Below are 121,896 nucleotides of genomic sequence, written 5' to 3'. Positions count from 1 at the left end.
ACTAGATAGCGTAGAGTTGGAAAAAAGGTTCAGAAAAGGGCAACCAAAATGATCAAGGGGCTGGAACAACTCCCAGGAAAAGTTACATCAGTTGGGGATTTTTGGCTTGGAGAAAAGGTAAGACATGACATGACAGAGGTGTATAAAAATCAGGGCTGTGGAGTCAGTACGCCAAACCTCCAACTCCTCTATTTTTCTACTGTCTGTCTCTGACTCCACCCAAAATTGCTTCCGACTCCACAGCCCTGGAAAGTGCTGTAAATGTATTTTTAAATTGGAAGCTCTCGTAGGAGCATTTTTATCGCTGCCTGAATATGCGCTGATCTTGGCATCACAGCATTTGTCTTCATCTGGGTCCTGTGTCATACACTGACACACAAAATGTTTTCCATCCCATGGGAAGCTTCTTTGAAATTTTGAATTTATATTTTAAAAAATTTGTCAGTCAAAATTTATTTTGAAGCCGGAGTCAGAGTCAGTACATTTCTATCAACTTAGACTCCACCCAAAATTGCTTCCAACTCCACAGCCCTGATAAAAATATAGTGTAAAGAGTTTTCTCCTCTCTTGTAACACTAGAACGTTTGATGAAGCCCAAGTGTTTGAGGATTCAAACCAGACAAAAGGAAGTAATCCTTCGTGCAAAGCATAGTTAAAACTATGGCATTCACTCCCCCCAAGAGACAGTTGTAGCCACCAACTCAGATGGCTTTAAAAGAGAATAAGGATATCAATGGCTACTAGCCCCAACCCTCTACTGGGAGATGCTGGAAACCACGGGGGGGGGGAGCGCTCCGGTCCTGCTTGGGGGCTTCCCATAATGAGCATCTGGTTGGCCACTGTGAGAACGGGTGCTGGACTAGATGGGCCACTGGCCTGATCGAGCAGTTGGGCTCTTCTTAGGAGAAGCTTCATCAAAATTTCCCAGACTAACTGCCCTCTGTTGCAAATACTATCTCAAATGGCAGTTTCAAGGACTGCAAGCCAGAAAGCAAATTGTGACTACCAGAAAGCTGGAATGGGTAAGCATGAATCATAGACACACACTTTCCCTGTGGCCCATATAGATATTTGACTCTATACTGTCCAAATAATCAAGAGCTAATCTTGGTGCAAGAATTTTCAGGTCCCTCTAGAAACAGGAAGCTGCCTTACATTTAGTCGGACCATCGCGCTCAGTATTGTCTACACTGACTGGCAACAGCTCTCCAGGTTTTTGATAGGACATTCCCAGTCCCACGTGGAGCTGCTGCGAATTGAGCCTGGGACCTTCTACATGCAAAGCAGGTACTCTACTGCTGAGCTGTGGTCCTTCCCCTTAAGGATCAGAATACTTAAAGCCTGCGCATGCCCTTTAGAGATTCAGAGGGTCCTCTGAAGAAGTAACACATTTTATACTGCGAGCAAGACGGTTCAGAGACTGGTGCTAGCCAGCCTGAGTTTCTCTTCACCACCCACCCCGCCACCCCATCCTGACAATAAATGTTCAGAAAGAGGCCAATATGACTTTATTGTATTTTTTTTTAACCTGTATTACAGGTAGGTGAATGCTGCTGTGTCAAAACTATTTTCCACAACCTCCAGAGGACAGAAATGTTAAGAAACCTTTCCTCTGAATAATTTTGTGCTCTGGTGATGACACTTCTCCCCCACAACCAGTAGGGAACCTGTCTGGACTGTCACCCCACTTACGCACTCAATTGTGGTAATGTCTGTATTTAGCCTTCGTGCTGAAACTATGCAACGCCTCCCTCCTGCAGCGTTAGAGAGGTTTTCAAAGAAAAACTTCCCTAGAAACAACTTTTCCCAGGGGTCAATTCAGGCCTGAGGAACCTGTGCCCCTCCAGCTGTTCCTGGACTCCCAACTCCCATCGGGATGGCCGGTGATCAAGGAAGATGGGAGTTGTAGTCCAACATCACCTGGAAGGCCACTGGCTCCACTGGCCTTCATCTGATGTATTCAGTATCTCTTCTCTCCTGATAAAAACTCTAAAGCTGGACCTAACAAAATAATCCAGAGCAAGAGCATACAAGCTTTTGAGTTTCACAGGACTCTTTGATAGCCTGATTATGAAAACCCACAAGCTGAAGTTGTTCCACGCTGTGACAAAGCATGCCGCCTCTTTGCACAGGGGTAGCCAATTGGGTGGCCTCCAGATGTTTTAGACTATAACTCCCACCGGCCCCACTCAGTATGGCCGTCAAGGCTGCTGGGAGTTGTCATCTGAAACATCTGAAGGGCACCACGTTGGCTACCTGTGTCTTAGGATTAGTCACAGAAGAGGTCATTTGCCTTACCGCAACCTTTTCTCTTTCACCACTACAGCAATTTTTCTACAAGTGCAGCTGTGAGTTATTTTAGTACCAAAGTAGGAGAAGGAAGTTGGTGTCCTCACTCCCCGGGTGGTACGACAGCAATACACACACACCTGAGGAAACGGTGTGCAGAGATGCATTCCTGTTAAGAGGTTCTTGAAAACAAAAAGGACAGCACACTCAGATTAGCTATTTAAAGAGAAATTTGGGTGTTCAGAAATGTAGCAGCATGAAGCTGGGCCTTTCAGACAACAAGAGTTAAGGACATCTGCCACTGAATGCAGAAATCCTGCCTACAACAACCCAGCCAGCCTGTGTTTGGCAACTGTCTCCTCCCGGCAACTGCCAGAAGTCATGTGGCCCCTTGGAAGGAGGAAAGAGAGGGGTGAGCATTGCACGCTGGGACCCGTAGTTCCCAGTGGCAGCACCATTCCTCTGGAAGTGCTGCATGTCCAAACGAGCAAGTTTTAAGTCACTTCTGTGTTGCTCACTTTGTTGATGATGCGGGAGCGGCGGGGAATACATTCCAAATCAAACTTGCTTTCATAGATGGTGGGGCAAAGATGCCAGCGGTTGTCACGGTAGATGCCCAGGTAAGTGTACACATCAGGCTTATAAGACAACAGGCATTTGACGCCCGTGGCACGGACGACTGCATCAGCCACCAGCACCTGCTCCTCATTCGTGAAGTCATCTGTGTACACGCAGATGACCTGCTTGCGCTCTGAGTCAGGGCAGCAGGGGCTGACCTTGGCCACGCCAATGCGCCCACTGACCACCGCCCGGGCAATGCCGGCCCAGGCATGGTCCACTTTGAAGCCGCTGTCCAGGTGCATTAACCACTTCCCAGTCAGCACCCGCCGGTTCAGGGCCAGCTCCTTCACCGTCTCGAAGGTGATGTGGCGCCCGCTGCCTTGCAGCAGCTCCCAGTCGTCCTGCAGCCCCACCACATCGCCCCCTTCGGGACAGAAGCTGGGTCCGTAGACAGCGATCCAGCCCACGGGCTCCGCCTTCCGCACGGGGTCGCCAAAGCGGGACACACGGGATGGTTGGTAGGTCTGCAGCCACTCCTCAAATTCAGCCCGGGGGGTCTTGCGAGCATCAAAGACCACCCAGGGATCCATATCTGCCGCCATGGACTCAGCGGCCAGGTGCTCAGCCGCAAAGGCGCCATCTTTCCCTGCCTCGTCGTCCTGGCTGGACATGGCGCTGCAGGGCACCTGTTGGAGGGAGTGGTCAAAGCAGCATACAATGAACACAATGAAGATATAACAGATGCTCTACAAGAGGCCTGGGGATGTTGGCCTAAAGCCACCTTCATCACTAATCACGTGGGCTGGGGCTGATGGGACTTGGGAGTCCAGCAACCACTGGGGGACCACAGGCTCCCCAGCCCTGTCCTACAACACTCTAAAATCAGTTTTTTTTCTTCATGCTCACAACCAGCCCACAAGGCAGGTTCATAGAATCATAGAATAGTAGAGTTGGAAGGGGCCCATAAGGCCATCAAGTCCAACCCCCTGCTCAGTGCAGGAATCCAAATCAAAGTATTCCCGACAGATGGCTGTCCAGGTTCTGTGCACAGTCCCATTTTTACAGAGAACTGAGGCCAGCCCTCACTTACCCCGAGGTCATTACTAAACATGACTAATGCTGAAATTTTATCTGTAGCTGTAGCCCAGCTTGGAATTTTCAAACCAGGAATTTCAGAGAACTGTGACCCAAGCCCCCCTTTTCTCTCCTAGCTACTCAAAACTGCTGGGCAGTATGGTGCCAAACACTGGCCTTGGATTTGAGACCTGGCTCAGCTCTTGATGCTCACTAGGCAGCCTCCTGCAGCAAGTTGTGTTCTCTCTGCTTGATCTGCCTCAAAGCCTTGCTGTGAACTTAATAGGAAATATATATATATAATAGGAAAGTAACATATATGTTACTCCGTGGCGCAGAGTGGTAAGCGGCAGTAACGCAGCCAAAGCTCTGCTCACAGCCGGAGTTTGATTCCAACGGAAGGAGGAAGTCGAATCTCCGGTAAAAGTGGTCGAGGACCACTCAGCCTTCCATCCATCCGTGGTCGGTAAAATGAGTACCCGGCATATGCTGGGGGGTAACGAAAGGCCGGGGACGGAACTGGCAATCCCACCCCATATATACGGTCTGCCTTGTAAACGTCGCAAAACGTCACCCTAAGAGTCGGAAACGACTCACACTACAAGTGCGGGGACACCTTAACCTTTAACATATATGGGGAATTGCCTGAGCACAGCAGCTTCCTCAACATTTGCTTTGCATGCAAAAGGTCCCAGCTCAAACCCCAGCATCTGAAGGCAGGACTGGGAGCAAACCCTGGCTGCCAGTCAGAGTAGACAGTACTGAGCTAAATGGACCAACGGTCTGACTTAGTATAAGGCAGCTTCCTACCACACTATTTTCCAAAGATGAAATACAAATAGCTAAACAGTTTGTTGCATTCCTCCCTCCCAGCACTATGCTCTATTTGATAATACAAAAACAAATCAACTACAACTTCTGTAAGAAATTGATTCATATGAGTTGGTTCCAGACTTTACCATACTTCAAGTAGACCTATTGGCTTCAATACTGTTTAAGTCAGGTATGATCCTACTGATTTACTTTAATTCTAAATATAACTTAAGTCTGGATCCAACCCTATACATTTAATCAAATTGTACAAGTTTTAAAAAACAACATTGTAAATGCAAAAGCCTCAGTATAGTTTAGGGCACAGGTGGGAAACCTCAGGCCTCGGGGCCAAACGCAGCCCTCCACGCCTTTCCATCTGGCCCTCAGAACTCTCCCCAGGCCAGACCCCTCACTTGCTTGGAGCCTAAACTGTTTTTGGCTGTCTGTTTTTGCCTTTCCCGCCCCATCTGAAATATAAGATGACAACAGCACTGGCCTACCTTGCTGGGTTGTTTGTTGTTAAATGCAACAAAAAGCTAAGGGAGATGAAGCATTCTGAACATCGTACAGGGCTATATTATATATAGATATACACACACACACAAACACGCTGCTGGGCGTCGCTATTATTAGTATAATGTATTAGGATAAACTTGCATATGCAAATGAGAGCCACCTTCACTCTCCACCCCTCCCAGTAATACAGAGGAAGCCAGAAGCGTGGGTCGGGTCCCCTCCAGAGGCCCAACCCGCAAGCTCCCTTTTCCCCTATCGCAACTCCTCCTGGCGTTACCTTACAACGGCCTGGGTCGAGCAGGAGGACTCGAAGCACGCCCCGGAAGTGATGCGGAGGGGACGGGATGGAAGGGAACCGGAAATGTGGAGGAACCGGAAGTGAGGTAAGGGACGAAATTTAGTTGTTGCTGAGCTTTTTGTTTGTTTTAAAGAGCTGCTTTCTTTGTGCTTCCTAATATTTGAGGATTATCTAAATTAAAACAGAAAAGATGGTGTGGGTCGGTGTGGGAGAGGAGGGGGCCGCGGAGTAATACACAACGCGTACTTCCGACGCAAATGAAAAGCCGCCATCTTGGACATTGTTCTTTGCAGGCTCGCGATGTGGCGCCGGTTTGGTATTTGGCATCTCTATGGTGTAACGCTCTCCGCTCCCTTTCTAAACTTTGCAGAGGTTGTTAGCAGCGGTGGGGCAATGCTTCCTATTTAGGCCGGAAATGACGTCAAAGGGCTGGCTCGCTTATTTCTTCCGTTGTTTGGCGGGGGGGGGGGGCTGAAAATTGTGTTCTTGGCTTAGATGCAGCTGCGTTGGAAGCCCTTTGTAGTTTGCGCACTGGGTGGGAGATTGAGTGGGAAACCAGTTTAGTTTTAGGCCTGTCTAGATGTTTTGGACTTTGGAATTGAACCCGTTCATTCCCAGGACAAAGCATAACCACAACTCCCCTCCCACTTCCTTCCCGGATCTGTAATATGGGGATAATAACACTGGACTACCTGGCAGGGCTGTCTTCACTAGCACCACTCCTCAGCCGCACACGGACCTGTAATATAATTTGGGTACATTGCAGGGCTTTTGTAAGCCTCTTTCAAATACAGCCTGAAATACTGGGAATTGCAATGGGGGATTTAATTGAAGAGTGGCCTATCAATTCTTAAAATGCAATACTGTAAGGATAGAAGCATTAGACAATGCTACATTGTGGGCTTCTCTCAGCCACACACCCCTGTAATTTATTTATTTATTACAGTTACATCCCACTTTCCTCCAAGGAGCTCAAGGCAGCATACATGGTTCTCACGCTCTCCATTTTATCCTCACAACAACCCTATGAGGTAGGTCCAGCTGACAGTGATGGGCCCAAGGTCCCCCAGTGAGCTTCATGGCTGAGTGGGGATTCAAACCTTGGTCTTCCAAGTCATAGTCCAACTCTTAACTGTTACACTGCACTGACTTTCCAGTTTAAAGATCATAATATTTAAAGATCATAATATTGGACTACATTGAACAGCTGAGGTAAGCCACACTCTCCCTCAGACACAGCAAGCGGGGAGGGGACACAAGACTACGTTGCTGTCACTTTCAGCTTATCACCCAAACATGCAATATAAGGATAGCCAAGGCTACTTTGTGAGCCCCTCTTTCATAAGAAAAGCCCCAATGGATCAAGCCAATAGCCCACCTAGTCCAGCATCCTGTTCTCACAGTGGCCAAACAGATGCCTCTGGGAAGCCTTGTAAGAGGACCAGAGTGCAAGAGCAGCTCTCCCTACCTGGGATTCCCAGCCCCTGATGTTCACAGGCATCCTGCCTCTGACAGTGGAGGGAAAACATAGCTATTGAAGCTAGTAGCTCTGTCTCAGCCAAAGCCTCCAACACCCCATCAAAAATCCATAGATAATAACTATGGACTGTAGTCACGTTTGCAGCATCATTTTTGCAATATTTAAAAACTCAAAGTCACATTGCAACAAAATAGTTAGAAACAGCTGCCTCTGCTCCAGGGTTGTTTTGTGTGTGTGTTTGTTTGTTTGTTGGGGGGCTTGGCAAGATGCCCTCAGTGGGCTCCACTCCTCCTTACAACCATCCACTTGTGCATTCTCTCTTTCTCTCTCTCTCTGCGCTTCTGGGTCTAATCTCCATTGCTCCCCAGAGAAAGATGGCAGACGAGTGAGCAAACCATTGCAGCCATTGTTCCTTCTGCTCACTCCCATTGCTTGCTGCACTCTCCCTCTGAGCCAGAGCAAGCAAATTGGGGGCAAAAGGAGCTGCAGAGCCAGGGGCTCTGGGGACCAGCCTTGCCCCCAACTCAGGCATGGACATAGACATGTGCCCAATTCTGCCAACTCCTGACACCTGCTGGTGCTGCCCACATTCACAGCTGGGCTAAAACTGGCAATTTCACCCTTGCTTCGTGAGTGCAGCTGTTCCTTTTACCTCGCGGGAGGGAGATTTAGCATCAAAATAACAGTAAGTCTTGTTACTTGACAAAGGAATTATTAAGTCTGTGGTTCATTGTACACGTGGAGGGGCTGGTGTACGCGTCAGAAGTGGCACAGCTGGCTTTCAAAAAACAAAAGCCATATAAGAAGATTGATTGTTCATGCAGGCCTGATGAGGGGGGAGGATGGGAAATGGCCAGCTTTATCCCATGCCTTTAAATTATTTATGAAAGTGCATAAAAAAAAAAGAGAGATTTGCTTCTTTGGGAACAGAATAGATTGCATCTACATGGCACACGTGAAATCGGTTTTTCACCTCGGTTTCCCAGCAGTCATAGATTTCCCCAATGCTGCCACTCAGGTAAACTGTAATTTGGGCAAGTTGCTGACCCCACCCCTCATCAGGCACAGTGCTGGCATGCATGCTCAAAGGTTCAATGGGAACACAGAAATGCACCTTATCCTCAGTCAGACTGTTGGCCCGCCAGGGTTTTCAGACAGGGATCTCTCCTGTCCCAACTTGGCAATGCCGGGGACTGAGCCTGGAGCCTTTGGCATGCAAAGCAGACTGCTCCAGGGGTGAGACTGTGCTGGGATGCTTTTCCATCTGCTTTGCCCCCTCACCCCTGCTGCTCTTAGTGAGATTTTTCTGGGGACTGTCCTTTACCAGGAAGATGACTGCTTTTGGTTTTTAGCTGTTGTTGCTGTTTAGAAATGCTAGCATTTTGTTGGCTTGAAGTTTTGTACATTGTATTGTTTTTATTTGTATTTTTCTATTTGTGTGTAAGCTGCCTTGGGGGCCTTTTTGTCCAAAAAGTGGCCTAGAAATAAACCATAGCATAACATATAAAGCAGATGCTCTGGCATAGCACTACAGCCCTTCCCCTAGAAACATGGCATGGCATTACAACCCTAGCCGCACATGCCCACACTCCGTCTCAGGAAGCACGATAGTCCCAGAGGGAGGAAGCAGTGATGATGATATTACACTATTTTAAATATTAAAATATTATTTTTCTTACTTATGCTATTCAAGTTTGTGCTGGAGGCCTGGCTTGTGAGGCTGATTGTACTTCTCACTGTCTGCCTACGCAAAATTTTGCTCTTGGCTCCTCAGTATCAGTCGTGCCAGAAAGAAGATTTTTGACAGGCAGACATTCTGCCAGTGCTGTTGTGCAAGGGCACAAGGCCTTTTCCGGAGGTGGGAGGGGAGGGAGGGAGAGAATAATAACCCCTAAAAAGATTATGACTACCAACTGGTTTGATGCTGTTAATTGCTAACAAAAAGTCCTTGTTTTTGTAATCAGTTAAAACCCTGGCAGGTCACATGTGGCAATGTTATCGACATAACATGCGTGTCAACTTGATTCTCGTGTGAAGCTGAAGTCGAGGGTTGTAGTCACACCTGACAATGCATGGGGGCAGGCCCACAGAAATTTGGAAGGCCCCTCCCCAAGTGCTGTATAAATGTTACGTGTGGTGCAGCTAACAGGCTGAAGTGTAGATCAGGAAGTCCTCATGTCAAATCTCAGATCTGCTGCTGGAAGTTACTAGGAGTCCAGTAGTGCACTGGCAAATTCAGAAGTGTGGAGTCCCTTCATGATAGCCACAGCTACCACCCCCCCCCCTTTTTTTTATGCTGGGTTGAGAATAAGATCCTTGTTAATGCTTTCTCTCACAACAACAGACGTCCCAAGGAGCCAATAAGCAGGAATGGGGAGCGTGTTAGCTACTGAGAAGAGCTGTGGCTGACACCTCCTTTCACTCTGAATGGCTCCAATCAGCAGGAAAGGACAAGGAAGCATGTTAGAAGACTCTTCTCAGTAGCTAACCCACTCCCCTTTCATTCTGATTGGCTCATAGGATGCTGGAGATGAAGGGCTCTGTTGGGACCCTGCTTCCAAAAAAGTAAGGGGCCTGAGACCCCCCGAGACCCCAGACGACTACACCCTTGTAGGAGTCCCTAGGTAAGCAAACTCACTCAGCATCTGCAATAATACTGACCAACGTTATACATTTGCTGTAAGCATTTCAGCTCAGATAATAATAATGATAATAATAATAATAAAAATAGGAATGGCAGAGCAGTGCTGTTTTTAAGACAAAGGAAACAGCCCCAAATCAATTATTTTACTTATTTTCTTATATTTATATCCTGTTGTTTTTCCAGCATGAAACCTAAGGTGGCAAACATACAGTTGCTTTACAGTATCCCATCCAGGCACTGACCAGACTTCAGCCTGCTTAGTTTCAGCTACATGGTAGCCTTGCGTGGCTTCAGACCATAATTATTTTATTGATGTCGGGGGTTTTTTGAAAACCGCCTTTGAGGATCCTTTTGGATCAAAGGGCAGGGTAGATGATCTTATCGTCACTATTATTACAAAATAAAACATAATTATTCTCTTCAGGCAAGCCTTTCATAACAAGGCTTGCTTCCCTGGGAGTAATCAGGGAATTCCGCATTAGATGCCCGCTTCCCTGGGAGTAAGGCCCATTGAGCCCAACGGGACTTCTTTCTGAGAAGACCAAGTAGAAAGTTGTGCTGTAACAATGCAATATATGCACATCTTTTCAGAAATAAGGGACTTACTTCAGTTAAGTGGACTGCATCCTGATGTGTGTGTGTGTGCGTGCGCATATAATTATATGTACATACACCTAGCTGTGATTAACAAAACAGAGGTATTTATTTTACTAACAAAACATTTTGGCTTCCGCCTTCATCAGCTGCTAATGTAACAAAATTTGGCTTGGAGTTTGTATGTTAGCAGCTGATGAAGGCAGAAGCCGAAACGTTTTTAACCTCTGTTTTGTTAAGCACAATTATGTGCATATATTTTTAGGCGATTAACAGAATCCTTATAGGGATCCAGAGCTAGCTTGGGTGAAGTTCTGTTTGTTGCTTTCAAAACTCTCTCTCTCTCTCTCTCTCAGTATCTATATATATAATGCCAGCTGTCTTGTTTTCGATCCAACACTGTTAAAACGATTTTTAAAAAATTACTACTGCTGTCATCATCATGTTACATCATCATCGTTGTTGTGGTTCACTGTTGTCTCATTGGTTCACTTATTCCGTGGCAAGGCAAACCCCTTTTCTGCGTTGGGGGGGGCTCTTGCTCCTTCTCCCAAGTGGGGGGGGGGAAGCCTGGACGCCTGCCCCAAAGTCTTGTCCGGACGGCACCACCGTCCGTGTAATCTGTTGCCGTTTTTTATGAATGGGCCGCGCGGTCTCGGGGAGGTCCCGGGGGGGGGGGAGGCGCGTCATCCATTCATGCCTTCGCTCCGGCAGCCGGGCGGCGTTAGGACCCGCGCGGAGGGCAGCGGCGGAGGCGGCTCGGCTGGGTCGGGCGCGGCGGCTCCTTCCGAGGGTGAACCTGATCCGGCTTTTTGCTCGCTGCAGGCCCGGCAGGAGGAGGAGGAGGAGGAAGAAGAAGATGCCCAGCAAGAAGAAGAAATACAACGCGCGCTTCCCTCCGGTGAGAGCCTCCGCTTCCCTGCCCTACCCCGGGGTAGAGCTTGCACCAAAGTCCACCCCGCGGTAGCCCAGCCCCCGGGGCAGCCACGAAGCGTGCTTGCAGCCCCTGGCGCTGCCAGCCTGAGCCCCGCTCCAGGATCTCCTTTCAGGCTGCCGATGCTCAGCCCCCGCGGTGCAGAACCGGGGGCGGCGGGGAGGAAGCCCCGTTGGACTCCGCGAGGCTGGCTTGCGAGCAGGCAGGGCTGGGGCGGCTGCCGAAATGGAACGCGTCAAGGCTCCAGCCCGAGGCGCGCCTGCTCAGAGGGAAGCTCCCGGGGGCTCAATGGAACTTGCTCCCAGGGCGGCGTGCCTTGGACTGCAACCTGGGACGGCAATGAGCACGCCCCCCCTTTAGCCTGACTGACGCCCCCGCCCCCCTTTTATTTTGCGCCCCATATGCGGTGGGGGGGAGGCAATGAGAGATTGGGATTCGCTATTCCAGCCCCCTTCCTGGAAGACATTGGCCCCCGCTCCACTAGGCAAGTCTTTTTAAGGCCCCCTCCCCTCCCCATTTATTAGACTAGAACCCTTTGGCCCTCTGGACGCTGCTGAACTACAACTCCCATCCTCCTTGGCTTACTAAGGCTGATGGGAGTTGTAGTTCAGCGAACATCTGGAGGTCCAAAAGCTGTCCCCCTCCCCCAAACTATGCACTCCAGCCTCCTCTCTCTTCCTTCCCGGCTTCCTTCCAGCTCCAAGGAATAAAATAAAAACACACACATGCAATTCATGCCTCCCTATAGAAGGGAACTACTCATGGGGAAAGGTTTTTCCTTGGGTAATTGCGAGTGCAGCCCCCCTCCAACCCCAAAAACTTTGTCAGCTCTGCATGGTTAATTGTTGGGCTATTTATTTATTTATTTATACATATCCCACCTTTCCTCCAAGGAGCTCAAGGTGGCGTACCCTGATAATCAGCAGATCTTCTCAGGGTTCATCATGCCAAGGCCTGGCCTGGCCTAGGCATCAACTCTCACTGGATCTGTTCAGTCCTGGTTCTCTTTGCACACAATCCTTGACTCAGAACCACAAACCCAAAGCGTATAACTGAAACAAATATACCGGGGTACTATGCAAAGCTTAATGGTATGATAGAATTAAAATGGAGTATAAAACAGAATATAAAACGATGGGAACGGATGATAGGATATTTAAAAGAAGTTAACAGAACGTAATTGTGTGTATGTCTGCATAGGCTTAATGGAGTTACAGGAATGAAATAATTGTAAAGGATAGATAGATAGATAGATAGATAGATAGATAGATAGATAGATAGATAGATAGATAGATAGATAGATAGATAGATAGATAGATAGATAGATTAGTTAGGGTTTAAGGCCATCAAGTCCAACCCGCTGGCTGGCTGGCTGGCTGAAGCATATCTAATGCTTAATAATGAGACAAACTAAAAATATAATGATTAAAAAACGCATTCAGGATAAATCATATATTTTCCTTCAGTCCCACTACTTGTGTATTATAGCTCCAAGTTTCCTCCATTTTATTCTCACAACAACCCTGTGAACTAGGTTAGGCTGAGAGACAGTGACTGGACCAGGGTCACCCAGCGAGCTTCATGGGTGAGTCAGGATTTGAACCCTGGTCTCCCAGCTCCTAGTCTGGCACTCTAACCGCTGTACCACTCTGGCTTTCTCTGATGGGACTTGTCATCCAGCAACAGCAGGAGAGCCACTGGCTCCCCAGCCCTGGCCTAATAGATAAGCCTGCTATGGGAAGGGCCGTAGCTCAGTGGTTAGAGCATCTGCCTTGCGCGTCTCCAGGTAGGACTGGGAGAGACCCTGGTCTGAAATCCCAGAGAGCCACTGCCAGTCAGTGTAGGAAATATTTAGCTAGATGGAACAGCGGTCTGAATTGATTTGAGGCAGATTCCTCTGTTCCTAACAGAAATTGGCTTTTGAAGCCCTTGTGGAAGATGGACTTATCCTTTCTATCTAACAAAGGCCATAGAGAGCAATCTGATGTTGGTTATAGGCCAGGGCCTGTGGAATCCGTGGCCCTCCAGATGTTGCTAGACTACAACTACCATCACCCCTGAACATGGACCATGCTGGCTGGGGATCAGGGGAGTTGAAGTCCAACAACATCTGTAGGGCCACCAGTTCCCCATCCCTCTTACGGACTGGAGAACAGGCACGGGGAACTGTTGTCAGAGCCACTGGCCCCATCTACCTCAGCGCAGTCGACGCTGGCTGGCAGCGGCTCTCCAGGATCTCAGGCAGGGAGTCTCTCCCAGCCCTGTCTGGAGATGCCAACGATGCAAGGCAGGTGCTCGTCCGCTAATCTGCGGCCCTTTCCCATTGCTCTACTTCCCATCCGGCTCAGACTCCCGTCAGCCCCAGGCAGCTTGGCCAATGGTCCCATGACTTCTGGAGCATCCCAAGCAGGTTCCCTGTTCCTGCCATGAAATAAGCCTGGGGTTATGCCCTCTGCTCCCTGCTAGTGCAGTTGGTTGGGCCCCCGGGCCACTCCGATGCCCTGTAGTAGGGCTTCCTGGTGGGGGTGTCTTTTCAGGAGAAGATTGGGGTGGGGTGGAGATGCCTCTTTTTCCTCTGTCCAAAATCTGCTGCCAGACAATTTTGTCGGACAATCCTGGGTTCCCGTGTTAGGAGCGAGACGGAGCTCAGTCGTCTCTCAGCGCCTCTCGTCATTTTATAAAGCCTCTTTATCATTTCATCATATCTGTCTTTCCCCCAGTCCCAAACACCTTTTCATGTAGGGAAGGTGCGCCAGCCCCTTGATTGCCTCTGATTCCTTTTTGGAATGGGGCGATCAGGATACTGTACGCAATATTCCAAGCGTGGCTACATCATACATTTGTATACGGACAGTGGCTGTTTTAATTTTTCTTTTTGGTCTTTTTCTGACAATCCCTAGCATGGAAGTGGCCTTTTTTTTCCTTTTGGCATCTATGCACGCTGAGTTGACTTTTACACTCCGCTAGGAGTGGGGAACCCTTGGCCCTCCAGTTGTTGGTGAACTACAACTCCCACGAGCCGCGTCAAGCATGGCCAGTGGCCAGGGAAGATGGGAGATCATAGAATCATAGAATAGTAGAGTTGGAAGGGGCCTATAAGGCCATCAAGTCCAACCCCCTGCTCAATGCAGGAAATCAAATCAAAGCGTTCCTGACAGATGGCTGTCCAGCTGCCTCTTGAAGGCCTCCAGTGCCAGAGAGTCCACTGCCTCTCTAGGTAATTGGTTTCATTGTTGTATGGCTCTAACAGAAAGTTTTTCCTGATGTTCATTTGAAATCTGGCTTCCTGCAACTTGAACCCATTATTCCGTGTCCTGCACTCTGGGACAATCGAGAAGAGATCCCGGCCCTCCTCTGTGTGACAACCTTTCAAGACCTCCTCAGTCTGTGTTGCCCCTGGTATCATAGAATAGTAGAGTTGGAAGGGGCCTGTAAGGCCATCCAGTCCAACCCCCTGCTCAATGCAGGAATCCAAATAAACACATTCCCGACAGATGGCTGTCCAGCTGTCTCTTGAATGCCTCCAGTGTCGGAAAGCCCACCACCTCTCTAGGTAATTGGTTCCATTGTCATATGGCTCTAACAGTTAGGAAGTTTTTCCTGAGTTGTTGTTCAGCAACATCTGGCGGGCCACAGGTTCCCCATGCCTCAACTTAGCTCACAACGTGACCCCAGCATCTCTCTTCTGGTCAGTCACCAGAACGTCAGACCCTGCCAGTGTATATATGAAACTCTAGTAGACCTTGAGCCAGTGTGGTGGTTAAGGACCTGGGAGACCAGGGTTCGAATCCCCACATAGCCATGAAGCTCGCTGGGTGACCTTGGGCCAGTCACTGCCTCTCAGCCTCATGAAAACCCTCTTCATAGGGTCGCCATAAGTCTAAATCAACTTGAAGGCAGTACATTTACATTTCTTAGTAGACATTACATAGTGTTACCTTAATATTGAACCTCATTGGTTCAAAGCAGGTGTGAGGAACTTTTGGCCCTCCAGATGTTGCCAGACTACAGCTCTCTTCATCCGTGGCCATTGGCCACGCTTGCTCGGGCTGGTGGGTGAGAACCGCGGGAAGCTGTTACATTCCTTTTGAACTGATGCAGGTAAAACGGAACACCTAGATTAGATATTTTCTAAGTCAGAGATTCCCAAACTGGTCCACGGTCCACCGGCAGTCCACGAGCCTCATTCAGATGGTCCACGGCATGCCCACATTAAACATTCTTTTTCATTTTTCATTTTATTGCGTCTTTTCTTGTTTTATATTTTATTGTATTACAACTTGAATTAGATGGGATTGCAGATTGTAACCCAATACCACACAATTTAAGAAACCAAAGGAGCGGCGCAAATACAATTAAGATCCTTCCAGCACAGCATGTTACAATAGGCAGAAAAATCATTTAGAGGCCCACCAAGACCATCAGCAGTTTTCAAGTGGTCCGTGAGGGGAAAAAAGTTTGGGAACCATTGTTCTCAGTGATGTTAAGTTGCTATAGTGTCAAACTGCCTTTGTTTTATTTTCTATCGGTAAATAACTTTCTAAGCGGTGTACATCAATAGACCGAGGTATTCGTTTCGGTTCCAGTTTTGAGTTTGTGGTTTTTCTGTGGTCACACTTGGCTTCTTGTCTCCCTGGGTCGCCGCTGAGCAAATTGAACCAGGAGTGAAGGATCCAGCAAAGGCTGATGCGGAGGCCAGACTTTGGCACGGTATGCATGAGCCCTGATTGGATCCCCTGATGAACCACAGCAGGTGTGGTTTGGCAACATCTGGAGGGCCAAAGGTTCCCCGCTCCTAGCTTGGAGCAAGCGTGGGTAACATGGCACCTTGCCTGACTACAACTCCCAACAGCCCCAGCCAGCAGAGCCCCATGGTTTGGGATGATGAGAGTTTTAGTCCAACAACAGCTGGAGGCCATTGCATTGGCTGCTTCTGCTTTGGAGCGCTCCATTTGTGGCTGTTCAGGATTTCACCATCCTAAAATAATCTAGTGCCATCCACGGATTTGGCTTTCTTGCCCAGCCCAGCTCTACCCCTTTTTTCCTTCTTTTAACAAGTTAGATAGCACTGGTCACAATAAAGACACTTACATTTACTACCTTCAAATGTTAAAATTGTACTTCCCTTCTAGTCAGTCACTGGCTAACGTATCAGTGGTTAATCTATGGCCCTTTGGAATTTTTTTTCCGGATTACAACTCATGTCATCCTCATAGTTGGCCACGCCGGCTGGGGCTGATGGGAGACAGAGTCCAACCACATCTGGAGGGCCACAGTATTAAAAGGTGTTTTTATATGGTTATGCATTTTATTTTTTATTAGCATTATGGTATATCATTTGAAAAAGTAATTTGGTATAATTCTACCAGGTGAATGTAACATTTTGTATTTCAATTTTAATTTAATTTTTTTTAAATTAAAGATGTAAAAAAAAAAAAGTCTGGAGGACCACAGTTTAGCCTCCCTTGGCTTAAATAAGGTGTGAGGACCCTTTGGCCTGCCAGATGTTGCTGAACTACAATTCCCGACATCCCTGGCCATTGGCTATGCTTGCTAGGACTCATGGGAGTTGTAGTCTGGCAACATCTGGAGGGCCAAAGGCTCCCCACTCCTAGCCTAATGAGACAGGTCCTGCTATTCTTTGACAGGCACACTTGAGAGTTGTAAAACCTGTGAAATTTACTTCTAGCATGAATGCATAGGATCAGATTTTCCTCAGGATAGGTTGGGAGAACATGCGGCTGCCCAGATGTTGCTAGATTCCAGCTCCCATCAGCCCCAGCCAGCATGGCCAATGTTCAGGGAGGATGAGAACTGTAGTCTAGCAACACCAGAGCCACAGGTTCCCACCCCTGTCCTAGGTGCTTTTTGTGAATGATGCTATCAACAGCTGTTTCAAAATCTAAGCATCCTAAAATGTTAGCAGTAACAGACTTTCCCTTCTAGAAGCTGTGCTGATATTATTATGAATAGCCATGATTTTTAAAATAGTAAGTGGTTCATAAATGATTTAAAGAAATTATTATTGTTGTTATCGTTGCTTGTGTTTATTTCATACTTATGGGGTCTAGTCCTTTTTAAAAAATTATTAATTGACTTATAAATGATTTTAAATAAAATAGTGAGGCAATTTAATGACACAGTGTGGAACAATCTAGATACAACTTTTAATTTATCTTTATTTTCCATTCTCAGTTTGGCATTTTGTTTTTAATTATTTAATTCAAATTTTCTCTTCTTTTTTTCCTCACTGTCTGCAACAGCTTAGATAATTTTTGTTAAGGATGTCAGATACGAAATAGTGTTGGATTATATTGTTTGCATAAGATAATGGATATATGATGTTATATAATCTGGGCTGGATGCCTGTTTTGTATTTTGTATTTATAATTGGCGAATTTGAGAGGGGAGGTTCGAGATGGGGGGGAGGCGCTTACGTGTATATAATTAAATATTATTATTATTATTATTATTATTATTATTATTATTATTATTGGGCCTGCCTGGACTGGCGGTGCCTAACTAATCAGGATAAAGATGTGGGGGGGGTCTCTTGCTTTTTGGATGTAAGGCAGAGCTGAGGAACCTGTAGCCCCCTCTATGTTGTTGGGCGCCAGCTCCCATCAGCCCCTGCCAGCCTGGCTGGTGCTCAGGGATGATGGGAGTTTTAGTCTGGCAATGTCTGGAGGGCCAGCAAGCTTCTCAGCCCGACACAAAGGAGACATTTGCTTGTCTAGAGCAGCCTTATCCAACCTGCTGGCCTGCCTCCATATCTTTTGGATTACAATACCCATCAGCCTAGAGGCAGTGCGGTGTAGTGGTTAGAGTGTCGGACTACGACCTGGGAGACCCAGGTTCGAATCCCCACACAGCCATGTAGCTCACTGGGTGACCTTGGGCCAGTCACTGCCTCTCAGCCTCAGAGGAAGGCAATGGTAAACCCCCTCTGAATACCGCTTACCATGAAAACCCTATTCATAGGGTCGCCATAAGTCAGGATTGACTTGAAGGGAGGCCATTTTCCATTTTTTACGCTGCAGTACCTATAGTAACCCATAGACCACCAGATGGGGAGGATTGTTTTTAAATGGCGGTTATTTTCATTTATTCGAGAGCCAGTGTGGTGCAGTGGTTAGTGCAGCCTGTCCCAACCAGTGTGCCTCCAGATGTTGTTGGACCACAACTCCCATCTTTCCTGACCATTGGCAATGCTGGCTGAGGCTGATGGGAGTTGTGGTCCAACAACATCTGGAGACACACTGGTTGGGACAGGCTGGGTTAGTGTGTTGGACTACGACCTGGGGGACCAGGGTTCGAATCCCCACATAGCCATGTAGCTCACTGGGTGACCTTGGGCCATTCACTGCCTCTCAGCCTCAGAGGAAGGCAATGGGAAACCCCCTCTGAATACCGCTTACCATGAAAATCCTCTTCATAGGGTTGCCATAAGTCGGGATCGACTTGAAGGCAGTCCACTTCCATTTACCCATCAGCCCCAGCCAGCATTGCCAGGAGCTGGAGTCCCAAAATATGGAGTGAGCGGGAAAGGGTGGCCTTGAGAGCTCAGTGGTTTGCCTGACTGAGTCGTGCACAGGAGAAATCATGTTTATAACCTCATGTTAATTCACAAGAGAAGAGAAGTGGGGGGCAGTGTATAAGATGAATATATGGATCCTCTCCCCCCCTGTTCTCTCCTCTGACTGACAGCAGGCTCCCTAGAACTTTAGGCAGAGAAGGGTCTTCCCCATCAGCTGCCATCTGATCCTTTTTAGCCGGAGATGCTGGGTGTTAACCAGAGGCTGGGTCCTTCGGCATGCAAAGCAGGGGCTTTTCCACTGAGCTGTGGCTCTTCCCCTAAAAAAGAACACATAAGACTCCAGTCCTCATGATTCTAAATCAAGGACTAATTGAAAATAGCGCTTTTTTGCCTGGCTGGGATGCTGCCTTGACTGTGATCGTGCCTCTGGCTTGCCTGGCTGGAGGGTGCGTCTTGAGTGTCTGGATTTTGCCCGGCTGGAATGTACCCAGCCGTACAAACCGTTGCCGCATCCCCTTTTTGCCTCTGGCACGCGGCCCCCAGAAGGTTGCCTGCGAGGGAGCCTGGCCCTCAAACTGCTAAGGTTTCCCACTCCCTAGTTTCCACTGACAGACCTGATCTGGAGATGCTGAGGACTGGGCCGGGAAGTGGGGGGACCTCTGGTGTTCTGGCTATGGGTCTCCCCGAAAAGTTGGAAGGGTGCAGCCTGCCTGTCCCCGCTGGTAGGGAAGGCTTGATTTTCCAGTTCAGGCGTCAAGGTGTCCCCGGCTGTCCCGCTCTTTCTTGCCCGTGCCTGGCCGTGCTACCGCCGGATCTCACCTGCTCTGCCCACCGGCCTGGCAGCGATGCCTGAGGGCTGTCCTTCGGCAAGTAAGGGGTGCTGGGCTTTCAGTCAACTCATGGGACAGCCCGGCTGCGATGCTAGACAAACTGGTTCCCCGACTGGGGTGTGTCCTGTTGGGTGTTCACCGGCAGCTCCTGCTACACCCCAGGCACCAAGGCTGGGCTCAGGAGAAGGCTGTGGTGCAGGCTAGGGAGCCTGGGTACCTCCAGTTCCTATCAGCCCCCCATCATTGATCATGCCAGCTGTGGGTGATGGGAGTTGGAGGCCAGGAACATCCAGGGGGGAACCTGTTCCCCTTCCCTGGTTTAGTGCTTAGGAGAGACGCTGGGTCTAGACCCCTGATCGTGGACGCTTAATACGGCCTTCAGGGAAATGCACTCTGCGTGTACTCAGAGGAGCCCTTGTCTGTCTCTCTTTTTTGTTCTTTTACTTTTACTCTGCGGGCTCCAGAGCTGGACTCTTGGGCTTCCAAAACAGATGAGCCCCTGGTTCGGGTTGAGTTCCAGGCTGGCATCTTCAGCCATTTTTCAAGCGTTTCTCAGCCTCCGCCCCGATGGCCGCACCCAGTGTGGTGGGCGAAGGGTGTTCTAGCAAAGCAGCTGAGCAGAAAGTTTCCAGTTCAGATCTCGCCTCCTCAGCGAATTCCCCAGGTGGCCTTAGGCAAGCCATTCTTTCTCAGCCTCAGTCTCCCCATCTGCAAAATGGGGAGATCATCCTACTGACTTAACCTTGTCAGGTTTTTGGCAAGGTGATGCCTAAGAGATCTGTGTGGGGGACTGTGAACCTCAAAAGTGCCATACAAAATGTTAAGTAATATTATTGTTTTACAAATGGGAAGCTGAGGCAGTGAGAGGGTGGTTAGGATGACTCAGTGATAGTGCTTCCACCACACAAGGTGGAAAGATGTGACTGACAGAAGGACAGAAGTTTTTTTTTAATGATTACATTTCTATCCCACCTTTTCCTCCAAGGAGCTCAAGGTGGTGTACATAGTTCTCCATTTTATCTTCACAACAACCCTGTGAGGTAGGTTAGGATGAGAGACTGTGACTGGCCCAAAGTCACCCAATGAACTTCACGGCTGAGTGGGGATTTGAGCCCTGGTCTTTGCCCAACACTCTAACCATGCTGGCTCGTGATAGATGACTTAAGGAAGATTGAAAGGCAAGGTAGAGGCTGTGTACAGGCCATAGATTTGAAACACATTTAAAGCACGTGACTTCTCTCCCCCAAAGAATTGTGGAAACTGTAGTTTGTTAAGGGTGCTGGGAATTGTGGCTCTGTGAGGGGTAAACTACTATTCCCAGGATTCTTTGGGGGAAGCTATGCGCTAAATGTGCGGTGTGTATGCAGCCAAAGTGATGGCTCCCTTCTTAACAGGAGTAAACGCTGGAGTGCCATTGGCCAGCCTGCTTAGCTTCCAAGCCTAGTTCAAGGTGGTGGTTATTATCGGGGTGGGTGGTTGTATTCTGCACTAGAGTGTAGAATGCAATGACTACCATACGTGTGATTCAGTCTTTTGAGAATGTCAGTTGAATTTCTCAGATTTAAGAAAATCAAGTTTCTGGTTCTTCCTAGAAGGTCCTCTGTGGCTAAATCCTGCTGAAATCTGAGAAGCCAGCAGTGGCAGATGGTGGCTCCATGTCAGTGGGGCAGTGGAATCTGCTCCGAGTTTTAGTCTGAACTTTGAAAGTTTGGACTAAAACCCGGAGTGGATTGCGCTGCCCCATTGGCATGGAGCCACCAGAAGCCAGGAAGGCGGACCTTGGTCTCCCTGGTCCTAGTCTGACCTCCTAACCACTACTGGCTTATGTTGCATTCTGCCTTTGTTTTAATATGCTGTCCTGTTTGTTGGTTTGTTTAAAGGCTCGAATCAAGAAGATTATGCAGACAGACGAGGAGATCGGCAAGGTGGCTGCCGCTGTCCCCGTGATCATTTGTATCCTTTTTGTCACATCTTCTTGGTCCTTCTCTCACCTCCCTTGGGGAAACACAAGGAGGCAAGGCTGGGGAATGTGTGAAACCTCACATGCGTGACATGGTTGCCTGGAGGAGATCACTTGAGAAACCTGCATTAGTTCTAATTTTTTTTTAAAATCGGGTCTTTGTTAGAACGATTCCATGCGTGCTTTTAAGATGTTCTTGATGCGCTCGCCTCCCATCCCAAATCCAGCATTCAGTTTATTCTTATTCTTATTACATTTATGTCCAAAGAGCTCAAGGGGGCGCGTTTGGTTCTTCCCTCTCTCCAGTTTGTCCTCACAACAACCCTGTGAGGTAGGTTAGGCTGAGAGATTGGGACTGGCCCAAGATCACCCAAGGAGTTTCATGACTGAGTGGGGATTTGAACCCTGCTCTTCCAGGTCCTAGACTAATACTCTAACTGCTACACCACACGGAAGCCTCGTGTTCTACTGATCTTGTAGTGCAACAAACATGAATAAATCATGCCCCCCCCCGAAATAAGACCCCCTCTTGAAAGAGCCTACGCCCTTGCCGTTCTGTTTCTCGACAGAACTCGTGGGTTATCCAGTCCCAGCTATGCTAAAATCCTGGATTTCTGCTTTGTCTTCTATGGGCACCTCTCACTTCCATCCTAGGGGAGGAAAAACAATAGGGTCTCAGGAACCTGGAAGTTCTGTCTCCAGACAGTGGGGTGAGTTACTCTTGTATTTCATATTTCTGTAGGTTTCATTGCCATTGACTTTCCGTAGGTCATGGAAGATCACAAGTCCTTGTCGGGCCAGTTTTTTAAATCTCTCTTTTAATATGCAAACTTAGATACTTCTGCAAAGCTAAGGAGTTCCCCAACTACCTTATTTTTAGATGGCCCAAATTTGTTCCCTTAGTGATAGGCACTCAACCACCCAAATTAGAAGGAATGATTACAAGGCTTTAATATGCAAATTAGTTTGGTAATTTTGTATTTGGATTTGATATCCTATTGAAATATCCTTTTAAAATCAGGATTACATTTAAAATAACTGGCTTTTTTTCCTAAACCCACCAATTCAAATTTTTGAAAGATATGGATGAAAATTTTAAAATCCAGTTTAAAAACGTTCTAAAATATCATTGTATCCATCCAGATTCCTTCTTTTTCTTAACTGAAACTGTGAGCAAAAATAAAACTAAAATAACTGGCAATACACCACTGTTAAAATGCCGCAGTGTTGCCAGGGGCCAGGTGAGTCAGTGTGAGGGGCCTGATTCATCCAGAAGACCACCTGTTAGTCATCCCTGAGTGAAACCAATAGTAACAACAGTGAGCATCTTCTGTTAGAGATTGTCCCCACCAACTCCCAATATCCATTCAAGTAATGTAGTTTTGCAGCCAAAATAGTTTCTATGCATCTAGTCCTGATGGGGTTAGTTACATACTGCGCCTCCCCCCCCCCCAGTAGCTCAGCAGTAGGACACCCACTTTGTACACAGAAGGTGTTGAGTTCAATCCCCGGCATCTCCACTTCAAAGGACCAGGCAGCAGACGATGGGATCCTGGAGAGGTGCTGCTGTCATTCAGAGCTCACACGACTGGGATAAACTGACACATACCAAGGCAGTGTCATACATTCCTAAGCCTCTTCGTTCTAAGTTTGATGGGAGGCTGCAATTGCTCCATGATGAGAGGAGAGCATACACCCAGAGGCATTGTTTTTTTTTTTTTTTTAAATATTTTATTTTATTATAATAATAACAGAACAATACATAACAACATAAACAAGCAACAATTTCCCCAACCCCGGTCACAGAGGATAAACATATATATAACATAAAAAGATAACATACGTCGTTTTTCAATGCATTGAAAGAGAGATGTGATAAACTTATGGATATACCATATAAAAAGTAATGATAAGATTACCAGAGTTTAAGTGAAACATATGGATCTTGCTATAGATGAGAGACCGTCGTGTAAACCATATTTATTTGCATATTCAATAAATAGCCACCATGTAACCATATATAATTCAGATTTAGTATTCTCTTGTAAAAAATGTAAATTATAGGTAATTTTATCTAATAAGGCCAAATTCCATATATTTCTGTACCATGCCATTTTATCTAAATTTTCTAATATTTTCCAGTTTTGTACTACCGTTTGGCGAGCTGCCGTTACAAGTTTAGAGATCAATAATTTAGATTTCAATTTAGCATTTTCTCCTCTAAACATTAATAAAATAAATAATTCCGGCATGAATATAATATTTTTTTTGTAATATTTATAAGTTCTTTATGCACCATATTCCAAAATGGAATAATTTTAAGACATGTCCACCAGGAATGAAAATATGTGCCTTTATTAGCACAACCGCGCCAACATAATGGACTCATATTAGAGGATATATATGATAATCGAGTTGGAGTTAAGTACCATCTATGTAATATTTTAAGATTAATTTCTTTATGGGCAGCAGATATAGATTTAGTATATTTAGATGAGCAAATATCCATTCCATATTATTTAATTCAAAACCTAAATCCTGTTTTAAGCCCCGTAAATTGTCCCATTTGTAAGCATAGTAATATTTTATAAAACGCTGACACGGTACCTTTCCCTCTAGTCCCCAATGTTAACAATGAGTGTTCAAATCCAGTAAGTGGGCGAGTACCAGAGGCATTGTTTATGAATTCTGTGCTACGGATTAAGTGACTGATATAGGGCTAGTCACTTATTGGTGTGCCTTAAGAACCTAAGGAGAGCCGGCTGGGTCAAGTCAGTGGCCCATCTAGTCCAGCATCAGATGCCCAAGTGGGAAGCCCGCAAGCAGGATCTGAGCGCAGCAGCACTCTTCCCACTTGTCATCCCCAGCTATTGGTGTTCAGAGCATACTGCCTCCAACAGTGGAGGCAGAATGTCCATAGAATTGCTATGGTGGCTAGGAGCCATTGATAACCTCCTTGAATTTGTCTAATCCTCTTTTAAAGTCATCTGAGTTGGAAGCCATCACTGCCTTTTGTGGGAGTGAAGTCCATAAGTTTAGCTCTGCCCTGCGTAAAGAAGGACTTCCTTTTGTCTGCCCTGAATCTTCCAACATTCAACTTCATTGGATGTCCGGGAGCTCTAGTGTTAATGAGAGAGAGAGAAAACTTCTCTCCACCCACTTTCTCCAGGCCATGCATAATTTTATACATTTCTAGCATATTCACCTCCCCATATTACTCACCTTCCTGAGGAAGGTCCAAGGTTCAGTCCCCGGCGTTTCCCCGTTAGGTGGTGATGAAAGAGACCCTCCCCTGCTTTAAACGCCAGAGAGCTGTTGCTAGTCAGAGCAGATAATACTAGGCTAGATCAGGGGCCCCTCCAGATGCTGCTGGACTCCAATTCCCATCAGCCCCAGCGAGCATGGTCAATGATCAGGGATTATGGGAGTTGTAGTCCAAAAAACATCTGAAGGACACCTGTTTGTGGAAGCCCGATTTTAGATCTGGACTAGGGAACCTGTGGCCACCCTGATGTTGCTGGGCTCCCAACTCCCATCACCCCTGACCCTTGGCGTTGCTGGCTGGGGCTGATGGGAGTTGGGAGTCCAACATCTGCAGTGCCACAGGTTCCCCAGCCCTGATTTAGAGCTCAGGGAAATCTTGATTTCCGTTCCAGATCAGAGTCAAGTTGAAGCCAGAGAACAGTGTTTGGGTGGGGAGATGGGGCAGCTTAGGTTAGCACGTTTGGCTGGGAACGATGAGACCCGCGTTGGACAGGGAGGCTCCACTTGGACAGGGAGCACGCTGCATGATCTTGAACCTGCTTCTCTCTCTCAGCCCAGCGCCCAGAGGGCTGAAAGGTTCCCGAGGCCTGGGGTGGGCGGACAGATAGCGTCATCCAGTATCAGGCGGCCTCCTATGTTAGACTTTGTGCCAGGGGATGGTGGGGTGTGGTCTCCCTTCATAGCATTCCTTAACTCTTGGCCACCCCCAAGCTCGGGCCCTGGAGCTCTTCCTAGAATCGTTACTGAAGAAGGCCTGTCACGTGACGCAGACCAGGAATGCCAAGACCATGACCACGTCGCACTTGTGAGTACTGGCTCCGCAGCCCTCTTGTCCTCCAAGGGAGCCCTGAGCCTTGCTAAGACGAGAAGGGGCGTGGCTCAGTGGCAGAATGCCTGCTTTGCGTGCCGACGGTCTCGGGTTCCATCCCTGGCATCTCCGGGGACCTAGGAAAGGCTTACACCTGAAACCCAGCCCTGGAGAGCCGCTTCCAGTCGGTCTAGACCAGAGGTTCTCAGATGTCCCACTGCCCCCAGGGCCCACTTGAGAGGGCTGAAAACAATGGAGGCCCAACAGTCACAGAACTGGTGGCCCTCCATCACGAGGGGTGAAGCCGATCACAAAATGGCGGCAGGTGGAGGCAAGTTCCTCATAATCTGTTGGCAGTTGCGGTCGTCTTCCGCCAGAAGCTAATCCCGTTTTGAACATTTCTAAATCCTTTGCCACAGCAGTTTCCTTGGGGCAAGGAGTTCCACAGTTCACCTTTCCTGAAGCTAAGTATGGACACTGGCTCTGGAAGTATTGTGGCTCAGCCTTCCTATATTTGGCAGAATTTGTTGATCCACAGGTTCTGAAGCGGAGAAAGCGTTTTGTTATATTTTCCTTTCCCCCACCCACCCATGCCTCTCAAAAGTATTTTTACTTATCTCCTGTTATTTCTTCTACCCTTTTTCTTTCACATAGGCGGGCCCCACTCATACGGCGGGTTCCATTCCGGACCATCGCCGTAAAGCAAAACCCATTGATGATAATGGGACGCGTCGCGCAAAAATGACATCAAAATGATGCGCGACGGAAAAAAACTGCTGTAAAAATGGAACAAGCGCCTTAACGCGGGGACTTTCCCTAATTGAAAGCCGCTGCATTAGCGAATCGCTGTAAAGCGAATCGCCGTAAAGCGGGGCCCTACTGTACCTGTACCCCACACCTTTAGCTGCCGGTTTCTTTCATTCCTCCCTCCTGCTCTTTCTTCCTTCTGCAACAGCTTTTCTCTCTTATCCTCTTCCTTTCTGTGTTGTTTATTTTTATTTTTAAAGCAACCTTTTGTATCTTTCTAATTCACTTTAGTACCTCCTCTGGCCCCTTCCTGCCAGAGAAGGGAGACCTCCCTTTCCTTTCCTGCCAACTTCTCTGTCTCCCACCCATCTTTACCCAGCATAGAGAGAGTTGCCGGTACTGGCATTGGTACATCGAAAAGGGATAGCATGGTCAGAGGAAATGGAGGCTGGTGGCTCCATGTCAGTGGGGCAATGGAATCCGCTCTGGGTTTCAGTCTGAACTTTCAAGGAGCTGTCCAAGGGGCTGAAACGTCCTTGAAAGTTTGGACTAAACCCAGAGCAGATTCCACTGACATGGAGCCGCCACCAGCCAGAGGACTGTGAGTAAAAAGGCATTGGAGGGGGGGGTACGGCTCCGAAGCCCACCAGAGTGAACTGAGGGCCACCAGTGGCCCCTGGCCCATTTGGGAAACACTGGCCTAGACCAAGGGTTCCTAAACCGTTGGTCTGTGGACCACCAGTGATCTGCAAGCCTCATTCAGGTGGTCCGCAGCACGTCTGTGGATTTGTGGTTGAAGACGGGCGACGGCATCTCAATTGCGTTAAACATTCATATTGATTTTTCATTGCTGCTTTTACGTCTTGTGTTGTATTACCATTTGAATTCTGTGGAATTCAGACTGATGCAATCAAATACAATACAGAAGAAATAATAGAAGCGCTCAAAATACGATTAAGCATCGTACGGCATCTAGCCATTTTGCATTACAATGGCTACAACAGGCAGAAAAGTAATTCAGTGGTCTGCCAAGACCCTCAGCAATTGTCAGGTGGTCTGGGGAGGGGGGAATGCTTGGGAACCACAGACCTGGACTGTCCGGAACTAGAGGGACCCATGGCCTGGCTTAGTCGGAAGCAGCTTCCTGTCTTTGCGAATCTAGTCACTTTTCTCTGAAACCATGAGGGCTAGAAGCTTGTCTCTTTTTGTCTTTTTTTAACAGAAGTTCAGTTTTCTCACCTCACCAGCCGTGTCTGGCTGTGCATCTAAGCTTGTCGTCTGGTTTTGCAGGAAACAATGCATAGAGCTCGAGCAACAATTTGACTTCCTCAAGGACCTGGTTGCCTCCGTGCCAGATATGCAAGGAGACGCAGAGGATAACCTCATGGAGGGGGAGAAAGTTTCCAGGAGGTAGGCAGGGAGGGGAAGCCCCCGTAGCTCAGTGGAAGAGCGGCTGCTTTGTATGCAGAAAGCCCCAGGTTCAATCCCTGGCGTCTCCGCTTAAAGAAAAAAGGGGGGAAAGGACCAGGTCCCAGGAGATGGGTAATTTCCTTTTCTGCCTGGAGGGCTGCTGCCGGTCAGAGTAGACAGTACTGGACTGGACGGACAAATAATCTGATCTGGCCTAAGGCAGCCTCCTGTGTTCTAGGGGGGCAGATACTGCCCCCCCACCCTCGTAATACCAGTACTTGCCATTCATATAGTAGTTTCTTCCTTCTGCTTCAGTAATCCTTTCAACCATCCTGTAAGGTAGGTCATTGTTTTATCATTGTTAAATTGCAGATGGGGGGGGGGGCTTGCCTAAGATCAGAGCCGGGGAACCCGTGGTCCTCTGGATGTCGTTGGGCTCCAATGCCCATCAGCCCAGCCAGCATGGCCAGTGGTCAGGGACAATGGGAACTGGAGTCCAGGCACACCCAAAGGGCCACAGGGTGCCCAGCGCTAAGACTATCTGAGCTGAGCTGAGACTTGAATCAAGGACTTTTGGCTCCCCAGGTGAGGCTCTCAATTGCTGCACTACACTTACCATGGGTAGGGCCGTTGCTCAGTGCTAGAGAATCTGTCTTGCGTGCAGAAAGTCACAGGTTCAATCCCCGGCATGTCCAGCTAGGGCTGCCTGAAACCTTGGAGAGCCGCTGCCAGTCAGTGTTGACAAGACTGAGCTAGATGGAACAACAATCTGATTTGGTTAAAGGCAGCGTTCCTAATTCTTCATGGCTTTTGTTGATTCTTCATTGTGCATTCCCCCCCCCAATCAGTTTTTCAAACTGATTCTTCAGCCATGTGGACTAGGAGCTCTCCCCCACCCATAACGCAACTGAAATCTAGTTAGACTAGGATTGGAAGACCTAGATTCAAATCCTCACTTGGCCCTGAAGCTCACCTCGTGGAAGTCACTCTCTCTCAGCCGCACTTACCTCACAGGGTTGTTGTAAGGATAAAATTGGGAGGGGGAGACAAGGGCGAGCCATGCATGTCACCAGCAGAGGACCAGCAGAATATTAAACGTAGTGAAGTGGGCAGTTAGATAGGAGGGTGCCATGCCGCCTCTCCCCATGGTGTAATTTCTTAAGACGATGTGCGTTAGGGCTGACTCATACCGGAAATTTGGACCTCTTGCTTGGGTGAGTGGAAGGTTATCCTGAGCCACTGTTTGTGTCTGCCAGGTGAAAGTGGCATCCGTGGCACCCTGTCCTGGGGAGGTTTGTTTGACTGAATTTTATGCATCGCTTCCCACAACAAAAAGTCCTGCAGCGATTTACAAGAAGAATAAAATACAGCGATTCATACAAATACATGAATGTATTTTTTAAGAAGTCAGAATAAAAAACAAAAAAATCCACTCATTTGTGCTGTCCAGATAAACAAAAACCTATTTTCCTGGGGCTGAAATGATGATGAGGTTGGCCCTTGAAGAGAGCATTTCATAAGACGGGGAGCTTCTTTAGAAAAGGCCTGTTCTTCTGTCACCTCCACTGGACCTTCCTCGGAGGTGGCAGGCAGAGAAGGGCCTCGGGTGATGATCTTGGGGTCCGGGCAGGTTCATATGGAGCACAGCAATCCTTTAGGTGTTAGGAGTCCTGAACCGTAGGAGGCTTTAAAGCCAGGGTGGGGAACCTCCAGCTCACGAGCCAATGTTGGCCTGCCAGGGATCCCATTTGGCCCACAAGGCCATTTTCCTAAAACCACAACCACCTGTCCAACAGCTGATGTAATTTGTGGCGTCAGTTGATGGGCGGGAGGGCAGGGTTCAATTCTGGATTCGCTGTGGGTAGCCAACACAGCAGGATTTAACCCCCGCTTCATAGCTAGCTGTTCATGCAAGGAATTCTGATCAGTGGACAATCAGAGCAATCCACTTGTCAGTCATCTGACTTCATCACAATGCCGTGCGATTGACATGTGGATGGTCTCGTCCATGTGTCACATTTGACCCAAAAGGCCAACCGTGGTAAGCATCTGACTCATGGAGCCAAAAAGGTTCCCTACCCGTTTTAAAAGTCAAAATCAGCACTTTGAATTGGCCCCGGAAACAAATCTGCAGCCAGAGCCATTAGGCTAGAACTGGGTGTTATACATTTATTTATTTATTTATTTATTTATTTATTTATTTATTACATTTATACCCCGCCTTTCTTCTCATGATAGAAACACAAGGCGGCTTACATCTGGCCTCAGGTGCCTTCAGACCGTAGCCTCAGTTCGCAATCTAGCTGTTACGTTCTGCACTAGCCAAAGTTTCAAGACTGTCTTCAAGGGCAGTCCCACATACAATGCATTGCAGTAGTCTAACCTGGAGGTCTCTTCTGAAAACAGGTCTCTCTTCTTTTTTTCCCCCTCTCTGATTCAGGGGCCGGAAACCTGGTGCTGGGCGAAAGAATGGCGGCACAGGCAAAGGACGGGATCCGAAGCAGTCGGGCACAGACTCGGAGGAAGAGGTGGGTTGGTAGGGCAGGGCAGGGCCCGAATATTTTCCTCCAAGAGATGGAGAGTGAAGGCCTGTCTCATGTAGGCTCAGGATGGAAGAATTGTCCCTTGGTGGGGTGGGGTAGTCCTACGCGTGTTTGCTTCTTGCCTTCGTCTGTATCTCAGAGATGGAGCCAACTACAACTCCCATTATCCCTTTCCGTGGGCCATGCTGGCTGAGGCTGATGGGAGTTGGAGTCCAGCAACATCTTCCCCATCACTGCTGTAGATCGTGTGAGCTGTCTGGCTTTCGACTGCACAGCAGCTCCGATTGTGTCACTTGCTTGTCTGGATTGCTCGGCTTGAATGGAGAGGAGCCACCCTTTAATTTCCCTGCCTCCTCCCCAACATTCGGCACCAGGCGGGCACTACTTTGATTTCTCACAGTCACCTTGATGTAGCTTCGCTCCAGAGCATTGTGGGAAATTAAAAGTGGCAGCTACTCGATTCTGCCAGTCAGAGGAGTTCCTGCACTGGGGAAGCACTGGGGCACCCTGATATAGAAGTGGGCCCATCAGGGTACTACACCGACGACCCCCTCATTGTATCCTGCACTGCAGATCCTGTGTTGAAAAGCGGGTTGGACTAGATGACCTCTACACATATTTTCAAGGCTTAAAAGTGTGATTTCTATAAGCCCCCGGTGGGTGGGCAGCTGCTCCTCCAAGACGGACCCTTGTACTGGATGGTGCTCCATTACATTCCGAGCCTGGATTCTTCCAACCGGCCTCTGTGTTTCTGGGGAATGGGCGCAGAAAAAGAAATCCTGGGTGCTCAGGATGCCAGTGGCCTGTCAACCTCCCCAGATTGTACAGTCCATGCAGTGTCAAGCCCACCTCTTAACACTGCAATCCCCTGCGTGTTTACTCACAAGTAAGTCCCTCTGTGCTCAGTGGGGCTTGCTCCCAGGCTAACGCCTTTGTCGGAATTGCAGCCTTAATCATCAGTAGTATTTCTTTAGTGCTTTCTCAAGGCCCTTCTTCTTGCTTTTCCTCTTACCTATCCAAATGTGCTGTCTATTCCTCTTTGCCTACACCCCAAAGACAGGCCTGTTGCAGCGGCCCTGAGATCAGGCGCACCTGTTGTCACCCAAGAGATCAGTGGTCTTCTGCATTTTCAGAAACTTTCTTAATTCCAACCTGGAGCCACTTTTTTTAAAACTTTTTTTAAAAAAATCTCCAGATTCTGGGTTTTTCCTTCTTTTTTGTTTCCTTATCCTCTTGTTCCTGCCCCCCCCTTCATTGTTCTGCTCATTAAACAAAATCCTAAGCAGCCACAGAAAAATGTGACAACTGTGGACTCCTGCAGGAATTTTTCTGGGGGGAGGGGTAGGGGAGACGACGAACAAAGTTAAACCACGGAAAGCGGGGAGCAGGCTAGTTTTTTCACAAAGCCAATGAGAATGGTGCCTGTCCATTTTGCCTCATATCTCAGGTTCTGTTAATGTTAGAATCTTGGGGGGGGGGTTGTTTTAAAGCAAGCTGGGAATCGGGGGCTGGCTGAGGCTGTTGGGACTAAGGCCTACTTAGAGTAGACCCACTGAAATGAATGAACTCAAGTTAGTCATGTTGGTAGATTTCAGTGGGTCTACTGTGTGTAGGACTTGATTTGGAAACAAACCCCATGATCTGTCAGGGGAGCAACTCTCTCCCCTTGCCCCCAGTGTGTGCTCGTGTACGGTCTGTTGACTAACTTTTGTCTGTTTGTAGGGAGGGACAGACACCAAAAGTGTCTTCTGTCCCTCTGAAGAGTGTTCCTTTGCTCCAAAGAGCGGCATTTTCCTTTCCTCTCTTGGCTTGGGGAAAACCACCCCCTTGATTTAACCTCTTCCTCTGCTATCCAGATCATTGCCTTTTCCCAAACCACTCTCGCCTCATCCCAGTGCCGACTCTTTGGGGGGGGGGGGTTCTCACCACTGTCCTCGCTGGCTATGCGCTTGCCACCTTCCTCTGGGCCCAGCCTGCCCCAGTGCCCAGAAGGAACCAACTTGACAGGGTGGAGCTGCTGGGCTGTCCCCTTGGTCTTACGGCCGCTCCGCACTTGGGAGACAGCGGCTAAACAGGCTGTGACAGCAAGGAGGAAGCCCCCTGAGGAGCATGGCTCATGGGGAGGGTCTGCAGTGGGGCCCTTGCTGGGTAGGGGCCTTGGCAAGTGCCCGTTGATGCCAAACCCAATTCCAATCCGACCACATTCAGCGCACACACCATTCCCTGGTTGATTCCTGAACGTTCTGCTCTTGTTCTGTTTCCATGTTGTATGTCTTAATGTACGTTGTTCATCCTCCAAGCGGGGTCCTGGAGTTATTATTTCAGGGATGCCGAACCTTTTTCAGCCCAAGGGCTGCATTCCCTTCTGGGTAGCCTTCCAGGGGCCACATCCCCAGTGGTGGGTCGTCCCAGAGGCAAAAGTGGGTAGAGCAACTAATGTACATTTCTACCTTTGTACCAGTAGGCTAGTTTCCACACACACACACAGGTTCCGCAGGTGAAGCGTGTGGTCCAGGAGGGTGTATGGTCTGGAGAAAGTCCTGAGGGCCAGAAAGAGAGGCCTCGAGGGCCGCATTTGGCCCCCAGGTCCCCCATTCCTGTTGTATTCTGTACAACCGTGCCTTGCGCTGTGGCATAAAATCGATCCTGGACGACTTTGCAACCTATCAAGCTGCGATCAGCCTGACAGCAGCTCAGTGAACGTGACATTTCAGCTGCCTGCTTGGCAGAGCAAATCGGGTGGGTGGGGTGGAGGGTGCTGTCAATGTACCCAGGATGCTGCAGAAGATGGCCAGCAGGGGCTCTGTTTCAGGTTGGTCACTCCGGAGGCGTGCAGGCCTGCCCTAAATAACTCGTAAGCAGGGGCCCAAGAGCGCAGGATCGCTCCATGGTCATTTCTCTCTCTCTCTCTCTCTCTCTCCCCCTCCCGCCTCATCTTTTACAGGATGACTCGGAAGACACCGAGAGCAACGGCGACGAGGAAGTGTCCCAAATCGTGCCCCCGGCACAGCCTGCCATACATCTCTCCACGTAATTTTTTCCAAGAAATTTATTCTAGCTTGTCTGCGTTTAGCTCGCAGAGGGTTGGGAATCGTGGTTGGGAGCTCCGCCCTTCATCCTCCTGAAGCCCCTCCCATCCCCAGCAGTCGGGTTCCAAAATTGTCCTCAGGTTCAGATGCGAAGAGCAGGGCCTTCCAGCAACCCCTGCCTGACTCTCCTTGAGGGATAGGAAGGTGGGCTAGAGGAGAGATCCCTTCCCGCCAACAGGACAAGAAGCTGCCCTATACCAGGGCCAGTCCATTGGGCCCCCTACCTTAGTCTTGACTGACAACAAAATTCTCCAGGGAAGGATCTTCTCCATCACCTGCTACTGGGCGGTCCTTAGCTGGAGATGAACCGACAAATGAACCTGGGACCGTCTGCGTGCATTGCAGGTGCTGTACCGCTGAGTTAAACCCCTTCCTCTAAAAGACAAGGCAGGATTTCAGTCTTCAAGGTCCTTAATAAGGGGCTGGACTGTTTGTCCATGTGACATCTGCTCTGACAGTCTGCGGTTCTCCAGGGTGTCAGGCAGAGGAAGAGCTTCCACATCACGTGCTACACGACCCTTTCAACAGCAGATGCCAGGAATGGAACACGGGGCCTTATATGTGCAAAGGGCCTACCCTGTCATTAAGTTATGGTCCCTCGCTATACTGTCCCCCTTAAAAGACAGGAAGGGGAAGGAGAAAGGCCCACCCTGCGGGGTTGGGGTTGGAGCTTGGCCCTCCTGTGGTTCCTGCCCCCCGTCACTCTGGCTACTTCCACAAGAGGACCGGCAAGATTTGGGGAAGGTGGCAGGGCCTCTGCTCTGCGTCCGGAGGGTCCTAGGCTCTGTCTGCCTGTTGGAGAGTAGCTGGTTGGGCCAGGGGACTCCACACAGGGCAAGTTCAAAGGTTCAAGTCCAGTCTAAACAAATTCCACATACAAATCTCCCTAAGAACGTAAGAGGAGCCCTGCTGCCGGATCAGGCCGGTGGCCCATCTAGTCCAGCACACTATTCTCACAGTGGCCCACCAGACGGCTCTGGGAAGCCCACAAGCAGGATCTGAGTGCAAGAGCCCTCTCCCCATTTGCCATTACCAGCAACTGGTACTCAAAGGCTTTGTGCGTTGTGTTCAGCTAAGTCTTACTTAGTAGGACTACCCCTGAATACCACCCAACAGTGGAAGGAGAACATAGCCATCGTGGCTAGTAGCCATCGATAGCCTTCTCCTCCATTAATTTGTCTATATCCTCTTTTGAAGCCATCCAAGTTGGTGGCAATCGCTGCCTCCTGGGGGAGCGAATTCCATAGTTGACCTATGCGCTGCACGAAGAAGTCCTCCCTTTTCTCTGTCCCAGAACCTTCTACCATCCCGCTCCATTGGATGGCCCCGAGGCCCAGGCTTTTGCTTATTATGTGGATGGGGCCTGGGGGCACACAAGCCTCAGCTGAAAAATTGTAAGTGGGGGAAATCACCTAGATCAGTCGGAAGCTGGCTGGGCTTATGCAGGGGTTTATTTTTATGTATTTCATTACCCACGCCGGGATTGTTTACTTGAAGAAGGGTGGGTCAGAAAGCCTTTAAATAAAGAAATGTATGCACCGCTTTTTGTTAAGAGGTAAGGGAAAGGCATTCTGCACGTGCTCAGAGGTATAGTTCTAAGGATGTGATCTTTACGGCTTTGAAAAGAAACAGGATCCGGAGGTGTCAAAATTGTGATTTCTAAAAGTTTAAGCAGTGTGCCGTCAGCCTTGTCTTCCCCCCCTCCTTTTATCCTCCTCCACAGTTTAAATTCAATCTGTGGCATCTCCAGTCGGGGCCGAGAGAGATCCTTGCCTGAAAGCCTGCCAGGCTCTGCATTTGTGCCTGGCCTGCTTTGGCAGCTGCTAGGGTCAACCAGCGCTGATGCCCACTCTGGCTGTTCCACTCGTGGACTTAATCTGACAGTAGCAGTTTGGCCCCAGAAGCCAAAACTGCCATTCGTTTAACATTTCCCACAATGCACAGGGTGATGCAGGGCCTCTTGTGTGAAATCAAATGGGGAGGGGGGGAGAATCAGATGGCACTTTGCAATGGACCCCTTCAAACCTGGAGCCAAGATCCTTCGTCTGGTTTGGCCCCCATGACTGTTCTCACTGAGGAGGCCCTGCTCAGCTTCTGAGTAAAACAGGGATGAGGCGTCCGTGGTCCTCTATATGCCATTGGACTCCCTACAGCCCCAGCCAGCATGGCCAATGGGCAGGGATGATGGGAATTGTCGTTCAGCAGCGTTTGGAAGGCCCCATGCAGGTTTCCCATCCCAGGCCTAGACCCTAGGCTGCATTCACGCCACACATTTATTTCACTATTATTCCACTCTAAACAGTTGTGGCGTCCCGCAAAGAAACTTGTGAAAGGCGCCGAGAGTTGTTAGGAGACCCCAGTTCCCCTCACAGATACAATTCCCGGAGTGCTCTGGGAAGAGGGACCGACTGTTAACCTACTCTGACGTTTGTAGCTGCGTGAGGGGAATAGAGGTCGAACAACTCTCAGCACCCTTCACAAGCTTTCTTTGCGGGAAGCCACGACTGTTCAAAGTGGAATAAATGTCTGCTGTGACTGGCTCCGACTGCTGTTCTTCAACCGCAGGTCCCCAGGTGATGTTGGACTGCAACTCCATTCATCCTTGCTCAAACGCACATCATCCTTGCCCATTGGCTAAGCCGGCTGGGGTTGATGGGAGCTGTAGTCCACCAGCATCTGTTCAGGTTGGAGAACAATGGCTTTGATCCCCTGAATCGACAGAAAGTGCATGTATATGCCCACTAATCCACCCCCCCCTTTCATTTCTTTTTCTTGCAGTGCTCCTGCACCCTATTTACATTTCACCTCCCTGCCGGTGTCCACAATACCTCTGCCTGTCGCTGCACCAACAGGGGTGGTGCCAGTTGCGCCCCCACCTGCACCGCTTGCGCCAGTCCAGGAAGACGAGGAGGAAGAGGAAGATTATGACTCGTAGCCCTAGTTCTGTTTTCGCCGTTGCCACTTTGGGGGTTGGGGTGGGGGGAGGGAGAGAGCAGGGTTTGGAAGGGGGTGTTCTTAAATTTATTAAAAAACGTGAAACTGTGGCAGGAGCTGCTTCAGTGGTTCTTGTCCCCCCACCCCACCCTGCCAGTGCTGAGACAAGCAATGGTGGTCTTCCCACCGCCCCAAATCTCCACAACCTGGTATTCAGTCCACTCTTTTTGTTGCTTGACAGAAAACCAGAGAGAGAGAGTTTGAAAAGCAAATCAATTTTTTTTTAAATCAAGATTAAAAAAAAAGAATGAGGGCGACTTCTTCCCCCTTCTCCTGAAGCTGGAACAAAGAACAAAGTTTGGAGGGGGGGGACCAGTACTGAGTTGTCCCATCCTTCCACAAAACCATGTGAGCCCCACAGAGTGTGCAAAAACATTCATAATCAGCCCCCTCCAGGCAAACAGATTTTCTCTTGCAGAGGGGAGGGAAGAGGAAATCTTTCTGGCTAGCAGGGAGGACGCAAGCAGATAATTACTGTTGCAGATCCTGAACTGCCTGGGAATTTAAAAGTAAGCAAGCAAATGTTTCGGCTGCCCTAGTCACTGAGTATGGGGGAACAGCGACTCTGCAGCCCCACTAAACCATGTTATCTTTTCATTGCCACTTTTAAGAAACTAGTATTTGAGGCTTCCAGAGAAGAATGAGAAGGGTGAGATGTTTCAGCAGCAGCGAGAGGGACCAATTCTTGGGGTGAAGTTAGTTGCCTCCTTTATTCCCCCCCCCACTTGTGCCTTCCATAGGAGCCTGATGGCTGTAAATTCAACAGGCGTAGGTTTTGCCATAGCCAATGGAGGGTTTTAACTATTGAATTTCTCTTGCTGGACTGCTGTTTTAAACTATCAGGGGAGGCGTGAGAAATCTTTCGCCCGAGGCTATTCTCCCCATACCACACCCACCTGCCCCATACGTGACATTGGGAAGGCAGTACTTAAGGACACGGCTCTAAAAGAACAATTGCTCCTTTACAAGCGGGGCTCGCTGTCAGCACCTGTCAGCTGATTGACACTGACAGCAAGCCCCACTGCACTTGGCTGAGGAACATCCTAGTGCAGCCAAGGAGGAACAGCGCTTTGCAAGAACTGACAACCAGCTGATTGTCTTTGCCTCCAAAGCGCTGTGCCTTTGCTTGCAGTTTGACTTCAAATCGCACAGCCAAAGAAAAATGTCGCTGTGACATCAGGTGGTTGGCTCTGTTCCATCTGTCAAAGTTGGCCTTCAGGGGACAGAAGTGGGCCAGATCCACTTTCCCACCCCCTGGACCCAGCCCAGCCAGCAAAAATGGTGGCAAAGCTACTTTTCTGCCCTGCAACGTGGGGAGGGGGCAGGTGGCCTCCCACTAGAAAGCCACACGCTGCACCATCCCATTTTGGCACAACCTTGATCTACAGCCACACTCTTACTTGATGTGACCCTCACCAATGAAAAAGAGGGGGGGGTTCTTTCAACTGAAAGCAAGTCAGAAGTAAACCCAGTTTCCAGGTCCCAAGATTGACGCTTAAGATGGAGGGGGGGGGGTTATAATTTTCAAATTTTGCCGGGGGAGGTGTCACCTCTCTTGTGCGATCTTAAATTATAGCTCCGTGAAAAAAGTGTAGTTTTCAGAGACCCACCCATGGAAAAAGGCAGTAGATCCTGCTCTCAGGATGTGCAAGTAAGATGGGCTCCTCCTTATAATTCTTTTCTTGCTTGAGGGGGGCAGGCAGGGAGAGAGAGAGCTGTGTAGTTCAGCTACGCTTGGGCCATGCAACAGCACAGGAAAGAGATGAGATGTGAGCTGTTCAAGGCTGCGGGCGGGGGGGGGAGAGAGACAGAAAAGGCCTAGATAGCAGCCAAATTACCCCTCTGCAAGGTGCACTTAAATGTTTCTCTCACAGCCATGAGGCCTGGAAACTTGCGTCCTTTTCGCTGAAAGGAGGGAGGATGGAAATGGAGGAATTTCCCTGAGCAAAAGTTTGCAGCCTGTGCTGCACCAGAAATATGCAGAAGTGAAGCTTGCAAGAGGTGGAGAGGATTGACCTTTGGCCCCTTCACACAGGTCCCCATCCCAAGGGGTGGGGGTTGCTTCCCCAAGCTCTATGAGGACAAGGAACTTGGGAGGGGAAAAGCACAGAAGAAAATGACCATGGATGCTCGGAAGGGTCCCCCAACTTTGTTTTCCCTTCCAAAACAGGAAATTTGTCAAAAAGAAATATTTCACTGATCCCAAGGTGTGACCCACACAGCCAAATTCTGCATTGTGGGGGCTCAACAGAGAATAGGAAGTGGACTGGAATGCATCAAGGCAGAGGAAGAGAAGGGGGGTCTTATCGCACCGTCACCCCAAGCTTCTCCAAGATTCGGGTCCCCTTCTCCAGGTATTCGGACCGCCGCAGCCAAAAGCTATCCTTGTCTTTCATGATGTCAGCAAGCACCGCCCCCCCTAAGAAGACCATGTGCTTCCGGCGGGGAGGGTCCTCAATGCGAATCTTGAATTTCTGGGAGGGAGAGAGGAGGGGGAAAGGGACCAGATTTTAGCGAGGGGCTGGCCATCTCCACTCACAGCTGATCGCATCGCAGCTGGGCTAGGCCCCTCCTTCCCCCCCCCCAGAGGCCACTAGGGGCCAGCAGTTCCCTCCCCCATACCCTCGACTCACCGACAGCTTTTCCACGTCGCCCTTCAGCACCCGTTCCAGGTAGAGCTGCTTGATCTCGCGCTCTAGGCGGGAGGGCAGACCTGGATACATGGTGGAACCCCCCGACAGCACTATGTGTTTGTAAAACTCAGCCCTGTGATTTAAAAACAAAAATAGGAACCATGATGCCTCTATCTCCGGGGGGGGGAGGGGGAAAAGAGACAGTCAGAGCTGAGCCACCCACCACTGCTATTTCCCAATAGGACACGATGGAGGCTGCTCCGTCAGTGCGTCTCCTGACATTTGCTCATCAGAGAGAGAACAAGCTGGGACCTGCCAGAAAATGTTGCAGTGCAGTGTCCCAGGCAACCTTACAGCCCTGCCCTTTTCCAGGAGACTCTATTCCATTCCCCGCCCCAACTGCCTCGTATTCCTGTTCAGGGTTGCAATTAGCCAGCCGTGCGCTTTTCCACAAGACTCCATTCCATTCTCTCTTACACACACCCCTCCCACAGTTTTCATTCCCCCCTCCTCAACAGTAAGTCAGCGTTCTCCCCCCACCAGTAGTGTAGCGGAAATCCAGAAGTGCAGACTTCCTTCATAACAGTCATGCCACGCCCCCTCAGTTGCTTGCTCTCTGTTGTCTCCACACTCCTCAGTCCTCCCCCCGCATGCCTTCTCCCACAACAACAGACGTCCCGAGGAGCTAATCAGCATGAAAATAGAGTGTGTTAGAGTATGTTAGCTCCTGAGAAGAGTCTTCTCGGTGGCCAGCTCACCTCCTTTCACTCCGATTGGCTCCAATCAGCAGGAAAGGACAAGGAAGCATGTTAAAAGATTCTTCTCAGTGGCTAACGCTCTCCCCTTTCATGCTGATTGTCTCATAGGACGCTGGAGACATAGGGACCCAGCTGGGACCATGCTCCCCAAAAAGTAAGAGTTTAAGACACACACCCCGAGACCCTGGATGACTACACCTCTGGTCCCCACTGAGCATGCTACACACACACACTTTTGCATCTCTTGGGATCCTCCCAAGCAGACTGAACCTTCCCCTTCGTGCATGCATGGCACCATTTCGTCTACATATGCAACGGCACGTACAATCTGAACACTGGAAATAGTGTTTTGGTTTTTTTTAAAAAAACCCCACAAGCTTAAAGTCTGCCCTAGGTTAACCCCCAGAGAGATCTCCCCCAAACCTCCCGGTAACACCCCCTCTCTCACCGGGTGTCGATATCCGCTGCCTGAATGGTGTTGAAGAGGAGTTCAGCCACGCCCACGCCCTCCACATTGATGAGATGGGGCTGGAACAGGGCCTCCGGGGCCTCAAAGCGCTCGCCCCCGACTTTGATCACCCGCCCGTCTGGGAGCTGGAGGGGCAGAAAGGAAAGGGCGATGCTAGCAGGCTGCGGGAAAGCCGGCCTTGACACATTGCCCGAGAGACCATCCTGACTGTGCCAGAGACTACTTCAACTGCAAGTGCCGCAAGACCCTCTCCACCAGGCCTGGGCAGGTAGGGCCCTGACTGATCGCAGCTATAAAAGCTGCTAGCACCTGAAGATGCCAGAGACCATCATCACCATGGGGCGTTGTCCAGGGGCTTCCATTAGGGCAAAAATTTAATTTTGGAAATCAGTTGTTTTTACTGTTACTGGGATTTATTTTTTTGGATTCTCTTGTTGGAGCTTATAAGGGCATTGTGTATTTCTTAATGAGACATTTCTTCAACTTATTGTTTGAATTTTGTTTTGTAACTGAGTGAACTATGTACATTTTTTTCCATTTTGTGAGCCATCTGGAGCATAGATTACTATAGAAAGGTGGCATACAAATAAATCACAATGGTGATGATGATTGCTAACCATATTGGAGGGTGAAATCCTGTCCAGTATAGCAGTGAACGCAAGGATGGAGATCCTGCGGCCCATTGTTGGACTCCATCTCCATCAGCCTACATTCCCAACGGTCACGGAAGATGGCAGCTGGGGTCCGGTAATATCTAGAAGGCCACAGGTTCCCCACCCCTGAGTTGGAAAGTCAGGCAAGGACCAGGTTCAAAGCCTCTTCCTCTGTACAGTTCAATGGATGACTCTGCGCCAGCCACACTCTCTCTCAGCCTATCCCACCTCACAGGACCACTGTGAGGATCAAACGGAGGCTGAACATGCGAAAAGGAGGAAAGGTCACAGGGAAAGATCAAATGGGAAATAAAGGCAAAGAGAGAGATTCGGTTCCTACACATGAATTGGCAGGGGACGGGTGGAGAAGAGAGATTCTGATGCAAAATAATTTCTATTCAGATTTGAGTGGGAAAAAATCTTTATACTGCCCCAGAAGGCTGCACACGTCATTGGGATTTCCTTTTGGAGGGGAAGATTGCGGGGGGAGGGGGAGAGAGAGAAGGTTTAAGTGTTTAGCAGTATTGCATTTGGCAATAATTTAATTAAAATCATATTGCTCTGAAATTCTTTGGCAGCGTTTCAGTGCTGTTGTTGTGGCTGGTTATAAAAAGCATCCTCCAAGACTGGAGTATAATTCCCAAAGCACGCTTTGAAAATTCTTTGAAATATATATATATATTAAATTGGATTCAGATTCTCCCCTAAGTTTGAATTTGTATGAAATGCACAACCGGCTTGGGTCTGCGCTGCTTTGATTTCTACAACGGGATTTCTGAAAACCGGGAAAATGTTTGGCTCCTTTGGAGACCTCAAGGGAGCTTCCTCTTAGTAGAAGGCATCAGCAGGGGTTGGATCAGTGATTCTCAAACAGTGCGCTGCAGCACACTGGTGCGCCGCAAGAGGTGACCAGGTGTGCTGCGAATATTATGAAAGTATATTTTAAAAATTCGAAGAAGCCCATTTGTATAGAGATTTATTACATCCATGATCAATTTATATATATAGATATAGATATAAATATATATAGATACACACACACACACACACATAATTTTGTACATGAAGTGTGCCAGAAAATTTTTCGAACCAAAAAAGTTTGAGAACCACTGGGTTGGACCGATGGCCTTTGAGGTCATTTCCTACTCTTTGATTCTACGGACAGGTATAGATGGAGCTGGAGGGATCCTCGTAAAAGGAGCATCCTTGAAAATAAGAAGCTAAGAAGAGCCCGGCTGCTGGATCAGGCCAGCAGTCCATCTAGTCCAGCACCTGTTCTCACAGTGGCCAACCAGATGCCTTCTGGAAGACTAGCAGCAGGACCTGAGTGCAACAGCAACTCTCCCCTGGGGATCTAGCGTGTAAATTTGTATCCTTTATACAGCAGGCTAGTTTCTACGCACACCCTCACACACCACTCCCTGTTTTCAATCAAGGCAAGCAAGAGGCACTCAAGGAGGGCGTGAAGCAGGTTCGGAGAGGGTGTTGCCTGAGGAGAGGCTTCAGGCCCACATTTGGCTCTTACGGCTGAGGTTCCCTACCCTGGTGCAATTGATGGCCCCGGTCATCTTGCAAGTATGATCTCCCCCTTTCAGTGTTCCTCGTTCCATTCACTAGATCTGTAAGATCACTTAGATCAGCCTTTCCCAACGAGTGGGCCACCAGGTGTTGTTGGACCACAACTCCCATCAGCCTCAGCCAGCATTTCCAATGGTCAGGAAAGATGGGGATTGCGGTCCAACAACATCTGGTGGCCCACTAGTTGGGAAAGGCTGACTTAGATCATCTGGGGAAATTTCCCTCATCTTACTACAGAATATCACAGGGCGGTGACCTGAAAAGGTGCGTTTTCTGCCGTTGCCACTTTGGGATGCTCTTCGCTCTGCGACATGTGAAGCATCACCCATCAGTTTGCTTCAGACATCTTGTAAAGACGTGGCTTTTCGCCCAGACTTTCCCCTGATCCATAAGACCGGACCCAGTTTAGACATGCTTTTAAAAGATATATACTTGAAAAAGTCAAATTTATATTTATGTAAGTTCAAGGGGTGGCATAGCCCAGGAGAGGGCATTTTCTATGGCAGCCCCTAAGCTGTGGCATTCTCTCCCCAGCAGAGGTGCATCCGACAAGCTCATTCGACAGCTTTCACCGTGTGCTGGCCTTGGACTGCTGAGTTATCTATATGCTTTAAGGCCCACCCTATTTTTCTGATTGTAAAATTGCTGCAACTGATTTTAAAGTTGTATTTTTATATTGTTGTACTCACCTTATAGTGAAGGACAGGTCAGAAATCTAATTTATAATGATTGTTATTAATTAATAATTACCGTATAGGACTCCACAAGCACAGTCGTCTCTTGAGCCAGCTTTTGTTCCTGCTCAATGTTGTAGCCGACGTAACACAAGTTCTCCTTCATCATCCTCACCGTCTCGAAGTCAGCCGAGTGGTTAAAAGCATAGCCACGCAATAACAGGAGCTGTCAAAGCAGAGAGACAATGGGCATATCCATACTAAAAGCCCATTATCTGTTGCATTATAGCTGTTTCAACTGCCCACCCCTTGCAAAACAGCACTGGAATATTGTACGGTGAAGATGCTGAAAAAAATTCTGTCAAGTATCCTTCCACACACGCACGCACCTAAAGCACTCCATTGTACTCACATTCCTAGAAACTAAAAGGGGGTAGGTGGGTGGTGTTCAGCAGCCTTCGGTGATCTTGAAAGAGCATGGACATACCCAAACTGTAGGCATGGCCTCTGCGTACCAAGCAAACTCTAACAAATCAGTCCTTTTTTTCACAAGGGACGTGTTCATTAAGGAAGGTGTTCATTATGAAGAGGCAAACGCTTCTGTACTTAAGCAATAATGGTTCTTATTCAACGTATACATTTCTGGCCGCTGCCGACGATTCATCGTGCTCTCTAATAGTGAGATTAGGTGGCGAGTGCAGACAGAAAAGGAAGCTAAACAGAGCCACTGAGAAACAAGAGGGAGATATCCACGCACTTGGGGGAGCCCTGGGATTTGCAGAAGTACAATTTTTTTTTTTTTAAAAAAAGGGCACAACCCCCCGCTCACAAAACAGCCCAAGGACACTCGTGCATGCTCAGTAGCTGCACAATGTGCAGTTGAAAAAGGAAAACCGAAAAGGGAGGGGGATTGGAATGTCCTGCTTCCTAAGACATAAACATTGCCACCCTGGGCTCCTACTGGGAGAAAGGGCGGGAAATAAATATAACAAATAATAAAATAAAATAAAGATCCACACGTGGAGAGTTGAATTCGCTCTTAGTATATATTATTATTATTAGAATTTATTACCAGCCCTTCACCTAAAGGTCCCAGGGCAGGTTGCATAAGCTATGCATATAGAACTTCCATGCACAGAAGCGGTAGCACTGCCTCTAATAGCAAACACATGGTAGTGAGTGCCAACAGCACCAAAACAGGAACGGAGAAGTGGGAGGTATCAGCATGTTTGGGGAATCCCACACTTAAAGGGGCAGACCGTCCTCAAAAACAGCAAAATGAGGGCTGAGCATCCTCAGTAGCCACGGAACGTTAAGTATGAGCTAGAAATAGAAAGCTGGGTGGGGGTGGGAGAGCGGAATGGCCTGCTTGAGCTCTTTACAGTTAATAGGATCCCAAAGGAATCCTGAATAAGAACTCTTCTCCTAGAAGGTGAGGGTACACTGTGACATTTTGCGGCAGGTCCCCCACCTGTCGGCACTAAAAATACACGCAGGCCCTCTGGCTCGGCAAGAAGGCTCCAGAAGAGTCTGCCAGTTGTGAGGCAATGACCCGTTCGGTTCTCCTTTGGGAAGGAAGCCAGCGACCGCCTTTGCGGCCCTCACCTTGATGAGGTAGCGTGTGATGTCGCGCCCCGCTATGTCCAGCCGACGGGTGAGATGGGGCAACGAAAAGCCCTCGTAGACTGGGCAGATGTGGGTGACGCCGTCCCCTGAGTCCACCACCACGCCAGTGAGAAGGCCTGTAAAGGTGAAGATATTACTTAAATGATGCAGCCCTAATTACTAATATCTATTATAGTGATAAAGAATATTTCAGTAGCACTTTCAAAGGGTTCCAATCTCTTCACATTATATATTTTTATTATTTTCACAACAACCCTGCAAGGTGGCCATCAGGAAGTACTGTTGTCCCCATGCAGCAGACAGAGGAACAAAGCTGAGAGAAGTTTAGTTTGCCTCAGACTACCCTCAGAGTTCCTGACAGAGGCAAGATTTGAACTGGAGGCCTTACTGATCCATATCCTGTATAGTTACTGTAAACCGCCCAGAGAGCTTCGGCTATGGGGCGGTATATAAATACAATAAATAAATAAATGTCCTAAGCTGCAGTCTTAATGCTCACGTGCCTGGGAGTAAGTCCCATGGAAATCAATGAATACTTCTTACTTCTGACTAGGCACATGTAGGATTGCACTGTCAGTCTTGCACCCACTATGCTATGCTAAGCTCTCCTGTCGGCTGCATGTCACTTAGATCAGCCTTTGCCAACCTGGTGCCCTCCAGATATTTTGGACTGGCTGGGGCTGATGGGAGTTGTGATCCAAAATGGCTGTGCTGGCTGGAGCTGATAGGTCCAAATAATCTGGAGGGCGCCAGGTTGGGGAAAGATGACTTAGATGGCAGTGCTCGTGGCAGTGTCAGGATGCGGAACCTGGGGCCCTCCAGATATTGCTGGACTACAACTCCCACATTTGGAGGCCCAGAAGTTCCCCACTCCGGTGCCTGCATAAGATGTTGGAGGGAGGATGTCTCGAACTCAGGCCTCCAGGGCCTTACCCTCCTACCCTGCCAGCAGTCTGCTGGCCCGGCCAGCCGGACTAGGCTTTGCAGACACCACTGGGCCACAGGGCAGGCCTGAAGACAAGTCAGCTGACCTCACCTGCCAATCAAGTCATCCCTGTCACTATCAAACCTTCCCAACTAAGCCGGTCCCTCCGTCTTTTTGCACTGAGCAGCAATGAAGACTCTTTGGCCTCAGCTGGCTCAGTCTGGGTCACTAATTTATTATTACATTTATATCCCCTTGAGCCAAGGATGGCATACAAATATGGTCCCCCACTCCCAATTTTATCCTCACAACAACCTTGTGAGGTAGGTTAGGATGAGAGGCAGTGAGTGGCCCCAAGGTCACCCAGGTCCCAGTCCGACACTCTTAACCACTGCACCATTGGTCCTTCCTTTGGTCAATTTGACCCTCACCTCCCTGTGCCAGACTTGAAGCCGGCCACACAGCTGGGCACTGGCCTGATATTCTTGGTTATTTGCTTAACTTCTCCTGTCCTGCACGGAGCTCAAGATATCACACACAATTCTTCCCCACTCCTCTCGTTTTATCCTCAAAACAACCTTGTGAGGTAGCAAGGAACAGACTTTCCTTGCTGTCCTCTACAGTGCCAAATATGTAAGATCCCATCTTACATCAAAGGAAGTGTTATGCTACCTATACACATAACGTTTTATTACAGACTTGTGTTCAATTGTCGTAAACTGATCTTGGGCCATGCAAGCATACTGAAAAGGCAGAATACACATCTTTGGAATAAAGAAATAAATAGGTCAGGCTGAGAGATGGTGACTGGCCTAAAGTCACTTCATGGCCAAGTGGAGAATTTGAACCTTCATCTCCACAATCCTACTCTGACACTCTCACTACACCACGCTAGCTAGGCTTCTCACCTCAGGTGTGCCAAAGAACAAAAAAAAAACCCCACACTAGTCTCCACCCCTGGGCCTGCCCAGAGACCAGGATTATTTTTATTTCAAGGGCTGGCGACATTTGGCTTGAAGAACAGCTTGCATGCTGACAACAGATGGACGGAAGAGACGATCTGGAACGCCGTGGTCATAAAACCACCAGTTACAAACTGTTACGGGGAGGGAAAGTAGAATCCATACAGACTTTTCAAAGAAAACTGGATACCATTTACCCAGTACTGGAACTGATACAGACCAGATGAATTAGCAACTCTGGCTACCTTAAGCAAGAGATGAATTCTAGATTCTACGGGCACTGCCAGACGGGAGCTTGTCGTGCAATCTCCGCAGCTCACGTACGCAGGTGTCACGCTGGGTCCACACAACATCGTAATCAACATACTTTTGCAAAATTAGGGGAAGGGCTGTAGCTCTGTGACAGAGCGCACGCTTTGCAAGCACAAGACGCATGCTTCAATAGCCCGCATCGCCAGGTAGGGCTGGGAGGGACACCTGCCTGAAACAGCTCCTGCCAGTCAGTGTAGGCAAAACTGAGCTAGATGGATCAAGAGGGTTAGACAACATGGAGCATCAAGCTATTAGTGGCTAGTAGCCGTGATGGCTACGGTCGGAAGCAATATGCTTCTGAATACCGCTTGCCGCAGAGGTGGTGCTTAACGGGGCTGGTGGGGCGGAATTCAGAGAGCCCACCCAGTAGGCGGAGCCAACTCATTCTAGTTTTTTTCCCCTCCTGCTGAGTTCTACAACTCTGAGAAGAAGGAAGAGGAAGCTGACAGGTTGTGCCACCAACCTCTGGACCGGCTGTAAGTACGAGGGCGGGCTGGATGAGGGCAGGATGAAGTTGGTGGGGCAATGCCCCAGTTGCCCTAATGGACTAGCCTCCAGAGCCACGCCGTACATTTAAATCACATGACTTCCCCCAAAGAATTCTGGGACCTGTGGTTTCCCTCCTCACAGAGCTGCAGATTCCCAGCAACCTTCACACACTACAGTTCCCATAATCCTCTGGGGGAAGCTGTGGGCTTCAACTGTGCATTGGATGTGCTTTCAACGTATGGTGTGGTTCTGCCCAAGTTGCTGGAAACCGCCGGGGGGGAAGGGAGCTGTGGTGCTTGGGTCCTGCTTGCAGGTTTCTCAAGGGCCACTGTGAGAAATGCTTCAATTAGGAACACCTGAAATTTCAGGCTTTACAATATATATACCTGTACAAATTCAGTTTTCCTCTTGTCGTTGCCATTCCAAATGTAAGCATTTGTTATGAGCATGGGGGTTGGAACGGATGATTCCTGTGGGTCCCCTTTCCAGCCTCTGATTTGGAATCCTATGCCCTGGGGGCTGGCTCTGCTGGCCAGATGAATCTCCTTTGTTAATCAAATAGAGTGGCCAGGTAAGATAATGGGCCGATCAGTTGCCCAGCGACAGTGAATGGGCCAGGAAGACCCTTTTGTCATTGAAACTCTTCAGGAGAGCATCCCCCCCCCTTTCTGGAGCCCAGCAGAGGCTTGTAGTTTTAGTGTGTCTGGAGAATTGCTGGGAACTGGAAGGCAGGCAGAGAGACTGGCTCTCTGCACCATGGCCTGTGGGGTGCCTCCTCCACCCAGATGGAAAAGCTGGATATTGGACTGCTGATGCACTGAACCCCTCCATCCTTGAGCTCAGGTTGGAATGTGTGTAAATAAATAAACCGTATTTCATAAACACACCGTGGTCTCCGCTGACCTTCTTCCCCAAAGGAAACCAAACCCTGGAGAAGCGCAGGGATCCCTGAAATCTCACCGCTCGGAGTTTGGGGGAGGCGTGCAACACATTTTTACTATGAGAGATCCCTAAAGATAATTTTATGCAAGTATTTACAAAATAATTTTCAGCGATTAGTTAGTGATGTATAGGTGGCCTATGTCTTTTGTCACCATTGCCATCTGACTGTTTAAGAGAGATCTTGGAGCCTGCTCCTACGCGCCCAGAGTGCGGGACTGCATTGGTGTGTTGATCTGGTTGAGATGAATGGGTGGCTGGCTATTGAATGTATGTATGAGTGAGTGTGTATGTTTGGGGACCGTTGCCGCCGCTGCTGACTGCCACTGCTGCTGCTTTTGTGATCGTTCCAGTCGTCGTTGTTGCCTGGTGGGGGGCATTGCCGCTTCATCGCTTCTGAGCCCCTGACGTTACAGCTGCCACTGTTGCGATTTGTGGCTATTGGGACCCTGCTGTTGTTGCTGTGCAATTTGGGTGTATGAATGGTTGTATGAATGAGTGTGTGATTGTGTATGGAGTATGAGTTTTTTTATTTATTTTATTTTTATTATGTGCCTGGGGGAGAGGATAGGGTGTTGGGAGGGAGGACCAGAGGGGGCCCCAATCAGCGCAGTGACGGGTAATGGGAGGTATGGCGCTGTGAGGAGGACACGCCAGTTAAGGGGAACTCGGTCCAGACAACTGGTGGCTGTGCCGTGTTCCGGTCCTCCTCACATCCACAGGATTGCTGGTAGTTCTACCAGCCAACTCTCGGATCTCCAGTTGCTGCTCTTTAATGCCAGATCGGTAAATAATAAAACCTCCCTCATCTATGATTTAATCGTGGATGAGGCGGCCGATCTGGCATGCATTACCGAAACCTGGGTGAGCGATCTGGGAGGTATTAATCTCTCCCACTTGTGCCCACCTGGGTATTCGGTTCAGCATCTGGGTAGATCCGAGAGTAGGGGAGGGGGAATCGCTGTGGTCTATAGAAGTTCCATCTCTCTTGTTAGGCACCCCATCCAAATGGCTAATGGCCTGGAGTGTCTGCACATTACGTTGGGCCAGCGAGGCAGACTGGGAATACTGTTGGTGTACCATCCACCCTGCTGCCCAACAGCTTCCCTAACTGAGCTGACAGAGGTGGTCTCGGATTTGGTGTTGCGATCTCCCAAACTTTTGGTATTGGGGGATCTCAACATCCATGCCGAGACCGCCTTGTCTGGAACAGCTCAGGACTTCATGACCTCCATGACAGCCATGGGGCTGTCTCAATTTGTTACTGGCCCGACGCATGTGTCAGGACATACTCTAGACTTGATTTTTGCCACTGGAATGGGGGAAGGTAATCTGGGAGTGAGGAATCTTACATCTATTCCTTTGTCATGGACAGATCATCGCCTCTTGAGATTTAGACTCACATAGTCTTCTCCCCTCTGCAAGGGTGGAGGACCAATTAAGATGGTCCGTCCCCGGAGACTAATGAATCCTGAGGGATTTCAGAGGGCTCTGGGGGATTTTCCGGCTGATAAAACTGACGATCCTGTCGAAAACCTGGTCACTCTGTGGAATACGGAAATGACCTGGGCAGTTGACACAATCGCCCCGGTGCGCCCTCTCCACTGCAGAGCTCAATTGGCCCCTTGGTTTACCGAGGAGCTAAGAGTGATGAAGCAATAAAGGAGACGGCTGGAGGGTAAATGGAGACGAACTCCCGACGGCTGTAATTATGCACTTGTGAAAGCCTCCACGAAACGCTATGTGAAGGCGGTGAGGATGGCGAAGAAGCAATACTTCGCTACCTCCATTCAGTCATCTTGTAACCGCCCAGCAGAACTTTATAAGGTTGTCCGGAGACTTTTACACTCTGGTTCTCCGGAAGCAACATTACCATCAATGGCCCGCTGTAATGAGTTTGCGAGGCATTTTCAAGACAAGATCATAAACATCCGTCGGGACCTTGACTCCAATATTGTAACAGTTGAATCTAATGAGGTGTCCAGAACACAGTCTTGTCCTGTTTTATTGGATGAGTTTCAGTTGGTACAGCTCGAGGATGTGGACAAGGTGCTTGGACAGATACGGGCGACCACTTCCGCTCTGGACCCTTGCCCCTCGTGGCTAATAAAAGCTAGCAGAAATGGAACGGCCGGCTGGGCCAAGGAGGTGATTAATGCCTCGTTACGAGAGGGAGTGGTCCCACCTTGCCTGAAACAGGCGGTAGTGAGACCGCTCCTAAAAAAGCCCTCCTTGGATCCTGATAACTTTAACAACTATAGGCCGGTAGCAAATGTTCCATTTCTGGGCAAGGTTCTAGAGCGCGTGGTCGCTCGCCAACTCCAGGCTCTCTTGGATGAAACTGATTATCTGGATCCATTTCAATCCGGCTTTCGGCCGGGGTTTGGTACAGAAACAGCCTTGGTCGCCCTGTATGATGACCTCTGTCGGGAGAAAGACAGAGGGAGTGTAACTCCGTTGGTTCTCCTTGATCTCTCGGCGGCTTTTGATACCATCGACCATGGTATCCTTCTGGGGCGACTCGCGGATTTAGGAGTTGGAGGCACTGCTTGGCGGTGGCTGTGCTCCTATCTTGGGAATCGTCTCCAGAAGGTGATGCTTGGGGAACATTACTCGAGTCCCTGGGTGCTCCAGTATGGGGTCCCGCAGGGCTCAGTTCTGTCCCCCATGCTTTTTAATATCTATATGAAGCCACTGGGTGAGGTCATCAGGAGTTATGGAGTGCATTTCCAGCAATATGCTGATGATACGCAGCTCTATTTCTCCTTTTCATCTTCTTCAGGTGAGGCTGTTGCTGTACTGAACCGCTGCCTGGCCACGATAATGGACTGGATGAGAGCGAACAAACTAAAACTCAATCCTGACAAGACTGAGATGCTGTTAGTTGGAGGGCCCTCTGCTCAGATGGTTGATGTCAGACCTACCCTAGATGGGGTTACACTCCCCCTAAAGGAACAGGTCCGTAGTTTGGGGATCTTATTAGATCCGCTTCTGTCACTTGAGGCTCAGGTAGCCTTGGTGGCACGAAATGCATTTTACCAGCTTCGGCTGGTAGCCCAACTACGACCCTATCTGGACAGGGAGAACCTAGCTTCAGTTATTCACGCTCTGGTAACCTCTAGATTGGATTACTGTAATGCTCTCTATGTAGGGTTACCTTTGAAAACGATTCGGAAACTTCAGCTAGTGCAGAATGCTGCGGCCAGAGTTCTTACTGGGACGAAGAAATTCGACCACATAACACCTATTCTGGCCCAACTGCACTGGCTTCCAATATGTTTCCGGGCCAGATTCAAAGTGTTGGTCCTTACCTATAAAGCCCTTAACGGCACTGGACCGCAATATCTGATGGAACGCCTCTCTTGCTATGTTCCTACCCGTTCACTCCGCTCGACGTCTAAGGCCCTTGTCCGGGTCCCAACCCATACAGAGGCCCGGAGAACAGTAACAAGATCTAGGGCCTTTTCGGTGGTGGCCCCCGAATTATGGAATGCCCTCCCAGATGAGATATGCCTGGCGCCTTCCCTGTCATCTTTCCGGCGCCAGGTAAAAACCCACCTCTTCACCCAGGCATTTTAATGTATTTTATGCTTTTAATCTTACTTATTTTATTTCTAGTTTTCTTTTACTTTGTTTATATAATGTTTTATATTGTTTGCGCAATACACACTTGCTGTATTTTAAATATTGTGGTTTTATCATGTTGTACACCGCCCTGGGAGCTGCTAGCTATAGGGCGGTTTAGAAATGCAACTAAATAAATAAAAACTTGTATTTTATGTTGTGATTTATAATTGTCCATTTTTATGTATTAATGTAGCATACTGTCTTCTTTATGGCCCCTGATGAAGGCCCAATAAACTAGAGGCTGAAACACTTTGGGCTTTCCTAAGAAATACATTTCCTCTCAACATTTTGGGATTTTTTTTCTCTTTCTTTGTGGAACTTTATCTGTGAACCAGGCAGAGTTCACAACAATCTAACGGAGGTTTACAATATCGTACACACTCTGGAAAGAACTCCCACTTGATACCCCCTCCCCAGCCCGACTCACCCTGGGCGTAGAGGGTCAGCACTGCCTGGATAGCAATATAGACGCCTTCAAACTGGTACGTCTCAAACATCACCTGGGTTCCAAGGGAAAAGAGGCAGTGAGCATTCATGCCACACAGTCCATCCCAGAATTCCTTGTGATCCCAAGTAAACACTTCCACGGGTTCCAAAACCAGCTCTCCGTACAGATCACAAGTTACCCGCCACCCTCAGGCTTCCTTATCATCATCATTTATATAGCACCATCAGTGTGCATGGCACTGTACAGAATAAAAGAGAACAGGACTCTGCCCCACGGAGCCTACAATAGAAAAAATAATAATTCTTCCTCCTCCAGAATTAGACTCTTTCCCAGACATCCCAAGTCTGGGAACCGGTGGAATGCAGATGCCAGAACCTGTGGCCCTCCAAATGTTGTTGGACTCCAGCTCCCATCATCCCAGCAAGCATGGCCAACAGTCTGGGATGATGGGAATTTATTTATTTTATTGATTAATTTATTAAATGTATATCCCATCCTTCCTCCCAGAAGGAGCGCAGGGCGGCAAACAAAGACACTAAAAGAACTTTAAAACACCATAAAAACAAAACACTTTTAAAACATATTAAAACAAAACATCTCAAGTCCAACAACATCTAGATCCCCCCTTCCCTGAGGTAAAAAACCCTGTAGCTTTGCAAAGCTCCGTTGCAGGCAAGGCTGATGCCAGGCATGACTGGGCCCTTGGGCGCCAGCTTGCCCCAGGCCCACAGCACCTGTCTGTCACTCACTGGCGATCACTCGTGACCAAGTAAGATTGTCTTCCAAGATAATTTGGCTGGAAGGAGCCTGTGTGTGAATTTGTTTTATGTGGGGAGATCAGCGCACAATGATCAACACGCAATCTTGACAGAAAAAGGCTTTGATCCAATGGCATGGATACCAAGACAATTGGAAGTCTTTTATCTGCTGCAGCCTTCATCCGCCTTCACAGCCGTTGTAACGTACACATTGTTATCCTCCGCCTGTTCTGCCGTTGAGGACGTTCTTGGATCGTTCTTTGTCTGGTTCCTTTCCCTTGACCTTACGCCATGGGTGACCCTGTTGGGAGTACATGACTCCCGACGGCATCGCTCACAGGGTTCACTGGAACACGCAAGCCTACTCACCACTACAAGGTGACGATCCATCGAGTGCCTGTAGATCCCACCTACCTCTCCCATCGCTGACATTGCCGTGGACGCTACACGGGCATGCCTACCATCAACCAAGACGGCAGCAGAAACATCAGCTCCTTAGGGAAGCCCCCGCCACCATCTTGGTTGATGGTAGACATGCACGCACAGCACACACAACATTCACAGCGACGGAAGAGGTGAGGCATGTGTACGGGCTTATTGAAGCCCATGCTGTCTGTTTGCGGGGGGTGCCTGGGTTCTCCTTTTCCTCAATCCACAGCAGGGTTGGGAGCTGCTGCTGCCACAGATAACAGAATGGGAGTGCTACCCTCCGATCCTAAGGAGGGTCCCTTCAGGAGCCCCTCTGGGCCACACGGGCCCTCGGCCAGGGTCCAACCTGGCCATCCTCTGGCGCCGGCACAGGATGAGGGACTAGAGCATCACGACATTGGGCTTGATCACAATGCAGAACTGCTAGGTATGCCTGACAACATTAACTTCTCAACCTTTTGACTGTGGCCGGTATTAGCACCTGGGATCCTTAGGCAGCTGACGGTGCCGCGTTATCCTAGCAGGGACACCACAGATGGTGTCCCTGGGCCAGATGTGGATTATAAACCACCTCGGACCTACGATTGGCAGGCGAGGCCTTGGCGGTGCCACCACCACCAAGCACTGCCCAGTTGGCGCTGACCCATGACAGGGCATTTTCAGTGATGGCTCCCTGCTTTTCAAATGCCCTCCCCAGTGAGGTGCGTCTGTCTCTGTCACTATTGACTTTCGGGAGGAATTTGAAAACGTTCCTGTTTACCCAAGCATTCGATGGCTGAAGGGGACTGATCCTGGCAACCCCCAAGATCACCGATAAAATAACGTTTTTTAACTGCATTTGGGAACGGTTTCAATTGTCACTCTTTTTCCGAATGCTTTTAACTAGTTTTAGTACGCTTTTCTTTTTCTTGTTAAATTGTTTTAAGTTTGCCGCCCTGGCTCCTTCAGGGAGAGGGGCAGGACATAAATTCAATAAATAAAAATGAGACAAACAGAGCAGGTACAAATAACAGCCAGTTAAACCCAAAAAAAGTCAACCAGGAGCAGGCAGATAACCAAGCCAAAGGTCTGTCGAAAAAGGAAGGCCTTGCCCTGCCAGGAGAAGGGCTATCAGGGAGGGAACAAAACCTTCCACCAAAGTGAGTGTCAGAGCCTGGCCACAACCACTGAGAAATTCCTCTCTTATCCCTGTCAGAACACCCCTCAGAGACTGGCAGGGCCACAAGGAGCTTCGGCCGCCATGAATGGTTTCTTCTTTCCTCAGCAACTCCCCCTACTTCTTGAGACTCAGGTTCAAATTCAGGAGTAGAGCACCTTTTTTAGTCTGAGGGCCGCATTCAACCACCCGGGGGCCGCATGCCAGTGCTGGGCGAGGCCAGAGGCAAAAGCCGGCAGGGCCCTGAATGTAAATTCTACACTTGTACAGTAGGCGAGATTCTACACACGCCCCTCCCTATCCTCCACTTATTGAGGTATGATCAGAGTTCAAGGAGTTTCAGCCAGGCAGAAACACTCAAGGAGAGTATGAAGCAAGGACAGTGGGGGGAGGGGGGAGTGTGGCCTGCGGAGAGTCTGGAGGGCCAGACAGAGAGGCCTTGGGGGCCACATTTGGCCCTTGGGTCTGAGGTTCCCCACCCTGTCCTATGCCCTGCATCAAATTTTTCTTTAAAAAAATCCAATGTGGCTGCAAGCCCCAAAAGTAACATAATGGGCAGTTAATCCTTCATTTTCAGAATACTAACTTCACACTTCAGGCCTACAGAGCCCTGCCACCCATCTCACTCCTGGAAACGGTTACCGCAATGAATGCCGCCACACTGATCCTGCCTCACGCCTTGAAGGGGTGGTTTTATGAGCCCCTCTCTCACATTCCAGCTCCGGTACAGCGACGCCCTCTCCCCGGTCCCACCCACCTCAATGATCTTCTCCCGGTTCTTGATAGGGTTCATGGGGGGCTCAGTGAGCAGGATCTTGCAGTTGCGGGGGTCAACGTTGAGTTTCTCAGGCCCAAAGGTGTAGTCCCATAAGTACTTCATGTCGTCCCAGTTGCGCACAATCCCGTTCTCCATGGGGTAGTTCACCTCCAGCATAGAGCGCAACTCGCTGGCCTCGTTCCCCACCATGAGGTCCTGGCATGCGCAAAAAAACCAAAATTCAGCTTTAAAGGTTATGCTGCACAGGCACGGCAATCTCCACACTCCTCAGTTCTTCCCACATGCAACTTCTCCCACAGCAACAGATGTCCCTAGGAGCCAATCAGCATGAAAGGGGAGTGTGTTAGCTACTGAGAAGAGTCTTCTCTGTGGCTGAATCACCTTCTTTCACTTTGATTGGCTCCAATCAACAGGGAAGGACAAGGAAGCACGTTATAAGACTCTTCTCAGTGGCCAACACACTTCTCTTTCCTGCTGATTGGCTCCTAGGATGCTGGAGACCCTGCTCCCAAAAAAGTAAAGGGTCTCAGAACCCCTGACACCTTGGATCATTACACCCCTGCTGTAAGCCCCCATGCCACACCTTCACAGAGCACCAGCCTGCGAATCATGGCCAACAGGCCCAGCGCCAATGGGTGGCCAGACTGGGCACCAGCCAAGGACCCCTGCAGCTGGGGCTGAGAGGGTGGAGCTCTCGTTCCGCAATCTCTGTCAAGATCAGGTCGTGGGCTACGAGCAGATGGTGGCGCTGATCGCAAAGCAGAAGCTCCACTCTCCCAGGTGACATCACCCCTGCATGAACACACAGCTGGCACATGCTTAAATATGCCTGGTCGTGCCACCTCTTGTGTTGCCATATCTGCGCACTGACTGGGCATATTTAAGTCTGCACGCACATGCATGGGGGGGGGAGGCAGGGGCCTGCAATAGTCTGGTGCCAGCCCTGATGGCCAAAGACAACTTAGATTCCCTTCACACATCCACACTATACATTGAAAGAACTATGGTACCACTTTAACAGTCATGGCTTCCCCCAAAGAAACCTGGGAACAGCAGTCGGTGAAGGGTACTGAGAGTTGTTAGGAGAGCCTGTGTTCCCCTCACAGATCTACAGTTCCCAGAATTCCCTGGGAAGAGGGATGGACTGTTACAACACACACACAAAATGGAAGAGGAAGCTATTTCTAAAGTCTGGGCAGTGAGAGCAGACCCCCGAGGGCAGAGGGCCACGTGAAATTAGGCTGAGTGCCGCAGGTTCCCCACCCCATCCGTAATATAATAAAAACGACCCTCAGCTCCAACTTGGAATCTGACTTGTCTTGCCTCCCCGAGTCCTCGCAGCCACCCGGATCTCAGGCCCGCAAACGAACGCCACTCACCTTGATCTCAATGTTGCCAACTTTGGCTGTGGAGCGGATGATGGGCCGTCCCACCAGAGCTGGGAAGATGTGTTCGGGGAAGTTTGACCCGGCATAGCCGCATTTAACAAACTGGAGAGGAAAAGGGATTGGGGGAGAGGGGAGAGAAAGAAGGTGGGTGAGATTAATCTAAACATGGAAGAATGGGGAGGGCAGCAGGAGGGTAGCAAAAGGACATACCCAGAACCACCACTTTATTTATTGTTGCTGTTGTGGTTGTTGTTATTTATTGGATTTCTTAGTCGCCCATCTGGCTGGATATCCAGCCTGAGCGACGTACAAGAGCAAAACATACAAAAACATCAGTACATCAAGAAACAAACAGTAAAATCGAACCTAACTCTGTTCTTATCCAGAGCCTTCTTCTCCACAGTCTTCTTACTCTTGCCAACAAGAGTACTTTACAATGTGTAAAAGTGTTTCATGTGCATTATTATCTCAGTTTGCCCTTACAACAGCCCTGTGAGGTAGGATGCCTGTGTTAGTATCGCCATAATGTAGCTGGGGGTAGGGTACTCGGGTATGGAGGTTGAAAGGCCAGCTGATGAGGTGAATTAACAGCAAACACAGCATTCCAACTGGGGAATTTGTGGTTCCACAGCTCTTTCTCTCTCTCATACGCTGAGACCCAACCAGCAAGGAAATGCTGCTTCTGCTTTTACAGAATATGAGGCCAGCCGCCCATCTAGTCCAGCATCCTATTCTGACAGTGGCCAACCAGATGCCCGTTGTGGGAATCCCACAAGCAGGACTGGAGCGCAACAGCAACTCTCCCAACTCGTGACTCCGAGCATCAGGTATTCAGAGGCACAGTGGACAGCAGTTTGAATCCATCACTCATGTCCTGTTACACTGTACATATCATAAGGACATTCATTCCATTTATATTGCTCCGATTTAAAAAAAAATTACCAGGTAGATCTGACACATTTTATACCTCCTTTCTCCTCTCAGATTTGAGAAATAACTTTTAAAGTGGCAAAAATTTGTGCCTTAGCATGTATAAGGAAACAGATGGTTAATGCATCTTAATGTTAGTATACTAGAGTTTATTTTATTTTAGTTTTTGTTTATATATAAGCTGTATAATTCAATCTGTTTGTTTATATGCAATTCTTTTGCCTTTCTGCGTTTAAATACTTGTATTTGCAATGGTTGGTTATTGACCGTAAACAATAAAGTAAAGTAGTTTGTAAAGGCTTCTGAGAGTTGTGAGGACAAACCCCTCTTCCCCTCACAGAGCTCCAGTTCCCAGGGTGGTTGAACAATTAATCCCTCTTCCCAGACAATTCCTGGAATTGTCACTTTGAGAGAGGGAAAGGAGTCTCCTCTCGGCACCCTTCACAAACTACAGTTCCCAGGATTCTTTGGGGGAAGCCAAGACTGCTCAAAGTGATCATCATCATCATCTCCTTCTCCTTCTTATTATTAACCTGCATTTCACCCTCAGAACCCAGAGAAGGATACAGCAGTTTAAAATATATCATTAAAAATAATTAAAAAGAACTTAAAATCACAGACATCACAGAAAATAGGGTGAATCCTAAAATATCTCTCTCTTGGCTGTCAAAGACCGGGTTAAAGAGGTGCATTGTCAGCATTCACCATAGTGAAGTTGCCAAACGCACCTCTGTGGGGAGCGAGTTCCACAACTTAGGGGCCACCCCAGAGAAGGCTCTCTCCCAGGCCTCCACCCTCCGAAAGTCTGAGGGCGGTGGAATTACCAAGAAGGCCCCCTCGGCTGATCTTAACATCTGAGAGGGTCTGTAGGGAAGAAGGCAATCTTTTCGATATTCCCAGCCTCAGGCTGTGGTCTGAAGGCACATGAGGCCAGCACCCTGCTGAAGCTAAGTAGGGTCAAGTCTGGTCAGTGCCTGGATGGAAGACTGCCTAGGAACTATATGTAAGCCGCCTGGGGTTTCTATCCTGAAAAGAAAGGCGGTCTGTAAAGGTAATAAATAAATAATTTGGGGCCTAAATTATGTAAGGCTTTAAATACTAGCGTGACCACCCTAAACCTCTAGGGTGGCCCTCAGCAACAAAGCACACTGGCTGGCGATTTCTAGTCATTCCTTCTCTCGGTCCAACCTACCTCACTGGGTTGTTGTGAGGATAAAAATGGTGCTGCCCCACCCCAAGCTCCACGGAGGAAATAACATGTGTAATAAAGAAATATACAAACATTATTATGTATTTTTTCAGAGGGTCTTTTTAGCTAAGCTTCCTCCTATTGTTTCCCCCCCTGCTCATTCACACCATACGTTTATTCCAGTATTATTCCACTTTACACAGTCATGGCATCTCCCAAAGAATCCTGGGAAGTGTAGTTTGTGAAGTGTGCTGTGAGTTGTTAGGAGACCCCGATTCCCCTCACAGAGCTACAATTTTCAGAGTTCCCTGGGAAGGGGGATTGACTGTTAAATCACGTGGGGAATTGTAGCTTTGTGAGGGTAACTGGGGTCTCCTAACAACTCACTGCACCCTTCACAAACTGCAGTTCCCAGGATTCTTTGGGGGAAGCCATGACTGCTTAAAGTGGTAGAATTGTGCTTTAAATGTAAGTGCAGATGTGGCCTCATTGTTGTGTGTCCTGGAGATTCACAAATACAGCAGCCACAGGTTTAGAAGCCCCAGGTAGTTCAAATATTGCACTCATGACAGCAAGGCTGCAGGTTCAAGCCCTGTCTTGGCCATCCTATAGAATCATAGAATAGTAGAGTTGGAAGGGGCCTCTAAGGCCATCAAGTCCAACCCCCTGCTCAATGCAGGAATCCAATTCAAAGCATTCCCGACAGATGGCTGTCCAGCTGCCTCTTGAATGCCTCCAATGTCGGAGAGCCCACTACCTGGAAAGTTTTGCCATAGCTGTCATAATATTTTCTTTTGTTCATTTGCAGATGGTTCCTGAAAACACAGCACACACACAAAATCCTCCCTGTATGCATGGCATGATTAATGGAATCTGCTGCCACTTGATGGGGTCACATCACTTCAATGGGGTGGATAGCATTAAAAATAAGAATTACACACGTTCACAGAGGAGGATAAGCTTTTTTTTTTGCTGTGTTGGCTAAACAAAGCCTCCATGTTCAGAGGAAGTGTACCACTGAGTGCCAAACACTGAGGGAAAAACAACAGGGAGGGCAGTGTCCTTCATGCCCCACTTATGAACTTCCAAGGGCATCTGACTGGCTCCCTCCAGGTCAGGGACAAAGATTCTGTGGCCCTCCAGATATTGTTGACTTCCAACACCCATCAGCCTCAGCCAACATGTCCAACAGTCAGGAATTATGTGAGCTGTAGTCACAGGTTTCCCTTCTCTGCCCTAGTGCGGTCTTTTTCTCCTCTTTTCAAAGTGGCACCTATTTTGTGTGATGCCATGCCCCCACAGCAGCCATATTGTGTGATGCCACACACGGCACAGCAGCCATTTTGTGACTGGCGCCCTCAGCACTTTCTCAACAGTCCAACAGTGCCCACAGCACTGACCCAAAAAGTCTGCCAAATCCAGGCTTGAGGTGTGCAACTGTGTTTGAAAACAGGCCTGCCCAAAAGCTGCTCTGTCCGCCCTCTAAAGGGCCTTGCAATTTGGGCTGACAAGTGTGCCCTCAAACCAGACTGGCAAAACCAAACGGCAAGGGGAAGTAGAGAGACAGGAAATGAAAGGCCGAAATATGACTCATGGCAGCAGGAACAAACAGACGAGGAGGAAGCTGCTTGCGGGCTGAGGGTTTTTAGAAACCTGCAAACCAACCTAAAGGCCGGGAGCACGCAGGCCTCTTTCTCCTGCTGATCATCGGCTACCAAGGGCTACCTCCGGTTGCCACGCCAGCTCTGTTGCATTCACGCCTGATAAACATCTGCTTGCAGAACAGGAGGCAAAACTGAGGGCCACAGCTCCTCAGGGGAGGGCCTTCGCTCAGCAGCAGGGCACCTCCTTTGCAGGCCAAAGGTCCCAAGTTCAGCCCTTGGCAACTCCAGACAGGGCTGGGAGAGATCTCAGCCTGAAAGAGAGCTGCTGTCAGTCAGTCCGGGTAATACTGAGCTACACCACAGGTCTGACACAGCATAAGGCCGCTTCCTATTCCTGTACTCCCTTGCATGCAATCATTGGTTTTGCGGCTGCAATTTCTGCACCAGAAGGCAACATCCTTCCTCCAACGGCAGTGGTGGAATCTCAAACAGACTTTGTTACACACAAAGGCTTTGTCTTAAAAGCCAGAGGGGTCCAGGCCAAAGGCCAGTGAAGGACGTCTTGGTCAGAGGCTAAAAGATAAAGGTGTCCCCGCACTTGTAGTGCGAGTCGTTTCCGACTCTTAGGGTGACGTCTTGCAACGTTTACTAGGCAGACCGTATATATGGGGTGGGATTGCCAGTTCCTTCCCCGGCCTTTCTTTACCCCCCAGCATATGCCGGGTACTCATTTTACTGACCACGGATGGATGGAGGGCTGAGTGGACCTCGACCCCTTTTACCAGAGATTCGACTTCCTCCTTCCGTTGGAATCGAACTCCGGCCGTGAGCAGAGCTTCGGCTGCGTTACCGCCGCTTACCACTCTGCACCACGGAGGGTCAGAGGCTAAGCTATCCACATACGCTTAAGTCCTGAAACTTTAGACGTTCATAGCTCAAGGGTAGCGCATCTGCTTTGCAGGCAGACGGTCCCAGGTTCAATTCCCAGCATCTCCAGGTTAGTGCTGGGCGAGACTCCTGGTGAGCTGCTGCCAGTCCGTGTAGACAATACTGAGCCAGAGGGACCAGTGATCTGATTCAGTATAAGGCTGAAGGAATTGGGCAAGTTTAGCCTTGAGAAGACTGAGGGGAGATATGATCCCACTCGTCAAGTACTTGAAAGGTTGTCACACAGAGGAGGGCCGGGATCTCTTCTTGATCATCCCAGAGTGCAGGACATGGAATAATGGACTAACAGGAAGCCATATTTCAGCTGAACATCAGGAACCAATGACCTAAGCAGGTAGCAGGCTCTCCAACACTAGAGGCACTCAAGAGACAGCTGGACAGCCACCTATCAGGGATGCTTCAAGTTGGATTCCTACATTGAGCAGGGGGTTAGACATGATGGCCTCATAGGCCCCTTCAAAATCTACGATTCTATGGTTCTAAGGCAACTTCCTATGTTCCTGTTTAAATCACCCCATCATTCAAAGCCATGAGGACTAGAATCTTCCTCTGTGGCCCATAGTTCAGTGGCACAGCACCTGTTTTGCATGTAGAAGGGCCCAGGTCCAATCCCTGGCATCTCCACGTAGGGCTGGGAAAGAGCTGTATCTGAAACCCTGGAGAGCCGCTGCCAGTCTGTGCGGACAACACTGAGCTAGATGGGCTGAATGGGCTGATTCGATATAAGACACCTCTCTATGTTTCTCTCTTTTTTTTTTAGAAATTAAAAACTGGCAGAACACTGCACAAGCAGGCTCCCCGCACGCTGATTTCCCAGCCAGATTCTTCTGAGTCGTGTTCAGCAGGAAACAATGAAGAGAGTTTGGGAACAAAAAGCCGTGAAAAGCAGATAGGACATGAGGGGGCAGCTTCACCTACACAGCTTCGCTCCAAAACCCCGACAAAGTTGCAGCACGAGGCAAGTGTCAGATTGGCTGGAAGAGCCGCACGCGCAAAAGCATGCTCCCCCTCCCCCTCTGCTGTGTGCACATATACGGGCCCCTGTAAGGACACCTTTGTTTCCAAAAATCTTACACAGCCTCCTCCAGGGAACGTTAATACACAGTGATCCTCAATCCACGACTCCTTAATTCACTATTTTATGGGTGGAGAACATAAGACCCGACGGCCAAATGCGGCCCTCCAGGCCTCTCTGTTTGGCCCTTGGAACTCTCCTAAGGCCACACCCCTCACTGTCCCTGCTTCGCACCCCAAATGCTTTTGCCTGGCTGGAAAATGGCCTTGAACTCCAATTACACGTCTTTCTTGTCTGGATAGAGAGAGGGGCATGGGGGGGGGAAGGGCAACCTCTGGCCCCTCTCACCACTGGCATGTGGCCCCCAGAAGGTTGCCCAGAAGAGAATGCGGCCCTCGGGCTGACAAAGGTCCCCTGCCCCTGTGCTACGGAATTCCAACCCGGAGGAAAAGGCTTCCACCGTTGGAATTAACGTGCCATCTGCGTGCAGGTTATCCTTTGTGAAGTCTTTACTGACTTGACAAGTACTACTACTGACTACATCTGTGATTCCCACAAAGTTTTAAAACACACCGACCAGGAGAGAGATATCTAGATGGACTTCCCACAGCTGTGGGGCTTCCCCACTGCATTCCTTGCCTCCGTCTCCAACGCAGTAGAGTCCTGTTTGTTTGTCTCCGAGGTGGCTTCCGCCACCAAACGTCGTATTGTCCTATTTATTGTACTGAGTTTTGCTTGTTATCCTTTTGCGCTGTTATCTTTATTCTGCTTATGTTTTTGAGATTTTTTTTTTGTAAGTCGCTTTGAGTTTCATTTTGGGGGGAAAGCAACTAATAAATGTCATTCATAAATAATAAATACATAATAAATATGCACCGCCCCTTCACATATTTAAGCCTAATTTCAGAACTTTCTCCATTACTCCTCCACATCTGACAGCTCAGAGCTGAATGCATGAACTGCACTTAGAATTTGTATTGTAAATCTGAAGTTAAAAATCTGAACCAAAAAAAACGATACAAAACTGACTCTGCTGAAAAAAGTATTTCTGTGTTTGAGGAGTGACGAAAGTCGTGACTAGGGCTAGGGAACCTTTTTCACATTCTCCAAGGGCCACATGCTCTTCTGGGCAACCTTCTGGGGGCTGCAAGCCAATGGCGAGTGGGACCACAGGCAAACACAGGAGGAGCAACAGATGTCAATTTCACCTTTGTATAATAGGCTAGTTTCTACACACTCTATCGCACACCCCTCTCAGTCCTCCAACCCGGCAAGCCAGAGGCGTGATCTGAATTCAAGGACGCATCCCAGCCAGGCCAAAAAAGCACTCAAAGAGGGTGTCGGTCCCAAGAAACTGACACAGAAGCTTGCAGGGCCACATATGGCTCCCCACCGCTGGTCTCGAGGGTTAGACTAGCAATTACTGTTTTCGCACAGTTGACCCTTTCCTTGATGGTGCAGTCACAGAATGACGATCGCAGAGCGAGGGTTAAATCAACGTCCCAAATTCATCTCCCCAAGGCTAATCCAGTCCTGTTGCCTTCTCGATCATCCCAGAGTGCAGGACACGGAATAACGGGCTCAAGTTGGAGGAAGCCAGATTTCGGTCGAACATCAGGAAAAACTTCCTAACTGTTAGAGCCATACGACAATGGAACCAATGCCCTAGAGAGGTAGTAGGCTCTCTGACACTGGAGGCATTCAAGAGGCAGCTGGACAGCCACCTGTCGGGGATGCTTTAAGCTGGATTCCTGCATTGAGCTGGGGGTTAGACTTGATGGCCTTATAGGCCCCTTCCAACTCTACGATTCTATGATTCTATGTTGCCCGACTCTCCCATCAGTCCCAGCCAGTATGGCCAACAACCAGGAATGATGCAAGCTGAGAGTTCAACATTGTCTGGAGGACCTTAAGTTCCAAGCCATGTTAAAAAAAAAAAAAAAGTATTACCCTCCTGAGCTTTATGCGGCTGCCTGTAATTTCTCCAGGCGAACTCTGCATATTCTCAGAGACACTCTGTTATCATAATCCTCTCTAGCCCTTTCCAGAGTGATTCCCATGCAGGAGAATAGCGTCACAACCACCCTTACACAACAGCCTCGCAAGGGAGGCTAGCCTGAGGATCATACACACATCCGTATTGCAGGTCAAGCCGCCCTGAGCCAGAAAGAGCAGCTGTGAGTTAGGGGCTCTAGGAAGTGTAGTTTGCTGAGGGTGCTGAAAGTTGTTAGGAGACCTCCTATTCCCCTCACAAAGTGACAATTCCCTGGGAGGTTTAACAGTCAGCCCCTCTTCCTGGAGAATTCTGGGAACTGCAGCTCTGTGAGGGGAACAGGAGTTTCCTAACACCTCTCAGCACCCTTCACATACTACACTTCCCAGGATTCTTTGAGGGAAGCCCTGGCTGTTTAATATGGAATAAATGTGTGGTGCGGACATGGCCAAAAGCCCCGATTGTCGCGCCTTCTTGGAAGGAACGCTCATCCATGTCTCCCTCTCTCTCTCTCTCTCTCTCACACACACACACACATACACACGGGCTCCTTTTGGGAGGAAGGACGGGATCTACATCATCATCAGCCCCTGGGCACGCTAGCCTCCCCCTTCCCCGCTTGAGCAGGGGGGGTGCTCTCCGCCACGCCCGGCGCCCTGGCACGCCTGTCCCCAGCGCTTTTGCACGCTCACCCCGGTGCCGTTGTCACAAACCACCACGCGTCGGCCCTGGCTGTCCATGGTGGCGGCGGTGAGAGACGCGGAGGAGGCCGCCCTGCAGCGGGTCGCGGGTTCGAGGCCGGCGGCAGCGCCCTGGCGGCGGAAGCAGCAACCCCAACGGCAGCCACCCTCTCCGGCTTCGCCCAGCAGGAGCAGGAAGCAGAAGCAGCGCCGCCGCCCGGGCTCGGGGCTGGGCTAGCGCAAGGAGCAAAGCCCCGTCCGTGATGCAACATCCTGGGCTGGAAGAGAAACGCAGCCAGGGAGGGTGGAGGGAGGGACCGTAGGCTGGAGTTTGCAGCCGCAGCCGCCACCCCCCCCCCCGGCCGGTGCCTGCTGCTTGCGTTTGTTACCCGGAAGCCAGCCCCGTTGGGATCCCAGGGCCTTACTCTCGGGTAAATACGCAGAAGGGCACAGCCGGAGGGCGCCAAGCCTTCTGGCACATTTGCTGGAAAGTAAGTCCAGTCTGTGGCCCTCCAGATGTTGTTGGACTCCAACGCCCATCAGTTCCCCCCCCCTCCAGCCAGCCAGCCAGCCAGCCAGCCAGCATGGCCAATGGTCAGGGATGATGGGAGTTGTAGTCCAGCAACAGCTTGGTGAGCCATGGGGAGAGCTTGGAAAAGTTACTCGTTTTCTTGAACTACAGCTCCCATCAGCCCCAGCCAGCATGACCAGTGGATTGGGCTGATGGGAGTTGTAGTTCAAAAAAAGTAACTTTTCCAAGCTCTGCCGGGCCCTGCGGTATACAAAGGAAATACACGTAGGAATCATGGGACCTGTAGTTTGTTAAGGATATCGGGAATTGGTAGCTCTGGGAAGGAGCGAACCACAGTTGTGCGTTGGATAGTGCATGGTGCACATCAATATGGAAAGGGGAGATAGGGAAGTGAATTGCTGATTTTACCTGTGTGTTATGGCTAATTATTTTATATTATTTAAAGTACGCTTCTTAAAGATTTTTTTTTTAATTAAGTGGTTCGGACATTTTTCTAAACAAACTAATAATTAAAACATTAGGACATGACCAGCAGAGGGAAGTCTGGCGTGCACACTGTACATTTAAAGCACATCTAAAACACATGACTTCTCCCCCAAAATCCTGGGAACTGTAGTTTATCCCTCACAGAGCTACAATTCCCAGCACCCTTAACAAGCTACAGTTCCTGGAATTCTTTGGGGGGAGCCATGTGCTTTAAACATATGGTGCCTACACAGCCTTAGAACTATCCTCTCTTCTGGTAGCTTCCAGTTGTGAAGCATTCTCCAGTGAGTGTTCACCGGTGTTTCCAAGATATAAACAATCATTGCAGAGCAGGGATCTCAACTTTTTTCAGCCTGTGAGCACATTTAGATTTCTGAGCATGCTGCAGGGTGCACCCCTCCAGTCACTCCTCTCCCCACTCCCCCGGAGTAGCCCCTCTCCCAGGGCTGGCACCAGGCATGACTGGGCCCTTGGGCCTGCCCTGGGTCCGCAGCATCATACTGCCCAACATGCGATACAGGCGGCACAGGGCTTAAATAGGCCGACCTGCCCTTTCTACCTTCCACCGTCAGTGCACTGCGCACACAAGCCTCCCATCACCCAAGATGGCGGCGGTGGCGGCGTCAACCCCTTTGGGATGTCCCTGCCGCCATCTTGGAGGCATGCGTGCGCACCATGCTGACATAGCCATGTGGGAGGTAAGTGTGGCAGGTGGGCTTATTGGTCGCTGGGTCCCACAACCTGACGCTGGCACAGATCACAGAGCAGGAGTTCCGTCGCCACCCCCAGCCAAAGGAGGGGCCCTTAGCCAGGACCTGAGCTAGCCACCTGCTGGCACCAGGCCTGCCCTCTCCTGGAGAGTGTTGACAAACTTCACTTTTCAAAAGCATCTGGGTCAAAGTCAGATCCAGTCATCTGAGCCTGAAAAAGCATATACTACTGAGAGGAAGTGGGAAAGTGTGTCACTCTTAAAATTTCCTCCCAGGGGAGGCTCATCCACTTGGGCAAATAGGGCACTGCTCCACCTGCCTGCCTTCATCCTGGGGGTGATTCTGCCTGTCATTGGCTCTGGCTCTACCTACCATGTATCTCCCTGCCTTCCGCCCTACCCGTCCCAGTGGGCATCAGCCCAGTTCTTCCTTCAGCTCAATATGCTTTTCAAGGGAGCAAAGAAGGTATGACCCTCCCCACCTCACACTGGAGCTGGTGGGGCACCGAGCAGGGCAGCTAAAGGGAGGCAAAGCCAGGTAGTCACTGGAAGCAGAGTGAACTTACTCTGGTTTTCTTCCAAACCTCCCTTGGAAAGATACAGTGGACACATAAGCAATTCTCGGACACAAGCATCAGATATTTAAAACTGAAGAGAAAAGTTAGGCACCTAGAAATTACAACCTAGAAAGTTAGACACCTAGGAACCTGCATCAAACACCTATGGGAGGAAGCAGCGTCCAGAAGGGAGGGCTATAGATTTATTTATTTATTTATTTATTTATTTATTATTAATAACAATCCTGTGATTTTTCAGTTCTGCTTATACCGAGAGAGAGAGAGACAGAAAATACTCCAATATGATTCTATGGGACACAAGACTGCTCTGAACACTGGGGTTTAGGTTGCAGGGGGAGAAATGATGATAGGGCTCTGCCCCATAGCATAGTAGAGTTGGAAGGGGCCTATAAGGCCATCAAGTCCAACCCCTGCTCAGTACAGGAATCCAAGTCAAAGCATCCCCGACAGGTGGCTGTCCAGCTGCCTCTTGAAGGCCTCCAGTGTTGGACAGCCCACCACCTCCCTAGGTCATTGGTTCCATTGTCATGCCGCTCTAACAGTTAGGAAGTTTTTCCTGATGTTCAGTCGAAATCTGACTTCCTGTAACTTGAGCCTGCACTCTGGGACGATCAAGAAGAGATCCTGCCCCCCCCCCAGTGTGAAAGCATTTCAAGTGCATCTTGCCAAGTGGCCAGCCTTACCTGCCACCTCACGACCAAGGGGGCAAAGGGAGAGGGCTCAGAGGCTTCATGGGCACCAGGGAAAAACCTCGAGGGCAGCATGTTGGTGGCCCGTTCTAGAACATAGGGACCACCTTTCCAACAAGTTGTATGTAACTGTCTGTGTTGTTATAAGGGCAGTGATACCAGAATATTTGATGTGGCATTCTTAACGGACTGCTGTACCATAGTTGTGCATCTGTTCCCCCCCCCCGAGTTCTTAATTGGGTTTTTTGTAAAGTATCCCTCCCAATAAAGCTTTGTCGGAGTTCATGATGCGTCTCGTGTAAAACTCGAACATAACCTTCTTTTGCATTAGGGCTGTCAAATTCCCAGTTTAGAGGAGTTTCTGCCAGGGCTGTGGGGTTGGAGTCGTGGAGTTGGAAGCAATTTTGGGTGGAGTCGGAGTCGGTACAACTCCGACTTCAAAATAAATTTTGATTGACAATTTTTAAAAAATATAAATTCACAATGTCAAAGAAGCTTCCCATGAAGTCAGCTGTAGTTGAGCATTTCACCATAACTCAGGATGGAAAACATTTTGTGTGTCAGTGTATGACACAGGACCCAGATGAAGAGAAATGCTGTGATGCCAAGATCAGCGCAAATTCAGGCAGCGATAAAAATGCTCCTATGAGAGCTTCCAATTTAAAAACATTTACAGCGTTTTCCAGGGCTGTGGAGTCGGAGTTGTGGAGTCGGAAGTAATCTTGGGTGGAGTCGGAGTCGGAGAGTAGAAAAATAGAGGAGTCGGAGTCAAAGGTTTGGCGTACCGACTCCACAGCCCTGGTTTCTGCCACTCAATGTAAGCTTGGAACGTCACTCTAAGCAAAGCAGCATGTGGGTGCATACGCACACAAGGAAACTTCACAGGCATGTTGTACAGCAGGCCACTGAGAGGTGGATACAGGCAGTCAATGGCGTGCTGGGCCTACAGCCAGCAGGGGCCCTGGACTCTGAGCTTTCTTTATAAAAAAGTGTCTCTAGCCCTCCTAGGAAGAAAATTGTGAAGCAAAATGTGCAGATAGCTTTCTAAGCAGTTTCTGTGAGATGAGTCAACCTGGCTGCTTCTGTTTGCCAGTGTTTTTAGCCGACGAGTGTAGTCAGAGCCGTGATTCATGAGCGAGTTGTTTGGACACCAAGTGACAGGAATCCCTGGGGAATAGCTGCTGTTTTCCCCTCCCCTTTAATGCACTTTTCCTGCTTCTCGCTTATTTCCTAGTCCTTGAAATCTCCATAGTTTGCCCTTCCTTTTATCCTAGCAACCCGGATGCATCTTTCCTGTGGTGGGTTCATCTGAGGCTAGGTACTCCCTAGAAGTTATTTTTTGCAAATGCTACTTACTACACAGCAAGTGTGGGTGGACAATAAAGATTTCCCCCCTCAACTTGAAGGCAGTCCATTTCCATCTTCCAACTGGATCCAGAATTTAGCCTAGGCTTTGGTTTAAGGTTGGACATTGGGGGAAAACAGGGTTCTTATTATTGATTGTTTATTAAATGTATATCCTGCCCTTCCTCCCAGTATAGGAGCCCAGGGCAGGAAACAAAAAAGAGTTAAACAGTGCAAATGTTAATGTTAACATTATTACTGGATGGTATCTAATTAAGTTCAGCTTAGAGTAGACCCATTGAAATGAACGAGCCTAAGTTGGTCATGTTATTTCCAGGGGTGTAGTCATCTTGGGGGAGGAGGGGATCTTAGGCCCCTTACTTTTTTGGGAGCAGGGTCCCAGCTGGGTCCCTATGCCTCCAGCATCCTATGAGCCAATCAGCATGAAAGGGAATTGTGTTACCCACTGAGAAGAGTATTCTACCATGCTTCCTTGTCCTTTCCTGATGATTGGAGCCAATCAGAGAGAAAGGAGGTGAGTCAGCCACTGAGAAGACTCTTCTCAGCCTCTAACACCCCCCCCCTTTCGTGTTTATTGGCTCCTAGGGATTTCTGTTGTTCTGGGAGAAGGCATTAATAAGGATCTCATTCTCAACCCAGCAGCATAAGAACATAAGAAGAGCCTGCTGGATCAGGCCAGTGGCCCATCTAGTCCAGCATCCTGTTCTCACAGTGGCCAACCAGGTGCCTGGGGGAAGCCCACAAGCAGGACCCGAGTGCAAGAACACTCTCCCCTCCTGAGGCTTCCGGCAACTGGTTTTCAGAAGCATGCTGCCTCTGACTAGGCTGGCAGAGCACAGCCATCTTCTTTTAAAGCCATCCAAGCTGGTGGCCATTACTGCATCTTGTGGGAGCAAATTCCATAGTTTAACTATGCGCTGAGTAAAGAAGTACTTCCTTTTGTCTGTCCTGAATCTTCCAACATTCAGCTTCTTTGAATGTCCACGAGTTCTAGTATTATGAGAGAGGGAGAAGAACTTTTCTCTATCCACTTTCTCAATACCATGCATAATTTTATACACTTCTGTCATGTCTCCTCTGACCCGCCTTTTCTCTAAACTAAAAAGCCCCAAATGCTGCAACCTTTCCTCGTAAGGGAGTCGCTCCATCCCCTTGATCATTCTGGTTGCCCTCTTCTGAACCTTTTCCAGCTCTATAATGTCCTTTTTGAGATGAGGCGACCAGAACTGTATACAGTATTCCAAATGCGGCCGCACCATAGATTTATACAATGGCATTATGATATCGGCTGTTTTATTTTCAATACCTTTCCTAATTATCGCTAGCATGGAATTTGCCTTTTTCACAGCTGCCGCACACTGGGTCGACATTTTCATCGTGCTGTCCACTACAACCCCGAGGTCTCTCTCCTGGTCGGTCACCGCCAGTTCAGACCCCATGAGCGTATATGTGAAATTAAGATTTTTTGCTCCAATATGCATAATTTTACACTTGTTTATATTGAATTGCATTTGCCATTTTTCCGCCCCTTCACTCAGTTTGGAGAGGTCTTTTTGGAACTCTTCGCAATCCCTTTTTGTTTTAACAACCCTGAACAATTTAGTGTCGTCAGCAAACTTGGCCACTTCACTGCTCACTCCTAATTCTAGGTCATTAATGAACAAGTTGAAAAGTACAGGTCCCAATACCGATCCTTGAGGGACTCCACTTTCTACAGCCCTCCATTGGGAGAACTGTCCATTTATTCCTACTCTCTGCTTTCTGCTTCTTAGCCAATTCCTTATCCACAAGAGGACCTCTCCTCTTATTCCATGACTCCTAAGCTTCCTCAGAAGTCTTTGGTGAGGTACTTTGTCAAAAGCTTTTTGAAAGTCTAAGTACACTATGTCCACTGGATCACCTCTATCTATATGCTTGTTGACACTCTCAAAGAATTCTAATAGGTTACTGAGACAGGACTTTCCCTTGCAGAAGCCATGCTGGCTCTGCTTCAGCAAGGCTTGTTCTTCTATGTGCTTAGTTAATCTAGCTTTAATAATACTTTCTACCAGTTTTCCAGGGACAGAAGTTAAGCTAACTGGCCTGTAATTTCCGGGATCCCCTCTGGATCCCTTTTTGAATATTGGCGTTACATTTGCCACTTTCCAGTCCTCAGGCACGGAGGAGGACCCGAGGGACAAGTTACATATTTTAGTTAGCAGATCAGCAATTTCACATCTGAGTTGTTTGAGAAGTCTCAGGTGGATGCCATCCGGGCCCGGTGATTTGTCAGTTTTTATATTGTCCATTAAGCCTAGAACTTCCTCTCTCGTTACCACTATTTGTCTCAGCAAAAAAAGGGGTGTGTGGCTATGACTATCATGAAGGGATCCTGCACTTCTAGATTTGCAACTACACTACTGGATGATTCATTTCAATGGGTGAATAGAACTAAACATTAGATGCAACTCAGTAGTAGTAGTAGTAGCAGTAGTAGAGCTGGTGTGGCTTAGCAGTTAAGAGTGTTGGACTGGGACTTGAGAGACCAGGGTTCAAATCCCTGCTTGCCCATTAAGCTTGCTAGGTGACCTTGGGCCGGTCACTGAGCCACAGCCTAACCTACCTCGCAGGGTTGTTGTGAAGATAAACACAGGGAGGGGGAGAGCCACGTTTGGATGCCACTTTGACCTCCTTGGAGGAGAGGTGGGCTATAAACGTAATGACACATAAATAACGCTCTTTGACGATGACACTATACTGCATTATTATAAACCTATTCAGTCACACCTCTCATTTGTCTTCTTACCCTGCCTCCCATCCCAACCCCTCCCCTTTTTTATCAAATCGCCGGCATCATTTCAATGCCTGCTGCTTGTGCCCTCGATTTCCCTCGTATCTCGAAATGGGACTTTTCCTGTCTGTTGCACTCCCCCCTCCCCGAGGGAAGCATCCGGGCTCTTTAACCCCTCTCCCGCCGCCCCCGATGTATCATCGCTCCCCACCCCAACAATCCTGCCTCCCCGGCTCTAGCCCTTTCCGGACCCATCGGCCCACCTGCAAAGCAAGAACCAAACCCCCGCCGCCCAAGGCTGTGCTTTTGTGATGCGGCTGGTGGAGAGATTGCAGGGGGAGAGACCTGGGGAGGGGGGCAAGGCAGGGGCTGCCCCTACATGGGAAAGAGGCGGAGGAGAGAGGCTGGGGAGGAGGATCCCCCCCTTTCTCCGGCTCTTGGAAGGGGGGGCGGGCTTGTGAGCGAGTGTTGCAGACTTGCGGGGGGGGGGCGCTGAGCCTGTGATCTCGCCTGGCGCCGGAGCAGGCACCGCCAAAGCGGAGCCGCCGCCGCCGCCGCCTCCTCCCTCCTCCTCCCTCCTTCTTCTCCTTCGGCAATGCAGGGCTATCCATCCTGCGCAGGCGGCGATTGCTGAGCGAGGACCCGCCGCAGGGGAGCGGGGGGCACGCGCAGAGGGGTGAGCCGGAGAGACCCCCAACCCTTATGGGGGTGGGGAAGCCGGAGGAGGCTGCGGGGAAGGGGGGTGTTGCATGGGGGGGGGAAGGAGCTCTGGGGGAGGGCGGGGAGGGGGAGGGATCCCCCCACAGATCTCCCACCCCCACAGATCTCCCACCCCCACTTTCCACCCTACACTGTATGCAATTCTTCGTTTTCTGTCTGTCTGGAGCCCCCATCTCTCTCATTATCGCAGCATTCCTAGGCTAACCAACCCCCTAATTCCTACGCCGCCACCCCCTAAATTTGTTTTTGATATGATGACCCTGAAATTTTATGCCCCCTAAATAATTTCCTCCCTCCCAAATCTGGTTAGATCTCTCTTAATGCCGTGGGTTACAAATGTCTAATCTTTATATATTTACAAGCCTTGACGTTTTTCTGGTTTTTTTTTAATTTGCACCCCATTATTCCTAACCTTCCCCCCCCCAACACAATCTGTTTACGTCCCCATTAATTCCTATCCTTAAGAGCAACCCAGATACACACACCTTCCCCAAATCTAATGGCAGCCTTTGGATGTCTTCTGAGCAGCCTTTGATTCTGGTGTCCCCTCCGTCTTAACCCACCCCCCTCGGTCTGCCCAGGGGTTCCCCAATTCTTTACCCACCTGTCCAAATCTGTCTGGGCATTCCCTGATTCCTGCCTCCCACCGCCACCCCACCTTCGTCGAGCTGCATATACTCTCCTCTGCCTCTGTTTACCTTTTGCTAACGGTGTTGCATTCAGGAAGAAAAAGATGCAGGATTTCTTAAAAAGGTTTAATTTTTTTTGCAAAGGGCCACTGTAAAAAACCAACCAACCGCCCCTTTGCAAAATGTGTCCCGGTTCCCAGGGGTTTTCCTTGCTGTGCTGTGCCTGGCGCTGCCCACCTACCCTGCATCCCTCCCAAATGCATGTTCGGTTTTCATGGGTGAGGCCCAGAGCACCCCAAAGATGCGCTCACACATGCACACACACCGCTGCTGAAATAAAAATTTCCCAGCAACTTCAGCCCCCATCCCAACTCCCTCTCCTCAAAGGCAGAGCCTACCAGGCAACCCTGAGTAGCAAAATCAGGGGGGCCCCAAAGCCCAACAGCCTGTTTCTCCAGCACTCTCAATAATATGCCACCCTGGGCTCCTGCTGGGAGGAAGGGCGGGATATAAATCTAATAATAAATAAAATTCTCTCTGGATCCCTTCTTTCCCCTCTGTGATTTCCCCCCCTGTGATTGTGATGCCTTCGTACCCCAAGAAAGAAGGATGTCCCTCTCGTCCACCAGGCGCGTACACCCTAAGATGCTCTTCCAGCCCCCTTGATATTTCATAGGAACACAGCAAGCTGCCTTATATACTGAGTCAGACCATTGGTTCATCTACTCTGACTGGCAGCGGCTCTCGGGGGGGGGGTTGGGCAGGAGTCTCCCCCGGCCCGACCGGGAGTGCCAGGAATCACCTTACCCCATATATGCCCGCTCGACCATTTTGATCTGCGGCGCTGCCATTGTTGCAGGCGCCACATGATACTCATCCCGAAGTTGTAAGAAATCAGTTGTTTACCTTGGCAGCCCCTACACTTTGGAACTCCCTGCCTATTGACATTTGCTGTACTCACTTTGGCATCTGCTGAAAACATTTCTGTTCAGGCAAGCCTGTCCAGGCATGTGGAAGTTATGTGGGTTTTAGCTTTTTTGTTGATCTTAATTCGTTTTTGAATGTTTTTGAGTACCTGTTCTTTATCGTCTTTTATGGATAATTTTAATTGGGTGGGTTTTTTTTATAAACTGCTGTGTTTTATTGCAATCAAGCGGCATAAATGCTATGTTAAATGAAATAAGTAATGAACCTGGGACCTTCTGCAAGTAAGACTAGTGCTCTACCATTGAGCTACGCTCTGCTTCTTAATTGGGGAGCTGGATGCTAGATTGGGGTGTCATCTTCACGCGTGGACACCCCAATGTAACAGACGTATCCCTCTCTTTCCTCTTCTGTTATATAAATACAGTATATGACTTCCTTCCCCCCACTGCAAGTTCTATACAACATCCCACAAAATACAACCTTCCTAACATCCCAGTAAAGCAGGATGGGACCCTCTGTTTCCTGTTCACCACCTTTGGCTTTACCCCCTACCCAAGCCTCTTGGAAACCCTTCATCATATCGTTTAGCTCCCTATATTCATTTTAAAAGTCTCACTGATTTATATCCAGTAGTGCAGCTTGCTCCAAAACCAATAAAGGGTCTAAGACCTACCGAGACGCTGGATGACTACATCTCTGTTTTTATCAGTGATAATTATTTTATTTGAAATGTGATGTTGGAGGAGAGCTTTGCAGATACATGGACTGTGAAAAAGGCAAATAATTGGATGTTAGAACAAATTAAAGCAGAACTATCACTAGGAGCTAAAATGATGAAACCGAGGTTATCATACTTTGGACACATCATGAGAAGACACGATTTACTAGGAAAGACAATAATGCTGGGAAAAACAGAAGGGAGTAGAAAAAGAGGAAGGCCAAAGACGAGATGGATTGATTCCATAAAGGAAGCCACAGACCTGAATTTACAAGATCTGAACAGGGTGGTTCATGACAGATGCTCTTGGAGGTTGCTGATTCATAGGGTCGCTGACAGTCGTAATTGACTTGAAGGCACGTAACACACACAATTATTTTATGTATATTTTTTAATAGTTTTGTGGATTTTAGCAGCATTTTTATCTACAAATTTATGGTGTACACTGCTTAGAGAGCTCTTTGCCTCTTCTCCCAGTTTCAATATATCCCCTGCTCCAGAATATCCCAACGAAGCAGAATTGCCCCCCTCATTTCAGCATAAAGCTGCCCATCGTTTTAGTGCTTAAAAAAAAAGAACCAAGACACAAAGCTGTCCAGAAAATGCACCCTTAACCCAAGAGATGTGCGGGTTGAGTAGAAAAAGACTCTTCATGTGCTCAGGAGAACTCTGTTCTTTGTTTTTAATGCATAGACACCTCCCCTTTGAGGCCGAATACATGGCCTTCTGTTATTCATTCCTTGCTTTTTCTATTGTGATGACAACCAAAGCAGATTGTAATAGAAATGGAATATAATAACAGAATAATAAAATAATGCATTGTTAAAAGATCAATATTATTATTTTTTATTCCCACCTCCTTGTTTAAGCGCTTCAGAAGAAAGAACCAAGACACAAAGCTGTCCAGAAGATATACTCTGTCTGACCTGGAAGCCTTGCCCCTTAAAATCCCAGAGATGTGCGGGTTCAGTGGAAAGAGACTCTGCATGTGCTCAGGGGCACGCTGTTCTTTGTTCTTGTTTCACAACCTCCCCTTTGAGGCCTTTATTCACACACCCATGCACCTTGACCTCAAGACGCAGACATCTCTACATTCCTTGACATATGAATCTTCTTGAGTTCCAGTCTTCTCTCACCCCACAGCCCTCAGATTATAGGTCCCAGGGGAAAAACATTCGTATTAATTTTTGTTTCTTTAGTTTGTTTGCCCTTTGCATACACAAAGTACTTTTTAAAATGTTCACTGCCCAGACGTCTTGGAAACCCTGTGCCTCTCAAGATTTCTCCGTCTCTCGGAATTTGCCCTAGGACAGTGATCCCCAAACTCCTCACCACCACGGACCACTTGAAAATTGCTGGTGGTCTGGGTAGACCACTTAATGATTTTTCTGCCTGTTGTAGCAATTGTCGTGTTCTGTGCTAGATGCTGTATACTTTTTAAATGTATTTTTATTGCTTCTGGTATTTCTTGTAGTGCATTGCAGAGAATTACAATTTACATTCCATAGAATTCAAATTGTAATACGACAAAATACACTATAAGAAAAAGTAATAAAATACAGTTAAATCAATATGAATATTTGATATGGACATGCCACAGACCACCTGGGTAGAGCTGTCCACAGATCACATTTTGGGAACCTCTGCTCTAGGGATCCGTACACGTAAACTACTCTCCAAAATTCAGCTTCCCTCTACATACACACAGGTGCCCTGGACTGCTAGAAACCTTGGCTCCATAGTTATTGACAATACAACTCCTCCACTGCAACTTAGCACCTCTACCTCCTACAACCCACACAAATGCTACTCCCAAGACTGAGCAGGATGGGGAAAATATCTTTCCATGAATTTGGCATGCAAAAAATCAATAAATTAGTGTATAATCTCAATCCAGATTATTTGTGTAACCTTCTTAGTGACGAATATTCAGGGATTCAGGGTTTGATTGTTTTTTAGGTATGTAGAATATCACTGTGACTGACTTTTGTGCAAAATATAATTTGTTTCAGTCTTGCCTGAGGTCCGGCATCAAAGCCAGTACTACCTTCCAGATCACATTGCAGTAATATTTTGGGGGTTGCATCTATATTTGAGGACTTTTGATTGATTGATTAACTGCATTTGTATAGCACTTGTTTTCCGTGATATCCAAAGTGGTTCACAGATTGGGTGGGGTGTCTCTCTTAACATCCCTCTATCTGTATAGGACAGACCAAGGCCTCTTTCACACCTTAACCAGAATTTATAGATTTAATGGCAACGTGCAGAGTGGCCAATAAATAAATAAACTGGTGACCCAGATGCAATGAGATACTAATTCATTTATTTGCACTTCTTAATTGATTTTTTAAAAATTAAGGAAAGAGATGCTGTAGGAGGCACTCAAGTTATCCCCGCCAACCTGCTTCATAACTATACAGGTTATGTGGGGTGATTGTGGCTCCTCAGTGCTGAAAGGAAACGCACTTTGCGCATGCTCAGAGGCATGCTCTGCATTGCTTCCTGTGCTATAGAGTGGTATCCCGGCATTGAGAAGAACGATGTGAGGTCTGTGTGAGGCCCAGCTCAAAGTAAACAGGGTTTTAATTGGGTAGTTGTGGTTGCTGAAAAAGACTCATTTTTGAGGCCTTGTGGTTTCATTCCATGGTGTGTGTGCGTGCGCGCACACTATGCACGTGGGAGCATTATGCGTGATAATCTGCGAACCCCTCCCGAGAGCAGGGAGGGAACTGACAGGATCAGGACTGAGGAGGCAGTTAAAGGATTTCAGTGAACCACAAGTGGCCACCTCCTGCAGCAAGCACCAGGAGAGAGTGTTGCCATGGCAACAGGGAGGCATTCAATATCTGAGATGCTGCCGTGGTAACAGTGTGGAGGTAGTTTAGGGCTGTTGCCATGGCAACTTGGGGGGACCTGCTGAGGGTCAGGACCATCACCTTAGAAACCAGGAGATGCTAAGAGGTGTTTATGGTACGGATCCTTAGAGGAGAGAGCATCCCTGTGGCAGAAACCATAGAGGTCAAGCCATGGCAACAGTTGGGAGCTGTCAAGCGGGCGTTCCTATGACAATGCAAGGACATGATGCAACATGAATATGGTATCCAGTCATAATGGGTTTCTGAGCATGTGTAGAGTGCATTGCTTCCCCCCTCACCGAGCAACCACAATCCATGCCCTACTCTGTAACTAAGGCTGGAGCCCTAAAACACTTACCATATGGAGTAGAGCTCATTGAACTCAGTGGGACTTACTTCTGAGTCGATATACATAAGTTTGCACTGTAAGCCTGTAACCAAGCATGTTACTGGAATGATCACATTATTAACCCCTGCCTCCCCTCCCCTCTCCCCTTCCTCTCTTTCTCCTGTGTCAAATTTTAGATTGTAAGCTCCTGGAGTCAGGGATTTCTCCTTGGGCCGTGCATGGACATTGAGGATGCTATATTGTTGTTGTTGTCGCTACTACTCGTTCCCATTACATATCAAGACAGGCGCTGTCTCTGTTTTTTCTTCACTGCTTATTCAAAACCTTCCTCTTGCCAGCAAGCCTTTTAAGTGGAGATTTTTATCCCTGCCTGTATCTATGCTGTATTTGAAACTGTTTTCATTGTTTTTAATATCTGAAATCGGGGTGTGTGTGTGTTTTGTTGTTGATATTTCATAGGAAGCAACCCACAGATGAAACAAATTATTATTTTAAAAATAATTAGCATTAACAACCATATTCCTAAGGCTAAGGGCAGGGCTTCCAGCTGAAGAGAAGCACTCTTATACCACTTTAGACAGCCGTGGCTTCCCCCAAGTAATCCTGGGTACTGTAATTTGTTAAGGGTGCTGAAAGCTACAATTCCCAGCACCCTGAAAAAACTACCATTCCCAGGATTCTTTGGGGGGAAGCCATGGCTGTAAAACTGGTATCAGAGTGCCTGAAATGTATGGTGCAAATGTGACCTAAGTCTCAGAAGCGACCTATCTGCTCTGTCCTTTGCAGGATGGTGTTAGAAGGAAGCCCTGAAGCAGTGAGTTCCCAGTCTCTAGATCTTCGGCGAGCATGCCCCAAAAGCAGCCGCATTTGTCCTTTTCCAGGGGACAGTATCCTGTTGACCAAGGAGCCGGTCAAGTATGGGGAGCTGATTGTGCTGGGGTAAGTGAAGGGCCCCCTTTCTGCTGGATGGGGTCTCGGGTAGACCTTTTAATGCTCAGCCCTAGAATGGGAAGTAATAAATAACGTGGTGAGCGGAAGGCTGAAGCACATGCAGAGTGCTTTTTTCTCACCACTGAGCAAACTCAGCTAGCGTCCCTGCCATGCGCTTCCAAGCATAGTGGGGGGATGACTTTCAGGTCAAATAATTTGTCTCCCAAGCAGCATTGAACCCTGACCATCTCTCTTGTTCAGAGCCCTTGTAGAAACGACACTTGTTCAACAATCATCTCACCAAACAAATTGCAACCCACCTGGGGTGCCATAAATATCCGGGTTTTGCTGGCTTAAGAATCTCAGAAGAGCCTGATTGCTGGATCAGGCCAACCAGACGCCTAACGGAAGCCCACAAGCAGGGCTAGGGTTGCCAGGCTCAGGGCCTGAGAATGATTCTGTATCTTTAAGAGAAGAGAAAATTCAGCCAAGTGCAGGTTTTCTTGCAACACTACAATGGGAAAAACCACAAGGGGAAATTCTCCCTTCCAAGAAAACCAGCACTTGGCTAAATTTTCTCTTCTCTTAAAGATACAGAATCACTCTCAGGCCCGAGCCTGGCAACCCTAAGCAGGACCTGAGCATAACAGTGCTCTCCCCAGCTGAGATTCCCAGCAACTGGTGTGGAAATGTATACTGCCTCCAACAGCTGAGGAGTCTGCAAAGCCTTTTCCTTTGCAAACAACACAATCCACAGCTGGGGAGTTGTTTTTGGCTTTTTACAGGCCTGTTCTTTCTGAAGCAGTGGATCAGGGCACCTCTCTGTGTTTCAGAGACTACTTGGGAATTTAGGATTTTTAGGAAAACGCAAGTTACAAAAATATATATAAATAAAAGCGAATGTGCATGCTAATACTAAGCACTGGGTGCTTCCAGACTATTTCTGGGTTGGATTCAATCACATACTGGCAAATCCAGGTTGTGCAGTTATAAGTAGGGTTGCCAGGTCCATGGCCTGAGACTGATCCTATATCTTTAGGAGAAGAGAAAGTCAGCCAAGTGCAGCTGTTCTTGCAACTCTGTAATGGGAAAAACCACAAGGTGGAATTCTCCCTTCCCCCAGCACAACTTTTAAAGACACAGAAGACCTTTTGGTTGCCAAGCCCGGCCTCCAAGAGGTCTTTTGTATCTTTAAAAGTTGTGCAAGGGGAAGGGAGAATTCCACCTTGTGGTTTTTCCCATTACAGGGTTGCAAGAACACCTGCACTTGGCTGACTTTCTCTTCTCCTAAAGATACAGGATCACTCTCAGGCCATGGACCTGGCAACCCTAGTTATAAGTCTTGTGCAACAAACCCACTCCCCCAAAAGACTGGAGTTCCTGCCGTGAGGAAAGAGATAGGAAAATGCCCTAGAAAGTATGGGATAACGCTTGCTTTGACACAATGTCGTCTAACCTCTCCACAAACACATCAGAATAAATGTTCCGTTCAATAGCCAACATTGTCTAACCTCCCTACAAACAAATCAGGATGAATGCTCAATAAATGGGTCATCTGGAAGCGCCCAAGGCTACATTTATCCCCAGGACTTAAAGACTGCCTTTTTATAAAGGTGGGTCTCAAAAATAATTTTTAAAAAATGAGCATTAGAAATTTGAAATCCTGAGCTTTCATCAAGTTTTCAATTGATATGATGTTCTGTTTCACTCTGCGATGAGCACAAACGAACACATAGATGTCTTGGCCTCTACTGACGCAGGTACAATGGCTCCTTGCCCAATGGAGACAAGGGCCGCCGCCGCAGCCGATTGGCCCTCTTCAAGAGGCCGAAACCCAATGGGGTGAAACCTGATGTCATTCATCATATCTCCACCCCGCTTGTGTCCAAGGTGAGTCCAAAGCCGCTTCTGGCCAGCAGGAATGCTGTTCCACTCATGAAACCATGATGGGCTTAAGTGTGAAAGGGCCATAGCTCAGTGGTCAAGCATCTGCTTTGCATGCAGAAGGTCCCAGGTTCAATCCTCAGCATCTTCCGGTAGGGCAGGGAAAGGCCCCAGTTTGAAAACCCTAGTGAGCGACTGCAAGTCAATGTAGACAAGACTGAGCTAGGTGAACCAAAGGTCTCATTCAGTATAGGGGAGCTTCCTCCTGTTTTTCTTATGCCAGGGTCAAGCCCTGGAAAATGTGAAATTCATACTGAAAGCAGGGTTGGACCAAGATGAAGGAGGTGTGAAAACTGGAGGAAGAAATATCAATAATATAAGATATGCAGACGATATCATACTGCTAGCAGAAACCAGTAATGATTTGAAATGAATGCTAATGAAAGTTCAAGAGGAAAGCACAAAAGCGGACTACAGCTGAACGTCAAGAAGACTAAAGTAATGACAACAGAAGATTTATGTAACTTTAAAGTTCACAATGAGGACATTGAACGTGTCAAGGATTGTCAATACCTCAGCACAGTCATTAACCAAAATGGAGACAATAGTCAAGAAATCAGGAGAAGGCTAGGACTGGGGAGGGCAGCTGTGAGAAAACTAGAAAAGGTCCTCAAATGCAAAGATGTATCACTGAACACTAAAGTCAGGATCATTCAGACCATGGTATTCCCGATCTCTATGTATGGATGTGAAAGTTGGACAGTGAAAAAAGCAGATAAGACAAAAAACAACTCATTTGAAATGTGGTGCTGGAGGAGAGCTTTGCGCATACCATGGACAGCGAAAAAGACAAGTAACTGGGTGTTAGAACAAATTAAACCAGAACTGTCACTAGAAGCTAAAATGATGAAACTGAGGTTATCCTACTTTGGACACATCATGAGAAGACATGATCCATTAGAAAAGACAATAATGCTGGGAAAAAGAGAAGGGGGTAGGAAAAGAGGTAGACCAAACAAGAGATGGATTGATTCCATAAAGGAAGCCACAGACCTGAACTTAGAAGATCTGAACAGAGTGGTTCACGACAGATCCAATTGGAAGTCACTGATTCATAGGGTCGCCATAAGTCGTAATCGACTTGAAGGCACATAACAACAATAACAGAGAAGTATGTTTTTAGGGCCCACCCTATTTTGTGATTTTGGGTTGTTTTTAATTGTTTTTAATGCTGTACTTTGAATTTGTTGTAACCCATTCTTTGGGTGTAGGGAAGGTAATAAATCATGATAATAATATGTGGCTCTGAGTACATGCAAAATATATTTCTTTTTTCCCAGTAACTGGAACCGGAGACAAACCCTCTAAATGGCAACAAATTTCTAAGGAAGGCTAATCCTTTTGTTTACTATTGTATTCATATTGTTTAAAAACATGAAAAAGGTAGTTCAGTTGTAAGAGATTATATTTTGATTGTTAGGTCTTGTAGGCTATGTGATGTGATACATGATAGGGCTTTTGTTTTCATTCTATAACATGTACACATTTTAATCCAGCAAGAATTAATAATGGCCACTTTGGATCCAAAACCGATATTGCATTATTGTATCATCATTACTGAAAAACATTTGCTTAAGGCAAATGTAAAAGCCCGTTCCTAAAATAGTTATTTCTAAACCCTACCGCGTTCCAGGGCACTTAGTTGTTATAAAGTATGTTTAGGGCAGAGGCATTAAAAATTAACACATGTAATAGTTCTGTAATTGTGAACCGCCCAGAGAGTTTTGGCTATGGGGTGGTATGTAAATGCAATAAATAAATAAATAAAAATGTAGAATTAGGGGACAAGAGTCCAGGCTAGAGGATGTAGCTGTAAACCCAGCACTTCTCCCTTAGAAACTGATCATTTAACCCAACAATGGTAGCTATTTTGGGTCAGTTTAGCATAGGATCAAAAGGCATGGTTCCACTGGGGAAAAGTAAATAGCTCAGTGTCAGAGCACATGCCTTGCAATGTACGTAGGAGATCATCCCAGGTTCGTTCTTCAGCATCTCCGGGTACAGCAGGGAAAGGCCCCTGTCTGAAAGGCCCCTGGAGAACTGCTGCCTGTCAGTGCAGACACTACTGAGCTAGATGGACTCATGGTCTAAAGCAGCTTCGATGCCTCCATTTAAATCAGTGCTTGATTCAGAATCATGAGGACTGGAATCTTCCTTTCATGGAAGGCTGTAGATCAGTGGCAGAGCATCTCCTTTGCATGGTTCAATCCTTGGCACTGTCAGGTAGGGCTGGGAATGTCCTGGAGATTTGCTGCTGGTCAGTGTGAAGAAAAATAAGCCAGATAGGTGAATGGCCTGACTCAGTACAAGGCAACTTCCTGCCTTCCTCTGTGCATCTGGACTTTAGGAATGATATCCAAGGCTCTTTCTCTTTGATCACGTACTGAATGCAGTCCACATAGGATTAGAGAGGGAAGGGGTTCTCTTAGACTGAGGCTTGATGGCAGGGTAGGTGATGTGTTCAGCTGTAGAGAGGAGCTTGAAGGTGTTCCCATGGGTGCTTATTTCATTTCCTCTGCCCGACAGGCACTAAGTAACAAAGGCCAGCACAGCATCTCATACACACTTTCCCGAAGTCACTCGGTGATTGTTGAGTATACACATGACAGCGAGACCGACATGTTCCAGGTACCTATGATCCTGGCAGCAACAAGAGGGGCGCGGTATTATTTGGGTGCTAGGGCTCCGGTCCAGCAACTGTCTGACTGGGCAGACTGGTTTGGTGTATGGAGCTTTTCATGCCATCCACAGATGTCGTGGGACTACAGTTCCCATCATTCCTCACCTTTGGCCATGTTGGCTAGGGCTGATGAGAGTTGTAGTCCAACAGCATCTGGGAATCCAAAGGTTGGGAAAGGCTGCTATCGAGAATAAAGACACCTCCAGACAGCCTTTTTATTATGCATTCATGACGGTTTCTGTTCGTGATGGTATTGGGGCAGCTTTACACAGTTCTGCTGGCAACCTAAAGATCACTCATGAAAGAATGCTTTTATCTGTGTTTTAGAATGTTTTCAACTGTGATTGTGTTTTGGAGTGTTTTCAACTGTTTTTTAGAATGCTTTCCCCCCTCTTGTTAAATTGTTTTGTTTATATTTGCTGCCCTGGGCGCCTTCAGGAAGAAGGGTGAGATATAAATTCTAATCGTCATCATCATCTAATATTGTTATTATTATTTCAATACTGTTCGTGCCTGCAAAAGTTTCGGGGCAGATATATTGCTTCATTTCCAGGCCCTGCAGAAATCCTATCACTTTTCATAGCACAAATGTTCCTAGGTTTTGTTTTGTTTTAGTCTGGCCCTTCCAGACTACATTACATTATATTTATTAAAATTCCTCCCATCAGGAGCCCAGGGGGGCAAACAAATGACAAAATATTAAAAACAAAAGCAGCACAAAAAATACCCCAGAATATTTATGGTGTAAAAAGCGACAGGATTTCATCAGGAAGCTACAAGACACATGCTAACGGAAAACAAAGCATGTCTGCCCTGAAAAGTTTGCGGCGCAAACAGTATTGGAAGTGGGATTGCGTATAACCAGCCCAATACCATCATGAGTACAAATCATCATAAATGCACAATAAAAAGGACATGCAGAGAGCAACATTTTTAGGAGATTAGAAATGATATGTTTGAACTGGACCAGGAGGGGGTGGTGTTCTTTCTGTCAAAGCCACCTCCAGAATTTTTTTGGGGGGGGGACTTGGGTAAGGTGTCCTTCTCTTCAAAGGCACTGCTGCCCACTCACTTTCCCCCAATCCATATGCAAGTTAGGGGGTTATACCTTCGCCTCCATTGCATGCTCAGAGATGGGGGAGAGAGTCCAGAGGGCGAGGAGGAGGAGACTCCAGAGAGTAGCAGCGGCCCCCCTGCAAGGGAGTGCATCCCAGCAGGTACCCAGTGATGCCTACTTCTGACACTGCCCTTGAATTCGTTCACCGTGGATGTTGTGACATGTTGTTGTTTTCATATCTTCCTCGTTGGGGCTCTGGAGATTCCAGAGATCGCAGATGATGCTGGATCTCATGGAGAAGGCAGTAATGCTCAGGGGAAGGTGCAGAGCTTGGAAAAGTTACTTTTTTGAACTACAACTCCCATCAGCCCCAGGCAGCATGGCCACTGGATTGGAAATGTATTTTTTCAAGTTTCAGATCCATGCTCCTTTGTTCCTCTGCTGGCCAACTGATTCATGAACAGACGTGAACAAAAACGTATCGAGATGAATACAGAGCTCTGATCATTACCCAGACCAGACAGGGGACCTGTAGCTGTCCAGGTGTTGCTGGATTCCAACACCCATCATTCCTGAACATTGGCCATGCTGGCTGGTGCGTCTGATGGGAGATGTAGTCCAGCAAAATTTGGAGGGCCCCACAGGATCCCCATTCCTGACCTAGACTGATGAAACATCTTCTGAAAGATGGGAAAGTATTGAGGGTTTCTATCCGCAATTTAGGGCCTTCCTAGAATCTCTGCCTCAGTTTGTTATATTCAAGGTTACTTTAGACAGGGAATATAACAAATTGAGGCAGAGATTCTAGGAAGGCCCTAAATTGCGGATAGAAACTCTCAATATTTTCCGACGAGCCTCAGAGGGAGGCAATGGTAAACCCCCTCTGAATACCGGTTACCATGAAATCCCTATTCATAGGGTCGCCATAAGTCGGGATCAGCTTGAAGGCAGTCCATTTTTTAGATAGGGGAGAATGTCATTTTATGGAAACTGAGATGCAGGTGGGAAATCGCAGGTGGAAAACTGATGTGTTCAGGAAGCAAACATCAGTACTTTTCTTTTAATTTTTGCCTTTCTCCTGCCCCTGCCTCTTTTCTTCCCAGATTGGCCGCTCCACAGAGAGTATGATTGATTTTGTGGTGACGGACACAGCCCCAGGGGCCAACTCGGCCATCGATGGTCAGTCAGCTCAGAGCACCATCTCTCGCTTTGCTTGCCGTGTCATCTGCGAGAGGAACCCCCCGTACACGGCACGCATTTATGCTGCTGGCTTCGACGCCTCCCGCAACATTTTCCTTGGAGTGAGTGAGTCACCAGAGCGATCGTGTGTTTGTGTCTTTGAGTGTGAATGTGTATCTGCGTGAGATGAAATGGGCACGCCCTTTTGCTTCCAAAGGAGGACAGCACAGGACTGTAGCTTGGTGGTAGAGCATCTACTTTGCATTCATAGAATCATAGAATAGTAGAGTTGGAAGGGGCCTATAAGGCCATCAAGTCCAACCCCCTGCTCAATGCAGGAATCCAAATCAAAGCATTCCCGACAGATGGCTGTCCAGCTGCCTCTTGAATACCTCCAGTGTCGGAGAGCCCACTACCTCCCTAGGTCATTGGTTCCATTGTCGTATGGCTCTAACAGTTAGGAAGTTTTTCCTGATGTCCAGTCAAAATCTGGCTTCCTGCAACTTGAGCCCATTATTCCATGTTCTGCACTCTGGGACGATCGAGAAGAGAGGTCCCAAGTTCAATACCTGGCAACATCTGCAGGTAGGGCTGAGAGAGCCTCTTGACTGAAATCCTGGAGAGCCTCTGCCAGACAGTGTGGACAATATTGATCTAGGTGGACCAACAGTCTGACTCAGTCTAAGGCAGCTCCCTGTGATCCTCTGTTCTCTGTGACCCACGGAAATTCACTGAGTTGTACTTTTTCCACCATAAACACGACGGGGAAATCTTGACCAGTGCTACTTTTGCCTATTGTGTAGCTTGGCTCGCTTATTCAAGTCATCTGAAGCTAGTTACTATGTCAATACCTCCGTGCTCACTGTCCAGAGCATGCAGAGGACTATTCTGATTTCTAGGGAGTGGTAAGTGGAGGCAGACTAGGTCAGCCTTTCTCAACATGGTGCACTCCTGAAATTTTGAACTATGACTCCGATCTTTCCTAATCGTTGTCCATGCTGGTTGGAGCTGATGGAAACTGTAGTCCAAAAACATCTACAGGGTCCCCAGGCAGACTAGATGGTCTTAAGAACATAAGAAGAGCCTGCTGGATCAGGCCAGTGGCCCAACTAGTCCAGCATCCTGTCCTTGCAGTAGCCAACCAGATGCCCATGATGGGAAACCCGCAAGCAGGACCGGAGTGCAAGAGCACTCTCTTCAACTGCAGTTTCCAGCAACTGGTATTCAGGAGCATCCTGTCTCTGACTATGGTGGCCAAGCATCGCCTTCGTGAATAGAGGCCGTTGATAGCCTTCTCCTCCATGCATGCTGGCTGGGGCTAATGGGAGTTGTAGTTCAAAAAAAGTAACGTTTCCAAGCTCTGTGCATTTGTCTAATCCTCTTTTGAAGCCCAAGAGGAGAAGGTTATGAGATGGCTCGGGTCAATTCCTGGCGAGTTCTATTCGCTGCAGCACAAAATTTGGCAACACTAAGATTAGTGAGAGAGCCAGTGTGATGTAGCGGTTAAGGTGTTGGACTACGACCTGGGAGACCAGGGTTCGAATCCCTACACAGCCATGAAGCTCCCTGGGTGACCTTGGGCCAGTCACTGCCTCTCAGCCTCAGAGGAAGGCAAAGGTAAATTCCTCTGAATACCGCTTACCATGAAAAACCTATTTGTAGGGTCGCCGTAAGTCAGAATTGACTTGAAGGCAGTCCATCATCATCATCAAGATTAGTGGATGTATTTTGGTCAGAAAGGATTAAAAGAACGTAAAATGCATCTGATAATCCTGGCAATATGTAGTAGGTTCAATAAAAGTGATACATAAATCACGATAAGATGAGCAGCGCTTGCTGACTGGAGGGATTGCGCTTGGAGTAAACCTTGCCTAGAATTAGGTGGAAATACCTCTGCCACAGGGGAGGGGATCCCAATATCTATTATCATTATTACTATTACATTTATATCCCGCCTTTCCCCCAAGGAGCTCAAGGTGGCATACAAACCGATGTCATCCTCACAACAACCCTGCGAGGTAGCATGCTCAAAGAAGGGCACAGGACAACCCTTGCCCCCCCACATCCCTCCCCTTGCCCAAGCGATGCTGTGATGCCAATCTCTGGGTTCATTGGCAGGAGAGGGCGGCCAAGTGGAGGACTCCGGACGGACTGATGGACGGGCTGACGACAAATGGGGTGCTGGTGATGCACCCCAACGGCGGCTTCAGCGAGGACTCCACGCCGGGCGTGTGGCGTGAGATCTCCGTCTGCGGGAATGTGTATGCCCTGCGGGACAGTCGCTCAGCACAGCAGCGGGGAAAGCTGGTATGTGGGAGGCAGCGCGGAGAATCCACTGTCAGGCCAAAGACAGTTCTGCCCCATCCTACAGAGAGGCTGTTGTTCAGGCGCACACCATGCATTTAAAGCACATGGCTTCACCCAGAGAATCCTGGGAACTGTAGTTTACGCCTCACAGAGCTACAGTTCCCAGCACCCTTAGCAAACTACAGCTCTCAACATTCTTTGGGGGGAGTCATGTGCTTTACACGCATGGTGCGCATGCATCCTCAGTCACAGAGCACGTGCTTTGCATGCGGAAAGTTCCAAGTTCAGTCCCCAGCATCTCCAGGCAGGACAGGAAAAGATTCCCTGCCTGAAACCTTAGAGAGCCGCAGCCAGTCAGCGCTGATAATTTTCTAAGCCACCACGACAGCTAAGGACTTAAGAAACTGTTCGGTCTTGGTTCCTGCCCGGGTGTGTGTTACCGATGCTGTTTAAACCAGTCCTTTATTTAGAACCTTGAGGACTGGAATCTCACTTCTTTTTCTTGTTTGGGGGAAGGGCCATAGCACCTGCTTTGCATGCGGAAGACCCCCATTGAATCCGCAGCCACTTGGACTAGCGAAAGACCCCTACCTGAATCCCTAGAGAGCCACTGGCAGTCAGTGTAACAGTACTAAGCCAGATGGATCAATGAGGTGACTCAGTGTTCCTTTCCTGCCCATCAGCAGAGGCTAGTGCCTCTGATGTCAGTGGGGCATTCAGCACCTTGGACAGCTCATTCAAAGTTCGGACTAAAACCAGGAGTGGATTCAGGGCTGCACTATCAGAACCACCAGCTACCACTGTTGCCCGCCTGCTCTGTGATGTAGGTTTGGGCCATGTCCCCATCACACTTAGGCCACATTCACACCATACATTTACAGCGCTATGGGACCACTTCAATCAGAAAGAGACCTATACTTGCAAATTCTGCTAGACGGCTGGCCAAATGGTAATTTTAGGACTTGTCTCAGAATGTGCACCATTTTTATTAGTGTTGCAACTACGATTTGACATTTTGAATTCACAGGTTTATTTTACTAATTTTTGGATGTATTAATGTTTTTGTGTATGTTTTGATTTGCTGTGTTTATGACCTGTGGTTACAACATTAAACTTACTTACTTTACTTACCACTTTAAACAGTCGTGGTTTCCCCCAAAGAATCTTGGGAAGCGTAGTTTGACAAGGGTGCTGAAAGTTGTTAGGAGACTCTTATTCTCCTCCACAGAACTACAGTTCCCAGAGTGGTTTATCAATCCATTCCTCTTCCCAGGGAACTCTGGGAATTGTGGCTATGTGAAGGGTATAGACTCTCCTAACACTGCTCAGCACCCTTCACAAACTCCAGTTCCCAGGATTCTTTCTGAGCAGCCATGACTGTTTGAAGTGGCTTAATAGTGCTTTAAATGTATGGCGTGAATGTGATCCTAGGCCCCATTCACAGCAAAAGTTTATTCCAATACATTATTCCACTTTAAACAGGCATGGCTTCCTCCAAAGCATCCTGGGGGCTGTGGTTTGTTAACGGTGCTGAGAGCTGTTGGAAGACTTCCTCTCCTCCTCAGAGAGCTACAATTCCCAGAGTGGTTTAACAGTCAATCCCTCTTCCCAAAGAACTCTGGGAATTGTAGCTCTGTGAAGGGAACAGCAGAGTCTCCTAACAACTCTCAGCACCCTTTGCGAACGACACTTCCCAGGATTCTTTGGGGGGGCATGCCTGTTTAAAATGGAATCATAGTGGAATAAATGTATGGGGTACTCCTAAGCGTTCCTTAAGCTGAGCGAACAAGGCTATCATAGATACTCATAGAATAGTAGAGCTGGAAGGGTCCTACAAGGCCATCAAGTCCAACCCCCTGCTGAATGCAGGAATCCAAATCAAAGCTGACCAGCTGCCTCTTGAATTCCTCCAGTGTCGGAGAGCCCACTACCTCTCTAGGTCATTGGTTCCATTGTCATATGGCTCTAACAGTTAGGAAGTTTTTCCTGATGTCCAGTCAAAATCTGACTTCCGGCAACTTGAGCCCATTATTCCATGTCCTGCACTCTGGGACGATCGAGAAGAGATCCTGGCCCTCCTCTATGTGACAACCTTTCATGTACTTGAAGAGTGCTATCATATCTCCCCTCAGTCTTCTCTTCTCCAGGCTAAACATGCCCAGTTCTTTCAGTCTGTCCTCATAGGGCTTTGTTTCCAGTCCCCTGATCATCCTTGTTGCCCTCCTCTGAACCTGTTCCATTTTGTCTGCATCCTTCTTGAAGTGCGGAGATGCATTGTCCCAAGTGCTTAGCTCGCCTCCCTCAATACTGAACTGAGCACCCTTGCTAGAAGGCAGTCCCAGACGCCTCCTCTTCACATCCTGCTACCCTCTCTCTCCTTCCCCTGCCAGGTGGAGTCAGAGTCCAATGTCCTCCAAGATGGCTCGCTCATTGACCTATGTGGCGCTACCTTGCTGTGGCGGACCTCGGAGGGGCTCCTGCGCACCCCAACCCTGCAGCAGCTGGAGGCCCTGCGCCAGGAGATCAACGCCGCCCGCCCCCAGTGCCCAGTGGGCTTCAGCACCCTGGCTTTCCCCAGCCTGGCCCAGCGGGGTGTGGTGGAGAAGAAGCAGCCCTGGGTCTACATCAACTGTGGCCACGTCCATGGCTTCCACAACTGGGGCTTCCGCAAGGAGAAGGGGGGGTTGGAGCGGGAGTGTCCCATGTGCCGGCGCTCGGGGCCCTACGTGCCACTCTGGCTGGGCTGCGAGGCGGGGCTCTACCTGGACCCCGGGCGCCCCACCCACGCCTTCTGCCCCTGCGGCCACGTCTGCTCGGCCAAGACTGTGCAGTACTGGGCACAGATCCCTCTGCCCCACGGCACCCACGCCTTCCACGCAGCCTGCCCATTCTGTGGCACCTGGCTGACCGGCCAGCAGGGCTTTGTGCGTCTCATCTTCCAGGGGCCGCTCGACTGAGCTGGGGAGGGCGGGGGGCTGGTGGGGGAGATTGAAAATAAACAGCAACATCTGAGAACAAGGTCACCCGTTGGGGGTGCTCTGTCTGTGCGTGGTTTACTGAACACTCCATTTGCTTTCCCGTCGGTTGCTGTGGTAGGTCCGCTGGGTGCGAGAGAATCCCAGGCAGTGCCAGTTTCAGATTTGGGGGGGGGGAGGCTTGGGCAAGATGCCCTCTGTGAGCCCCCTCCCTCTCTGAAACCTCTAGGGAAATGCCTCCCTGCGCTGCCATCCCTCACTCCCTGTATATTTGTGTGTGTGTGTAGATATTTGTGCTTCTTTCACTTTCTAACATCTCGGGGTCTATGGAACTCCCTGCCACAATAACCCAGAGGTCCTCAGTGTCGCCCTTTCCGACTGCCACCCCATTCTCTTAAACACACTCCATTTGCTTCCCCTCGTCCCTCCGACCCCAATCCACGCGCAGAACGAGAAAGCAAGGCCTCTCTTTGCTCTGTTGTCCCTGCTTCCCCCCCCCCCAATTGGAGAAGGCAGCTGAAAAGATATCAGCAAAAAGGAGGGAGGGTAGCAGGGTCAGGGGGCTTGCTGGAGGCTGGCAGCAGGCCCCTTGCTGGGGGTGGGCCTGGGCAGTTGCCCAATGATGCCGAAAGGAAAGGTTGTAGCTCAGTGGTAGAGCATCCGCTCGGTATACAGAAGGTCTGAGGTTCAGTCCCTCATGGCCCGTCCCCGTAGGGCTGGGAAAGAGCCCTGCTTGAACCCTGGAGGGCTGCTGCCAATCAGTGTGGGCAATACTGAGCCAGATGGACCAACGGTCTGACTTTATGCAAGGCACACTCATCAACCCTTTATTCGGAACCATGAGGACTGGCATCTTACTTTCTTTTTAAGGGATGGCCCATTGGTCAGTGGTAGATCATCTAAGAGGCACGCAGAAGGCCCCAGGTTCAGTCCCTGGTGGCATCTCCAGGCACGGCTGGGAGAGTCCCCTGCCTGAAGACCTGGAGAGCCGCTGCCGGTCAGTGTGCACAATACTGAGCTAGATTGTCCAATGGCCTGGCCCGGTACAAGGCGGAGCCCTCGGTTCCTGTGATGGCTGCAGCGCTCCAGCCCTGCTCCCAGCTCCCATCTGTTCATGGGGGCATGTTGTGGCACATCCAGAAATCGTTCTTTAGAGCTGGCCATGTGGACTCTTCAGTCGTTGGGAAAACGTCGTGTTAAGGCCCCTGTCATGGCAAGTATGTGTTTCCTCAGAATGGGGAGGGCCAGAGCTCAGTGGAAGAGGGCCTGTTTTGTGTGCAGAAGGCTGCAGACTCAGCCCTGTGGCACCTCCAGTTGACGGGGCTAGGAAAGGATATCTGTGCCTTAGAAAGCCTCGGGAGGAGCTGCTGTCAGTCAGAGTAGGCAGTACTGGGCTAGATAGCTCAATCACCTTCTCCTGTCAATTGCTTTTTACTTCCAGTGGGGTGGGCAAATAATTATGGAGAGGCCCTGTAGCTTCATTGGGAACAGCACCTGCTGTGCATCCCGAAGGCTCCGGGTTCGATCTCCAGTTAAAAGGATCAGGTATTTATTTATTTATTGCATTTATATCCTGCCTTTCCTCCAAGGAACTTCTCCACTCCCCATTGTATCCTGTGAGGTAGGTTCACCCAGTGCACTTCATGGCTGAATGGGGATTTGAACCCTGGTCTCTCAGATCCTAGTCCAACACCCTAACCGTTACACCACTGGCTCTCCGGGTAGGAGGTGGTAAGAAAGCCCTCTTTCTGCTCAAGACCTCAGAGAGCTGCTGTCAGACAAAAGTCTGGTGTGCAAGGCAGCAGGAGTGTAGACATCCAGGGTCTCGGCTCTCCCTACTTTTTTGGGAGCAGGGTCCCTATGTCTCCAGCATCCTATGAGCCAATCAGCATGAAAGGGGAGTGTGTGAGCCACTGAAAAGAGTAATCTTACATGCTTCCTTGTCTTTTCCTGCTGATTGGAGCCAATCAGAGTGAAAGGAGGTGAGTCAACCACTGAGAAGACTCTTTTCAGTAGCAAACTCTCCCCCCTTTCATGCTGATTGGCTCCTAGGGATGCCTGTTGTTGTGGGAGAAGGCATTAGCAAGGATTTTATTCTCAATCCAGGAGCAAAGAAGGGTGTGTGTGGCTATGACTATCATGAAAGGACCCTGCACTTCTGAATTTGCGGCTACACTACAGCATGGTGGTGTCACATGCAACTCAGCATCAGGCACTTGCTGAAACTCACACCCCAGCAATGAGCCATTGTTGAAAGAAAAAACCCAGGTTTTCTGACCATGTTTCTACTGGCAGGGAAAGCCTGCTAAAGAAACCTTGCAGCTGACCGTTGACATCCCTCACGTTTTAAAGCAGAGGCGGGAAACCTGAAGCCTGGGGGTCAAATGCAGTCCTCCAGATCTCTCTAGCTGGCCCTCGGAGCTCTCTCCAGGCCACCACCCTCAATGGCCCTGCTCTGCATCCCGGCCGTTTTTGCCTGTCTGCAATGTGCCTTGAGCTCTTAATGTATCTTACATCCCTGGATGAAGGATAGACGGGTGGGTGAGCGTGTGTGTGTATAGAAATCAGCCCACTGCACAAAGGTAAAAATGACATTTGTTGCTCCACCTGCATTTGCCTCTGGCCACGCCCATCACTCGCCTGTGGCCCTCAGAAGGTTGCCCAGAAGGTAAAGCGGCCCTCAGGCTGGAAAAGGTTCCCCACCCCTCTTTCAAAAGAATCCTGGACAAAAGTCATAGAATAGCAGAGTTGGAAGGGGCCTATAAGGCCATCAAGTCCAACCCCCTGCGCAATGCAGGAATCCAAATCAAAGCATTCCCGACAGATGGCTGTCCAGCTGCCTCTTGAATGCCTCCAGTGTCGGAGAGGCAGAAGAGCCCACTACCTCTCTAGGTAATTTATTCCATTGTCGTATGGCTGTAACAGTTAGGAAGTTTTTCCTGATGTCCAGTCGAAATCTGGCTTCCGGCAACTTGAGCCCATTATTCTGTGTCCTGCACTCTGGGACGATCAAGAAGAGATCCTGGCCCTCCTCTATGTGACAACCTTTCATGTACTTGAAAGTCGGGATGCCCTCTTGCACCTGAGAAATTTGCAAAGCCTGGTCATTGCCCCGTGGGGCAGGAATGAGCGCTTTGGGGTGCTGTTGCTACTTGCCTGGCTTTGCTGTCCAGAAAGGTGAAACGTTTCCTGTTATGGGGCTCAAGCCACAGGAAATGATCCCCCTGCTTAAAGGGCCGCGGGGGGTTCTACACACCACTGCGTTTAGTAGACCAATAGTCTGACTTGATATAAGGCAGCCTCCCTATGTTCCTATGCCTTTGTGGAAGGCAGGGGTGTAGTCGTCCAGGGTCTCAGGGGGTCTTAGACCCCCTACTTTTTTGGCATCCGGGTCCCAGAAGGGTCCCTATGTCTCCAATGTCCTACAGGCCAATCAGCATGAAAGGAGACCGTGCTAACCACTGGTAAGAACCTTCTAACATGCTTCTTTGTTCTTTCCTGCTGATCAAAGCCAATCAGAGTTGAAAGGAGGTGAGTCAGCCCATAAGAAGACTCTTCCCAATAGCCAACACACTCCCCTTTCATGCTGATTGGTTCCTAGAAACTTCTGCTGTTGTGGGAGAAGGCATGCATGGGAAGGACTGAGGAGTGCTGAGATGGTGATAAGAGAGCAAGCAAGCGAGGGGCATGGCTGTGAGGGAGTGTGATATGACCATCACAAAGGTGCCCTGCACTTCTGAATTTGCCACTGCACTCCTTGCATGCTGAAGGTCCCAGTTTCAATCCCTGACATTTCCAGGTAATGGAAATGGGCTGCCTTCAAGTCGATCCTGACTTATGGCGACCCTATGAGTAGGTGTTCATGGTAAGCGGTATTCAGAGGGGGTTTACCATTGCCTCCCTCCCAGATTAGTCCTCCCCAGCTGGCTAGGGCCTGCTCAGCTTGCCACAGCTGCACAAGCCAGCCCCTTTCTTGTCCACAACTGCGATCTTGGGGGCAACTGGGCTCCTTGGGACTATGCAGCTTGCCCACGGCTGCACAGGTGGTAGGGCATGTAACCCCTGAGACACTCCCTGTGGGGGTGATCTTTAGCTGGTCCTTGACACCCAGGAGACACGAGCGGGGATTTGAACTCACAGACTCTGGACTCCCAGCCAGGCTCTCCTCCCCACTGGGCTATACCAGCTGAATGACATTTCCAGGTAGGGCTAGGAATATCCCCTATCCGGAACCCTGGAGAGCCCCTGCCGATCAGGGTAGACAATACTGACGGACCAGTGGTCTAATTTGGTCTGCCTTTTTTTCCCCCTCAGGGTGCTTCCAGACTGTTGCTTCCGATCTTTACGTGAAATTGCTGCTGTTGTTGTTGTCATTTATGTCCCACCTTTCCTCCTTGGAGCTCAAGGTGGTTTATGTGGTTCTTTTGCTCCTCCCTGTTTCATCCTCAGAACAACCCTGTGAGGTAGGTTAGGCTGAGAGCCAGTGACTGGTCCTCAAGTTCACCTGGTGAGTTTCATGGCTAAGTGGGGATCTTAACCCTCTCCTCTCAGGTCCTAGCCCAGCACTCTAACCACACTGCACAACTTTTCTCCTTATTAGAACATTCCATAGTTTGGGTATTTGTTGCCTACATTATACATATGCTATTTTTTTGTGATTTGGGGAACATTTTTACAATTGTCAAATGTGGGTTAGGATAGGATGTGTCTCCTCTGATTCTCCTACCTCATGCTTGGGGCATTTCCAGACTACCTGTTCACTGAACACTTGTCTGGATTTGTTTGCAGGGAGATTAGACGATGTTGGCTATTGAATGAGTCATGCTCTGGCGCCAGTGGGTGGCCAGTTCAGCCACTGGCCAAGGGCCCCGGCAACAGGGGCTGGGAGGATGGAGTTCCCGCTCTGTGACCCCTCCAGCATGGAGTTGTGGGACATGATCACAAATCACTACCAGACAGTGGTGCGCACCACCTCTTGTGTTGCCGCATCAGTGCGCTGTGTGTGCATGCCTGCCATCACCCAAGATGGCAGCAGTGTCAACATGCCACTGCCGCCATCTTGGGTGATGGTGGGCACGCATGCTGACGCAGCAACACAAGATGTGGCACAACCAGGTGTATTTAAGCATGCATGGGGGGGCGGAGCCCCACTGTGGCCTGGTACCCAAGGCCTGCTGTGGTCTAGAATGAGTATTAATTCTGATTTGTTTGTGGAGAGGTTAGATGAAAGATCCAAGCAAGTGTTATTCCACCTTTTCCACTGCACTTTCCACTCTTTTGGGGAAGTGGGTTTGTTGCACAAGACCTCTCAACCAACTGTAATTGTGCAACCTGAAGTTGCTGGTGTATAAATGAATCCCCCTGAAAAATAGTAGGTTGGAAGCACCCATACTTTCTGGATCAGTGGGGTACACAGGAAATGCTTTGCATGCAATTCAGGAGATCCCAGGTTCATCACTGGCATCTCCAGTTAAACAAAGTTATCACATGACCCCAGACCCAGGACAAAACAAAAACATCAAAATCATACCATTTCTCACATCCACTGAACTAATATAAGGACAGAAACAAATCATGATACAATTAAATTAACAACATCGCTTCATGGGGGCATCAAAAGAGAAATCTAGCAGCTGTTTCCATTTTTACTGTTAGAATTGTTATTAATTAAATGTATATCCCGACCTTCCTCCGAGAAGAAGACAAGGGTGGCGTTTCGTTTGTGTCAGCCAATAAGTAAGCCAAATATCATTCCTGGGTGTCTTAGTAGGATGGAGGTAGAGAATCTCTTTCAGTGTGAAAAGTTGCATACGAAAAGAGCAGAGATTAATGTTTCTGTTACTTCACTAGGTTGGTGGGGGGGGGGTTGTGTGAGGATGTGAGCATTTTCTGCAACATGTCACTGATATATTGGTGAATTTATACTGGACTGTGCCTTAGCGCACACCATTCTACTTAACAGATCACATCCACACCATACTTTAAAGCACATTTAAAGCACATGGCTTCCCCCAAAGAACATGCGGGGTCCCTCAGGGCTCAGTGTTGTGTCCGATGTTGTTTAACATCTATATGAAGCCACTGGGTGAGGTCATCCGGAAGTTTGGAGTCCAATACCATCAATATGCTGATGATACTCAGCTTTACTTCTCCTTTCCCCCAGATACAAGAGAAGCTGTTCAGCCCCTGAATCAATGCCTGTCCTCAGTGATGGGCTGGATGAGGCTGAATAGGCTAAAATTAAACCCAGACAAAACAGAAGTGCTCCTCGTTAGTCGCACGTTTGATTTGGAAACAGGGAATTTACCAAGGTTGGATGGGGTAGTACTCCCCCTTAAGACACAGGTTCGCAGTTTGGGTGTGATTCTGGACTCGACTTTGAATCTAGAGGCCCAGGTTGCGGTGGTGTCCAAGAGCGCGTTTGCCCAGTTAAGACTGGTTCGCCAACTGCGCCCGTTTTTGGAGACATCCGACTTGACGAAAGTAACATACGCTTTAGTCACATCCCAATTAGACTATTGCAACTCGCTCTATGTGGGGCTTCCCCTGAAAACAGCTCGGAAGCTTAAATTGGTTCAAAGAGCGGCAGCTAGGATGTTAACGGGAGCTAACTTGTGGGCCCATACAACTCCCCTTCTACAACAATTGCACTGGTTGCTGATCTGCTTCTGGGCTCAATTCAAGGTGTTAGTCTTAACATTTAAGGCCCTACATGGATTGGGCCCTGTCTATCTGTCTGATCGTATGTCCTTTTATGAACCCTCCCGGCCCTTGAGGTCTTCTGTTGATCCTCTTCTTGCGATTCCCTCAATTTTTCAAGTTCATTTGGTGAGAACTAGAACTAAAGCCTTTTCTGTGATTGCTCCTAAACTTTGGAACTCTTTACCGGTAGAGGTACGGTTATCTCCTCTCTTGCAATATTTCGTCGCCAGGTCAAAACGTTCCTTTTTCGTCAAGCATTCAGTTAATCGTTATAAAGGATGTTTTTAATCTCCGATATACTTTTATTGTTAATTATTCGTATTTTAATATTGTTGTGATTATGCTAATGTTATTTGTTTATGATTGTTTTTGTTCGCCGCTCTGAGTTCTTCGAAAATAGAGCGGGCTACAAATGTTTTAAATAAATAAATAATAAATACTTTAAAGCACATTTAAAGCACATGGCTTCCCCCAAAGAATCCTGGGAACTGTAGTTTGTTAATGGTGCCGGAAGTTGTAACTTGGTGAGGAGAAGGATGTAGTTGTCCAGGATCTTGGAGGGTCTTAGACCCCTTACTTTTTTTGGGAGCAGGCTCCCTATGTCTCCAGCATCCTATGAGCCAATCAGCATGAAAGGGGAGTGTGTTAGCCACTGAGAAGAGTCCTCATATTCTTCCTTGTCCTTTCCTACTGATTGGAGGCAGAGTGAAAGCAGGTGAGTCAGCCACTGAGAAGCCTCTTCTCAGTAGCTAAGACACTCCCCTTTCATGCTGATTGGCTCCTAGGGAGGTCTGTTGTTGTAGGAGAAGGAATTAACAAGGATCTCATTCTCAACCCCACAGCAAAATAAAAAAAGGGGATTGGGCCTGGCTGTGACTAATGTGAAGGGACTTCTGAATTTGCCTATACACTACTGGAGGTAAACTACAATTCCCAGGATTCTTTGGGCAAAGTCGTGTGCTTTCAATGTGCGTTGAGTGTATGGTGTAGATCTGCGTGTTCTGAGATGACTCCCCCAGCCTTACTGCTCACACCCGCCCCATACATTTAAAGCACAAATTAAAGCACATGGCTTCTCCCAAAGAATCCTAGAAACTGTAGCTCTGAGCACCCTTAACGAACTACAGTTCCCGGGATTCTTTGAGGGAAGCCACTGCTCTAAAGGTATGGTGTGGATGCCACCGCTGCTACCTGGAGGGGTGCTCTTGCGCTATAGCGCAACGAAAGCGGGGCAAACAATAAGCCGGAACATTTATGGTACAAAAAGTTACAGGATTTCAAGGGGAAGCTGCGAGACACACACTGATAGCAAACAAAGCGGTATGCCCGCCCTGAAATTTTTGCAGGGGCAAAACAGTATTGAAGACAGGATGACACACCACCATGTGCAAAACCCACCATGCCTGCGCAATGCAAAGGACATCTGAAGGGGCTTTGCTTTAAGCAGCGTGGCTTCCCAGCGAGAAGTTTTGCTTTGCTTTTAAATCAGCAACACTGATGTAGCCCCAGAGGCTGACACCAACCACCCGCGTCCAGTTGCGCTCAGTGGGGCTTATTTTCCACCCGGGTTAAGAGTACAGCTTTAACAAGGGTGCTACGAAAATGACCAAAAAAGCAAGCGGCAGCAGCGGCAGCAGCAAGCAGCCAATCCTGGGAAGGGCAAGGATCAAGGGGCGGGGCCCCGGTTTCCCAGCAATGCGGCCATCAGTCTCTCCGAGGAGATTGCCGGGATTGGCTGGATGAGCCGCGGGGGCGTGGCTCCCTGGTTGAGGATATGAATGGAGGAGGAGAAAGGGGCGGGGCAGGAAGTTGGAAGCGGCGAGAGGCAGGTGAGGAGGGGCGCGCCAAGGTGGGGCGGGTTGCTGCGGAGGAGCACGTGCCTGCGCAAATTTCGGGGGGGGGGAAGCTGAGGCGGCCCCCATATATTTTCTCCTCACCTCCTGCGTCCCCAGAGCAGAAGAGAAGGATCTGGCCCACTCCTCCTGGCCTCCCTCCCGGGATCTGGGAAAGGGGCATCTCCTTGCAAGACTCGGGGGGGGGATCTACTGTGCATGCAGGAGGTCCCAGGTTCAAAGTCTCCCCTCCTCCCCGCGAACCGCCAGCTAAGGCTGGGAAACGGCCCTGCCTGCCTAAGGCCCTGCAGTGCTGCTGCCAGTCAGTGTTGGCAGTGCTGAGCTAGATGGGCCAGTGGTCTCGCTCCCAAAGGCAGCTTGCTATGTTCCTGTGCCTGCAACCCAGGAGAGCTGCCGCTGGTCAGCGCAGACAAGGCTGAGCAGGATAGACCAACAGTGTTCCTTTGGCATTCCCTTCCCTGAAATATTGGAAAGGTGCCATCTCTGTTATCTTTTTGGCGCCTACTGAAGACTTTCCTCTTTCAAGAAGCCTTTTAAGTAGAGACCTTAATCTGTCAATTTTAATTTTTCTCACTTTCTCATTTTTCCAACAGAAAGCAGGCTGTTAGTGTAGTGGCACCTACCCTCTGGAATTCCCTCCCCTTAAATATTAGACAGGCACCATCTCTGTTATCTTTTTGGCGCCTGCTGAAGATCTACCTCTTTCAGCAAGCCTTGTAAGTACAGACCTTATCCACATCCGTGTCTGTGTTGGAATTACTTTTTAATATGTTTTTAAGGCTTTTTTAGAAATGTTTTATAGGTGTTTTATTTTAATATGTTTTAAAGTCTGTTTTTATGAAGTTTTAGTGTTTTTGCTTGCTGCCAGGGCTCCAACAGGGAGGAATGGTGGGATATAAATTTAATAATAAACACAACATAGGAAACAGTGTAGTGGCACCTGCCCTTTGGATTTCCCTCTGCTTAAATATTCGACAGGCACCATCTCTGTTATCTTTTTTGCACCTGCTGAAGACCTTCCTCTTTCAGCAAGCCTTTCAAGTTGTTCTTATCCCTGCAGTAGTGGATGAGGTCAGCAGGGCTGTGGAGTCGGTATGTCAAACCTTCGACTCCGACTCCTCTATTTTTCTACTGTCCGACTCCTTCATAAATGGCAAATGTATATTAATGTATTAATATTAATAAATTAATATTAATATTAAAATATTAATTTTATTTTGAAGTCAGAGTCAGTACATTTCTACTGACTCTGACTCCACCCAAAATTGCTTCCGACTCCGACTCCACAGCCCTGGAGGTCAGCCCATGGGCTCCTACTGGGAGGAAGGGTGGGGTATAAATCTATTTATTCATTTATTTATTTATTGCATTTATACCCTGCCTTTCTTTCCATGATAGAAACCCCAGGCGGCTTACATATGGTTCCCAGGCAGTCTTCCATCCAGGCACTGACCAGACTTGACCCTGCTTAGCGTTAACAAGGTGGTGGCCTCATGTGCCTTTAGACCCCCCTAGCCTGGGACCCATAAATAGATATGTTATTAATTTTATAAATAAATAAAATAAACAAAAGGTAATGGAGTCGGACAAGATCCCCCTCTGTGGCCCCTATAGCTGGAGCACCATGGGATGGAAAATTGGAGTTGTGGGTAGCGTAAAGGTGGAGCATCAGTTTGGCTCCAGGATTAAATCTGGCATTCCTACCCAGACTGAAGCTTTGAGACTTGAAGGGCACGGTGCAACACATTCCCCGGACATCTTTGTGTGGAAGGAAATCCTGCAGGAGCAGGTTGTAGCTCAGTGGTCAAACATCTGTTTTGCTGATAGAAGGTCCCAGGTTCAGTCCTCAGTGGCATCTCCAGGTAAAGACTCCAGCTGCTTTCACACTGCACTTTATTCCATTGTTCTGACGATTTCTTACCTGGTAATTTGCGCATTATATTTGATCTTTCACACGACGTACAAGCTAGTTCTGGGATTCTAGTGGAATGTAGTGCAAGGTTAGCGCAAGTTTCCATGATAAATGATACCAGAAATAATCCGTTAGCAAGGCTGGGAACTGGGAAGATTGCAGGAGTTTTGCGCTAGCTGCAGCCGCTCACATGACGGCCATCTCAGCATGCAAGGCATTCCCGCCCTTCAGTGGCGCGTTCTGGCATCGGCGCAGATAGCAGCAGCGTTTCCCACACACACCCCTGTGTCGATACAATTCAAAGTAATTTAAAAAGTCAGATCCTAAAGGGAGAGGGCTTGCATGGTGATAGATCTTAGGCCTCCTACGCAGTGGGGAACAGTGCGCGCGTGTATAATGGGTGAGGGATGAAAACAAGCCGTGTAGCAGAAAATGTCGGTATATTGGCCGAAAAAGCTGCTGTTCCTTAACACAAAAGGTACTGCCGTGTGAAAGGGATTTTAGAAATGTGGGCAGAAGCGTTACCATTTGAAGCCGTTAAACTAACACAGTCAGCCCCATGTGTGAAAGCAGCCTCCATTGGCTGAAATCCTGGAGTGCTGCTGCCTGTCTGACTGCAGAGGTTTATTTATTTATTAAGTTTATGTCCCGCCCTTCAACAGGAGCCCAGGGCGGCATGAGCTATATGGATCGATGCGCTGATGTGGCATAAAGTAGTGGGGGAGTTCCGCTTTCTGGTGGAGAGAGAAAGCAGAAAGTCATTCACTCTCCTGGCCCCTTCCTGCTCATCTGAGTAGCAGAAGCAGAGGGACTGAACTGGGAATGCTGTGGGCTCAAGTTACCAGGTCTCTGGAGGTGCAGGCTTTGAGGGAGGGGAGCCTGCGTGGGCCCAGTGAGATAGGGCATAGCCTGGCAGAGGTACCAGGAGATCCAGGATGGGCCCGGGGTCAGCCAGGGTGGGATCTGGTGGAGGTGCCAGGAGAGCTAGGGTGTGCTAAGGGCCCTCTGGAGTGGAGCCTGGTGTAACATGTTCCCCAACCGAGCAGGGAATAGCTTGTCTTCCTCCCGTCGATATTAGAGGAGGAGAATTTCCAAGTGGTCTGTAAGGCGAAAAATTTTGGGAACCGCCAGTCAGATGCCTTGGGTTGGCACAGAAGGGTTAGATCTGTACCAACGCCTCTCACTTTCTCTCCCCAGTTTGGCACGATGGTGGATTCCCAGTATGTTCTGCCCAACGATATTGGCATTGCAACACTGGACTGCGCCGAAGCCTTCCAGCTCTTATCGCCGGAAGAAAAGCTGTACGCTCACTACCTCTCGCGGGCCTGCTGGTACGGGGGCCTGGTGGTGCTACTGCAGACCTCCCCAGAGGCCCCTGCAATCTATGCCCTGATCTCCCGGCTCTTCCGGGCCCAGGACCCTGCGCGGTTGGGCGAGCTGGCGCACTCGCTCGGCCTCTCGGACGAGGAGTATCAGGTACTAGCAACTGTCTCTGTGTGTGTCCTTTCAGGTATGTCCGCCTGCGTTTCCAGGTGGCAGCTGCATTTTGATGACAATCTTTGGCTTTTCAAGCTGAGCTTCTTTGCTCTTCCCTTGCGCTGCGATTAAACCAGGAAGCATTAACTGTAGTTTCCCTTTTTTGTAAAAACCAGGAAACGATGGTTACCAGTTTTGGAACAAGCAAGGATCTTAAACCATGGCTTGAAGTCGGTTTAATGTCCTGGCCTGTTCTGAAACTGGTAGCCATAGTTTCTTAGTTCAGATAAAATCGGAAACTGTGGTTAGCAAGAAGCTGCCCGCTTTTAACTGCGGCTCACACAAAGCAAGGTGTGAACTATGGTTACAAGCTGCGGAACAAAGCAGGATCTAAACCCATGGTTTGAAGTCGGTTTTACATCCCAGATTGTTCTGAAATTGGTAACTGCCATTTCTTGGTTTGGATAAAATAGGAAACTGTGCTGGTAAGAGGCTTCCTGCTTTAATTGCAGTTCACGTGAAGGGCCTTCATGCCCTTGTGAAGGACCGGTGCATATCTAGGCTTAACAAGCTGAGTTGTTATCATTTGAAGCAACTCCCTGGGTGGGCCATATTTGCAGTGCTGTGTGCAATTCTGCTGGCCTGTTCTGACAACGGATATTGCAGAGGTGAAAAAAGCAAAACAGTCAGGGGACTGGAAGAACCTTCCCTCTGGTAGAAGGGATAGAGAGGAAGCTTTCCTCCCCCTATTGTAATACTAGAACTTGGGGCCATCCAATGGAACGGACTGGCAGCTCTTTCAAGTCGGAAGAGAGGTGATATTTCTTTGCCCGACAGGTGGTTTGAACTCTGATTGCGACTGTTGTTTTGTCTGGACAGAGGATAGTGACAGTTGTGTGTGTAGAAACTAACCTATTGTACAAAGGAAAAATTTACATTCGCTGCTCTGCTGCATTTGCCTCTGACTTCACCTACCGCAGGCATGGGGCCCCTGGAAGGTTGCTCAGAAGGGAAAGTGGCCCTCAGACTGAAAAATGTTCCCCACCCCTTGAGTAGAGTCTTAGCAACACCTGGAAGCCCATGCTTTAAAACTGGGCAATTGCTAACCTGCCTGCAGATGGACCATATCCTCTGTCTGAAGGTAGTTCCCAAGAAACCAGGTAACCGGTCAGATGATCAGTGATGCTCAAGCTCCTCTATTTCCAGTCTGTAAATTTTTTTTGGTTAGTGGGTGGGTGAGAGATAATGTCTAATTTTAGCACTGTTATGAGAGAGGGTGAGGCTCTGCACACATTTATGAAGGTTGTTGCCCCTTGCAGGCATTTCTCGTTTATGCTGCTGCCATTTACGCCAACATGGGCAACTACAAATCCTTCGGTGACACCAAATTTGTGCCCAATCTTACCAAGGTGAGTTCAAGGTGAAAGGTTACCAAGCACGTGCTGCTGTGGGGCATGATTACATTTATACCCCACATTTCCTCCAAGGAGCTCAAGGTGGCGTACAGATATGGTTCTTCCCCTGCCCGATTTTATCCTCACAACAACCCTGTGAAGTAGGTTAGGCCCAGAGACAGTGACTGGCCCACGGTTACCCCTAATGAGCTTCACGGCCGAGTGGGGATTTGAGCCCTGATCTCGCAGGTCCCAGTCTGACACTCTAACCACTACATCACACTGCCGTTTGGCCCATGTGAGATGGAGGAGCTGTTTATCTTCTGCCTTCCAGTTGGAATTACCCTTTTTCTTTTTTCTCACCGGCTGAGCTGTCAATGGAGGGGACAGAGCCTCTGCTACGGATGGGTTGAGGCTCCAGTTGATCCTGCTGGCGCTGATAAACCTTTTTCCCCCTCCCCTTCTGCCTCTAGGAGAAGCTGAAGCAGCTGGTGTGGGCGAGCCAGGCGTTCGTGGACCACCCAAAAGAGATGGAGGCGCTGTGGGACCGCTGTGCAGGGCTCATGTTCTCCCTAGAGCCTCGGCAAAGGCACTTGGGGCTCAGTGGGCAGGTTTGTTACATCGAGAACTGTGAAGTTAAAGTATACCTTAACGCACAAACAGTGCTCCAAAACAGACATAGAATGCATTATTATAAAATAATATCAAAAATTTAATGTGTATATGAACAATCAATATAAAATCCTTATAAGTATTCTCATATAGTAATAAAAAGATGCCCGAAAAATATGTAAAAAGAAATCAGTGCCCAAACTCGATGAATTCTGGAATTCCCTTCCTAGGGAGGCAAGAATGGCCCCCTCTTTGCAATCCTTCCGTCGGCAGGTAAAGACTTTTTTATTCCAACAGGCCTTTGGAGCTGAAGGTTGCTAAGGTCATGGCTTGAAGAGGGTGCTGCATTGTTATTGTTTAATTGTACTACTTTCAACTGAGGTGATTTATTAAGTGTATGTTTGAATGGTTTTAATATTGCAAATAGTTTAATACTATTTATTTTAGATTATTGTATGTTCTTAATTATAAGTATTTTTATCTGGAAGCCGCCTTGAGTTCCAGTTTGGAAAACAGGGCGGGGTAAAAATAAAATAAATAAACAAATAAATAAACAAATATATAATATAATCAAGACAATATCAGTGTGGAAATAAAAGGAAACTTGTAAACAGTGGCCAATGTACATAAATCAGTGCCCATATAATGCACAATGTATACCATAGCTTATGGCGACCCTTTGAATCTTTTTTGGATATATTCACAGGGTTTTCACGGTAAGAGGTATTCAGAGATGGTTTCCCACTGCCTTCCTCTAAGCCTACGGCACCCGGTATTCCCAAGCAGTCTCCCATCCAAGTACTAACCAGGCCTGACCCTGCTTAGTTTCCAAGATCAAACGAGATTGGGCGTGTTCAGGGTAGTATGGCTGTAGCCCAGTGGGCAGGTACTTCTCCCTTCTGCTTGGTTGAGACGTGTTCTTGAACTCTGACCGTGCCTCTTCCTACCATGGATGCGAGATGGAAAGGGGTGGGTGAGCATGTACAGAATTTGACCTACAGTGCAAAGGTATCATTTACATTCATTGCTCTGCCCACTTTTGCCTCTGGCCCCGCCCACCACTGCAATGTGCCCCCCCCCAAAGGTTGTTCAGAAGGGAATGCAGCCCTTGGGCTGGTTCCCCATCTGTGGACTACAGTCTTATCTCTGCTAGGGATGTGCTCGAATTTTGCAAAATTTGAATTTGACACCGGGTTTCCTATATATTCGCTTTTTTTGTCTTCACATATTGTTTTTTTTTTCTAGTGGTTTTCCACGGCTGAAGCAGATTTTCAAAAAATACAAGCCTCAAAAATATCAATATTAATGTTGATATTTCCCACAAAATATCAATATTAATATTTGTGTTTCATTTAAAATAGCAATTTTTTAAAAATCTATGAAAAAATCAAATTAAAAAAAAATACTGATATTAAAATACCGGTTTTTGCACGGGGAAAAACCCAAATCGGTATTTATGGCAAATAACGAACACTGATGCCCGACAAAGTAGAACTGGAAGGAAGTTCGGCGGAGAGAAAATCAAACCGGCACTGAAATGTGGATCCCATCCCTAATCTCTACCCATCGCTGTGTTTAGCCGGAGCTGCATTCTAGGAGGCGGCAATATGGCTTTGTCTGGGGAGAGCCCCATCGCCCAGGGCAACCGCAGGGACAGATCCACCATGGTTATCCTGTGATCTCTCTCTCTTCTCTCTAGGGTGTTTCCACCTACTTCTCTGCAAACTGCTCCGTGGAAGACGCGAAGCTGGCCCAGGATTTTCTTGATTCCCAGGTGCCTCAAGAATCCCCCCCCCCCGGCCACAACTCTGGGTTGGGCCTGTACCATGTGGGGTGGAGGTGCTGGAGGAGTTGGTGGGTCAGGAGATTTAACCAGGGCTGTGGAGTCGGTACGCCAAACCTTCGACTCCAACTCCAATTTTTCTACTGTCCGACTCCTTCATAAATGGCAAATGTATATTAACTAGTAATAACAAATTTACTGTAGTAAAATGGTAGCACAAGGCATTTCATCACCACCACGTGAATCATCAGGCTAGTTTGATAGAACATAAAATATATTTATTTGATTAAAATTTCTGAACAAGAAAACTTTCCTAAATTCCTATGAAAGTTTTTATTTTGAAGTCGGAGTCGGTACATTTCTTCCGACTCTGCCCAGAATTGCTTCCGACTCCATGGCCCTGGATTTAACGGGGGCTGCAGTGGGTCAGGGAGTGGCGTTGGTGCCTAGGTTGAACAAGAGAAGGTGCTGCCACTTAACGATATCTCCCAAGCTGTGCCTTCTAGCCTGAAAGTGGTTACTGCTGATATTTATTTTATAAAATGTGTGTGTTGCTTTTCTACACAAATATGTGCACTCAGAGCAACTTATGCTTAATAAGAAATGAAATTAAAAAGCAAAAGATTGAAACAAAATACAAAAATTTAAAAACAAAATGTACAAGTCTATAGGCGTTGAAGCAGCCTTTCTTTGGAAGGCTATCATAGAATCATAGAATAGTAGAGTTAGAAGGGGCCTATAAGGCCATCAAGTCCAACCCCCTGCTCAATGCAGGAATCCTATGCAACAGAAGCCTGCCAAAAGCCTTCCAAAGTTAAGAACCAAATGCCAGGTAGAAGAGAGATGTCTTTGCCTGGTGCCTAAAGATAGATAAGGATGGTGCCAGGTGTACCTCCCTGGGGAGAGCATTCCACAAATGGGGGGCCACCACTGAGAAGGCCTGTTCTCGTGTTGCCACTCTCCGCACCTTTGGAGGGGGCATATGAAGAAGGGTCTCCGATGCTGACCATAGGGTCTCGTTTTGTACATATAGGGAAAGGTGGTCCTTGGGGTATTGGGGTCCTGAGCCATATAAGGCTTTATAGGTCAAAACCAGCACTTTGAATTGAGACCAGAAACTAATTGGTAGCCAGTGCAGTTGCAGCAGAATTGGTGTTACGTGCTCAAACCGTCTTGTCCCAATGAACGGTCTGGCTGCTGAATTCTGCACCAGCTGCAATTTCTGAACTGTCTTCAAAGGCAACCCCACATATAATGCATTGCAGTAATCCAACTTAGAAGTTACCGGAGCACAGACAACAGAAGCCAGGCTATCCCTGTCTAGATAGGGTTGTAGCTGGGCCACCAGCCAAAGCTGATAGAAGGCACTCCTTGCCACTGAGGCCACTTGAGCCTCAAGCGACAGAAGTGGATCCAGAATTACTCCCAAGCTATGTACCTGCTCCTTCAGAGGGAGGGTAACCACATCAAGAGCAGGCTATAACCCCTCCATCTAGGGCAGCCTTTCCCAACTAGTGGGCCACCAGATGTTGTTGGAGCGCAATTCCCATCTTTCCTGACCATTGACAATGCTGGCTGAGGCTGATGGGAGTTGTGGTCTAACAACATCTGGAGGCACACTGGTTGGGAAAGGCTGATCTAGGGAATCACCCGCTAACAGTGCCTCAGTCTTTTCTGGATTCAGCTTTGGTTTATTGGCTCTCATCCAGTCCATTACTGAGGCAAGACATCCGTCTAGCACATCTACTGCGTGGAGATGTAAAGGAGAGAGAGAGTTGTGTGTCATCAGCATATTACTGACAACTTACTCCAAATCTCCGGATGACTCCATTCAGCAGTTTCACGAAGATGTTAAGTAGTGTGGGAGATAAAATCGAACCCCGCATAGCCCCACGTTGGAGGCTGCACAGAGCTGAATGATGCCTCCCAAGCATCACCCTCTAAGAGGGACCATCCAACTAGGATTGGAACCACCACAAAGCAGTGCCGTCCACCCCCAACTCAGACAGCTGCCCCAGAAGAATACCATGGTCGATAGTATCAAAAGCCACTAAGAGATCAAGGAGGATTAATAGGGTCACACTCCCCCTATCTTTCCCAACATAGATCATCGAAGAGGGCTACCAAGGCAGTTTCTGTGCCAAAACCGGGTCTGAACCCCGATTGAAGTGTATCTAGAAAATCGGTTTCGTCCAAGAGAGCCTGGATCTGGCCTGCCACCGCACACTCCGGAACCTTGCCCAAGAACAACATTAGTGACTTAGTTAGGTATGTTAAGGTTGAGGTTATCAGACGGCGTATGGAAGGCCCTCTGTGTATGCCCAGGAGCACTCTAAATTACAGCATGTGCCAGGGCTGAACCTGGGCTCATCTTAATGTGATGTAGCTAAAGTGTCTGATTAGACCAAGTTTGAATCGTAGCTCAGACCACATCCGCATTTTGCATTTAAAGCACTATGATGCCCCTTGCATGCAGGAGGTCCCAGTGTTGATCACTGGCATCTCCAGTTCAAAGGACAGGCAGCAGGAGATGGGGAAGACCTTCCTCTGCTGGAGACCCCTGGAGAGCCATCTCCAGTTGATCAGACAGGTTCCTGTACTTCTTATGCCGTAATGTTTTTCTCTAAAAACAGCGCCTTCCCCAGTTATCAACCATCTTGGGACCCTACGATTGGCAGGTGAGGCCTTGGTGGTGGTGATGGTGTCACCGAGCACTGGCAGGTTAGAGCTGACCCGTGACGGGGGCTTTTCAGTGGTGGCTACCCATTTGTGGAATACCGCCCCTGTGCTCCCCACACAGTGAGACGTGTCTGTCTCCCATCAGTATTAAGTTTCAGGAGGAATTCGAAAACAGGCATTTGATGGCTGAGGAGGACTCTTCCTAGCAACCTGAAGATCGCTGATGACAATGTTTTTAAGCTGTGTTTTTGGAATGTTTTTTTAACTGTTTTTGGTGTGTGTTTCTTGCTAAATATACGTTTGCCACCTTGGGCTCATTCGGGAGGAAAGGTGGGATATAAGTTCAATAACTAAATAGATAACTTTTTCTCCAGAACATCAGTGCTTACAACACAAGGCTTTTTAAGACAGAGGCAGATGGCAAAATGAACTATGAGGTTCGTCTGGCTTCCGTGCTTTCTGATGGTAAGAGCCTTTTTTGGATGTTTCATGCCCCCACCCCCAAAAATGCTCCTGGCAATCCCTGCTCAGGGCCAGTGACAATGCGAATAACGTCCCCAAGATTACCATAAATGCTACTGTTAGTGTGTTGTTTGATTTGAACATTTTTGAAATGCGCTGTTTTAAAATATCTACTAGATGGTGCTTTCTCTTTTTGAGAATTGTAACCAGTCTGTTAATCATCTTTGGTGACTTTGGAATATCCTCCAAGTGACCAGGTTGGGGGACCTTCTCTAAAGTAGAAGGGAATTCACTTGGAAGTTCTCCTTTGTAAGCCTCATTGAAATAAATGGGTGCTGACTTGGGAGAGGTTTCTATGGGGAGACCACGCTTGAACACTGTCTACAGTGCTGGGCACCTCACCTCAAACCGGATATTGTGGAGTTGCGAAAAACTTCAGAAAAGGGCAACCGATATGATTAAGAAGTTGGAGAGCAACTCCCCTATGAGAAAGGGTCACGACGTTTTAGTTGTTCAGTTGGCTTTTTAGTTGAGAGAAAAGGTAAGAGGAGACATGATAGATGTATATCAAAATATGCATGGTGTGAAGAGCTGGGTAGAGAGACATTTTTCTCCCTCTCGCATAATATTAGAACTCGGGGATATCCAATGAACTCCTGGACTCTCAGGTCACATAGTCCAGCACTCTAACCATTACACCACACTGGCTCTCAGTTGTGCCTGGAAGCAAATTGGTAACCCGTGCGAGTGTTGCAAGTGCATGACCCTGACCCCGAATGACCCTTGACCCCATCTACTCAGTCTTTCAGCCAGTCTCTGACACTCACAGCCCTTGACAAGTTTAACACTCCCCCTCCTCTTTTCACTCGAATATGCAGGACAGGCAAGAGCAAATACTTCTTTACACAGCGAGTAGTTAAACTGGGGAACTCACTCCCACAAGAGGCAGTGATGGTCACCGACTTTGGATGGCTTTAAAAGAAGATTAGACAAATTCCTGGAGGATAAGGCTATCAATGGCTACTGGTCACATTGGCTAGGTTCCCCTCCACTGTCAGAGGCCTTTGAATACCTGTTGCTGGGAATCACAAGCACGGAGAGTTGGTTTTGCTGCTGGGGCATCTGGTTGGCCGCTGTAAGAACAAGATGCTGGATTAGATGATCCACTGGCCAGGACCAGCAGCCAGGCTCTTATGTTCTTACTTTGAATTTACTTACTTTATTTATTACATTGAGAGCCAGTGTAGTGTAATGGTTAAGTTGTTGGACTACGACCTGGGAGGACAGGGTTCGAATCCCCACACAGCCATGAAGCTCACTGGGTGACCTTGGGCCAGTCACTGCCTCTCAGCCTCATGAAAACCCTATTCATAGGGTTGCCATAAGTCGGAATCGACTTGAAGGCAGTTCATTTACATTTTTTATTTATTACATTTATAAATATCGCCTTTCCTCCAAGAAGCTCAAAAGTGGCATACGTGGTTCTCCACTTTCCATTTTATCCTCGCATAGAACCCTGTGAGGTAGGCTAGGCTGAGAGACTGTGACTGGCCCCAAGGTCACCCAGGGAGCTTCATGGCCGAGTGAGGATTCGAACCCTGGACTCCCAGGTCATACAGTCCAGCACTCTAACCATTACACCACACTGGCTCTCAGTTGCACCCGGAAGCAGATGGGTAACCCGTGCAAGTGTTGCAAGCGCGGCCCCGTTTACCCAGGGTCCTTTAGCCACTCTCTGGGCTCTCTGACGCGCACAGCCCTTGCCAAGTTTAACGTCCACCCCTCTTTCACACAGATTCCCAGCTTGACGACGACATGACCGCCAAGGTGAAGTGCTTCCAGTTCGGCAGCTGCGTGTTCACTGTGACACGAGGCGATTACGCCCCGCTTCTGGAGAGAGTCGTCGAGAACTTGCGGAAAGCTCAGGTGAGGGATAGGCAAGGGCAGAGAGGAGGTGTCCTGTTCATGAGGCTGAGACGCAGGTGAAATTAAATCTTGCTTTATTAAAGTAATGGATACATCAAAAGCAGTGCGCTTCATAGAAACCTCTAAGCTAGCTCACTAGAATTCCCTAACTGCACTCTAGACATGCTCTGCAACGCGTGAAGAAAGTTGACTCAGCAGCTCAACCCAGAGAGCTGCAGTCTTAAGTAGGGAAAGTTTTAGATCGTAATCTCTGGCTCCTTCGCAAGTCCTGCCTCTGACCTGTCCGCTTCTCGCGGCATCGAGAGCGGGGTGACGGGGGGCGCGCTTTCAACGGCTCGTCTGCAAGAACCGTCTCCTTAGCAACCGGCTTGAGGTCAAGGGGCAGTGACGCGCTTGAGGCATCTCGAGAGCCGCTTGGTGAGGGGGAAGTCAATGCTCCCTCCGTAACATCTTCCAACGGCTACACCGACCTGTCTGGGGGCGGCGCGCTCTCCTCTTCGGAGATCGTGCCATCCGTGGGAACTGGCCCAGAGTCAACCTCACTCCCCCTCCCAAGGTCTTGCTGACACTCAACAACTCCTGGGTCTTCTGCGCCTTCTGACAGCTGGGAAACCTGAAACTCATGTCTTCCCCCTCCCTGGCCCTCGTGGGGGAGCGGAGGCTCAACAGGAGGGTGCTCTCCTAGCGCATCTTGGACTGCCCCCCAAATCCACCAAGATTCCAAGTGAAAGGTTTGGGCCAAGATCTTGAATTAACATGGACCTCTTGGAGACTCTGCAAATCCCAAGCTGTTTTAAGAACAGAAGAAGACTCCTGCTGGATCAGGCCGTTGGCGCGTGAGAGTCCAGCGTCCTGTCCTCAAAGGGACCGACCAGATGCCCCCGTGCGAAGGCCCGCAAGCAGGACCTGAGTGGAAGAGCAACTCTGCCGCTTCTGCAGTTTCCAGCAAGTGATATTCAGAAGCATCCTGCCCCTGACTATGGCGATTTAGTTTTGTCGTTGTTACGTGCCTTCAAGTCAATTACGACTTATGGCGACCCTATGAATCTGCGACCTCCAAGAGCATCTGTCATGTTCAGATCTTGTAAGTTCGGGTCTGTGGCTTCCTTTATGGAATCAATCCATCTCTTATTTGGTCTTCCTCTTTTTCTACTCCCTGCTGTTTCTCCCAGCATTATTGTTTTTTCTAGTGAATCATGACTTCTCATGATGTGTCCAAAGTATGATAACCTCAGTTTGGCGATTTAGTTACCCATATGTATGTGTATATATATATATATTTCGTTTTTGTTGATTTGCATTCCATAGAAATCAAATTGTAATGCAATGTAAGAAATGCAAGACGTAATGAAAATGCAATTAAAAATCAGTATGAATATTTAACATGGACATACTGCAGACCACAGATTACAGTTTGGGACCTCCTGTTATATTAGGGACGGGGAAATGCAGGTGGCAGGAATTAAGACTGGGGCAAGCCCCAGATGATCAGTAGAGGCTGTTTTGTGCCTGACTCTGAACCCTGCAGGGGTGTAGTCATGGGGAGTCGTAGCCCCGTTACTGTTTTCGGGAGCAGTGCCCCAGCCAGGACGCTGTGTATGAGCCAATCAGCATGAAATGGGAGTGTGTTAGCCACTGAGAAGAGCTCTTATTATCCTTTCCTGCTGATCGGAGCCAATCGGTGTGAAAGGAAGTGAGCCAGCCACTGAGAAGACTCTTCTCAGTAGCTAATGTAGAGTCTCCCCTTTCATGATGATTGATGCCTAGGGATGTCTGTTGTAGCAGAGTGTGGACTCATGGGAGAGCAAGGGGAACGAGGGGAAATGGAAAAGGGTGTGTGGCTGAGAGGGGTGTGTGGTATGACTGTCATAAAGGGACCCTGCGCTTCCGGATTTACCAATACACTGCTGCTCTTCCCCTGCCAGGAACACGCAGCCAACCCCACGCAGGCAGAGATGTTGGCCCACTACATCACCAGTTTCACGCAGGGCTCCGTCACAGCCCACAAGGAGGGTTCCCGCTGCTGGATTCGCGACAAGGGGCCCATCGTGGAGAGGTGGGCGTCGCATTTTTATTTCTTTATTATGCTTATATCCCACCTTTCTCACAAGGAGCTCAACACGGCTGCCCGCTTCCCCACTTTATTCTCGCAACAACCCTGCAAGGCAGGTTAGGCTTTGCTTTGCCCTCTGCTAGGTTGCGAGCGTGTTTTGCGCGGGTGCTGCCTCCGGGCACCACGCGGCTGGGGCACAAGGGAGCAAGTTATCCGGTGCTTCCTGGGTGTTATATAGCTTGTTGGGCGGAGGGGTGGCGGTTGTCCCCTGCAGTGGCGGCTGGTGGCTCTATGTCTGTGGGGCAGGGCAGATTCTCCTGCCCTGCTGCCTTGCAGCCTCCAGCTGCCCCTAGCCCCATGTTCATCAAAGCTAAAGACCTTCTCCTTTTACTCTTTTTTTCTTCCCTCCAATGTTCACAGCTATATTGGTTTCATTGAAAGCTACCGAGATCCCTACGGTTCCCGAGGGGAATTTGAAGGTACCGTTTTGCCTTTGGGTTGGGGAATTTTGGATCTGGGCCGATGGGCTGGCTATAACCCTCCAGGTAGGGAATTTCAGGCCCAGGGGCCAAATGCCACTCTATCTGGCCCTTGGGGCTCTCCCCATACCCATCCCTTCCCCAGCTCACACCCCTCACTGGCCTTGCTTCACACGCTCCTTGAGCGTTCTTGCCTGGCTGGAGCGTGCCCCTGAACTCTGGTCATATCGCTTGCTTGCTTGGATGGGGAGTAGAGAGGAGTATGTGAGCGTTCAGAAACTAGCCTACTGAGCAAAGGTAAAACATATATTTGTTTCTCTGTCCATTTTTGCCTCTGCTCCTACCCACCCTTTTCATGTGGCCCCCCAGAAGGTTGCCCAGAACTTAATGTGGCCCTTGGGCTGGAAGAAATTCTCTAGCAGTGTGTTAACAACCCATCGCCCTGATCTTGGTTGGAGACTCAGGGAGGAAGAGATCTCTGGACCAAACAAGATCGTTGGCTTGTTTTCTAGTTGAGAGATGAGGAAGAGATCTGGTGGAGGTGCATCAGAAGCCTTTTGCACTTTGTGTAGGCTTTATGCACTGTTCCCCTGGGTTGGAAGCCCAACAGAATTCAGTGGGACTTGGAGAGTCCAAGTTGCATTTCGTAGGCTCAAGTTACAAGGAAACGAGACGGCCAAGGGGTGTCTTTGTGTGATGGCGGGAAGTGGCGGCACTTGGGGGTTGCCTTCCCCAATGGTTTCAGTGTGTCTTCCTTTTTCCCAGGCTTCGTGGCAGTTGTGAACAAGGCCATGAGTGCGAAGTTTGCTCGGCTCGTGGCGGCGGCTGAGCTCCTGCTGGAGGAGCTGCCGTGGCCTCGTGCCTTCGAGAAAGACGCTTTCCTCAAGCCCGACTTCACCTCCCTTGATGTGCTGACCTTTGCCGGGAGCGGGATTCCCGCTGGCATCAACATCCCAAACTGTAAGGCTCTGGTCGGCAGCAAGTTTGGTGGTGGTGGGGGTGGCAGGTGGGGGGAAGGACTGACAGTCCTTTTGCATCTCCCAGGTGCGTTCCCCAGGATTTCCCAGGTAGGGCTGAGGAAAAGGGCCTGGAGAGCCACCGTCAGTGTGGAGTACTGGCCTAGATGCACACAGCATAAGGCAGCTTCCTCGTTCCCTATTTAGATCAGACCTTTATTCGCAATCATGAGGACTGGGACCTTAGTTTCTTTTTTATGTAAGGGCTGTTGCTCAGTAGTAGTCCACAGGCAAAAGGCCCCAATTTAAATCCCCGGATATTTCTAGGTAGAGCTGGAAAAGGTTCCCTCCCTGAAACTCTTGAGCTCTGAATTTTATTAAACTCTTCTCTCTACCAGCGGCCAAGCTGAGACTTGCAGCCTTTCCCAACCTTTGGGTCTCTAGATGTTGCTGGAATACAACTCCCATTTGCCCCAGGCAGCATGGCCAGTGGTCAGGAATGATGGGAACTGTAGTCCAGCAACACCTGAGGGCCCAAAGGTTGAGAAAAGTCGGCTTAAATAACACATCCCATGCTTGGACCCCTTCTTCCTTCATTCCAAGAGTTCTGTGACTGGGCCTGGATTCTGCGTTTGGAGAGGGGGTGTTGAAAGGTGGTGTGCCGGCCAATTCCTGGCTCATGTAGCCCCTCAGAATCCAGTTTTAGCAGAACTTGTCTGGTTCTCTCCCTTCTCAGACGATGACATCCGGCAGACGGATGGCTTCAAGAATGTCTCATTGGGGAATGTGCTGGCCGTAGCGTACTCCACGCAGAAGGAGAAGCTGACGTTCCTTGCGGAAGAGGACAAGGTGGGAGGGAGTTCTTACTGTGCAGGGGAAGGGGGCTGTTGCAGGAAGTGGGCTGGGCAAGGATCTCAACTGAAATTACTCATTGATTTGTTTTTTAAAAATTATTTATTATTTGATTTATATCCCACCCTTCCTCCCAGCAGGAGCCCAGGGTGGCGAACAAAAGGACTAAAAACACATCAAAACATCATAAAAACAGACCTTAAAATACATTAAAACAAAACAACGTTAAAAACATTTTTTAAAAAAGCTTTAAAAACATCTTTTAAAAAGGGTTAAAAAACATTGTTTTTTAATATATATATATATATATATATATATTAAAAAGCAATTCCAACACAGACGCAGACTGGGACAGGTCTCAACTTAAAAGGCCTGTTCTTCAATAGACGCTGAAAAGATAGCAGAGATGGCGCCTGCCTAATAATTAAGGGGAGGGAATTCCACAGGGTAGGTGCCACCACACTAAAGGGCCGTTTCCTATGATGTGCAGAACGGACCTCCTGATAAGATGGTCTCTGCAGGAGGCCCTCACCTGCAGAGCGCAGTGATCGACTGGGTATATAAAAGAAATTCTTGTCCCATCTGTTAAAATAGCCAGCTGTGCAATGAATTACTTACAAAAATGTAGGATCTAGCTATCTTGGGTTGCAAGGAGAAGGTGTGTATGTATGTAGATTATGTGGATTAAGTTAACCTCCAAATTTAATGTTAAAAAATGTGTTTCAAAAGTTTGGGAAACAGTGAAAAGAAGAAGCAGTTGTCTTTTAATGAATGGAATCAATGCAAAGTTCTTGAAGAGAAAAGCCTACATTTTTAACTCATGCACGTGCATGTCACAGCAAGCACTATTCTCTTGTGTGTGAGAGTGGGAGAGGAGCTGGCTCACATGTAGCACTAAACCCTGTTTGAGTGTTATGGGGACAATTCTGTGGCTCATGTGCTCTTTCCCCTCTCCAGCACAATTGTGTGGAGGAGACAGGAGCGTCCGCTTCCAATTTTCATTAACCACAGTTTAGTGTTACATCTAAGTTTAAAACTATGGTTAACTTTAACTATAGTTAGCGACAACAAGGCAGCTTTGTAATTGACTTTGCTGGTATTTTATTATATGTTTACCCTTATTTTGACTTTCATAAACCACCCTGATAATTGCATATTGAACGGCGGTATTTAAAAAACAAACTGATAAATATGCTGTTCTACTCGGTGAAATGAATGAACCTATGCGAGTCATGTCCATTAATTGCAATGGGTCTACTCTGAGCAGGACTTGCACTGGATACAAGCTAAGGCCTCTTGAGCAAGGCCCAGGGAAGGTTTAGCATTGGAGACTGGTGCTTTCACTACTGAATTATGATTTGTGGGTTTGTCTTTGTTGCAGGACCTGTACATCCAGTGGAAGGGGCCTTCCTTTGAGGTTCAAGTTGGTCTCCATGAGCTCTTGGGTCATGGCAGCGGGAAGCTCTTTGTCCAGGTGGGCAGCTTGTGTAGACAGTGCCTTGTTTTTGTTTTTGCTCGAGAGAGAATGTGCCAGACTGAAAGGGCATTCACACATGCCAACAGCAGATTGTACTCTTTGCTTGAGGTCTTTTCACACCTCTCTGCATGTTGTCATTGTCTGATTTAATGCAGGAACTAATAAAATTTATATACTGTTTGATTGTTAAAAAAAAAAGCCTCAAAATGATTTACAGGAAGTATTGTAAAATTATTAATAAAAATACAGTTAAAAAACAAGTAATTGAAGCATTTAAAAGATAATTAAAATTAACAGTAAATGAAAAAGATTAAAACACATCAACATCTACCTCTCTGGACAGGCTTGCCTAAACAAAAATGTTTCAAGCAAGGCACCAAGAAGAGTATAGCAAATGCGCCTGCCTGAGGTCAATCAGTTTTATGGTGCTGAATTTATAATTTGACTGTGCTGAGTTTATAATTTGACTGTTCAGTCTGTCTAAATACATATATGACACTACCAAAAATGCCATATTTGTAACCTGAGCAACAAGGGAAATATTTTAATCATTATTTGGATATATATTTTAGTCTTTTATTGTTTTATAATTTTTATGTTTTCTTTGATGTTTGATTCAAAAATAAGGTACAGTTTCTAGAAAGGTAAAGTTTGCCTCAACTTACTTATTTACCTTAATGAAAGTTTAACTGTACCAAGCTGACTGTTGATCTGTACAGAAAGTTCTGAAAACGAAACAAAAAACCCGCAATAAGCCCATACCATTTTGAAAGGGTCAGTCCACCATCTTGATTCAAAATGGCGTCCAATGGTACCCAAACGTAGGGAAAAAAACGGCTCCGTCAGCTCAGGAACCATCATGCAACACTTGGTTATGGTATCTTAAGAGGTGTCCAAATGCAAAGAGAACAGATGAAACTAAACAACTTCCCAAATTATCTAGTAGATTGTAAAATGTATATGTAAGTCATCCAGCCTGGGGAGAGGACATCTCCCCTCTGAACTGTACCTAAGCCAGGCTGTGTTCAGCCAAATGAGCACCTGGCGCTTTCTTTCTTTCTTTGCTTTGTACTAAGGTATTTAAATCTCAATTATTTTCTTTGGTGATACTGAATTGCTTTTGTTTGTTAAACAGTTGGATTTTGTTCTGTTTGAATTGATTGTTATGTTATGTAAACTGACTGGTCTCTCCTCTGACGCTTCGTATTTTGAGTGTTAAGTGGTTTTGAGTGCAGCTTGCTGTAGAAAGGCGGCATATAAATAAACTCAGGCCACATTCACGCTAGACTTTTATTCCACTTTAAACAGGCATGGCTTCCCCCAAAGAATCATGGGAAGTGTGGCTTGTGAAGGGTGCTGAGAATTGTTGGAAGACCCCTAATCTCCTCATAGAGCTACAGTTTGCCAAAGTGGTTTAATAGTCGTTTCCTCTGCCCAGAAATGGTAGCTCTGTGAGGGGAACAGGAGTCTTCTAACACCTTTCAGCACCCTTCACAAACTACACTTCCCAGGATTCCTTGGGAGAAATCTATGGCTGTTTAAAGCGGAATAATAGTGGAATAAATGTCTGCTGTGATTGTGGCCTTAAATCAATCGCCCTTAAAACAATACAAAAGCCATTAAAATTTTTGAATGAAATAAAAACAGAGATTTCTCCTCCACGTGCCCATGGGATGAACCTCTTGAAAGGCACAGTACAGCTAGGAAAGCCTCATCCATATACCGCAGCAACCTGGGCAATCTGTATGGGAACAGGTGACCGCAGGAAAAAGGATGCTGTTCTAGACAGACCCAGGAGTGGGGAACCTCAGGCCCAGAGGCCGAATGTGGCCCTCCAACCCTCTCTTCCTGGCCCTTGGAACTCTCAGTAGGCCACGCCCCTTCTCCAGGCCACACTCTCTACTGGCCCTACTTAACACCTTCCTTGAATGTTTTTGCCTATCCAAAATGTGTCCTTGAACTCTGATAGCGCCTTTTATTTGTCTCAGTGGAGGAGTGGGTGAGTGTGGCCACATTCACAGCATATATTTATTCCACGTTTATTCCCTTTTAAACAGATTCTTCTCCCCTGAAGAATCATGGGAACTGTAGTTTGTAAAAGGTGCTGAGAGTTGTTAGGGAGACCATTGTTCCCCTCACAGAGCTACAATTCCCAGAGTGGTTTAACAATCCCTCTTCCCAAGGGACTCCGGGAATTGTGCTGTGTGAGGGGATCAGGGGTCTCCTCACAACTCTTGGCAGCCTTCACAAGCAATACTTCCCAGGATTCTTTGGGGGAAGCCATGACTGTTTAAAGTGGAATAAATGTACGGTGCGGATGTGGTTTGTGTGTAGAAAAGTTGCCTACTGTGCAAAGGTCAGATTGACACTCGCTGTAAATTTTGCCTCTGGCTCCACCCAGCACTTGGCCTTTAGGAGGTCGCTCAGAAGGGAATGCGAGCTGAAAAAAGGTTCTCCAGGTTTGTTCTTAATGATCTTATGACATGGCACAGGTTTGGAACAAACAAGGCCACAACATTGGTGCAGAGTTGCCTTCATTTTTGAACTGTCTCTCTCTTTTTATTCTCGCAGGACGACTCGGGGGCCTTCAACTTTGACCAGGAGGCAGTGATCAATCCAGAGACGGGAGAACATGTAAGGCCTCTTTGCGTGTGTATGTGAATTAGAAACCTACAGCCGTGGCTTCCCCCCAAAGAATCCTGGGACCTGTAGTTTGTGAAGGGTGCCGAGAATTGTTAGGAGACCTCTCTTCCTCTCATAGCTACAATTCCCAGAGTTCCCTGGGAAGAGGGTAGTTCTGTGAGGGAAACAGGGGTCTCCCAACAACCCTTAGCAAAATGAAGCTGCCAGGATTCTCTGGGGAAAGCCATTGCTCATTAAAGTGGCATACGAGTGTTTTAAATGTGTAATGCAGATGGTGCCCTAGAGTTCAGTGTCCCTACAATTGTTGCTTACTTCTCTTTTTAAAGGGGGGGGGACCCCACCCAAGTTTTCTAGCCCTTACAGTGGAATATATGAGTTTGGCAAAAAGACATGTCTGGTTAAGTTCCAAATTCCAGAGGAGGTCTTCTGCAGTGATAGTGGGGGGTGGGAAGGAATCACACACACACACCCATATAGCTTATGGCTTCTGTTCCCTATGGCCTACAGAAGCAGAATAAATTATGATTTGTATATCTTGCCTGGATATATTACTCCACAGTGTAGAACGTGCCTTTTCCTCTCTTTCCCATGGGACCATTTTTTTAAAGTGCAGAATTCACGTGACCGCAAAATATATTTTACCTTGCTCTTTTTAGCCAAAAGGGCTCCCAGAGTAGTTTACCAGTAGTAAGGCAGTCCCTGCTCTCATGCTTACAATCAAAAAGACGTGACACACGAGGAAAAAGGGATGGGGAGGGAGGAGGGCAAAAGCTCAGAACCAGTTCTTTTAAAGTTCACAGTTCTTATTCTGTTTTCCACATATTGTGGCTGACTTAGGGCAGATCCACATCATACGCTTAAATCACATCCAAAAATCACGTAACTTCCT

The 121,896-nt window shown here is 48.4% G+C and overlaps 5 protein-coding genes and 1 pseudogene across 18 annotated transcripts in view; 3 read left to right on the top strand and 3 right to left on the bottom strand.

The window, feature by feature from the left end:
- Positions 1-1,493: 1,493 nt before the first annotated feature.
- On the bottom strand, positions 1,494-5,817 carry C22H11orf68 (chromosome 22 C11orf68 homolog). Of its 3 annotated transcripts, none has more exons than XM_061605722.1 (2): positions 5,798-5,817; positions 1,494-3,536 (listed from the first exon to the last, which is right to left on the bottom strand). In XM_061605722.1, exon 2 carries the CDS (start codon positions 3,519-3,521, stop codon positions 2,784-2,786), a length of 738 nt encoding a protein of 245 aa, XP_061461706.1. In that variant the 5' UTR covers positions 3,522-3,536; positions 5,798-5,817; the 3' UTR covers positions 1,494-2,783. The 3 variants fall into 3 exon arrangements, with proteins under 3 accessions (XP_061461706.1, XP_061461704.1, XP_061461705.1); XM_061605720.1 differs by lacking the exon at positions 5,798-5,817 and adding an exon at positions 5,531-5,778; XM_061605721.1 differs by lacking the exon at positions 5,798-5,817 and adding an exon at positions 5,238-5,524.
- On the top strand, positions 5,499-38,817 carry DRAP1 (DR1 associated protein 1). 9 transcript variants are annotated; one of them, XM_061605714.1, is made up of 9 exons: positions 5,589-5,636; positions 9,552-9,655; positions 11,095-11,170; positions 21,451-21,523; positions 25,506-25,599; positions 27,640-27,759; positions 30,200-30,287; positions 33,247-33,332; positions 36,170-38,144. In XM_061605714.1, the coding sequence occupies exons 1-9, from the start codon at positions 5,598-5,600 to the stop codon at positions 36,324-36,326; spliced, it is 837 nt and encodes a 278-aa protein (XP_061461698.1). In that variant the 5' UTR covers positions 5,589-5,597; the 3' UTR covers positions 36,327-38,144. The 9 variants fall into 9 exon arrangements, with proteins under 9 accessions (XP_061461703.1, XP_061461698.1, XP_061461702.1 ...); XM_061605712.1 differs by lacking the exon at positions 5,589-5,636 and adding an exon at positions 6,517-6,582 and having other exon boundaries at positions 36,170-38,146; XM_061605719.1 differs by lacking the exon at positions 9,552-9,655 and having other exon boundaries at positions 5,499-5,636; positions 36,170-38,143.
- On the bottom strand, positions 36,585-65,860 carry LOC133374615 (actin-related protein 2-B-like). Its single transcript, XM_061605709.1, has 9 exons — positions 65,359-65,860; positions 56,979-57,089; positions 55,579-55,794; positions 52,458-52,530; positions 44,756-44,892; positions 43,227-43,376; positions 40,225-40,370; positions 39,019-39,151; positions 36,585-38,859 (listed from the first exon to the last, which is right to left on the bottom strand). Exons 1-9 carry the CDS (start codon positions 65,404-65,406, stop codon positions 38,689-38,691), a joined length of 1,185 nt encoding a protein of 394 aa, XP_061461693.1. The 5' UTR covers positions 65,407-65,860; the 3' UTR covers positions 36,585-38,688.
- Positions 65,861-79,463: 13,603 nt separating this feature from the next.
- Positions 79,464-91,730, top strand: PELI3 (pellino E3 ubiquitin protein ligase family member 3). Of its 2 annotated transcripts, none has more exons than XM_061605987.1 (6): positions 79,464-79,603; positions 81,472-81,496; positions 84,077-84,178; positions 86,391-86,588; positions 88,585-88,773; positions 91,164-91,730. In XM_061605987.1, exons 1-6 carry the CDS (start codon positions 79,464-79,466, stop codon positions 91,728-91,730), a joined length of 1,221 nt encoding a protein of 406 aa, XP_061461971.1. The 2 variants fall into 2 exon arrangements, with proteins under 2 accessions (XP_061461971.1, XP_061461970.1); XM_061605986.1 differs by having other exon boundaries at positions 79,464-79,615; positions 81,367-81,496.
- An 8,502-nt stretch (positions 91,731-100,232) lies between these two features.
- Positions 100,233-121,896, top strand: part of DPP3 (dipeptidyl peptidase 3) — a 29,345-nt gene continuing 7,681 nt past the window's right edge. Inside the window, exons 1-14 of one of the 3 annotated variants that reach the window (XM_061606282.1) lie at positions 100,233-100,279; positions 100,897-101,019; positions 103,413-103,691; positions 105,011-105,100; positions 105,559-105,696; positions 107,397-107,471; positions 110,534-110,624; positions 112,417-112,547; positions 114,473-114,603; positions 115,021-115,079; positions 115,845-116,039; positions 116,772-116,884; positions 118,269-118,361; positions 120,936-120,998. In XM_061606282.1, coding sequence (XP_061462266.1) covers positions 103,422-103,691; positions 105,011-105,100; positions 105,559-105,696; positions 107,397-107,471; positions 110,534-110,624; positions 112,417-112,547; positions 114,473-114,603; positions 115,021-115,079; positions 115,845-116,039; positions 116,772-116,884; positions 118,269-118,361; positions 120,936-120,998 — 1,449 coding nt within the window. In that variant the 5' untranslated portion in view covers positions 100,233-100,279; positions 100,897-101,019; positions 103,413-103,421. Of the gene's footprint in view, positions 100,280-100,357; positions 101,020-102,011; positions 102,166-103,412; positions 103,692-105,010; positions 105,101-105,558; positions 105,697-107,396; positions 107,472-110,533; positions 110,625-112,416; positions 112,548-114,472; positions 114,604-115,020; positions 115,080-115,844; positions 116,040-116,771; positions 116,885-118,268; positions 118,362-120,935; positions 120,999-121,896 lie in introns of those variants that run through there. The other 2 variants (XM_061606283.1, XM_061606281.1) reach the window with 2 other exon arrangements.
- LOC133375295 (5S ribosomal RNA) lies at positions 106,455-106,573 on the bottom strand (annotated as a pseudogene).

This window comes from Rhineura floridana, chromosome 22 (genome assembly GCF_030035675.1).
Source record: "Rhineura floridana isolate rRhiFlo1 chromosome 22, rRhiFlo1.hap2, whole genome shotgun sequence".
Lineage (NCBI taxonomy): Eukaryota > Metazoa > Chordata > Lepidosauria > Squamata > Rhineuridae > Rhineura > Rhineura floridana.
This window is presented reverse-complemented; position numbering and strand designations above follow the sequence as displayed.

Bases quoted from the DNA above. Each gene is read 5' to 3' on its own strand.
- C22H11orf68 (XM_061605722.1), bottom strand. From the start codon at position 3,521: ATGTCCAGCCAGGACGACGAGGCAGGGAAAGATGGCGCCTTTGCGGCT.
- DRAP1 (XM_061605710.1), top strand. From the start codon at position 10,910: ATGGGCCGCGCGGTCTCGGGGAGGTCCCGGGGGGGGGGGAGGCGCGTC. The intron at 11,171-21,450 runs GTGAGAGCCTCC...GTTTGTTTAAAG, and splicing joins ACAACGCGCGCTTCCCTCCG to GCTCGAATCAAGAAGATTAT. The intron at 33,333-36,169 runs GTAATTTTTTCC...TTTTTCTTGCAG, and splicing joins CCTGCCATACATCTCTCCAC to TGCTCCTGCACCCTATTTAC.
- PELI3 (XM_061605986.1), top strand. From the start codon at position 79,464: ATGGTGTTAGAAGGAAGCCCTGAAGCAGTGAGTTCCCAGTCTCTAGAT. The intron at 86,589-88,584 runs GTGAGTGAGTCA...GTTCATTGGCAG, and splicing joins CCCGCAACATTTTCCTTGGA to GAGAGGGCGGCCAAGTGGAG. The intron at 88,774-91,163 runs GTATGTGGGAGG...TTCCCCTGCCAG, and splicing joins CACAGCAGCGGGGAAAGCTG to GTGGAGTCAGAGTCCAATGT.
- LOC133374615 (XM_061605709.1), bottom strand. From the start codon at position 65,406: ATGGACAGCCAGGGCCGACGCGTGGTGGTTTGTGACAACGGCACCGGG. The intron at 52,531-55,578 runs GTGGGTGGGACC...CTTGGAACCCAG, and splicing joins ACCGGGAGAAGATCATTGAG to GTGATGTTTGAGACGTACCA. The intron at 39,152-40,224 runs GTGAGAGAGGGG...TTTAAATCACAG, and splicing joins GCAGCGGATATCGACACCCG to GGCTGAGTTTTACAAACACA.